This window comes from Eretmochelys imbricata, chromosome 2, assembly GCF_965152235.1.
Source record: "Eretmochelys imbricata isolate rEreImb1 chromosome 2, rEreImb1.hap1, whole genome shotgun sequence".
In the NCBI taxonomy this organism is placed as follows: Eukaryota; Metazoa; Chordata; order Testudines; family Cheloniidae; genus Eretmochelys; species Eretmochelys imbricata.
This window is the reverse complement of record NC_135573.1, coordinates 155,397,027-155,532,203: the sequence shown is the minus strand read 5'-3', so window position 1 is coordinate 155,532,203 and position 135,177 is coordinate 155,397,027. Positions and strand designations below refer to the sequence as shown.

Sequence of the window (135,177 nt, the reverse complement as noted above, 5' to 3'; positions counted from 1 at the left end):
TTGCTAAGAAAATTTTTTTGAATGTCAACCTGATGTCACTGTATCTTTTGTTAGCTTTAAACGTTCTAGCTTTTTGTCCTTTTTTAAACTATGCTGTTTATATGGAAATTAAATTATACTATCAAAGAGATGCCAAATGAATTGCCTAATTGCTGCAACAGATAACCCAGATATCAAGTCATTGTATTCTTTTCAAGTAGTCATCTGGTATTTTATCACTTATTATGTTTGGATGTGCTTTCATGAAAATTATTCTTATATCAAGATTTCTAGTAGTATCAATAGGAAAACAGACTTCTAATCATTATAGTCAAGATTTCCAGTTTACCTGAATATTTGGAAACGTTTTGCTTTTAGTATTGACTTGTAAGCTTATGTGCAAACATAATAGTATAATTAAATATCAGAGAAGCTAACATTTCTTGTAGGTTGGTGTCAGGTGCCTGATCTGCAAGACAAATGTATTTTGACCTGAATTTGAAATTTTGTGTATAATTTGTATATACAAACGTGCACACACACACTAGACATCCAAAAGTGTGTTTACTTCTGTCCCTTTGTATAAAACAAAAGGCCTAAACACCTCTGAGGAGCTGGGCCAAGGTCCCTTGAGAAATCATCTTTATTTCAGGACAAATCCTGAAAGCTGCTGAGCACCCTCAGTTCCATGCTGAGGGCTTTCAGTGCTTCATGGGACTGGTCCCTTGAAAAGTACTTTCACACAAATCAGCATAATTTTTCTTGGAACAAGATACGTTTATTAGGAAGCATGGTTTTGATGGTAGCAGGTCCAGGGCCCTGTGTTAGACTTCAAGTCGCCAATGTGCTTCAGTTTTCCATAGCCGTTCTTTACTGTGATACTCTCCAACATCATGTAATCTGTGGAATATCCTTCACATTTATTTAAATTCACCGAATGGATGTGTGCAGTATGATCTGTGACGGATCACGAGAGCAAAAGAAAGAATTAAAGAAGATTAGCCTGCTACTTTTATTCAAGTTCTCTCAGTGTGAACATGCCTTTTTGCAGGCTGAATTCAGGAATATATCAGCTGTTAAAGGAGAGTGCCTTGCTTTTATTTCAGACAACGGAGTATTTCAAAAGTTTCTCTGCTCTTCTAACAGCAGTGTGGGGTTTTTGGTTTTTTTGTTAAGCTGTGGGTTGAAAGAAATGCTCTTGTACATATACAATGTAAATTAAAAACAATTAAATTGAATAACATTTTTTCAGAGGCCCCCCCCCGGTGTGTTTAATAAATATGCTTAATTCTGATGTGAATTTTTTATCATTTGTAAAACCGCAAAAGTGTGTCTACTTGAGGCTTAAAAGTGGAAGCAAGCTTAAGAACACTGAAAATTGAATGGCTACACGTTGCATTAAAATATCTTAAAAAAAAAAACACCTTAAAGCAAAACGAGCCGGTATTGCCAACCCCAGATGTTCAAAAATCATGTGTCAGATGCACCAAAAATCATGAGATTGGCTTTAAAATCATTAGATTATGTAAAAATAATGGATTTCTATTTGCCTTCTGCTTTTTAAACCTTTAGGATGCACTGGGGTCATATTTCGAAGCTTCCTCCACAGAAATCATCACATCTCCACTTGACTCCAGGAGCTGGGACTTTAAGGACAACAACAATTACCATGAGACTCATGACAAAATCATGAGAGCTGGCATCACTGCGGGTTAGTTACAAAATCTTAGCTAGATTTTGAGGGCCAGATTACAGCTGTCTGTGAGAAAGCCCTAAAGGGGAGTCCCTCCCTTCCAATAACTCTCTTTCCCTCCCCCTCCACCCCCGCAAGCAGCTGTAATTTACCTGCAGGTGATGGAGTGTAGAGGGGCAGGGATGGAGGGGATGCCTACAGTTCTCACAGCACCAGAGGGGTGTGTCCGGATAAAAGGAAGGCAGGTCATGACCCCACCCTCCACCACAATGAATCTCAATATACTGGCAGGAGAATGCTCCAGGTGGTGCCAACAGCACTTTTTAAAGCCCTGGCAAGTCCCCCTCCTCAGTGTGATTCTCCTTTGTAGGAGGGGTCATGTAGCCCTTACTAAATAAGCCTGTGTAATTACCACTGCATTTTCTAAACGGTTGTAAGAAATGTCTGCCATTGTTTCAATATCTCCATAACTACAGATGGGCTCAGGGGAGAGCACTTGTTTTAGTGGAACTTCCCAGCAGGAGGCCAGGTCAGATGAGGTGCAGTAGGACATGGGGGCTGCAGCTCACGAGCTGAATGTGTGGCAAAGCCGGAGATTGTCAAAAGCGCTTCAAAAGGAGTCCTTTTTTTGACACTCATTCTTTTTAAATTAAACAACAACACTTCAAATTGTTAGTGAGAGAGACGCAGAGTAGCTTTCAGCTTTGAAGTCTCCTATTTGGTCAGACGCTGAAATAGTGGGTTACATTCCCTGGGTCTGATTTTCCCCCCTTCAAAATAAGAGTTACTCCCACTGATATCACATGTATTTAAACTCGCAGTTATGGCAACGGCAGTGAATTGTGACAGAGGTGGGAAAATAGAACCACGTCCTGGCCTAAACAATCAGGGGCTTGCCTCCTTCTCTGCCCCAAGCTCCCATTGAACTTAAAGTACTTTTGGGTGTGCAGAGAATGCAGAACTGGGCAACAGATTGTCAAGACTGCAACTTCCTATTTCCTTGTTAATTTAAATATATTAAATATTTAAGTGACTTAGTCCTTGGAATGAGAGGTGTGGTCTGACCACTCAGTTCTTCAGTGGGAGTTTGGCCTGTGTAAGGACTGCAAGGTCAGGTCCATATGGTAAGTCCATCCTGTGAAGGAGGTGTGAACAACAGCCTCAGTGACCCTTTGAGGGTGAACATATCTGGAGTTGCGGTAAATCTCTTTACTACTACAGAGCCATTTCCCTTTTAACATTCAAGTTCGTTCACAGAATTAAAATATTCTGTATAATCCATAACACAAGCCTAAAGCTTTGGTTATGTTTAACTCGAGGTAAAGAAGTTTTGTATAGCTTGGAGCATGTTTTTCACAAAAATGGCAATCCCCTTGGTGGAGGAAATTTGACATGTGTTATGATTGATTATGTCAGGTTTCAGAGTAGCAGCCGTGCTAGTCTGTATCCGCAAAAAGAAAAGGAGGACTTGTGGCACCTTAGAGACGAACAAATTTATTTGAGCATAAGTTTTCATGCATCCGATGAAGTGAGCTGTAGCTCACGAAAGCTTATGCTCAGATAAATTTGTTAGTCTCTGAGGTGCCACAAGTCCTCCTTTTCTGATTGATTATGTGTATTACAGCAGCATCTAGAGGCTGCAACAGAGATGTTAATCACTATGCCTAACACATGGGTAAGAGGCAGTCCCTCTACAGAATAGCTTACAGTCTAAATAGGCAAGACAGACAAAGGGTAGGAGAGGAAACAGTGTGTAAGTGACATGCCCAAGGACACACAGCAGTAGTAGATCAGGGAATAGCGCCCAGTTCTCCTAACTCCCAGTCCAGTACCCTACTCACTATACTACACAGCCTCTATGATAGACTTTTCTTTAAATGGACAATTGACATTCCCATGATACCAAATTTTAAACAAAATGACAAGAAAATAAACCAATAGATTCAAAACAACAAAAGTATGACACGCAACAGGCTAATTTTGCTTTCTCTGTTCATAAGAGGAGTGACACCGATGTCAATGGAGCTATTCAGGTGAGTAAGACAAACATGATTTGACCCAGCATTTGGAAGTCAGTTATGGTTGATTAACATACTAGATAGTGAGTATTTAGAAAGAAGAAATTCACCCTTGCTTTATTGACTTAATGAAGCTGACCCATAGGAATATTGCAAGATCTGGATTAAACAATAATTACTAAGGGATAAAAGGATTAACATTTTTATAAATGACAAGCTATTGATATAGTAATTGTATAACAAAGAGTCTGTTAGTCAAATACTTAACTGTTAATGTGATATTTGAGAACTGGACTCCTACTTTTATATGAAAACAATAATTGTGGTGATCTATTAAATTACAAGCAGGTGGTACACAATATATAAATAATTTTTGTGTTTTCTTTTTAACACTGGATATCTTGATTTTTACACTAATATTTGGGGGCTGATCTAGCAGTCCTTGTTTACAGAAGTAGCTCCATTAGCTTCTGTGGTTTTACTGCTGTGAATTCCATGCTGGATCAGGATGCTGAATTGACCCTACCAAAGCAATGGTATTTATTAACATTAAGGGTGAAGCGCCAGCTGGCACTGACATTATCATGACTACCGCAACATATTTGTTTGGAAACACTTTGTTTACAATGCAACTATTTTAATGTCAAATCCAAGAGGGAAGGGATGGGAAAGAGAAGAAGCATTGGGAACGCCATGGTTTCACTTATTTCTTTTTTTTAATTGTGCTTTTAAGTTTATGATAAGGGCACCCAGAGCTCTTGGATGGACATTCGTTGGTGTGGCATTTTAATCAATAAACAATCTAAATGACATACATGCAGTGAAGTATTTTTAAATACCTGAGATATGTGAAATACACCTGAGCCCCCTAAACTCTTAAGCAATTTGTTGAGCTTGGTTTAAAAAACAACCTCCCCCTCCCCCCACCCACTAAATTCCACTGTGGTCTGAGGCCCTTGTTCCCCATGAATAAGCACTGCTGTAGAGTCAAAAGTGAGTTCAAAAGAGACTTTCATATTAAAGAAACTTTCAAACATATTAGATATAAATCAAAAAGTCATTTACCTTTCTCGTGGTTTTCATCATTTATCTTGCTATGTTTCCTAATTAATTGAAGATATTTGAGTTTAAACAAGACTGTCTCTTCCCAACTCTTCCTACTTGATCCCTCAGAGAAGTCAGAATGCGGCATTTGTGGTATCATGTTACTTTCCATGGCAACAGTCAGTGATGTTACAAACTGGATTGTGACTAGGGGTGGGCAAACCCCAAAGGCTCAAAAGTTCAGTTCAGATACCTACCTGAACCTATGAACGTCCCCAGTCCAGGCCCACACAGCCTTTTCCCCCTTCACTTGTACTTTCCATCCCTCTTTTCTGATGACTGACTTCCAGACTCTCACTCCAGTTCTTTCCCAGTTACCTCTGCCCCGCAGTTAATACTGTAAACCCCTTTGGTCTCCAGCTCTCTCTTCCTCCCCCTCTACACGTACCCATATACCTATTAAAGAAGAATTACAGCTGTATTTGTGTTAGGTTCCAGTGCCTACACATTGAATTCTTGAAAGGAATTGACAGTTTCTATTGGTGGCACAGCCACTGAGATCTAGAGCAGAGTCTTAGGCGATTGTTGTTGTCTTGGGACAGAATTCTTCTATTTGCTTCAGTATGGAAAATTCTATGGCGTGAACAATATGACATGTTAAATAGAAAAAAATAAGGATTTAGATGCAAACTCAAGAATCAGTTTATCAACAAGGACGTTCAGAAAAGTAAAGAACTATAGGAAAGAACGACAATCTTTTAGATGCAAACTCAAGAATCAGTTTATCAACAAGGACGTTCAGAAAAGTAAAGAACTATAGGAAAGAACGACATAATCTTTTAGATGCAAACTCAAGAATCAGTTTATCAACAAGGACGTTCAGAAAAGTAAAGAACTATAGGAAAGAACGACATAATCTTTTGAGCAAACAGTTAGCTAAGTAGTATAGGTAAAACTAATACAAACATGGAAAGCAAACCTGTAGGTTTTTGCCATTTGAGTTAAGGTATCAGCAGATTGTTAGGAAAGTAACAAAAATTATAAAGCCACAAAATAACTATTTGACTCAGAAAGCAAAAGCGATAATAGATGTTTTTGGCCAATATTGCATAGCTCTGTGTAGCAAGCAAGAACCTCTGCAATAATATTACCAAATGCAATAACTCTTGGTGGTGGCCATGCTCACAAAGCTTATAAAATACTAATCAAAGGGCTTGGTCAGGTCCTTGGTAGTTAAGGGATTTGAGAGCTGTCAAGGTTCCTCCCCCACTCTGAACTCTAGGGTACAGATGTGGGGACCTGCATGAAAACCTCCTAAGCTTACTTTTACCAGCTTAGGTTAAAACTTCCCCAAGGTACAAATTAATTTTATCCTTTGTCCTTGGAATATCCACTGCCACCACCAAACTCTAACTGGGTTTACTGGGAAACATAGTTTGGACACGTCTTTCCCCCCAAAATCCTCCCAACCCTTGCACCCCACTTCCTGGGAAAGGTTTGGTAAAAATCCTCACCAATTTGCATAGGTGACCACAGACCCAAACCCTTGGATCTGAGAACAATGAAAAAGCATTCAGTTTTCTTACAAGAAGACTTTTAATAGAAATAGAAGTAAATAGAAATAAAGGAATCACCTCTGTAAAATCAGGATGGTAGCTACCTTACAGGGTAATTAGATTAAAAACATAGAGAATCCCTCTAGGCAAAACCTTAAGTTACAAAAAAGACACACAGACAGAAATAGTCATTCTATTCAGCACAATTCTTTTCTCAGCCATTTAAAGAAATCATAATCTAACACATACCTAGCTAGATTACTTACTAAAGTTCTAAGATTCCATTCCTGTTCTATCCCCGGCAAAAGCAGCATATAGACAGACACAGACCCTTTGTTTCTCTCCCTTCTCCCAGCTTTTGAAAGTATCTTGTCTCCTCATTGGTCATTTTGGTCAGGTGCCAGCGAGGTTACCTTTAGCTTCTTAACCCTTTACAGGTGAGAGGATTTTTCCTCCGGCCAGGAGGGATTTTAAAGGGGTTTACCCTTCCCTTTATATTTATGACAAGAGCAAAATCAAATAATTAAAATAAATGAAACTTCAATCCTGGAAGGCTATGAATTTAAATTTTAGAAAACTCGTTCTGCCGCAGATTGGTGCATTACAATTTAAACTGATCTCCCATAAACTGCGAAAGAAAGTACTTTGAGCAACTGGGGGGACACACTATTACAGTCCTTCCTAAAAAAGAACCAGAACTTGATCCATATGCCCCTACAGACCTACCTCCATTTTGGATATAGGCAATAGCTTTCTGACTAGGAGACTTTGAAAACAGACTTTCTGAAACAAGTTACCCAGGACACCTGGATCCAGCAAGCCCTGTAACAAAGTAGAGGGTTCCAAGTAAACGAAAATGAGGCCTTAATGTTGTCAGACAAATCTCAGACCTCAGTACAAAACTATTCTTCCTCTTGCTTGACCCCAAAAAAGCCTCTGACAAAGTGAAATGTAGTTTTTTTATTTTGGCAATACCCTGAAAAGATTCCAAAATCAGGCTCTGAGTTTATTTAAGAATGCAAGATGCATCCTATTCCATCTCTTCTTTTGTTTGATTTGGTTGTGTTTCATTTTCCTCTTCTTTGCGCTGGCCATTGAGCCTCTAGTAACAATGCTGTTATAGGATTTCAGGGAACTATAACAACTGGAATGGAAAATAATATGACTTAGCAATAGCATTTTACAGCTCCTGGATGTGGGCTGGTGACCTTACATAAGGTACAATAATGCCTGGGGCCCAATTCACTATTGCCTGGCAGTATATTATAAAAATAAGCTATATTGTATATAAATAAGTATATTGTAAAAATAATATCTAATACTACCGGTATGCACCTATGTACCAGCTTTGCTTTCAGAGCAATGCCTGATTTTCAGAGCTCATGAGCACCCGAAGCGCTAAATGAGTTAATGGGAGCAACAACTGCTCAGTTCTTCTGAAAATTATTGCAATTCACGATTAGCATTAGCATTAGAGTAGTTCCTAGAGATCCCAACTGCAATCAGAGTCCTATTATTCCAGACACAGTCAGGGCCAGTGCAAGGAAATTTTGTGCTCTAGGCGAAACTTCCACCTTGCGCCACCCCCTCCCCCACGGAGCATCGCTTATTATAAACTTTCAAAAATGAATACTTCATAATGTGGCGCTGTTCACTGGAATTAATACACATTCGGCTTGAAAATTTATTAATTTCATTATTTAGTCTACATATTTAATGAGAATAAATGAATAACCCGACAGTGTTGACATTGCCTCCGATGAAGTGAGCTGTAGCTCACGAAAGCTCATGCTCCAATAAATTGGTTAGTCTCTAAGGTGCCACAAGTCCTCCTTTTCTTTTTGCGAATACAGACTAACACGGCTGCTACTCTGAAAAGTGTTGACATTGTTATTGTTTTCACTTTGCACGACATACCATGGATCTTAAAATAAATCACATACATTATACACAATACACTGTCACGGAGTAACACGTTATAATTTAGAATTTATTTTTCCATGCTTTCAGTTTAGCAAATTTAGAAACAAGTTCCTCTAAGTCAATGCTGCAAGCAATGTCGTGTTCTGTTGACAAGGTAGATAGCCCAACAAGTCTTTGTTGCAACACTGATGTTCGCATGTATGTTTTTATCAACTTGAGCTTCGAGAAGCTTCGCTCACCACTGGCCACAGAAACTGGGAGAGTCAAGAGGATGCGAAGAGCAATAACTGTGTTGAGGACACTATTTGTCAGCTTATTTTTCCATATGAAGTTCAAACCATCTTGCGGTGATGCACTCTTTTGGACTCGTCTTGCAATAGCTTGCAATTCATTGCACAAGTCAAAGGCATCAATATCTTTGGATTCACCATGTTGCAAAGCTTGCTCCAGATTCAACAGTGTTCCATAATTTGCTTTGGTGTTGTATTTTGCAAACTGTAAACATCATATAGGAAGCCAAATACTGAACTAATTTGTTGCATCAATATGAATCTTTCTTCAACCGAATGTATTGCTGTGTTGATGACTGCAAAGTAAAAGTTCACTTTGAATTTTTCTTTTGGATTATAAACAGGCTCATCATCTGCTTCACATGTGAACTGCTTCCTCTTTTTTCTAATACGGATTGGATCTGGTTCAAAAAGTGATGGTACATCCAACTCCTCTGCAAGTTCACCTGCATCTACCAATGTTTGCTCAAAGTCTGCATCACTTCTGTGGCCCACAAGAAACTTCTTGGTTTCTCCAAGTTGATTAACGGCATCACGTACGTCAAATTCTTTCGCCTGAAGTTGTTTGCTAATCATGTTGATCTCAAACAATATGTCATATCACACAACAAGAGAAATAAGAAACTTGAAACTAGAAATGGCTTTTGCAAGATCCTTTGCATCAACTCGTGACGTACTGCCAGATGATCCTGTTAGAGTAGTATCATCATAGATCTCTATCAGAGCATCATAGATGTCACCAAGCTGACAGTGAAGAGGTTTCAAGGCATCAATTTGACTTTCCCATCTTGTTTCACTCAATGGTTTAACTGTGAGATTAAATATGTGGTGTGTTAGAACTTCCCAGCGACGTGTAGAAGCTGAGAAATACACATAAACACGTTGAACTAAATCAAAAAAGGCTGTTGCCTCCAAGAAACACTTTGCAGCATCATTAACAACCAAATTCAATGTGTCTGTATTCACACTGTCAGTCTTGGCAGGACCATCCTGAGGTGGATGGAGAGACTCAGCTGGGAAGTACTGCAGGTTCCTGCTTGCCCTACACTCCTATTCCTCTCCAATACTGCATAGTTGGAGCCAATCAATCGCTATTTGCATTTGAAGCCATTAGTGCAGCTCTACATTTCCCTTTAGCCCTGATCTCTCTTTGGGGCACAGTGTCTCTCTGGCTTTGTCCCTCTCTCCCTGCTTGGGTCCCGGTTTGCAGAAAGCTCCAGCCCAGGGCAGCTCCGACCGCTGACAGAGTTCCCCCACTGACAGAGGCTGGGGCCAGGGAGAGGGACACCAAGGCAGCTCAGCTCTGCAGGCTGCTGTCCTCTCCAGCAGCCCGCACACGAGGGGAGCACGGACCAGCAGGCGCCCGATCTGTGGGGAAGCGCTTACCTTGGCCAACACACCAGCATCCTCTTCCTCTGCTAGGCTGCCACGTGAGGCTCTTTTGTTCTCGGGGGGGGGGGGGTGAACACGCTCTCCGTGCCCCCCGCTGGGGCTGAGTGTGGAGGCTGAGCCGAGGCAGCCGCCCGTTTTCTCGCCAAGCCCCACTGCCTCCGGGCTCGCTTTTTGGCACCCCCAAATCTTGGCGCCAAGGTGGCCACCTAGTTCACCTAGTGGTTACACCGGCCCTGGGCACAGTACATACACACAGTTAGAAACAGCTCCTGCCCCAAAAGGCTTAAAATCAAAAGAAACAGGACAAAGAAAGGAAGTAGTACTATACCCCATTTTACAGACTGGGAATGAAGGCACAGAGAGACACCTTTCCTCTCCTATAACCTGACTCAGCATATCTTTCTGAAATGCTGTGTTCAGATTCACGAATATAAAATTATTTAGGGAGATCATTTTTGAGAGCTTAGAGTGAAACATCGAGGACACACTTCCCAGTCCTCACAGATGTATACATGTCAACTTTGATCAGACTCAAGTCAGAGTGTAAAACCCATCAGGTTCACAGCAGGTGTATACATGTTAGGAAGAATCAGAAAGTAAAGCCTCCAAAACCTATTGCTCGTTCTTCCCTAAAAGGATACAAATAAAGTCACAGAGGGCATCGTTTCTAGCATGATATCCTAAAATAATAATTTAAAACATATTACTAAAGTAACTTTGAAACTGTGTCATAGAAGTTATTAAATGAAAAGCAGCAGAACTATTCTGTAAAGTGACCTATCTAATCAGTCCAGACCCTAGTGTCTTCTGCTGTGAAAAAGAGCTCTTAGCTTAGTTCACTGAAAAAATTACCTGAGTCCAGGTCAGCCTCCATAGCCCAGAGGACACAATATTAGAAGCAAACTTACCAGCCTCCTTGGTCCTCATTAGACACAAATGATCTCTCTAAATAATCCCATTTCCATATTTCCCGATCTGGGCTAAGTCATGGAGAAAGATGCAGTGAACAAACTCCAACAACAACAGTTCCTTGACAACTTCTTGGACCCCATGCAATCACAAATCAGTCAGACTTGGGTATGGCACTGGATGCACTACTCAATGAACTCATGGCCCCAAAGAAGGGCTAAAATCTAGAACAGGTTAAATGTTGCAAAACCAGTGTTCATTAACATTTATTTGAATGCTAAATGGCTACTTACTTGGCCATGCCCCTTTAATTTGCATATTTGGGGGGAATGGTTGCTCTTCATATGAATACCTGTATTTAAATACAGAAAGATTATTCATGCATGAGCAAGATAATTTTCTCTTTGCTATTCATTATTTATTATTTTCCCAATTTCAGCCATTCAAAATTTCGGTAATCCAACCAGGGAGCAGAAAAATGTGATATAAAAGTGACCAATCCCACAACACAAATAGCAAATAGTCAAAGTGTATAGCTCAGGCAGTTAAATTACATATTCTTCACAGTGATAGTATTATGATATGATTATGACATAGTTATGATGTATCTTATGCAAGATAAGTCATGTGAGGTATCATTGGATAGGTTATGGTTTGCTGAATATGATCATCCTATTTGTAATCACATATCATTTTTGTATCCAAAGTTATGAATATTGACGATGTATCTGTATTTTAAAATGTAGTTACACCTGAGCAATGCCCACTAGGCAAAATGCTTTCAGTCTAGGTGGCTGGCTGGAAAGGGCCCATTCAGGTTAATGAGCCAGTAGGAAGAAACAACGAGCCTTAGGAGAAGCTTATCTCCTGCCTGGGGAGCGTTCCTGAGGATGCTATAGACAGCCTCTGAGTAATGGCTGCTGTGACACTACAGGGACAGGTCACCTGGTGCTGGACTCCATCTTGGGATATCTATTTTTCTGTTGACTTGCGTGGAAACCAAACTTTGAAACAAAGGGTTCCCGCCATATGCAAAAGCTATGTAAGGAAGGGGAGTGGCATCATCTTGGTTGTTCACTGCCTTCCCACCCAAGAGGACTCCTGGAAACACCTAAGGAACAAAGACTGAACTAGGGGAACTCCTGGAGCCAGGCTAAAGGGATTTTTAGCCTGTGAATGGAACACGTGGGGATTCCAAGGTGTAAACAAGAGCTGCTTTCCCCTTAAGAATCTGCAGCCTGCTTGTATCATCTCTTGGAACATAAGAACGGCCCTAGTGTGTCAGACCAAAGGTCCATCTAGCTCAGCATCCTGTCTTCCTACAGTGGCCAGTGCCAGGTGACCCAGAGGGAATGAACAGAACAGGTAATCAATAAGTGCTCCATCCCCTGTTGCCCATTTCCAGTTTCTGGCAAACAGAGGCTAGGGACACCATCCCTATCCATCCTGGGTAAAAGCCATCCTTCCTTCATGAACTTATCTAGTTCTTTTTGAACGCTATTATAGTCTTGGCCTTCACAACATCCTCTGGCAAGGAGTTCCAAAGGTTGACTGGGTGTTGTGTGAAAAAATACTTCCTTTTGTTTATTTTTAATGTGCTGCCTATTCATTTTATTTGGTGACCCCTAGTTTTAGTGTTTTGAGAAGGAGTAAATAACATTTTTTGACAAAGTTCCTCCTCTACCTTGATGGGTCTTGCGTTTATTGGCAGATTTGCTTGCCTTGGAGCTTCACAGCAGCCCTCAGCTTGGCTGTGTTTCTGAATGCACAGTCCAGGTCGACTCCTCCTGTGTCTGACCAGGAGTTGGGAGGATTTGGGGGGAACCTGGGCCTGCCCTCTACTCTGGGTTCCAGCCCAGGGCCCTGTAGAATACAACTGTCTAGAGTGCCTCCTGGAACAGCTGTGCGACAGCTACAACTCCCTGGGCTACTTCCCCAGGGCCTCCTCCCAACACCTTCTTTATCCTCACCATAGGACCTTCCTCCTGGTGTCTGATAATGCCTGTACACCTCAGCCCTCCAACAGTCCGCGTTCTCACTCTCAGCTCCTAGTGCCTCTTGCTCCCAGATCCTTACATGCACACCACAAACTGAAGTGAGGTGCCCTGATTAGCCTGCCTTAATTGATTCTAGCAGCCTCTTGATTGGCTGCAGATGTTCTAATCAGCCTGTCTTAATTCTCTCCAGAAGGTTCCTGATTGTTCTGGAACCTTCCCTGTTACCTTACCCAGGGAAAAGGGACCTACTTAGCCTGGGGCTAATATATCTGCCTTCTATTACTCTCCTATAGCCATCTGGCCCAACCCTGTCACAACTTCCTTATTTACTTTCTCCACACCAGTCATGATTTTATAGACCTCTACCATATCCCCCTTAGTCATCTCTTTTCCAAGCTGAAAAGTCCCAATCTTATTAATCTCTCTTCATATGGCAGCTGTTCCATACCCCTAATCATTTTTGTTGCCCATTTCTGAACCTTTTCCAATTCCAATATATATATTTTTGAGATGGAGCAACCACATCTGCACACAATATTCAAGATGAGGGCATACCATGGATTTATAGAGAGACAATATGATATTTTCTGACTAATTATCTATCCCTTTCTTAATGATTCCCAACATTCTGTTTGCTTTTTTGACTGCCGCTGCACATTGAGTGGATGTTTTCAGAGAACTATCGACAATGACTCCAAGATCTCTTTGTTGAGTGATAACAGCTAATTTAGACCCCATCATTTTATATGTATAGTTGGGATTATATTTTCCAATGTGCATTACTTTTCATTTATAAACATTGAATTTCATCTGCCATTTTGTTGTCCAGGCACCCAGATCCTTTTGTAGCTGTTCCCAATCTGCCTGGGACTTAACTATCTTTTTGTATCATCTGCAAATGTTGCCACCTCACTGTTTACCCCTTTTTCCAGATCATTTATGAATATGTTGAATAGGACTGGGCCCAGTACAGACCCTGGGGAACACCACTATTTACCTCGCTCCATTCTAAAAACTGACCATTTATTCCTACCCTTTGTTTCCTATCTTTTAACCAGTTACCAATCCATGAGAGGACCTTCCCTCTTATCCCATGACAGCTTACTTCGCTTAAGAGCCTTTCGTGAGGGACCTTGTTAAAGTCTTTTTGAAAATCTAAATACACTGTATCCACTGGATCCCCCTTGTGCACATGCTTGTTGACCCCCCTCAAAGAATTTTAGTAGATTAGTGAGGCATGATTTCCCTTTACAAAAAACATGTTGACTCTTCCCCAACAAATTATGTTCATCTATATGTCTGACAATTTTGTTCTTTACTATAGTTTCAACCAGTTTGCCTGGTACTGAAGTCAGTTTTGTAATAGTTTGGTTTGGATCACAGTTTTGTTTGGATCACTTCTGGAGCCCTTTTTAAAAATTGGTGTCACATTAGCTATCCTCCAGTCATTTGATACAGAAGCTGATTTAAATGATAGGTTACAAACTACAATCAGTAGTTCTGCAATTTCACATTTGAGTTGCTTCAGAACTCTTGGGTGAATACCATCTGGTCCTGGTGACTTATTACTGTTTAGTTTATCAATTTGTTCTAAAACCTCCTCTAATGACACCTCAGTCTGGGACAGTTCCTCAGATTTGTCACCTAAAAAGAATGGCTCCCTCACATCCTCATCCATGAAGACCGATGCAAAGAATTCATTTAGTTTCTCTGCAATGGCCTTATCATCTTTGAGTGCTCCTTTAGCATCTCGATCGTCTAGTGGCCCCACTCTCCTCTTGTAGGTTCCAGGACTAGCTTCTCCAAGAAGCAGTCATTTTAGGTGTCAAGATACTTTATCTCTGCATCCCATCCTGAAGTGACATGTATCCAGTCAATATGGGGATAGTTGAAATCCCCCATTATTGTTGAGTTTTTTTATTTCAATAGCCTCTCTAATCTCCCTCAGCATTTCAGTCACTATCACAATCCTGGTCAGGTGGTTGGTAATATATCCTTACTGCTATATTCTTATTAGTCAAACATGGAATTACTATCCATAGAGATTCTGTGGTATAGTTTGGTTCATTTAAGATTTTTTACTTCATTTGATTCTACGCTTTCTTTCACATATAGTGCCACTCCCCCACCAGCACGACCTGGTCTGTCCTTCCAATATATTTTTGACCACTGGTATTACTGTGTCCCATTGATTATCCTCATTCCACCAAGTTTCTGTGATGCCTATTATATCAATATCCTCATTTAATACGGGGCACTCTAGTTCACCCATCTTATTATTTAGACTTCTAGCATTGGTATATAAGCACTTTAAAAACTTGTCACTTAATAGCTGTCTGCCATTACATGATGTAATTGTATACATGATGTAATTGTGTACATCATGTATACAAATACAACAAATTGTTCCAGGGAATTTTTTATTTTGCAATGTAATGCTTCATTATGATATTAAGTACATGAAACATAGATCCTTGTGCATCTTAGATTTCTTTGTAATTGGTGCCAGACCAAGGTAAAAAAGCCATCTCATTTCAATTTGAATTTCCTTGCATTTTCCAGTCTGTACATGGACTTGCACCTTGAACTATGCAGTCAGTCCTGTGTGTGTCTGGAATAAATGATTCCTGGAAAAGGTGCAGGAGAAAGGAAAAATAGACCCAGTATTAGTTGGTCCTCAAACCCAAAATGTATCATGAACGGCCAAAGTAGAGCGCCAAAGATAAAGTTCAGGCTAGGCCTCTGGTATCTATGCATATTCCTGCACACCAAGAATAGACCTACCCCCAAACACATAGACATAAGCATTTAATAGTGGAAATGGAGCTAAATAGATATTTGATGGCTCAGGGGAAACGGTCATAGGACAGCAGAGCCTTTCTTCTTTAGGTTGCTAGTTTAAATTCAACTTGGTCAGCAGTGACTGTAGGCCTAATTCAAAAGCGATGTGAAAGAGGTTGATCCCAAATAGGTAATTGGATGTGAATCTAGAAGGGTACGTCTACACTGACCTGGGAGCAAGTCTCCCACACTGAGTAGACACACTTGTGCTGACAGGGCTTGAGCTAGCATGCTAAAAACAACAGGGCGGACGTTCCGGCTCAGGTTGGTGCTCAGGCTCTCAAGCCTTGCGAGTAGGGTGGACGTGACAGCCCAAGCTCCAGCCTGAGCTGGAATGTCCACATTGCTATTTTTAGTGCACTAGTGGGCGCCTCACGAGGGTGAGCGTATGAGGTTTGCTCTTAGCGGCAGTGTAGACATACCCAAAGAGTCTGAGCTGGCAGAATTCACTTGCTGAGGGGGCTGAAATAATGAATGTTACAGTCTGCCTGAGGCTGACATTTGAATTAGACCGTGAAAGTCATTAACTTCTTATAGCTGTTCAGTGTTTTATGGAAAATGAGTGTTTGCGATCTCAGTCCAGTGTCCCAGGGACTGATGTCTGTATTACAATAAAACGAAAACCAAAAAATACTCCCACCCCCCACCCCCCCAATAAATCTTACAATTGGCAGCAAAAAAGACAAGGAATGGTTATGGAGGCTGAACTGCCCTCTCTCCCTTTGATGTCTCAGGCCTAAGACACTGTGCTGGAGCAGTATGTGGAAGTTTGTAAAAACCTGAAACTCAGCTGACTGCACGAGGCTTTCTAGGGGGCTGCAAATCCTTGGAACAAAACCTTCTAGTTGAAGATTTTATAAGATGAGTGAATTGAAATCAGTGCACATCACCTTGCTCAGTTACACCTGAACTGGGGAGAGTGTCAGGAGATTCTGTCGCGAGGAATGAAACGATTTTTTCATGGTGCATGGCTGTCTGAATAGCTTTATTACTTATTAGAGCTGGTCAAAAAATGGAAATAAAACTAATGGTGAAACATTTTGAAATGTGGAGGTTGTTTCCATTTCACTGGGTATGCCTGTATGACAGTCATGAGGTGTGACTTCAGCTCACGCAGACACACCCAAATTAGCTTTAATCCAACTATTGCAGTGCATGTTTCAGCACAGGCTATACAAAACGACCAAGAATGCGGGGTAATTGTTTGCAAGACTAGTCTGGACTAAAGCGCATACTGCCATGGCGTCTCTGCTCCGGTCGCTGAGCTAGCAAGATTAAAGTTAGCTCAGGTATGTGTCTCTATGTGAGCTGTAATCACACCCCATGACTGTAGTACAGACATACCCACAGGTGGCAAAATTTGCAAAAATGTTACTCAACATTTTTACTAACTGATTGAATTTTCTTGTTTACTGAGAACCTGGGGAAAAAATTAGAACCATTTTGATGAAAATTGTGAAAAAATATTTTAAAAATAGTTTTTTAGGAATTTTTGAAGATAAGCCATTTTTTATTTCAACCAGTTCTAAAACTTACACTTCCTTGTCTTTTTTTTCTTGTAACATAAACGTGAAGTTTGTATTCTTCATCTAGTGTCTCAAAATCTCTTCAATGATAGATATAACCCGAGTAAATCTTGGAATTCCTTTATCTCCTTGGCTGACTCTGGAAAATCCTTAATAATTTTCTTTTGACAAAATAAAAGTATTTTGAACCACTTTGAGTGCAGTTTACAAAGCGTCCCCCAACACATTTGCAACTCACAAGTTCATGCACTAATGCTTAGACACTGAATTTTGCATGTCTCAGAACTTGGATTTTTTAATTAATGCAAAAGATGCACAAGGATTAAGGAATTAGCTGTGATGTGCTGCCACGATTTTCACAATTGGCTGTCTCAAAAAATTCTGCCTAAGTGATGCATGTGACATTCCCTATATAAAGTACTTTCACCTTTCAAAAAAAATTAATCAATTCCATACTCTTTTTCCACCCTTCCAAAAATATATAAATTCTTTACCCTTAGTTAAGTCATAATTCAGCTGTGCTATACTTTAAAAAAAATTAAGTCAGTTGTAAATAAACTGTACACTCAAAATCAAAATGTTACATATTTGTGACACATATTGACTATAAGTACATGCAATTCTGTTCGTCTCTTTTTCATGGAAATATAAGAATACAAAACTAGCTCAAATATATATCTTCAATACTAAAGAGAAGTTAATGCTTTTTTCTTTTTCTTTTTCAGTTATGTTTTTTAGGACCAAGATCCACTTACCTTCAAACTTTTCTTTGTCATCTAAAAAAAATTATATATATAAGAACTATCATTTTACTAAGTAGATTTCCATAGCACATATATATAATATATGGTTTGGGGCATCTAATTTAATATACATTTTTAGCAGTAACTGTAGGAAAGGTAAACATTTTTGTATTATTTCACTGATTTTTTTTAATCTAATTTCTTTCCTAATAGGCAACATTTTATATCCCAAGCAAAGGATAGCCAAGAGATAGCTCCCTTTGTGGCACACATTTGTCCAGTATAAGTGGATTGTGTGACACTCCCTCATGGAGTTTTTAAAGTCTGGTTTCTCTGTGTTATATTTCTTATATATGTTGGGCATAATTCAGTAATCAAATCATCTCTGAGGTTAATATGATCCATGATCTCTGAGGTTTCTATGATTCATGAATGCACTGACAGGCATTTTTATTTTTATTTTATTTAATTCTCTTTCTCCATCACTAAGCAAGGTTTGTGTTCCTGTTGTGAATCCATCTCATCCCTTCACTGTACAGAGAAGCTTGAGTGTATCTAAGCTGTCTTGAAATGGGCAGGTCTCCCCTAGATGGTGTTGGGGGTGCAGGTCTTCTATATGTGATGGTAAAAGTAGAAAGGGGAGCACAGGTCCAGGCTGGGACTGCGCTAGCAGACACCAGCAAAGAGAGAAGTGGGCTATAGCAGATACATAACTCCCACTCAGTAAAGAAGTAGTTTGGCCCTTTCCCCTTTTCGTGGGTTGATGGAGCAGTTGGCAGGTTGGGGTGTGCAGGGACTACAGGTGAACCCCCCATGCTCTCCTTTTGGGCAGGTGGGGGTTGCAGGAAAGTTGTTCTCTGTATAGCAGCTTCCTTGGTCACAGCAATAGTGGTTGCAGCCCGCAGCTCGACCTTTGTCTAAACTGTAAAGTGAAGGTGTGTTTGTAGCACTGGTAGGCATACCCATGTTAGCTTTAATCTAGCTAGCACAGGTAACAAAAGTAGTGAAGACACGGCGACACTGGCTTCAGCTTGGGCTAACAACCAGAATGTGCACCCAACGTCCCCAGGGGGCTTATACCCTGGTTGCTAGCTCAGGATTTTGGGGTGGGATGATGAGCTGATATTTGGAATAAACCTCACTTTAATTGATTCATTTTGAATAAAGATGTGTGTATGGGAGAGAGTGGGATCTTTAGATCATCCCAGCCTCCTGCTACAGAAGTCAAGGCCAGCTGCTTGTTCCTTTAATCCCTGATAATCAGTTTGCATTTGTTTGTTTTTCAAGGCTATCATTGTGAGGAAAGGCCAGAAACTCACTTTTCTAAAAATATGCCACCAACTGAAATTCATCCAATTTTGTGTGCGCAAACTTGAAGACAGCTTTTGAAATTTGGTCCCTGTATGCTGTAGAAAATTCACTACTCTAAATAGCGTACATATATCCAATATCAAGGTTAACCCACTCGGTCTCCCTGGGACTTCACTGACATCTTGCAAAAGTTTCTTGAAGCTGGATGAAGAGGAGGTTGCTTGGGGCCAAATTCAGGGATCTGTTAGCCATGTGTGGTCATAAGGTGATATGGGAATAAGTAATACGAAGGGTTGGAAAGAGCTGGAAAGATAATATGTAAAAAGCACCAAAAAATAAGTAACAGAAAATGATTTGCATGGACACTGCCTGACTGAGGGCCCAGATATTCAAAATAGGGTGTAGTTAGTGCAGTTTAGATGAAGTACATTGTAGTGGTGTGGAGGTCATCCCTCTCCCTCCGGATTGGAGGGAGGCACACCACCTTACTACGTTGTCCTCCAGACCTTCTCATCAGGCCCCTGCCCTGTGAGCCCCTCTCCAGCCCCCCTCCTTTCTGTAACCTGAGCCGGCTGCGCACCCTGCAGTCAGTTTGTTTCCAAACTGCACCTAGAGACCAACTCTACACGCTCGTGCTCCACACGTTTCACTTCCTCACCCTCGTGTCCCGCCACGATACCCAGTGGTGGAACCTTATATCACCTGCAGAGGGTGAGGAACCGCAGCGGGCCAGCCTGTACTCCACTCTGGTCCCATGGCCGGCCCGGGATATCAGTTCGCGGCTCCTTCAGGGAGCCGTGAGCACAGGTGTGTATCTGGTGCAGTTCACCCCCATCCCTGATGTCTGTCCCTCTTGTGGCATGAGGGAGACCCTGGTGCCCTGCTGCATGCCTATCTAGAATGAGCCAGATTGTAGCCCCTATTCAGGCTCCTCCAGAACCTCCTGTTGAGGTTCTGGCTGCACTTTTCCCCACACCTTTTCATATACGCACATCCTGTCCATGGCCCCAGGAAGTCACAAGACCTCCTCGTCAACTTCCTCCTGGCACTGGCCAAAGTAGCCATCTACACCACTAGGAGGAGGTTGCTGGACAAGGAGGAGCAGTGTACAATTGATATGCAAAATAGCAAATAGTCAAAGTGTATTTCAGTTGATTGTTTCTCACCAGATCCTACCTTTATTTTATCATCTTCCATCCTCTCCTCCTTACTAGGACATAGAGAATCTCCATGAATAGATCCTCCCTTAAGGAATGTCTCTGTCTGAACCACATGCTCCTCCACACCTGTCGGCTTTCCCCCAGCCCTTAGTTTAAAAACTGTTCTACGACCTTTTTAATTTTAAGTACCAGCCATCTGGTTCCATTTTGGTTTAGGTGGAGCTTATCCTTCCTGTATAGGCTCCCCCTTTTCCAAAAGTTTCCCCAATGCCTAATAAATCTAAAATCCTCTTCCCTACACCATCGTCTCATCCACACATTGAGACTCCGCAGTTCTGTTTGTCTAACTGGCCCTGCATGTGGAACTGGAAGCATTTCAGAGAATGCTACCATAGAGGTCCTGGACTTCAATCTCTTACCTAGCAGCTTAAATTTGGCCTCCACGACCTCTCTCCTATCCTTCCCTATGTCATTGGTACCTACATGTACCACGACCACTGACTCCTCCCCAGCATTATACATAAGTCTATCTAGATGTCTTGAGAGATCTGCAACCTTCACGCCAGGCAGGCAAGTGACCATGTGGTTCTCCCGGTCATCGCAAACTCAGCTATCTATGTTGCTAAAGATCGAATCCCCCATAACTATTACCTGTCTCTTCCTAATAACTGGAAATCCCTCCCCGGAGAGGTATCCTCAGTGTGAGAGGATACAACGACATCATCTGGAAGGAGGGTCCCAACTATGGGATCATTTTCCTCTACTCCAGTTGGATGTTCTCCTTCCTTGAGACTCTCATCCTCCTCAACAGCACAGAGGCTGTCAGACCAGGAGTGGGACCATTCTACTGTATCCCGGAAAGTCTCATCTATATACCTCTCTGTCTCCCTTAGCTCCTCCAGTTCAGCCACTCTGGTCTCGAAAGCCCATACACAGTCTCTGAGGGCCAGGAGCTCATTGCACCGAATGCACACATATGCCACCTTCCCATAGGGCAGGTAATCATATATGCGGCATTGGGTGCAATAAACTGGATAGCCCCCACTCTGTTGCTGGACTTCTATGGGCATTCTCTTTTTACTTCTGAAGCTTGTTCCTTTGTTTTTATCACAGGGTGTTTGGATTTCAGTTTAAAGAATGTTAAGTGTATCTAGCCCCCACCCCCCCCCAACTTACACTCCATCCTCTGAACTCCCCTGTTAGCCACTCCTGTTTGCTAGCTTATTGTGGGATCTGCTATTCATATCCAATCTATTTAGTATATTAAGCTTAGTTTGCGGTTTTTGTTTATTTGCTGGATAATCTGCTTTGATCTGTTTGCTATCCTTTATCATGGCTTAAAGTCTATCTTTTGTAGTTAATAAAGTTGATTTTAGATAAAGCAAAAACAATGTGTGGGAATCATAACTCAGGGGCAGAAGGCTGTTGCATATTCCTCTCCACATTGAGGGAGGGGGCAAATTTTATAAGCGTACACTGTATAGTTCCCTGTGCAGAGCAAAGACAATATAATTTTGGGTTTATACTCTAGAAGGAGTGTATGCCTTACGAACGGGGAGATGCTGTAGCTGAATACTTCCCATGCAGGGGCTCGTCAGAGAGCCTGCCTGCATGTACTGCAGCTGGGTATGTCCCTACCTGTACATATGCTGGTGAAAGTGTGAACTGAAGCCTGGAGGGCTTGGTAGCTTGTCGTAGCAGTACAATGTAGAAAGGAGCCCAGGCTGGTGGGTCAGGGGGGCTCAGTGGTACCCCAGTTCCAGGTGGCACCCCGGGGGGAACCCATCACAACATGTTTGCTCAGTACTGTTATTATCAGCCTTTTATTTCGCTCCATGGCTTCTAGCCATTGTTATGTTAAATAATTTTTAATAACTGCTGCAACTAGGGTTATCTGTTGGGTGTGACCATTGCTGCTGAAAACTGTCTTTGTAGCCTGCCTTGGGGATCCTTATTCTGCTGCCTGTCTGAGGTAGCTGCATCCCAAAGAGGGCAGGAGGAGTGGCCACGACCTCATTTCCTGTAGGGGGGATCATATTCTGCACCCTGTTAAAGTGTATAGCCAGAGCTACTACCCTGTGGTCCTGTTGGCCTTCAGAGGACTTGGCCTATTTCAGGAGCGTCCACTGGGGCTGTGCATCATCAAACTTCCCCTACCACAGGGACCGCAAAAGTAAGAGAAATGGGTCAGGAATTATCTGACATGTGATTTCACGTTATAAAACCCACTCATCTGGGTGTATTAAATGTAGGATTTTTTTAAAAATCTCAATTTTTAACAAACTTATTGTTCTCACATGCATCAAAATACTTTTAAAGAGTAACTTTCTATTCCAAATGTATTAGAATATTAGTAGGTGCACTGTGTGTGCAAATGTTAACACATTTTATCCATTTCCATCTAAACCTCTGTTTCCTATTTTCCATCCACCACTAAGGCACAGTGTTATTCAGTAGGCTACATAAATGAACTGCTCACCTTAAATGCACTTAGATTATTGTAAAACTACCTACACCATACCAGAGTTAGAGTTAATATATATGTAATATCAAAAATGTGAAGCGATCAAAAGTTTAGAGTTTACAGCATTAAGATTGGCTGTGCAAGCCCTGGTGTGTGAGCATTATGATAATCTTTAATTACATGGCCACATACGATTTTTCCCACCGGACTCCACCCCATTCAGTGCAAAGTGCACCTTCTCGGGCTTTAAATTCCTCTGCAGGATCCACCTCTGCCATGACACCTTTGTGAAGTGATCTAATTAATGTTGTCCTTGGATCTTTTGCACAGGTCCCTCCATTTTTTCTTAGGTTCTAGGCTGGGTTGCCACAGCTCCCAACTCTGTTCATCTTTTTCAGGATCTGCCTTTACAGCTTGTGCTTGTGGGCCATGGACATTCTTTGGGTCTTGGCACCTTTATAGCTCATCATGATGTGGAGTAAACACCTGGGTGATCACATCAATTTCTGCATCTTTAAAATTTGTTTTTTCTCTGTTGTGTCTGTCATTCTCAGCATCTGCTTTGGACCCTGCATCTTGCTCCACTTTCTGCCCCTGCCCTAGCTTCTGGTGCCATGCTGCCTTGCTCAATCTGAGAGACAAGGTGGGTGAGGTAATCTTTTATTGGACCCACTGCTTTGTGGGTGAAAAAGAGAAGCTTTCAAGCTGAAACAGAGCTTGTAAACTCTAAGGCTCGTCTCTCCGAGAGGAGTTGGTCTAATAAAAGATATTACCTCACCCATGCTGTCTCTCTAATATCCTGGGACTGACAGCTACAAGAACACTCAGTTTCTTGTTAAAAGTCCCCTTTTAAGTTGAGTGCTTGTGCATATGTTAATAATATTTACACACTAACGGCTTGAGGGTGGAGTCATATGCAGCTGGATAGAAGGACAATTTGAATATTAGGGGTTGAACAGATCCCTCCTTCTCTGCACACAGATCACCAATAAACCAATGTCTACAATCACTGTCAAGGCCAGTGTATCTGAAATGGGATTGGGCTGCAGATAGCCTATTAGCAGCCAAAGACAGTATAGCATGAATGAAAGAACAAAGACATCATCAGAGTACCAGAGGGTTCATTAACCCTCTTTGGCAGACAAGGGTTTTTGCCTGCATATTTTCACTCTATTGAATGTTGTCAGAACAGATGTTTGTAATTCAACAGGGAATGGATTGTCTCACTGTGCTCTTCATATCATACCACTGCTGTGTGCTAGTGGGGTTAGGGATGGGGTTGGGAGACTCCAGACTCGCTCATAAATGCAGTGCAACACACATGCTACACCAAAGAAGAGTGGTAATGGTCTTACATCCACTCTGCACAAGTGTAAATGACTATGCAAAGTGCAAGGTAGTAGAAAATCAGGCCCAATATATCCCAGTTACTGAATGGGTACGGACTCCAAAAATCCCTGAGCTTATGAAGTCTCCATTTTGGCTGATTTGCAAGTAGCTAATGTGGGAGACCGGTTGTTCCCCTGTCTTTGTCCATTGGTTGGCTATGCACTCTATTGCCCACCCTTGAGCAACATCCCCCGCCACTACAGACCCTCCCATAGAGTGACACCTAACTGATAAACTGACCACATTTTCTAAATGAAAGATGACTTTACTGACCATTTCTCTCCTTTGACTTTACTGAGTAAACAGTAGGATCTGGTTTGTATTATGGAACCCCTGCCTGGAGGCCATTTGCATGCAAGGGGCCATTTGCCTTGGGGGGTGTGGCCATAAGAAGTAAGGGAGAGCATAGCACATCACTGGTTAGTTTTTCAAAAAGCTATAGCTTTTCTATCTGATCTTAGCCATACAACCCAGTCCCAATCCTTGTACTATCACTAATAATAATTTTCACCACGACCTAGGGTGACCACATAGCAAATGTGAAAAATTGGTACTGAGGGTGGGAGATTATAGGCACCTACATAAGACAAAGCCCCGAATAGTGGGACTGTCCCTATAAATCGGGACATCTGGTCACCCTATCATGACCAGGCAAAGTACAACTCTAACCCCTCTAGGTCTCTTTGAGACTACTCTTCTTCAGGTTTCAGGCCTCAGGCTGGCTCAGGGTAGAATCCCACAATTCTCTCACACTCAGAGCAGGCCCTGGGGCGCAGACCCCTGGTACCAACTTTGATTACCTCAGCAGTTCAGTTCTGTTCCCTCCAAGGCAATGCCAGTGGTAATCGGTGACCGAACAGCCCCCTTAAACCAAAGTACTAACTATTAAGAACAAAAACACTGCAGAGAAAAGCAGATCTTAAAAACAGTAAAACAGACTCTCTCTGTGTGTGTGTATATATATATATATAACTTTTCCCCTAAGGTTACAGCTCTCTTGATCTGGGAAGGGCATTCTGCTTAGAGTGTCCCCCACCCCCGGTGCTCGCGCTCGCTCGCTCTCTGTCAGCAAGCCTGTCTTCCTAGACAGCTGCTGCTAAGTGGCACTCCACCTCTTCTCCCCCGACCCCCAAAGGCTTTTTAATCCATTAGTAGTTTTGGTTTTTTTACCTCTATCTTCCCAGCTTTGGCAAAATAAGGCTTGCAACCTATTAGAGACTGGAGACAGGATTCTTGAAGCCAACAGCTTGACCAAATGGCTTTCAGGTGTGTGCTAGGGTGTCCTTATCTAGATCTATTGTGTGGCTTTCCTGTTTGCTGGGTTCCACAGTCCCCTATTAGTTAGATCAATACATTCCTACAGAAAATTCTAATATCCCTCCACAGTTATAGTAGGAACTTTACCTTACTGACCAGGTCACTTTCAATATTCATACCATTGTTACATGTCATTATTCATAGATTAATGTGTAGCAACGCCATGACGACAACCACAACAATATACATTCATTATTATTATTATTACATTTATACTGTGGTAGCACATATAGGCCACAGCCAGATTGGTCCCCATTGTGCTAGGTGCTGTGCAAACAAAGTGACAGTCCCCACCTCAAGGAGTTTACAAACTAAAATAATCTAAAATTCTACATGTGGCTCTCTGTCTTGTGAATATGTTCAGCAATTCCTGGTTATCCTTTTTTAAATTTCTGTGTCACTGTCAGTGTCTCAGACACATAAATAGATAATATTTAACTTTTTAGAGGTGATATCCTGACCCCACTGAAGTTAGTGGCAAAACTCCCATTTACTTCCACGGAGTGAGGATTTCACCTGAGAAATCTAAACAAAGCAAAGTTATTGTAAAACCCATCTTGGACAATAGTTAAGTGTTCTTCATAGTTTGCCTATAGATTTAAACCACGTCTGTTTTCTTAATGTCTTTTCTTAATGGAATTGGGTGTAATTTAATGTTTTTTAAAATATTTTTTCTGAGAAAAGCACTTCTTGAGCTGGCTGAGTTACTTCAGATTATATCTTGTATTGTACTGAGAGGCTGGTGCTTCCAACTTTGCTTTTCAGATTCTAAAAATATGTAAGAATGAAAAGCTCAATATTAGAGAGCTAATGGGCAAATCCAGAGGGGAGTCTAAAGGAGTTTCATTAAGTCTGCATGTCAGAGAGTCTAATTTACACCACCTTGCTCATCATCTCTGAATTAATCCAAAGTTTCTTATTCTTAATGGTCCATATTTACCCTTGGAGTAACTCTGCTGACTTCAATAGAGCTATACCCAGGGTTAACTGCTCCAGTAAATTACATTAGATGCCAATTCAGAGAAACTGTCCCATGTAGCGTGTCACTTCTGAAGTCCAGGCATACTTTCAACTGACTCAGCTAGTTACTGAGAACCAGAGACAGTGTTGTCAACTCCAAAAGGTCAAAAGTCAGACCCCCCAAAATCATAGGATTTGGCCCCAAGTCATGATTAAAAAAAAAAAGAATATTACACATTTTGGTCTGTCCTGATATTTTAATCCCTGTGTGTGTGTGAGACAGTTCGTGTTGCCCACTCCTCCCAAATGTGCAGGGTCAGGTGATTCTGGCCCCCCTGTGTCTCTTGCTGCTGCCTGATGGCACAGCACTTCCAGCTGCTCCCCAAGCCCCGGCATTCTAATTCATTAATTCTGTGACCCCCATGGAGAGACTGAGGTAAACACCCAGGAACTGCTGCACTCCATCTTCCCTGTGTGGTGCAAGGCCTGCTCATGCAGGGCTGGGAGAGAAAGTCAAGGGGGGCAGGGACTTAGATCCTTCCGTCACTCAGCTGCGGTACTGTGTACGTAGAGAAATCCCCCTACTACAGTGGCACAAATCTCCCACTTACACCAGCAGTGGGTAAGGCAGCCAATCAGAGGGTTCCTCCCTCCCCACTCCCCCTGCAGGGCTGAAAATTCAGGAGAGGGTTGGAGCTTCTGGCCTCACCAGAGACTGGTTTCAGCCCCAACCAAAATGGGTACTCAGGATTTTGAGAGTTGGCAACATTGCGCAGTCTCCCAGGTGGGTTGCTCCTGAGTAGGGGCCTTGCAGAGTTTACCCTTTTCTGCTTTTTGGGGTCACCGTGTTAGCTCCCCAAAACTATACAGTCTCTGGAGACTTGGATTGTAGTGCCTCTTGCATGGAGGCCCAGGGCTTCTGAGTCCTTATGGCAGAATACCTCCAACATGACCAATCTTATCATAGTGTTTCCTCTCCTGTCAGTCTGTCTCTATCCATACGTTGTCTCTTGTCTTATACTTAGATTGTAAGCTACTTGGGGCAGGGACTGTCTATTTGTTCAGTGTGTGTACAGAACCTAGCACAATGGGGACCATGACTGGGATTGCTGGGCCCTATAACAATGGTGATGAGCTGTCTTGTCATGGTGTGTGATGGCTGCTACCTCCCACCATCTCCAATACAGACTGCAGTGGGGGAAATCATGTAGATTAATGCTGACCAAGGCCAGATGCAGGAGCAGGAAAGACAGCCAAGCAAGGCATGGGTTTAGTAGTGGGGCAAAAGGAGCAATGACAAGAGCCTAGTGATAGAACTGCATTAAGAATTACCCTCAGCAGAAACTCCTGGCAGAGGTAAAGAAGCATCTACTTGCAAAAGGGCAGGCACTATAAAAAGGGTTGGAGTACTGGGTCTTGCAGTCAGTTCCAGCGGAGAAATTACCCCAATTTCTGAGATGACAGATACCTGAAGAGGTTGCATTGCATTTATAAGCTCCATTGCTTTGAGTTAGAGAGAGAGCCTCTAGGACAGTGAAAGCAGGAAGCAGCCAGGGTGGCTGGAAATAGGGCCACAATCAGGTAGGCTTGAAGACATGTACAGTGTTGCCAGACAGTGATACGTTTAGAGTAGGGGCCTTTTACTTAACTATTTTCAATTCAGGAGAGGACTAGGCGCATAAGACTGAAGGATTACTGGTGTGGTTAGCTAGCAGGGAAACAAAGCAGAGTGTGCCACTCACTCGCAACACTAGTGCACAACCCCCCTGCCTTACCCATGCACAGAGCTAGAACATTCACTCACTCTCTGTGACAATGTCATGGGGGGGGGGGAGTTGTGTCCAAGGCTGGCAGTACTGCCTAGTGGCAATACTCCAGGCCTTGTCACCCAGGGGTAAGAGTCTGTGGCCACCTTGCTTAGCAGCTAAAGCCAGTGGCAAATTGGCCCCAGGGCACGAGTCTGTGGCTTCCTTAACTAGTATCTAGAATCGGCAGCAATGTCACCAAATGGCAAGGTGGCCACATCCCAGACTAACCTCTTAGCTACTGGACCACTCTTCCTCCTCTTGAGTGGTGAGTACCATCTTAACTATACAACCACCAAGCAGGAGAGAAACAGACAAGTCTGAAATATGAGCCTATGCCTCACTTAAAAGTGATGAGTATTTACTCGATGCCACTATCCCAGCTGAGAGTGTAGATGTATCCTACCACTTAAAAATAGATGGGGATATTAAAGGAGTTCATTGTTTGTGACCAGTTTTTCATTTTGTGCCATTTAGAGGTGGGCATCTGACTTACGCCAGCCGGTATTTGATCTGTTCAAGAAAAGTCCCAGTAGGTATTAATAAAAGGATCCAGGTCACAATAGTCTCCATGGATAAAAAAACTTGGAAGATTCAGAAAAATTTACAAGATAGAAATAATACTAATGACCATGACAGGACATATCTGTGAAACCAAGGATTATTTTGAGAAAGTGTATTTATAATGACTTTTTATTAAGGTTGTGTTTCAGTTACGCTTATTCACTTTATAAACAATCACTATACTTTGCGAGATATTTGAAACAAGGGGTGTTTGATTGCAATAGATGTTGAGCTGTGATTTAAAATAGGGCCTGCTTTATTCCAGTTTCACACTGATGTAACTCCATTGAAAACAGTGGAGTTACTGGCATGAAACTGGAGTAGTGCAATTGTAAGCCCCAAGCTAGAAGGCCTAAAGGGATGGAGCTCTCTGGAGCTGTCTGCTGGTGAGAAGCAGAAAAGGCAGCTCTGTCAATTTCACTTCCATAACTTACCCACAATTCCATCTAACAGGTTTGGTGGTTTTGGTTGATTTTGGTTCAGTATATGTACATAACAATTATCTCGACAGTACCCCAAAAATGGAAAAGAAATTGTCAATATGCCCTGAGTGAAGGGTCACCCTAACTCTACTAGATTTGGGTCTTGGTGGGGTAATGAAGCTTAGGCCCTGAAGAACAGGAGAAAAATAAGTCTGTCCTGCGTGAGGAGGCTGAATGTAAGAAGCATGGGTAGTGTGTCTACTTGGTTCTGTAACTGACTATCCTGCAGCCTGAGGAAGGAATTTGTGGACTCCAAACAGGTGGCAGTGGAATGGACCAGACTCAACTCCTTAACCAAACTGGTGGCATGGAAAATACTTCCTGGCTAGATCAGTGGAATGGACTCTGGAACAAACTCTTTGACGGGCAAGCTGCAGAGCTGAGTGGACTCAATTCCTTGAGTGGACTCCAGACTGGTGGTGGCAGAGCAGTCTCCTTGACTGGACTGGCAGAGAGTTGACCAGACTGCATGACCGGACAGCAGAGGTGAGTTTGACATACCAGGGTACAATCCAGACCAGTGGGTGATGTGTCAATCCTGCCCTGGAACCTTGCATGCCTTGCTGAAGTAGTTCCCACCTGGGCTGCTCACAAACAGCCTTCCAGCATGCAAGCCACACCCTGAATGTCTGTGTGTAACTGCAACCTGCCAGCCACACTCTGGCTGCTACTTGGATACTTCTGCATGGTGACCTCAACACACTCCCAGTCCTGGATTTTCCCCCAGAAATGTATGTCTTGTACTGCCCAGCCCTCTCCTGGATGGTCCAAATATATTAAGTCAGTTATTCCTTTAAAGGAATAGTATACACTAGCCTGTTACCCTAAATAGAGTTATCCAGATAATTTAACTTAAAGATACTGGATTAGATAAAACAATAAAATAAGTTTATTGACTACAAAGATTTTAACTGAGTACAAGCAATAAGGCATAAAAGTCAGAAATGGTTACAAGAAAATAAAAATAAAAACACTTTCTAGTGCCTAGCTTAATAAACTATATATTAGCTTCAAAGCAAAGTTTCTTACAACATGCTTCCAACAGCATTACTGACTAAACTTTCAGGACAGGACACCCCTTCCCCTCCCACCCCTCCCCCCCCAGCACCCCACACCCAGAGTCCAATGGCTGTTTCCTGTGTCTTCTCAGGTGTAAAGAATGAGATGGGCAAGGAGAAAGAGAAGTGTCTTAGGGTGTCTGTTCCTCCTTTTTCTAGTTTCAGTACCCTCTCTTGAAAAGCATTTCCAGCTGAGAATGAGGCTACAAAAAGTCTGTGTGGAAGGATGTTCCCTGCTGGGTTTTTTCACCTGTGTGAACTTCCTTTGTGTTTTCCCTTTCCGCTTGATAACTCTGTTTACTGCTTAAATGCAAAGGAAGACAAACATAAACTCCTTTGTTCAAGACAGGTCTGTTTGACCAGGTTGGTGCTGTGTGAATCTGAACATGTATTTTTAACATTATCACCTTGATCGATTGGTCCTTCAGCTCTTGTATAGATTGTGCTGATCACAACATGTCTTCCATTCTTCTCGTATCCTGGCCTGCCTTCTCCATGTGCGGCCATGTTTTTTCACGATAAGATCTTCCCATCTCTTTGGAGGTCGGCTGAGTGGTCGTTTCCATTCCTGTGGGTACCACTCGGTGACAGCTGCAGTCCATAGATTGTCAGTGAGCCTTGGTATATGCCCGGCCCATCGCATTTTACTATGCCTGCTCTCCACAACGATGTCCTGCACTCCACTCTGCTGTCTGATCACTTAATTGGGGACATTATACAGGGGAAATTTATAACTCTATGCACAAAGCTACTACACAGATTTCACCATGATACTGATCAGCAAGGTATGAGTTTTCAAATGATACCTCAAAAGGCATACCTCGTAAAAAGGTTTTTATAATAGAGCACATGGTGTGAACACGGGTGTGTTCTGTCACAGAGCTGAGCCAATTTCATGGGGTCCTGACCCACCCAGTGTTTGGGCATTCCCAGGTATCAGTGTAGGTCCTTTGTAGTTACCATGGCCATTCTTGCTCTTGAACTCCTGGCTTTGACCTTGGCTTGATGTGGACTTCATACTCTGAAACCCAACTTGGACCATGATCGTTGGCATTGATCCCCACCTGGAACTTGACTACAAACCCTTCTGCTACACTCAGCCTCAGGTTTGACCCTACTCTGACCCTTAGTACTGACTGCCCTTGTCAGAATCCTGACAATTTTCACTAAACTGTTCATTAAGATTATTCTTTACTCATGGTATTCTGATTAGTCACCTAACTCACATGGTGTTTCTACTCCGCAACTGAATAACTGAAACTTTTCAAATGGGTCAGACAAAAGGTCCATCCAGCCCAGTATCCTGTCTACTGACAGTGGCCAATGCCAGGTGCCCCAGAGGGAGAGAACCTAACAGGTAATGATCAAGTGATCTCTCTCCTGCCATCCATCTCCACCCTCTGACAAATAGAGGCTAGGGACACCATTCCTTACCCATCATGGCTAATAGCCATTAATGGACTTAACCTCCATGAATTTATCCAGTTCTCTTTTAAACCCTGTTATAGTCCTAGCCTTCACAACCTCCTCAGGCAGGAAGTTCCACAGGTTGACTGTTCGCGGAGTGAAGAAGAACTTCCTTTTATTTGTTTTAAACCTGCTGCCCATTAATTTCATTTGGTGGCCCCTCATTCTTATATTATGGGAACAAGTAAATAATTTTTCCTTATTCACTTTCTCCACACCACTCATGATTTTATATACCTCTAGCATATCCCCCCTTAGTCTCCTCTTTTCCAAGCTGAAAAGTCCTAGTCTCTTTAATCTCTCCTCATATGGGACCCGTTCCAAACCCCTAATCATTTTAGTTGCCCTTTTCTGAATCATTTCTAATGCCAGTATATCTTTTTTGAGATGAGGGGACCACATCTGTACGCAGTATTCAAGATGTGGGCGTACCATGGATTTATATAAAGGCAATAAGATATTCTCCGTCTCATTCTCTATCCCTTTTTTAATGATTCCTAACATCCCATTTCCTTTTTTGACTGCCGCTGCACACTGCGTGGACGTCTTCAGAGAACTATCCATGATGACTCCAAGATCTTTTTCCTGATTAGTTGTAGCTAAATTAGCCCCCATCATATTGTATGTATAATTGGGGTTATTTTTTCCAATGTGCATTACTTTACATATGTAACCCTTCTGCCCGTCAGAGTTGGCAGCAACAAGGGCCGGGTTCAATATCTAGGGGTTCCATTCCAATAACACAATGCAAACCGGCTCGAGCCCCCACCCAGTGACCTGGGACAAATATATACCACCCCCGCTGGGCGCCTCCAAGAGGCAATACTTCCCCTCTCGCAAGCACACAGTCTGAGTGTAGCAAAAGCCTTTTAATAACAGAGAGAAACAATGTGGCATTATGTTGGGGAAACACCACCAACAGGATTCATAACACAACCCATGAGCAAAAAAAAACCCACCCCAGGCAAATTGGGGCATGCCCTTTTCCCTTTGGTTCTTGAGTCCAGCAACCCCAAATCACCCAAAGTCCCAAAAGTCCAATGCCCCAAAAGTCTCTGTCCCTGGCCAGGGCAGCCCCAGAGTTCGAAAGTTTATCTGCGGAGCTTTACCTCCCAACCTGGGTAGAAATGGGACGGGGGTAAGAGGCACCTTACATGATCTGAAGCTGACCGCCCCATAGCTCCATAGCGGCGCTCCGCTCCGCCAGCCGCCCCACAAACTCCTTCGCTCCGCTGCGCTCCGCTCCGCCAGCCGCCCCACAAACTCCTTCGCTCAGCTGCGCTCCGCTCCGCCAGCCGCCCCACGAACTCCTTCGCTCAGCTGCGCTCCGCTCCGCCAGCCGCCCCACGAACTCCTTCGCTCAGCTGCGCTCCGCTCCGCCAGCTGCCCCACGAACTCCTTCGCTCAGCTCCACGACCCACAAGCAGCTCCTTCCATCCACACACTGCTCCGTGTCGAACTGCTCCACAATATATCTTCCGGCTCCCCCACTACTTAACACAACACTCAGTGATTTCAGCTCTTAGGTGAATTCAGCTTGTAGTAGGGGAGCCCCAGTGCTGGTGCACTGTCAGCCCAAAGTGAGCTCAGCAGCCTATAACTAGACTTCTAATGAAATCAAAATTAGCTCTGATATTCCACAGTGGAGAGAGGAGGAAGTGCAATTAGCATGTAAGGCCCTCACCAAGGGGCCCATACCACCAAGTATTAATACTTGTCCCCAGCCTCTCTCCATTCACACAGTTTTGGAACCCATGACCCTTGCCTAGCGAGTGCTACTTAGTTGATGGTGAATCCCTCCATCATAACAAAAGGCCACGTACAGTTCCAAGCACAGTTCCCATAATCAGGGTAATAACAATTTATTCTTCCTGCCCCAATAACAGAGACACTGGGGATCCCACAGCAGCCAAAGTGACCATTTGGGCAGCTATGGTCTCATTCTAGGCGGGGTGGGTGTGCCTATGCAAATGAGATCGGCCCCTGAAGTTCTTTTCCACAACTTGCCACACCTCACCACCAGATGTCAGGGTGGAGCTCATCCTGACTCTGCTTACACATATATCCACATTAAATTTCATTTGCCATTTTTTTTTGCCCAATCACTTAGTTTTGTGAGATCTTTTTGAAGTTCTTCACAGTCTGCTTTGGTCTTCACTATCTTGAGCAGTTTAGTATCGTCTGCAAAATTTGCCACCTCACTGTTTAGTCCTTACTCCAGATCATTTATGAATAAGTTGAATAGGATTGGTCCTAGGACTGACCCTTGGGGAACACCACTAGTTACCCCTCTCCATTCTGAAAATTTACCATTTATTCCTACCCTTTGTTCCCTGTCTTTTAACCACTTCTCAATCCATGAAAGGATCTTCCCTCTTATCCTATGACAACTTAATTTATGTAAGAGCCTTTGGTGAGGGACCTTGTCAAAGGCTTTCTGGAAATCTAAGTACACTATGCCCACTGGATCCCCCTTGTCCACATGTTTGTTTGACCCCCTCAAAGAACTCTAGTAAGACATGATCTCCCTTTACGGAAACCATGTTGACTTTTGCCCAACAATTTATGTTGCTCTATGTGTCTGACAATTTTATTCTTTACCATTGTTTCAACTAATTTGCCCGGTACTGACGTTAGACTTAACAGTCTGCAATTGCTGGGATCACCACCTAGAGACCTTTTTAAATATTGGCTTTACATTAGTTATCTTCCAATCATGGGGTACAGAAGCTGATTTAAAGGTCACGTCACAAACCATAGTTAATAGTTCCCGAGGAATCGCCCGAGAAGGACACACCAGAGCTGGACCCAGTATCACGGCTGCCCAGAGCTGCATGGGGCTCTGAGTACTGGGACTTGTGACTTTGCATTGGGAATAAGGAGGAGGCTGTTAGCTAGTTAAGTGAGGAGGTTGTCGCTCTCTGTGGGTTTGCAGAGAGCGGCAGAAGAGGGCACCAGAGGGATTTGCTGAGGAAACTTTACTGGTGCCAAAGACGACCAGGAGCACCCAGGACTCAGCACTGGACTGGAACTCTGCCCAGAACTCCTGAACTCTGTTTGCAGACACAGTGCTCGGTGTCTGCCCTTTCAGACTGGTACTACTGGGCCTGTGGGGCCTTGAGTTGAGTGCAACCCTGTTTTACCACACCCCCTATAATTCCCCCTATTGTTTTTCTCCTTTCAACCCTCTGTAAATAAATATTTCCCTTTCCTATATTCATTGTACTTTTCCGGGATGTGTGTGTGTTCATGCTGGGGGATTTGGAACAGGTGCCCCTGGGATGGAAGGGACTTTCCCTGCTGTGTTCCTGTGTGCACCTTCTCTTGGCCAGAGCTGACTCCATCTTGGCCACGAGGGCACTAAAGTGACATAAATATTAGAATAGTGACTCTTTCACCCATGAATTCTGTTGTTTGATAGGAATATTTGTGTAAAGAACAGCCAGGTCTCAAACATTTGCATGAACAAAAGGGTTAAGAAGCTAGGATAACCTTGCTGGCACCTGACCAAAATGACCAATGAGGAGACAAGATATTTTCAAAAGCTGGAGGGAGGGAAAAACAAAGGGTCTGTCTGTGTGATGCTTCTGCCGGGGACAGAACAGGAATGGAGTCTTAGAACTTAGTAAGTAATCTAGCTAGATATGCATTAGATTATGATTTCTTTAAATGGCTGAGAAATTAAGCTGTCCTGAATAGAATGGATATTCCTGTGTGTGTGTCTTTTTGTAACTTAAGGTTTTGCCTAGAGGGATTCTCTATGTTTTGAATCTAATTATCCTGTAAGGTATTTACCACCCTGATTTTACAGAGGTGATTCTTTTTATTGTTACTTCTTTTTTACTGTTACTTCCATTAAAATTCTTCTTTACAAGAACTGAATGCTTTTTTTCATGGTTCTTAAGATCCAAGGGTTTGGGTCCGTGGTCACCTATGAAAATTGGTGAGGATTTTTACCAAACCTTCCCCAGGAAGTGGGGTGCAAGGGTTGGGAGGATTTTTTGGGGAAAGACTTTTCCAAACAATGCTTTCCTAATAAAAATAAACCCAGATAAATGTTTGGTGGTGGCAGTGGAAGTCCAAGGGCAAAGGGTAAAATAGTTTGTACCTTGGGGAAGTTTTAACCTAAGCTGGTTAAAAGTAAGCTTAGGAGGTTTTCATGCAGGTCCCCACATCTGTACCCTAGAGTTCAGAGTGGGGAAGGAACCTTGACAAGGCAGGCAGTCTGCAAAATACTGTTAAAAATGTGGTTATGTTAGCCACTACCCCTCTTCATTTCTGACTCTTCATAGCAAGAAAAGAGCACACTAAGCACTTGTCTGCACTACACTGGCACATCTCTGGCACTGCACTTCTGTCACTGTACTGTAGACACTTGCTATAGTGATGGAAGGAGTTTTTCCATTGCTATAGTAAAACCACTTCTTTCTCTTCTGCTGCTACGACTTGTGGGAAGGCAGAGGGGGTCGCAGAGCCTCCTGGGTCCTGTCCCAATGACTTGTGATGCACTGCTTCGCATCCTAGCAATCCCTGTGCTTCTGTCTGTATTTGGCGCCATCTTTCAATGGTTTGTGTACTGCACGCCCTGTCTCTTTGGGCTGCAGGAATGGATCCCAAAGTGTTGACCAGTATGCTGCTTGCTCTGACCAACACATCACAAGTTGCAGTAGAGTTATTCCTTAAACTACAAAGTGAAAGGAGTGTGACATTGATCTCACCACGCGTAGTATCTACAACACGAAATTGCTTGTGGCATTCCCGGAGGTGCAGACTACAGTGGAATGCCACTTTGGGGGTTGGAAAACAAGCACTGAGTGGTGGGATCACATTGTGATGCATGTCTGGGATGATGATGCAGAACTTTCAGATCAGGAAAGCCACATTCATGGGACTCTGTGCTGAGCTCGCCCCAGCTGTGCGGCACAAGGACACGAGAATGAGAGCTACCCTGCAACTGGAGAAGCACGTGGCGATTGCACTGTGGAAGCTGGCTACTCCAGACTGCTACCGATCGGTTGCTAATCAGTTCGGAGTGGGAAAGTCTACTGGTGGACTTGTTTTGATGGAAGTGTGCAGGGCCATTAATCGCATCCTGCTCCGAAAGACACTGACTCTGGGCAACATGTGTGACATTGTGGATGGCATTGCACAAATGGACTTCCCTACCTGCAGAGGGGTAATGGATGGCACGGATATTCCAATTCTGGCACCAGACCACCTAGCCACCCAGTACATTAATCAGAAGGGGTATTTCTCAATGGTTCTCCAGGTGCTTGTGGATCACTGTGGGTGTTTCACAGACATTAACTCAGGCTGGTCCGGGAAGGTGCATGACGCATGCATCTTTCGGAACACTGGACCATTAAGGAAGCTGAAAGCAGGGACTTTCTTTCTAGACCAGAAGATCACCATAGGGGAAGTTAAAATGCCCATTGTGATCCTGGGAGATCCTTCCTACCCCTTAATGCCGTGGCTTATGAAGCCATACATGGGGCAACTTGATTGCAGCAAGGAGTGGTTCAACAACAGGTTGAGCAGGTGCAGAATGACTGTTGAGTGTGCTTTTGGCCGTTTAAAAGCCTGCTGGTGCTGCCTCTATGGGAAGCTGGACCAGGCTGATGAAAATATTCCTATGCTTATAGCTGCGTGCTGTACGGTCCATAATATTTGTGAAGATAAGGGTGAAAGCTTCACTCAGGGCTGGACTGCAGAGGCTCAGCACCTGGAGGCTGAGTTTGAACAGCAAGAGACCAAGGCTATTAGAGGAGCACAGCGTGGGGCCATAAGGATCAAGGATGCCTTGAGGCAGCAATCTGAAGATGAAAACCACTAATATTTGTTGCTATGCTCGGGATTGCAGTGTTTATAATGCTAGGAGGTGATAGGTGCACATGATGCAATAAGGGGGTTTAACATAATTGTATGTTGCTTTGCAGGGCTCTTTTTGCTTTCAATTAGGGGATGTGTAAATTTTGTTATGTGTGTATTACAGGTTAATTCAAAAAGGAGAAAAGGATGAAAATTCCCTGGCCCTGGATGGAACAATTACTAGTGCTAATCACAATTGTCACAGTTACAAATTCTATTCAGATCCCATGATGTGAAGTGTCAAAAGGAGGAAACACACGGACGGCTACACATGCAACCTGTGGTAATAAAGCTAATGAAGACTATGAGAATCTCCCCATAGAAAGATGTACCACTAATACTCCAACAGGAATTTGGCAGTGTTGGTATATGGTTTATGGATTAGATGGGGGACTCTCCACCTGGTTGGGATTATCAAATTTATCAGGTACTCCCTGGGTGCTGCCATGATTAACGATAGTGGAAAACACAGTTACCCAGCCATGTGGTTTGTTACAGAGGGTCCAAAGAATAAAACCCTCTGGTCTCCTGGAGCAAATGAACTCTCTTGGGAAAATAGGGCCCCACATTTAGGGTGTGATGTTACCATATGTAACCACAATGGTACTTCCATGGAAGATAATCCCTGAAGGTGTGATTGTTATGTACATATTACATTAGGCGTAAAATCCCCTTTGGGACGCTGGGTGTATGATGAGTTAACCATTTTACAGAATGTAACCCTACCGGTGATATGGATGCCAAGTTGGAAGAATCCAAATTTAAAGTGGCCAAAGCCTGGAGCCAAGAATATTCCCTGACGAGCAAATGTATGGGAGCCATTGTGGGAGCAGGAGCAGGTGCAGCCAGCACTTTTTAACGTGTTCTTTCACTCTATTATATGGGTGGTACGCCCCAAGGAATGGTGGGTGGACCAAATTCATCCTAATTGTAGTATGTACATAAAAGGATTGAAACAACAATTCAATGCGTGGGTGAGAGGACACACACCTGAAATCGTCGTTGGAAGAGGGGATTGTGGGCAGCGGGGAACACTATGCTGGGTACATGGAATCTGGGGGACGAGTGGGTAACCAAACAATTAGTAAGCCAAAATGTGAAATTTCAACAACAAATTAATGAATTAATGGCACAGCAACTATCGGCAGTTGCCACAGGGTGGAGGACAGCAGCAGAGGTAAACTAGCAGTTAACTCATTGGGCAGGGGACCTGGTGACATGGGTAGGGGATGGCTTCAGAAGACTAACATGGGAAGAAGGGTGTGTAGGTATTCAAAATGCTCAGTTAATAATGTTAATAGATATTATGAGAGATGCTTGGTCAGAACAATGGCCTTCAGTATTAAATCGGGAGGCTAGCCCATATTTATCCACAACTGCAAAAACATACCCATCTACCTGGAAAATAACATCCCCGACCTGTGGGGACAGTTCTTGTGTAATTGTTACTATGATACCATGGGAAGGAAATGCAAATAAGGTGGTTCCCTTGAACCCTATGGGAGTAACTAGGGAAGGGGGAGCGTGTTGGGAGCCACTAGGAAATAGGTGTGTGGGGGGGTGGAATGGGGGTAAATTGGACTGTCATCGCATTAAGCAGTTGTATATCCAGAGGAGGAATATGGATGTGCCCCTCTCCTATGACTATGGAGGAGCAGGATCAATGGCCTATTGCAAAGCGGGGGGCATTTAGGGGTAATGTATATGGGGTATGGTGTATTCTGTTGGGAATGTATGCAATCCTGCAATATAACACTAGGAGTCAAAATCCTTCCAGTGTATGACCAAATGATGAACTTCTATACGCTGCCACCTGGACTATGGTGCACCAATGGATCAGTGGACTTAATCGTTGTAAACAATCGAACCAGCACCTACTACCCCATACCGTACCAAGTAGTTGAATTGGTTTGGACAATACCAAATTTTACTGTGGATATTCAATGGACACACAATATGGACAAAAGTACACAAAGATTACAAGAGCAACTTGCTGCAAGTGCCAACAGTTGGACACACTTACAATACACGCTACAGGATGGCACTGACAAAATTTTAACCTTATCAAAGGAGGAGAAGCAGTGTTTTTGGTGGTGGCCAGGATGTTAGACCATACTGCAGTGGTCAGGACTCTCGGTGTTGCTGTGGATTATCATAGCAGCTGGTGTATTGTTAACTATATGTGTGTTACATTGCATATGGAAACGATCAAGGGGGGCACAATCCCCTAGAGAAGAGCCACTAATTATAACTTATAAGTAACGCCCCCCCCCCCCCAGTGTACTAGACAACCAGGACCCAACCTTCTTGGACCCACTATACTGGGAAGTCTGGAACACTAATTGGAATAGGTGTGGTATGCCCGTACGAGAGAAGGTGCAGGACATGGTACTACACAAGGGGCAGTGGGACAGATGGAGCATCGACACTTTCCACCGTGATGCCTGGCCCTATCAGGAAATGGGTCGCCATATGTCCTGTGCTTTTCCAGGGATACCGGGGCAGGAGGATCCAAAAAGAAAAAAAAGGGGTGGAGTGTTAGGATATAGATATTCAGGCCTGCCTGTAAAGGCCTATACTTTAAGAATGTAGGTATATGTTTATCATTTAGCTAGTAATAGAGGTATACAAGAAAGAATCTGTGTAAGGGCCTTCTCTCACTGTGACAGTCTGAGGCCCTGTTGTTAGGCCAATGCCTTTGGCTAAGCAGCAGAGGCAGCCATAAGCTGGGAAGCGACCGGTCACATCCTCACATTCCAAACTAGTCAATATGGGGCTGTTAGGAAGGTGATCCGATCTATCACCTCCAGAGAAAGGGAAGAGCCTAGAAGATGTAAAAGGAAATTTAGGTTGATAGTTTTCCGTCTGGTAAGAACTCACTTATCAATAGACACATCTGGGAAACCCTTATGTCTTTATAGATGTAGTTGAGAAATCCTCACTTCTGTATTGTTTTAGCATTACAGTTCCCACTTTGCTATTGTTTATTTGCATGGTCTCTCTCTGGTTCTGTGATTGTTTCTGTCTGCTGTATAATTAATTTTTCTGGGTGTAAACTAATTAAGGTGGTGGGATATAACTGGTTAGCTAATTATGTTACAATATGTTAGGATTGGTTAGGTAAATTTCAGTAGAATGATTGGTTAAGGTATAGCTAAGAATATTAATATATAAATTAGGGGCAAACAGGAAGTAAGTTGGGATTCGAAAATAAGGAAAAAGGAACTTAGATTTAAGCTTGCTGGAAGTTCACCCCAATAAACATTGAATTGTTTGCACCTTCAGACTACGGGTATTGTTGCTCTCTGTTCATGCGAGAAGGACCAGGGAAGTGGGAGAGTGAAGGAATAAGCTCTCTAACAACATAATTGTATGTTACTTTGCAGGGCTCTTTTTGCTTTCAATTAATAGAATAAAGATTGCTTTCAAACCAACACAATTCTTTTATTAAAAGACAACAACTGGAGGAGAGAGTCAAACAAAAAAACCAATCAGCAGTGAGAGGGATGGGGAAAGGGAAGGTCCCAGGAGGAGGAGGGGTCCCGGGATGGCTGAAGATTTGTGTATGTCCAGGGATCACATGCAACCTTCTCCTTTGGAGTACAATGCAGAGGGCACTGTACTTCAGCAGGGCCAAACTGCAGAGGGTGGGTGTTGTGTGCAGTGGGAGTCCACAGTGCTGGACTGAGAGGGGGGCGGAGTGGAATGCCACAGGTATAGACTGGAGCCAGGAGGTTGATAAAAGTGTGTTGGCAGTGCCTGGGAAAGAGTTTTGAGACAGCAGCTGCAGGGGAGGGCAGGTGCAGAGCTGCTCGGTTTGAAGAGCTAGTATCAGCTGGAGTGTGTCTGCTTGGCGTTCCATAACCTTTAAGGGCCACTCCGTGGCTTCATTCTGGCATGCCGTGTTCTCCTTTCGGTCCCTCTTCTCGCTGACCTGCCACTCCTTCAATTCCTGTTTCTTGGCGGCAGAGTGCATCATAACATCATGCAGAAAGTCCTCCTTAGTTCTTCTTGGCTGCTTTCTAGTTCTGCGCAGCTGTTCAGCTGCTGATAACGAAGAGGGAGGCCGGGCTCCCAAGGTCATCTCTTCCCAGACCCTGCTGTACACTAGGCACGTGGCTCTTGGGGAGAGACAGCACTGTAGTGGGGGGCTGATAATCATTCCTGTCCCCACACTTTCCACAGGATGTGATCATTATGGAAGATATCGCTGGTGAGGGTGAGCAGGGAATCAAGGTAGGTTCTTCTCCAAGCCTGTGGCTTCTGCCCTGGCCATTATGCAGCTCTCTTGTGTGGAGCAATGGTCCCCCCTCCCTGTGACGGCACAGTGGCACAGGAAAGTTACTGTTAATAGGGCAAGAAACAAAGCAGCTCTGCCAAAGAACCTGCAGCAGCGGATTGCCCAGTATCTCCACAAGAGTTTCCTGGAGATCTCTAAGGGAGATTCCCGTGAAGTGACGGAGTCTGTAGCAGTGCGTAGTCTCACCGGCGAGGCGCCTCCTGCTGGTCATCTGGGAATTAGCTCTTTCCAGCCTCGAGCGCTTCCTTCCGGCCAGTGTCTTGCCTGCCTCAGGCCCCATGTCCCTCCTGGATCCTGGTGCCCTTTTCCCTTGAGGTTCTGCCCACTTCAGTACCCCCACACTCTGGGTCTCCCCTCCCCCTATGCCCACCTTGCATCAGTGGCTACTGCCAGTCATCATCAAGCCCCCCCTCACCGGGGCAAACTGCAGTCTGTAATGGCCACACATCATCGGCAAGGGAGTTGGACCAGCTGCCTCTGCCTATCCCCGGGCTACACCTCCGCAGCCCCAGTACCTCTTCAGGCCTCGCACAAGGCCTCAGCCTGGGGAGTTGCCAGGATGGAGCTCCCCAGCTCCTCTTGCCTTTCCCCAGCCCTGCTCTACTTCAGGTACCATTTTCTCCCAGGCAGCTAGATCCTTCTTCCTCCAAGGCTGGAGAGAGACTGACTCAGCTCCTGGCTCACAGCCCTTTTATAGGGCCAGCTGTGGCCTGATTGTGCGTGGCCCCAGCTGTGGCTGCTTCTCTGATCAGCCTAGCCTTTTTCCACCGGAGCGAGGTAACTGATCCCCTACAGAATCAATCAACAGCCTGTTCTGCCACTCAGAGTAGGCATGTCGTCGGACACAAGTCTGCTTTCTGCAACCCTCCTGCCCCCAACAACTTGCTTCAGCAATTCCCCAAATCAGATCAACTTACCAGCGGCCTCCTCTCCTGTTTGTGCTTCGTCAAGATCCGACTGCTGTGACTGGCTGGCCTCCTCCGGTGAGGAAAAGAGCTCTTGGCTGCATGCATCTCTGACCTCCGTGTCATCCTCTGTCTCTGGGTCCCCCTCCTCCTCCTCATCCAAGATTTCCTCCTCCTGGCTTGGTCCACTCTTGACTGGCACGCAAGCCACCGAAGTATCCACAGTGGTCTTCACAGTGGAGGTGGGGTCACCACTAAGTATTGTGTCTAGCTTTTTGTAGAACTGGCAGCTCACGGGCGCAGCACCAGAACGGCGGTTTGCCTCCCCCGCCTTGTGGTAGGCATTCTGCAGCTCCTTCACGCTGACCCTGCACTGCAGTGTGTCCCGGTCATGGCCACTTTCTGTCCTGCATCGTGAAATCCATCCGTAGATATCATAATTCCTATGGCTGGAGCGCAGTCTGGGACTGGACAGCCTCTTGTCCCCAAATGTTGACGAGGTCCAGCAGCTCGGCATTGCTCCAAGCGGGGGATCACCTGGTGCATGAAGCGGGCCTGGCTCCCGGGAAAGATGCGCTGAGACCACTGCACGCATCACCGAGCAAACAGGAAGGGGACTTTCAAAATGCCAAAGGAATTTATGGGGTGAGTGGGGCGGACAGTCGGTCACCTGAAGACAGGGCAGTAGAGCTCAAACTGATGACCAGAGAGGTGAGACATCTCCCGGAGGCCAATCACGGTGCTGTAATTGACCACGGTGTCTACACTGGCACTGCAGCGCTGTAGCCCCGGCGCAAAAAGCTCTACGCCTCTTGTTGGGATGTTGGGTTTTTTTAAGTGCTACAACTGCACAGTTTCTGCACACTAAGTGTCTTCATAGTGTGTACACCTTGGGGGTTCCAGCGCAGAGAGTTGGTTTACTGCGCAGAAACTTGCCAGTGTAGACAGAGTCTAAGCTTTAGATCATGCCTAAGTCCGAGTGTGTACTGATGAACTAAACTCCATCTTTGAACTATGCCATAATTTCAGGAAATGGCTGTCAATCACCCTTTATGTAACCATATGGCTAGAAGGAACTGCTAAGCTGTCTAGACTTGTAAATTCAAGTTAAAAAAATGTTGCTTGCATTGGAGTGCGACAGGGACTTTGGCTGAGAGACTCTTCAAGAAGAAGTCATTTATAGTAAACCCAAAGGTATGTTCCATCATCCAAGCTAGTCAGCTAAAAGAGTTTCACTTCTATTCACCTCAACTGCATGGAGGAGGAACCTGTTACTGAGAGCTGAGGATTTTCCCAGTGTTCTGATTTTCCCAGAAGAGGAAGGAGGATGACAAAAGCAGACAGGCTGCAAGGGTCTATTACTAGGAGGGGTTCTAGCATCTAGTCAGTGAAAAAGCCTAAAAAAATTGATATAGGTTCTCTAGCTCTATGGTGTAAGAAGTTTCTTAATTTTAATAAGTTATTGAAGTTCAATGAGAATCTTGTATTGACTGGGCAGTTGCTTAAGATAATCCCTGTGGGTCAACTAAAAAGTAGCCTTAATTTTTCTTGGTTAGATAGAAAGATAATTCTAAGAGAACAGTTATGAAAGCATTCTTATATAATCCAATTACAAAGGGATGCTGTGATTTTTTACATGCCCTTATTCTGCTTGCTATTGAAAGGCATGCTGAAACTCTCTCTCAAGGCTGAATTGTCTTGCAGTATGAAAGCTTACAGAAAAAGAGTAATGAATGATTTGCATAAGTGAATGTTGTTTGTTCAATGGTGGTTGATTGCTACACCCTTTCCCTTTGCTACAGTTTTAGTTTTTTCAGTAACCCTACAGGTATAGACAGAAGGTGAAATCCTGGCCCCATTGTAGACTATGGAAATGTTGCCATTAACAATGGTGCTAGGATTTCACCCAGAATTTCTAAGGCCTTATCTAAACACAGAAGTTGTACCAATTTAGTTAAATTGATGCAATGGCACTTAATGGAATCTCTTAATCTCAGTTTAAGAGTGCCTTATGTTGATTTAGTTTAAGATGATACCAATTTAAACTAAATTGATATAATAATAAAACCTAAATAAGGCACTCAAACCAATCTAAGAGTGTCCTCACAAGAGGATCACACCAAAACCTAATTTAATCAATGAGTGCAAATTTTACGTGTAGTCACGCATATAAGTCTCTGTTACCTCACATCTGAAACCTAGCGTAGTGGATACTGGCTACTAACTCTGATCCATACAAAAATAAATCTAATATTATCCATAGACATTTGATCATTAGTTCACTGAATCCCATATGTCCCCTTCAGACCCTGTGGGGGTGAAAGGATGTTGGAGAAGACATGGGTGTTGATTAATTCCTGCTGATGTGGCGTATGCAATTGAAAGGACTGTTGTGTTTGAACAGACTTTGAAATGTTCTACATTTAAACAAGAGACAGAGTATCAGAAATTCCACCCTGCCCTGAAAATTTATAACATGAGTTGTATTGGTGGCATGTAAATCAATAAAGAAACCTTGCAACAAATATCTCACTCAGGTCAAGAAAGTAGCTACAGAAAGTGTTGCCCAATCCATCCACAAAACACACATCACTCACGAATTATTGAATGAAATTGATTTTTCAGGAATGTAAAATGAGATGACCATTGCAATTCATGCTGTATATCTGAAAGACTGGACGGAGCAATGGTCAATGTAACAGAGTAATATCTAAAAAACAACAATGAGGAGTACTTGTGGCACCTTAGAGACTAACAAATTTATTTGGGCATAAGCTTTCGCTAGCTAAAACACACTTTATCAGATGCATGGAGTGGAAAATACAGTGGGCAGATATCTATACACAGTACATGAAAAGATGGGAGTTGCCTTACCAAATGGGAGGGCAGTGCTAATGAGACAATAAAATTAAAGTGGAAGTGGGCTATTATCAACAGGAGGAAAGATCACTTTTGTAGTGGTAATGAGGCCAATGTAATCAGGGTGGCCCATTTCAAACAGATGACAAGAAGGTGTGAGTAACAGTAGGGGAAAATTAGTTTTTAGTTTTTGTAGTGACCCATCCACTCCAAGTCTTTATTCAGGCCTAATCTGATGGTGTCCAGTTTGCAAATTAATTCCAGTTCTGCAGTTTCTTGTTGGAGTCAGGTTTTTGAAGGTTTTTTGTTGAATTGCCACTTTTAAGTCTGTTATTGAGTGTCCAGGGAGATTGAAGTGTTCTCCGACTGGTTTTTGAATGTTATAATTCTTGTCGTCTGATTTGTGTCCATTTATTCTTTTGCGTAGAGACTGTCCGGTTTGGCCAATGTACATGGCAGAGGGGCATTGCTGGCACATGATGGCATATATCACATTGGTAGATGTACAGGTGATCAAGTTCCTGATGCTGTGGCTGATGTGGTTAGGTCCTATGCTGGTGTTCTTTGAACAGATATGTGGACAGAGTTGGTAATGGGGTTTGTTGAAGGGATAGGTTCCTGAGTTAGTGTTTTTGTTTTGTGGTGTATTGTTGCTGGTGAGTATTTGCTTCATGTTCGGAGGCTGTCTGTAAGTGAGGACTGGCCTATCTCCCAAGGTCTGTGAGAGTGAAGGATCGTCCTTCAGGATAGGTTGTAGATCCTTGATGATGTGCTGGAGAGGTTTTAGTTGGGGGCTGTAAGTGACGGCTAGTGGTGTTCTGTTACTTTCTTTGTTGGGCCTGTCTTGTAGTTGGTGACTTCTGGGTACCCTTCTGGCTCTGTCAATCTGTTTCTTCACTTCACCAGGTGGGTTTTGTAATTTTAAGAATGCTCGATGGAGATTCTGTAGGTGTTTGTCTCTGTCTGAGGGATTGGAGCAAATGTAGCTGTATCTTAGAGCTTGGCTGTAGACAATGGATTGTGTGATGTGGTCTGGATGAAAGCTGGAGTCATGTAGTTAAGTAAAACAGTCAGTAAGTTTCCGGTATAGGGTGGTGTTTATGTGACCATCACATATTTGCACTGTAGCGTCCAGGAAGTGGGTCTCTTGTGTGGACTGGTCCAGGCTGAGGTTGATGGTGGGGTGGAAATTGTTGAAATCCTGATGGAATTCCTTAAGAGCCTCTTTCCCATGAGTCCAGCTGATGAAGATGTCAACAATGTAGTACAAGTAGAGTAGGGGCGTTAGGGGATGAGAGCTGAGGAAGCATTGTTCTAAGTCAGCCATTAAAATGTTGGCATACTGTGGGGCCATGTGGGTACCCATAGCAATTCCACTGACTTGAACATATACATTGACCCCAAATCTAAAATAGTTGTGGGTGAGGACAAAGTAATATCTGTTCTTGATTATACAATGGAAACATTATCTGTTTTTGTCATATAGATTCTGCCAGCTATGAAATTAGTAAGACCAGTAACAATCCTGCAGTTAAATACTCAATAGAAACTTAAAATGTTCCACTGGAACAACTACAGTCAGAGTAGGAAGTTCTTTATCCTATAAGAAACAAACTTGCTGAAACATTGAACCCAAAATGAGTTATCTGACAGCCTGTATATCGAAGAATACTGAGAATAAGACTAAGCAATGACATGACAGATAACCAAATTTAATGAACTGGGCATCTGGACTGTGTATCAATACATCTGAAACTATGAATGCTTAGGGTATGCAAAAGTAAATTCTGATTCTCTTCCCCTTGTGGGCATATTAGAAATAGAACAGTTTTTATCATTTTACAGGAAGTTTGGGTGTTTTCCTATACAAGGTTCAGTGATGGATGAGACCCATTTCCTTGTAAATTTCATGACAACCCAAATATGTCGGATCGCTAAGACTATTCAAATAATGGTTATGAACATATATCACAAGTCTCGATCTGTCGGCAACAAGTAGGCTTTATTCAGCAAGTGCAACCCCATCTCCATCTTTAGAACTTGTCTGCTGTATCTTTGGCCATCAGTGATAGTTTCTGCCCAAACCTGAAGGTGGAACTCGTGTTCCTTACACGGCCTTACAATGAGTGACGGCACTTGGCATTGGATCCAGGAAAATTTTACCACCTGGAGGTAGGTGACAACATTTGGAGCACTCTTATTGTTTATATCATCTTCCTTACCAATGGTAGAAAAGTTGAATGTCAGGTATGAAATTTATGAGCTCGCTCTAAAATAGTTCAGGTGATCTTCAAATTTGCCTGGCAGCACTCACAAAACCCCTTTGTCTGTTGCAACTTTTCTATCATTGTTGGAAACTTTGGATCCCTCTCTCTCTTTTCCTGCTAGCTACCTAGCCTTCTGGGTCTTTTGCCTTATGCTAGATTCATAAATTTTAAGGCCAGAAGAGACCATTATGATAACCTAGTCTGACCTCCTGTGTAACATGGGCCACAGAAGCTTGCCCAGTCACCTCTACATCAGGCCCATAACTTCTATTTGAGCTATAGAATGTTCTTTTAGAAATGCTTCCAATCTTGATTTAAAGACTTCAAATGATGAAGAATCTTCCACATTCTCAGGAAAGTTATTTTCATGGTTAATTATCCTCACTGTTAAAAATTGTGCTTTATTTCTAGCCTGAATTTGTCTAGTTTCAGGTTCCAAACATTGGATCTTATTATGCCTTTTTCTGCGAGATTAAAGAGCCATCTATTATCAGAAATCTCATCCCCATGTAGGTAGGCATATACCATGAACAAGCCATCTCATAATCCTCTGTTGGATAAACTAAATAATTGCAATTTCTAAGCTTCTCACTATAAGGCATGATTTTTAGACTTTAAATCTTGCTTGTAGCTCTTTTCTGAACTCTTTCCAATTTATCAACATCATTTTGAAGTGTGGACAACAGAACAGCATACAGTATTCCAGTAACAGTCTCATTAATGCTGTATAGAGGTAATACCTCCTCTCCACTTGTACTTGATATTCCCCTGTTTATGCATGCAAGGAGCATGTTCACCTTGTCATCTACACAGCATGGCTATTGGAGCTCACATCCACTTGGTTATCTACAATTATAGTAATAGAATCCTAGAAATGTAGGGATGGAAGGGATCTCCAGAAGTCATCAAGTACAGCCCCCTGCACTGTGGCAGGACCAAGTAAACCTAGACTATCCATGACAGGTGTTTGTCCAACCTGTTCTTAAAAACCTCCAATGATGGGGATTCCACAACCTGCCTTGGAAGCCTATTCCAGAACTTAACTACCCTTAAAGTCAGAGAGTTTTTCCTAATATGTAACCTAAATCTTCCTTGCTGCAGATTAAGCCCATTACTACTTGTCCTACTTTCAGCAGACATGGAGAAGAACTGTTTACCAGCCCTTAGCATATTTGAAGACTGTTGACAGGTTCCCCCTCCGTCTTGTTGTTTCAAAACTAAACATGCCCAATCTTTTTAACCCTTCCTGATAGGTCAGGTTTTCTAAACCTTTTATCAGTTTTGTTGCTCTCCTTTGGACTCTCTCCAGTATTTCCACATCTTTCCTACTAAAGTGTGGCACCGAGAATTAGACACAGTACTCCATCTGAGGCCTCATCAGGGCCAAGCAGAGTAAGACCATTACTTCCTGTGTCTTAGTATATTATGTCAACCACATTTGTAATCTTATTTAAAAAAAACAACAACTATTTTCCAAAAAAACCCATGTTGATCTGGTATTATTATGCTACTATTCTGTGATGAGGTATACCAGGGCCTTTGAGGCCCCCTAGTGGACGCCTCATGGTTCTACTACCTCATACCCCAGGAGAGGAGCACTGAAGGTGGGTCCTCCAGACCTGCCTAGAAAGGCTGCAGGGAAGCAGCTAATCAGAGTGCAGCAGGCTCAGATAAAAGGAGCTGCAGGACCTGACTAGGTCAGTTGCTGGCTGGAACAGGAAATGTGAGGAAGGGCTAGAAGACTGAGAAACTCTCCAGGCAAGGAGGCCTGGGAAAGAGCCTGCTCAAGCAGGGGTAAGACAAAGAGAACCCAAGGTCTGTAACCCTAAGGTAACAGGCGAAGATTATAGGGGCATGAGAAAAAGCCCAGGGAAAACCATAGCAGCTAACTGATGTGGTTAAAGGGACCAGTGTGTGACTGCTGTTCATAGGATCCCTGGGTTGGGACCTGGAATAGTGGGTGGGGCTAGGTCCCTCCACAAGCCACTGGGGAAGCAACCTAAGCCCTGAGAAGGGGATAAGACTTGTTTAAAAGCCCAGGAAAGGGGCTGGAGTTTAAATAGGCTGAAGACCCTGAAAAGGCCAAACCATTTGTTGAACTTTGAACCCTGGAAGGGGTTCATTTCCCCCATTGTCGATGGTGTGACTTAGCTGGAGGGCTGAGCCACTGAAGACCCACCTGACAAGGTCAACACCATATAGGGGGTACCAGGAGGAAAAAAAATTGCAGCACTACACCCAGCGGACAGGAGGCACTTGAAAGTTGAGTGCACTCTATCACGTTTCCTTTAATTCTTTACTGATTGTAACCCATATTAATCTTACCATGATTTTGTTCAGGAATGATGTCAGGCTGACTGGCCTGTAGCTACCTGTGTCATCCTGATTACCCTTTTGAAATACTGGCACAAAATAAGCTTTACTTCAATCCTCTGGAACCTCCCCAGTGTTTCAAGAATTGTTAAACAATCAATATTAATAGTTCAGAGAACTACTTGGCCATTATTTAATCGTCTTTGGTGTTTGTTACCTGTCCCTACTAACTTAAATGTTTAACTCTAACAGTTTAACATCCTCCCAAGTTTCTGTTGAAATAGAAAATATTTCATTATCACTGTAAGATATGAACCTATCTTACTTCTTTCTAAATACAGAACAAATACTTATTGAATACTTCTGCCTTTTCAGCATCATGACTGACAACTCTACTCTGTATCTAGAAACAGACCTGTGCCATTACTCGGATTTAATTTTGTTCCTGATATATTTAAAGAATTTCTTCTTGGTCCTGAAACTTATTAGCCATAGACTTTTTTCATTTATACCTTTAGCTCCCCTTATCAATTGTCTGCATTTCCTAACTGCTCATTTGAACTCCTTGCTATCAACTTACCTATTTTTCCGTTTGTTGTATGTTATTTTAACTGCTATTTTCACTTCCCCTCTTAACCAGAGTAGTTTTTAAATCAAAGAAGCCTTCTTATGTGACTGAAATTGTAGGTTTTGGGGGGCATCTAATAAAGCATTCTTGAAAGGATGATGGGGTGCCCAGGATTTCCAGGTTTATGGATCTTGTGTAGTAGATAGAATATCCCAGGTCGTGGTTCCAGGGGTGTGTCTGTGTGGATTTGATCTTGTGCTTTTTCAGGGAGTTTCTTGAGCAAATGCTGTAGTTTCTTTTGGTAACTCTTAGTGGGATCAGAGGCTAAAGGCTTGTAGAAAGTGGTGTTGGAGAGCTGCCGAGCAGCCTCTTGTTCATATTCCGACCTATTCATGGGCGCCCCATCATCTCAGGCATTGGCACCCTGACAGCAGGACTGTCTGGCTATGTAGACTCCCTCCTCAGGCCCTACGCTACCAGCACTCCCAGCTACCTTCGAGACACCGCTGACTTCCTGAGGAAACTACAGTCCATCGGTGATCTTCCTGATAACGCCATCCTGGCCACTATGGATGTAGAAGCCCTCTACACCAACATTCCACACAAAGATGGACTACAAGCCGTCAAGAACACTATCCCCGATAATGTCATGGCTAACCTGGTGGCTGAACTTTGTGACTTTGTCCTTACCCATAACTATTTTACATTTGGGGACAATGTATACCTTCAAATCAGTGGCACTGCTATGGGTACCCGCATGGCCCCACAGTATGCCAACATTTTTATGGCTGACTTAGAACAACGCTTCCTCAGCTCTCGTCCCCTAATGCCCCTATTCTACTTGCGCTATATTGATGACATCTTCATCATCTGGACCCATGGAAAAGAAGCCCTTGAGGAATTCCACCATGATTTCAACAATTTCCATCCCACCATCAACCTCAGCCTGGTCCAGTCCACACAAGAGATCCACTTCCTGGACACTACAGTGCTAATAAACGATGGTCACATAAACACCACCCTATACCGGAAACCTACTGACCGCTATGCCTACCTACATACCTCCAGCTTTCACCCTGACCACACCACACGATCCATTGTCTACAGCCAAGCTCTGCGATACAACCGCATTTCCTCCAACCCCTCAGACAGAGACAAACACCTACAAGATCTCTATCAAGCATTCTTACAACTACAATATCCACCTGCAGAAGTGAAGAAACAGATTGATAGAGCCAGAAGAGTTCCCAGAAGTCACCTACTACAGGACAGGCCTAACAAAGAAAATAACAGAACGCCACTAGCCGTCACCTTCAGCCCCCAACTAAAACCCTTCCAACGCATTATCAAGGATCTACAACCTATCCTGAAGGATGACGCAACACTCTCACAAATCTTGGGAGACAGGCCAGTCCTTGCCTACAGACAGCCGCCCAACCTGAAGCGAATACTCACCAGCAACTACATACCACACAACAGAACCACTAACCCAGGAACCTATCCTTGCAACAAAGCCAGTTGCCAACTGTGCCCACATATCTATTCAGGGGACACCATCACAGGGCCTAATAACATCAGCCACACTATCAGAGGCTCGTTCACCTGCACATCTACCAATGTGATATATGCCATCATGTGCCAGCAATGCCCCTCTGCCATGTACATTGGTCAAACTGGACAGTCTCTACGCAAAAGAATAAATGGACACAAATCAGATGTCAAGAATTATAACATTCATAAACCAGTCGGAGAACGCTTCAATCTCTCTGGTCACGCGATTACAGACATGAAAGTTGCGATATTACAACAGAAAAACTTCAAATCCAGACTCCAGCGAGAGACTGCTGAATTGGAATTCATTTGCAAATTGGATACAATTAACTTAGGCTTGAATAGAGACTGGGAGTGGCTAAGTCATTATGCAAGGTAACCTATTTCCCCTTGTTTTTTCCTACCCCCCCTAAACCCCCACCAGACGTTCTTGTTAAACCCTGGATTTGTGCTGGAAATGGCCCACCTTGATTATCATACACATTGTAAGGAGAGTGATCACTTTACATAAGCTATTACCAGCAAGAGAGTGGGGTGGGGGAGAGAAAACCTTTTGTAGTGATAATCATCCATTTTTTCATGGTTTGTGTGTATAAAAACATCTTCTGTACTTTCCACAGTATGCATTCGATGAAGTGAGCTGTAGCTCACGAAAGCTTATGCTCAAATAAATTGGTTAGTCTCTAAGGTGCCACAAGTACTCCTTTTCTTTTTCCAGATTATAATGGCAATTTCCCTGATGGCTATTAAGGCAGATATGGGGTTCTTGATAGACCTCTGTGGAACATATGTATCCATGTTCCTCCTCCCAGACACATGCACTAGACTGACAGAGTGATATTCCTCTTGCTCTCTGAGTGCCCACTTAGGGATATCTATGGGTGTCATTATGGTATTATTAACTATTATTCCCAAGGGGATCAGGAGATATACCCAATTAGTGCTGGCATTAGCAATAGTTAAGACGTGAGCCGTGATTTCTCTTGAGTCTGGATTGTAAACAAAAACCAGATCCCACCACCACTGATGATGCTCCTTCTCGAAAGGTGTAACATCACCCATCCTCAGATTCTTAATTTCCACTGGGATGGTTCCTTGGTATCCAACCTTGAGGATGCGATGCCACAGTTTGCAGCCATGATTGTATTTTTATACAGGTAAGTGCCCATGATAGGTTGGTTTGTAGGACACCTATGGCTTGCACTATTCAGAATTGACTTCGTTTCTGTGCATATAGCCCTTTACGCACAGTGGATATTATGTTGCATGAGAAATCACTAATCTGATTTAAAGGAGTAGTCAAGGTTGTTCCAATGCTGCCATATCATGGCCTACATGCACTGGGCTAGGGTACCAGCTCTCATAGCATTGATTACGCCTAACCCTGCCCCGACTCCTTCCAAGACTTTTGCAGCGAAGTCTCTTCTCACTCAGGTATGTAGGCTCACTGCTAATTACCCATGCATCCCATCCCATGAGATATGGTTTCAGAAAGGGTGTACATTCAGGCTGAATATCTTGTGCGGAGAGCTGCATGTTAATAACAACCTTCTTTACGGTGTAACGGGGGTTGATAATAAGCAGACGCTTTAGGTCCTGTTGAATTACTACTGGGCCTAACTTACTGACATACGGTTTTGGGATCACAGTCACTTGTTGTCGAAGCTTAACCCCAAATACTCCTGAGACATACCACCTCTCAGAATCATTAAATGCAACAGATATGTTTGTACTACTGTAACAACTTGTCAAAAATATAACCTTGCCCAATGAGCAGAAATTACTTACATTCCCATAGGTGTCACACCGGTGTGCATGAGCACTAGTACAAGCAGACGGATGAACATGGTTCGGGTAGGAGTATGTATTCTTACCCTAGTGAAGGGTATGTTGATCTGAGCACTCAAAAAGATCTCTAACTGCAATGTCCCCTCCTGGATTTTAAATTTTAGACTGGTGGACATGCAGGGGCATCTAAGTAAACTCTTGGTGATAAGTCCACCTGAACAGTTTACACCTTATGATCTTGCAGGTCCCAAACACAGTTTTGTTTAAACTTCACTACTTTGCCCAAGGGTTCTGAATCTTTATTCAAAAGATTTATCTGGGCACTATACTGGGCTGTGGCCATATTGGATCTATCCCCCAGCTCTTCATTCCAAATCAAGGCACAATTTGAACCATTCTTGTATGCAAAGGTCATGATGGGCCCAAAATCCTCTTCAACTACTGGCCCGTGGTAAACACCCCATGCTTTAATAGGCTCTTTATGTGTTAACTCAGACCCTCTTATACCCTCCACTTTTCCGATACTGCAGAAATAGTGCTCTCCCTCCTCCACTGATAAGGTTCCTCCCATGGTTATAGTAATGGCCACCCACAAAAGACGATGGAGGAATCTTCGCTCCTATGGGATGAGCAACAAAAGGGTATAGTTATATGATGCAAAGACAATGCAGAGTTACCTCCCAGCATCCTTCCACGCTTTCAGCTGACTCGAGTGGAACCACTTGGACTTCTTTCCCTTGGGTCCCCTAAGCTCCACCTCGTACACAGTAGGACTGGCCTTATTAACAATATGTACGGGTCCAACCCATCTGACACTAAGGGTATGTCCTTATTCTGAGAAGTATCTATACAACACTCTGTCCCTGATATCCCATTCTATAGGTCTAAGGGAGCCCAATCTCTTGTCCATAGATTTAACATTGGACTTCATTTGGATGGCGACTTAGCGTTGTATGGAGCTAATATCCTGCAACACCCTCTGCATGAAACTATCCACCTTCAGCCTAGGCTGATACTCATCAGGTGGGGTCCCACCTACCCACAGTGCTCCGGGGTCTTCATAAGCCTACCTGTCATAACATCTTGGGGTGTGAACCCAGGAGATGCTACCGTAGATCTAAGTGCCATGAGTATTAGAGGCAATTTCAAATCCCAGTCCTTCCCCTGTAGGCTGACAAACTTTCTCAACGCTGTCTGCAAGGTACGATTTGTATGCTATACCAGGCCCGAGCTCTGGAGATGGCCAGCAGTGTGTAGCTTTTGCTGTATGCCTAAAGCTTCACACATTGCCCAAGCAACCTTTCCCACAAAATGGGGTTCCTGGTCAGTCGATACACTATGGCAGGCCAAATCTAGAGAAAGTCTGTTCTAGGAGCACTCTAGCAGTTGTTGTCACTGTGTTGTTCCTCGTGGGGTAGGCCTCCACCCACTTTGTAAAGGCATCAATTTCAACCTGACAGTACTTTTGGCCTCTACTGGTATTAGGTAAGGGACTGATGAAGTCCACCTGGAGGCGAGTCCAGGGTCCTCCAATAGGTTGGTGATGCATCGGACCTTTGGTGCCCTTAGCATCGGGGTTATTTTCCACACAGGCCAAACAACCATCGATGTACTTGGTAGTGTCTTGAACCACACTAGGCCACCATGCCACTTGTACTATTCACTGCACTGTCTTCTCTATGCTGAAATGGCCTTTCTGATGAGCCAAGCTGATCATTTCTTGATGTAGGCATGTTGGTAATATCAAGACAGGTGCCACATCTTGTATGTCCTTTTTCAGAGCCATAATCAGACCATGCTTGTCCTGGAAGATTTCATAGTTTCTGTGCTCCCCTTTCTCCAGCAGCTGGTGAATTTCTGGATCTTCTGCATCTCCTTCAGATCTGGTTGGTCGGTAAGATCCTCTGCTTTACTTCCCACTTTTGCCACCTTCCCTTCCAATTGGATCCAGAGTGTTTCCTCTCCCAATAAGGCTGCTTCTTTTGCCAGTTGGTCCACCTTATTATGGAGGTTGGAAATTTCCTTGATGTCTCTACGATGAGCCCTCACCTTTTAACAGGTATTTGCTGCCAATTCTTACAGTGACTAATTCCCATGCATGCAGCAAGTATCTTGAACATGCTATGGGTTGTTGAACATGCTATGGCTGGCTATCCGCAGATTTCATGTCTTGATGAATCCAGATTGGCATCCATTCTCTAAAGGCTTGGATCACCCAGCTGGAATCTGAACATATACAGATGTCAACTTCGGAATCTTCTCCATGCAGGACAGCCAACACTGCCACTGCCTCAGTGCCTGAGCTGAGAGCAGACGAACCATTCCCTGAAAGATACGTTGGGATTCAGGCTGCAATGCCGCATAACCAGCACAGGGACTTCTGTCTTTGTGGTAGCAGCTACCATCTACCACCCATATTTTGAGACCCTTGTCCTTCGCATCCTGGTAGTTCTTTAGCTTGAAAGGTGACTTGGGAAGATCACTCTCTTGCCTGGGAAGTGGATATTCATGATCTTGTCCTTCAGTAAGCGGTGCATAAGGGACGAAAGCTAATTGAGGAGTCTTCACTATCTCCAGGTTCTGTTGAGCAGGTTTAACGTCCAACTAGCCAGTCTGGGGCTGAAAACTAACCCATCATTGGTACGCCCTGATAGGATATACTCGAGTGGAGTGTGATTAGTTTTCAGGACTACTGGAGCCATACCTATAAGGTATTCCCAGTGTCCAACAGCCCAAACTAATGCTGGGACCTCCTTTTCGCAGCTGTTGAACCGCCTTTCAACTTCACTGTGTATCCTCAATCCGTAGGCCACAGGTCAAAAGCCATTTCCATGGTCCTGCATGAGGATAGCACTTATGCCCTTGTTGGACATTGCCAGCCTTAGATGGAATGGCTGCTCAGGCTTTGGGTAGGCTAACGCTGGTGCCTCGGTGAGTGCCTGTTTCAGGTCACAGGAAGCTTGTTGATGTTCCTCATTCCACTGCCACTCTTGTCTTTCTTCCACAGGGTGTATAATGGTCTGGCCATCTCAGTGTATCCTTCTATAAATTCCCTTGAGACCCTGGTAAGACCCAGAAAAGATCTTAGTTCTGATACGTCTTGGGGTACAGGTAACTTACAAATCAGGTTGACACACTGAGTGTCTGGTCGCTTGCCTTCCTCTCCGATGGTTATGCCGAGGTAGGTTACTTCTGAACACACAAGCTGAGCCTTAACAGGGTTTACCAAGAAGCTAGTCTTCTTGATCTGGTCGAGGACAGCATCCAACATCTCCAGATTTTCTTCTTTTGTACCAGTGACTATGAGAATGTCCATCTACATGAACCTTACCATCCTGTTTCCAGGTACTCTACATGTTGGAAACGTGACAGTGACAAATCGATGGTGCATTTTGTAGGCTCTGAGCGAGTTGGCTAAATGTATGCTGCCTCTCCCTATAAGTGAAAGCAAACTTGTGCCAGGTGGAGGGGTCCAGGGGAATGTAGAAGAATGCATTAGACAAGTCCAGTATGGAAAACCATTTAGCCCCTGATGCAACAGTAGCCATTACCTCATTGTATTTGGCAACTACAGGTGCCAAACGTGGAATTACCTTGTTCAGTTCTCTGTAGTCCACCATGAGATGCCAGGTCTCGCCGTCAGTTTTCATTACAGGGCAAATAAGTGAATTACAGGGACTCTCCGTTGGCAAAAGCACTCCCTGTTCAACTAATGCCTTGATGGTGCTCAGGATGCCTTCCTCTGTAGCAACAGGATACCAATATTGACTGTGTGGCTTCAGGTCAGGTCCATCGACTCTGACTTCCCCAGATGTCTTGCCACATTGCAGTTTTGTTTCTTGCAAACACCTCCTGATGCTTGAGAGCGATGTCAGCTACATCTTTTTCCCACTGTGGCAGTTTCAAGGTTTCAAGTGCTTTCACCGTGGCCATCCTGTGAGATGAAGGTATGATCTCATGACTTCTGTTGTTTTTGTCTTGAACCAATTGCCTGTTAGGCAGGTCCACAATAAGGCTCATACTAGAAATCAAGTCCATGCCCAAGATACCCTGGCCTCCTAGGTCCTGAAGACCAAAGGTAACTCTGGCTACAATAATGTGGATTTTGTAGATGACAGGCTGCGTAAGGGGACCACACACTCACTCCCATTGAAGCCTTCCAAAATTTTCGTCTCCTTGATGAGTATTTTTTTGGCTTTTGGCTCAGCACCATACACCAGATGGAAACCAAAGCACCCATATCAATCAGTATCTGCTGGCTGAATCTTCCAAATTCTCCCTCCAGGACGACGGATGTTGATGGCCTGCCCCATGGGTCGTTGGTATGGGTGCTGTTAATGGGGGCAGAGGGGAATCTCGGCCCCATCATAGTAGATCTGCTGACTCTTTTTGCTGCTGCTTCCTGCTCTTACGCCATGCCAATCTCAGTAGAAGCGCCTCAGTGGGCAGACCATCTATGTCTTCTCATGGCTCATGCTGAAGCAACTCCTTCCAAATGAGCGTCCTAAGTCCATCTGGCTGACTGTTCTTGCTCAGATATGCAGTAGACTTCCTGTTAGGTTGAGGTGACTTCAGGCTTCCCTTATTTAACTCTTCCTCGATGGCTCTTGGTGGTAACCACTGCTACCTTCCTTTTAGCTCTGGAGGCTGGAAAAGCTTCTCTTTGGATTTCATGTGCTTTTCGCAGCTTGTCCTCTAGCTCTCAAAGGGTCGTACTCGTGCAGTCCATTGGTCCTAAAACCATCTTCAGAACTGGGGACAGCCCTTGCAGGACAGACTCACGGAACTCTGGAACATCACAGGTGGTCGCCCCTGCTAACCAATACAGCAGCCTTTTATGCCTAAGATATTCTCTGGCCTCTCAGAAGGCTGTGGTCTCTTGGAGTAATATCTCCCGATAAAGTTCTGATGTGGGAAGTAAAATCTTAAAACACCTTCAAACAATTGACGATTGGTTTCCATGTCAGCTACCTGCAAATCAATTGGAAGGGTGCCAAATTCCTCTCCAGACATACACTCCCTGAAAAGAATGGCTAGGTCTTCTTTACTAATACCAGGTAGGGAATTTGCATTGGCCAGCCAATCCAGAGCATTCTCTGTGTTCAGTGGTCCAAGGGCCTTTCCCACCACACAAGCCTGTTCCGGGGAGTATGTCTTGAGTTCATGCTGCATCTCTAGTGGCTGAGATGAGTCAGGACTGTAACTAATTACAGTGGTGATGATCGGTGTCCTGGGTAGCTTACTCCCCTCCTGGACTCAGTTCAGGGGGAGCAAAAGGCTGCTTACTTCACATTACCTCCCTCGCCTCCAACTGCCTACGTGATCTGCAAGGCGCACTACATTCAGAATCATCTGAGCTGGAGCTGCTGGCCTTTTCTGAGCTCTTCCTCAAGGGAACCCTACTAACCACCCGTAGGAGACCCCGAGTCTGCTGCAACTTGTTACGCAGCTTTTGGAGCTCAGCCTGGCAGTTGGAGTGCTCTGCCTGCTGAGATTGGCTAGAGCAAAGCTTCTCCATCAGTTCCCTGATGGCTGTCTGGATTTCCTATTGCTTTACACCAGCAAGGTAAAGCTCCTTTCTTTCTTAGCAACCAGATCATTTAGGTCCCGGACTTGCCCATCCAGCCTGCTGATCTGGGCTATATAGCTGGCATTCTGTTCCTCAAGGCTCTCCATTTGTCTGCCAATTTCTCTACCTCTGATTCTCTAGTCTTTACCTGCTGCTCCAACTGAGCCACTTTAGCTTCCTGAGCTTTTCCAAACTCATGAAGCTGCCTACATGCTGCATAAAGACCATAGATCAGTGCCCGCTTCTGCTGTTTCTTATTGGGCTTAGGTTTCTCTTGGACGTACTTCTCCCAGATAGTAATCAGAGTGGAATAAGCCTCGCCTCCCTTGAGTAGCCTCCCTACACAAGGATCCTGCCCTTTCCCAAGAAATCCACACAAAAGACAAGTGAATTTTTATTATGCTCCAGAACCCAGCCGGATGCTCCGAAGGCCTGAGTACTCATCTCAAATGACATAGTCTCGAACAGATATGGGCTGAGACTCTCACAGTCCCCCTACCGCAACCTCACTTGGTTACGGCACCGTTGGCGCTCAGTGGTGGCTGAGTCTTGCTGACAGATAGCAGCATGGCTTCTGCACAGGCTACGGCTCTGCCTGCACTAGCTGAGAAAGGATCTCTCCTGCTATGATGTCCAGTTTGCAAATTAATTCCAATTCAGCAGTCTCTCATTGGAGTCTGTTTTTGAAGTTTTTTTGTTGAAGAATTGCGACTATTAGGTCTGTAATCGAGTGATCAGAGAGATTGAAGTGTTCTCCAACTGGTTTTTGAATGTTATAAGACTTGACGTCTGATTTGTGTCCATTTGTTCTTTTATGTAGAGACTGTCTGGTTTGGGTGGAACCAATGTGATACTGGAGATAGGAAGAAGCAGGAGCTGCAAGCCTTAGCAGGCAAAGACATAGAGGAAGAATTGGTCCTAGGACCAATCCTATTCAACATATTCATAAATGATCTGGAGAAAGGGGTAAACAGTGAGGTGGCAAAGTTTGCAGATGATACTAAACTGCTCAAGATAGTGAAGACCAAAGCAGACTGTGAAGAACTTCAAAAAGGTCTCACAAAACTAAGTGATTGGGCAAAAAAATGGCAAATGAAATTTGCATAAATGTAAAGTAATGCACATTGGAAAAAATAACCCCAATTATACATACAATATGATGGCAGTTAATTTAGCTACAACTAATCAGGAGAAAGATCTTGGAATTATCATGGATAGTTCTCCGAAGACGTCCATGCAGTATGCAGCAGCAGTCAAAAAAGCAAACAGGATGTTAGGAATCATTAAAATGGGATAGAGACTAAGGGGGAAAGCCCACTAGATATGTTCTGAAATCTACCTTTCTCCTATTCCACCATTGCAGATTTATTTAAAATGTAGTTTTACTCTCAAAATTATGTAAAAATAGCACCTTTTCACTTCACTGATTACTTCCCTGTGTGTGTGTTCAGAATTGTATTTGCTGAATTTTAACATGATTCACTTGTGCAAGCATTGCAGAGCCAACATGGGTAAGAGAATAGGGTGGACTACTTCCTGGTTTGTAGATTAATAATATTGTTAAGAACCAGTAGAAGGGCCATATTCTGCCCATACACCTATGTACCATCATTGACATCAGTAGGATTGTACAGGTGTAAACGAAGACAGAAATGACAGAAAAAATGAGTTTGATAGATGTATCTGAAAGCAGAACTTGAACCACAGAATCTTTATTATTGATGACGAGGCATGAGCCAGAACACACACAGCCTGGCTGTCTGTTTCCAGATGAGTTAAAGGGGCTGGTAATTTAAAAAAAAAAAAACAAAAAAACTTGGAGACTAGGCCAATATGATTTAGAAGTCACTGGAACACAAGAAATATGGAACCCCATAATGTCATTTTAACAGAGTAACTTTTCAGAGTAGAACTGCACTTAAAGACGAAGTGGAATTAAATACAACTGGAATATTTATTTAAAGGAATTTATTTTACTCTAACTGAAGTACAGATTTCTGTCCTTTTTTTCCATATTGAAATCCACTGTTTAATCATACTTGGCCCCCAATATTCTCTGAAGAACAGACATCAACAGGAGATATCGTCTAGATGGGGAACACTGGCCCATAGAGAACAGGGACATGAGGCGACTGAACTACAACTCCCAGGAGCAGCTGGATTGGCTGTTAGGCAAGGAAACGTCAACTGGGACTGGAGGAGCAAAATAGAATATGAACCCCCTTCTCCACTGGCTTATGGGCTGATCTAATGCTCACTGAGATGAGTGGGCATATCTCCACTGACATTAGTGGGCACTGAATCAGGCCATCAGAGAGTATCTGTGCACGTGGGTGTGAGTGAGTAGAGGCACCAGCTGAGTGGTGGAGAATTCTGTTTGTTAGAAGCGGGTGCAAATTTAATGAATTTATTTTGTGGGACAAGATTATGATACAGGAGAATTAATGGATACATTTTGGTTGGAGGGAGAGGAAATGTGTGATAAAGCAAAGTATAAATTTGTTTGTGGAACTCTAGGGGACCTATTTCAAATGTGATGGGGTGGCATATCCAAAAATAGTTATGCCACTATATGGAAATGTCAGCACCATTTTCCCTTTTACTGAAGCAACTCTTCCCACCCAAGATATGGATAAACATGTCAATTTTCCATATACTTTTAAAGAATATTAAGTGTAATATAAAGTCATACAAACTTTAAAGATATGGTGCTAACTTTACTCTCCAATGCCCAAACAATCTCTTAGCTAATTTAAATTGCTGTTGCAACACTGTCTTTTCATTGGGAAACACATCTATTCTCATATTTTACGATTATTTTCATAGTAATCCTTAATTATTTAAACTTCTTTGAAAATATTTGGGGTCAGAGTTGGGATTCTAACTACGAACAAAATATAATCTGCACCTGTGTGTTACCTCATATTCTACTAGAAAGCCCCTTTTTGTTCCATTAAATTTTAAAGAAAAAAATCAAAGCCCAATGTGCAAGTGGACCACAGGGTTGCCAGCTGTGGGGTACAAAAAAATGGGACCTGGGGGCAAGTAGCCTGGACTGGCAGGGGCAGGGCGTCTATTGATGCTTCCTGTATATCAGAACGTTTAAAGTGATGATGAGCTGAAGAGCATGGATTGGAGAGCACTGAGTCATTGAAGGGCCCTGCATACTTGGGTCTGGCTCCATTTTCTGCACCTCTGTCCCCCCAACCCAGGTTTGAGGAGAGCACCTGAGTCTCCTCATCTCTAGCCTTCCCTGTAGCCAGTACCCCCCACCCCACTGTGAAAGATGCTGTGCTCCCTCCCACCCCCAGGGAACACATTCATCAGGGGACCAAACCAAACCCTTTACATAGAGGAAACCCAGAGGGAAAGGCAGCCCCAGGGCTGGGGAACAGGAGGTGACAAAATGTTCCAGAATGATGTAGAGATTTCTCAGGACAACCCTGGGAAAACCTGGACAAGTGCCAATCCTAGGGGAGTTCCAGGCCCAGAAACAAACATGTGTTGCATGTAGGGTGACCAGATATCCCGATTTTATCGGGACAGTCCCGATATTTGGGGTTTTGTCTTACATAGGCCCCTATTACTCCCCACCCTCTTCCCGATTTTTCACTCTTGCTGTCTGGTCACCCTAGTTGCGTGTTTATTTCAACGAGGAGGCAGTCATCAAACACAAGTGTTTTATTCGACTGTCTTTTTTACATTTTATAACATGATCAAATAGAAGTCTTTTGTCTTGTTTTCCTTTCCCTCTATTAAAATCTTGCATCATGCATCAATTTATTTTTATGAATCATTATAGTCAAATGATTTGTAAAAATAAAGTGATATATGGTATGAGATTTTCTGACTATATACATTAATGAAATGTTATATCTGAGACTGCACAAAAATTAGGAAATTCATGCTATCATAAGAAAGGTAACTCTGTTAATGAGGACCCCCATCCTGTGATTGAATGTCTGGGAGTGAATTTTATTGGGACTTTCCACCCCGTAAAGTCAAGCACATGAATAAGGGGCACAGGCTTGGGCCCTAAAGTTGTTATGGTTTGTTTGTGGCCCCAGATATAGGCTTGGAAGTATTAGCTTTTTAATGGTAAATGTCAATTTTTCTGTACAAATATTTCCATTGATAACAGAAATATACACCTAGGCAAAGTAAGAAAAACGCTGTTTGGGAACTTTATAGAGCTTGTTTTAAAGATGATTACTGTGTATATTTTGACATATGCGGGGTTGACAATTTGCATTTTAAGGGGTATACAACTTTAACTTTTTGAATCTCAAATCTACTATCATTCAACAACCACTGTCTGATCCTTCCCCCCCTCCCATAGTTTCCCTGCAACTGTGAAAATGTAGATCAATAAAAAGTTTAGACCCCATAATCTTGCACAACTGTGCACATTTTAACTAGAAAAAACGCTGACCTGTAATCCACACTAGGAGAGAGCGAGATTGTAACAACTGAATTGGGCCCAGCCTCTCCCAAGCACAGGGCGCAGAGCGACGCCCAGCAGGGAGAATAGGGGCTGGGCTCTGCCGGGCCGGGGGCGGCAGCCTGGGCAGCGCCTCTCCGCGGGTGCGGCGCTGGGGCCCTCGGAGCCTGGCCGCGCTGCGGGAAGCAGGCCGGGCGCTCGCTGTCCGGCTGGGGGGTCTCCGTGCTGGGCGCGCCGGGGTGAGGAAACTCCCGGCACGTGGTGAGGCAGGGCCGGGCCGGGCGCCGGTCGCTGTCTCTGTCCCGCCGCCGCTTCGCCCCTGGCCGCAGCGCCCGCTCCGCCCCTCCCTGGGCCGCCCCCCGCGGTCGGGTCCCAGCGGCGCCGCCTCCTGCCTGGCTGTGAGGTGAGAGCGGCTGGTCGGTGTCTCCCCCCAACCCCCCGAAGGCCCCCTGTGGCGGCCCGGCCCCGGTTTCGGTTTCGTTTCTGCCCCGGCCGGCCCCATCCTGCGGGGCCTGCGGGCCCGGGCTGCGGACGCGCCTCCCCAGCGCCGGGGAGCGACCGACCCGGGGGGCGACGCGTGGTGGGGGCGGCAGGGGGGTGAGACGGGGGCGTGATGTGTTGTGGTGGGGACGCGCCTGGGGAGCTCGGTGGGGGCGCTGGCGGGGGGGAGACGAGACACGTTTCTCCGCCTCCCCTTCCTATTGCCAGAGCTGTGGGCGGCTCCCGCGGTACGTGTCTCCCCCAGGGGCTCCTGTGTAGCCGGGACTTAGGGGTGGAGGCGTTTGAAGTGGGGACTTATCCCGCTGTGGAGGTAGGGCACCTCCCCATCGGGGTCTCTGCGGCTTGTCCGTGCCACGGCAGTGATTTTTGTGAGGAGTTAGAGGTACAGTCGTCCGAGTTGGGTGCCAGTCCGACAGTTCAGTTCGTGTCTGCCCTGCAACGTTTCCAGCATCACAGCTGTGTCGGGATATCTGCCTCTAGCGTGCCACATACCCCAGTTTGTATCGCTGTAGTCTGGGAAAGTGCATGGCTCCTCAGCAGCGACTACTGCTTGGCGGACATGCAGCAGCAGCAGCAGCCAAGGAGCAATGCGGTCTGAGCTGCGCTGTCCCCCAGAGACCACCGAATGTACTTCCAGAGAAAGAGTTGGGAGTGCAGCCCAGTGCGATGAGTGGGTTACAGCAGTGCTTCCTCAATTCTAGAAGCTCAGCCTCACTTCAGGAAAATGAAACCAATTGTGTTCCTTCAGAGCCCTGGCATGTGGTGGTACAGGCCTTCACCTCTTCATTTATTAATTGCCTGTGCCCCTCAGGGTAGTACCTGGTGCCCCCATTTTGAAGTGCTGAGTTACAAGAAGATATCCCTCTGTAAGGGTTGAAACACTGTTAGCTGTCACATTTACTGTGTTTTAACCATGTGGTACGTGCACGCAATCCGTCAACTTCTTTGCTGGCATAGCTGAATGGAGTTACACCAGCAGAGAATATGATCCCATGTTTAGTACCCTTCATGCCACTAACTGGTTACAAGCTCAGCTTGAAGTTGTAATGTGAACACCTTGTGGTTAAAATTTTTGGACTTATACCTCTCTGAGGAAGATCCCTGTTGTGTGACATGGGTTGTATTGCTGTATAGCAACACTATTAGTAACATGTAAACAGTATTTTAATTTGATTGTTGCTGGAGAGATAGGACGGTTTGAGGCCACTTCAAAATATGGCCCTATAAAACTAAATAAAAATAGTAAGTACGTACATTTATACTTACTTACTTGGTGATGTAATACAGTTGATAAGATATATGTGTGAATGTAAAACATGAAAACAGCACTGTATACGCAACAGATGTTCAAGTTTATTACACATTGTAACTTCAGTATATGAGTGGAAAGGAGTCCTGATAGGCTTCAGCAGAAGTACATGAGTATGAAACTTTGCAGGTGCATATTAACAGCGATCACCAAAATGTACATTACAGATCAAACTGCCTCAATTTTCACAAAGTTTAGAATAGAATTAACAGGTACAAAAATTGGCAAAATTGGAGCCCAATCCTGTAAAATTCCTAGTGCCCTCAACTTCCACTGTGTCTCAATCAATCTGAGCTGAGAGAGTTCTCAGTGAAGAGACTGTAGCTTAGCGGAAGATGCACTTGATTTGAAAACATCTCTGTTTTACTTTCAGTAAGAACAATCACTTAAAATGACTTCTAAAAATGTTTTTAATCTGACAGTTTCAACCTTACAAATTTGTCACCTGTTCAATGTCTTATATAGTACTGCCTTAAATCTAATCACACAGTAAACTTCAATTGTCTGCTGAACAAACTTATTAATTAATAACATACTATGTTCTGTAATTCTTCATATGTGAAGTTTGAGAGCAATAACTTTACAGTAAAGGCAGTACTCATATGTGTGGGAAACATTGACAATCCACCTGTGGAGTGGAAGATGGACACAATACAGCTTGCATTTTTTCTAAAAGCTCTCAGATAATTGTTGCTTGATGCTAGTGATAAAATTTATGACAGTGACCACAGGAAGCAATGTATATTTATTTTAATGCAGATTAATTGGCTAATAATATTTCAGTCTTGTTTCAATTAATATTTTTCAATGAGCGAAAATGTGCAAATGAACTCTGTATGTCTAGTGTGTGTGTATATATATATATATATATACACACACACTAATCTAAATCATCGTTCATCTCCTGTTTCAAGGCCTGAAAAGAAACATGAGAAGAAAAAATAAGGGAAAAAAGAAAAATAAACTACTTATCTATTCATTGGTTGATCTTGAAAAGGGTTATGGCTCAGTGAGAGGTCCAGATGCAGCTGGTTGGGGCTTGGTGGGGTGGGGATCTGGGTGTGGGTGACTCGTCGGGGTGGTCCAGGTGCAGGGGGAATGGGACTTATCGGGGGCGGGGGAGGGGAGGCTCGCTGGGAGGGTCTGGGTACAAGGAGGTCTGGATGCACAGGTATTGGATGGATGGGGGATCCTTCCCCCTGCACCGGGATCCCTCCCCCTGCAGCTGAGGAGTGATGGGTGCAGTAAGAGTTGGGGAGGAGGAGAGGGGAAGTTTGCAAAGGGGACAAATCTGGGGGTGGCTCTGACCCGGCCCTGGATGCTGTGCAAGAGAAGAGGAAGTCCTGTCCTCCCCAGCCTAGCTGGTACTAGCAGCTGAGCCCGGTGCAGGGTAGGAGCCACCAGAAGGATCTTCCCTCCTCCTGCCCAACAGTGATTTACCTCTCTGCCAGCTGCCCGAAACATACTGCTGGGGAGGGATGCATGGCCACTTTTGTGGCTTCCCTTTGCTTCCCTGTCAGAAAGTCATTTTTCTGCGGGAAATCAATACATCTGCAGGGGACATAAATTCTGCACATGTGCAGTGGCGCAGAATTCCCCCAGGAGTAAATTCACATAAACTGGAGAGATAGGTTAGCTCTGCTTCACAGTGGCCCCACATAATTTACCTGAACTGTTGACCTGACTCTGAGTGTATCCTAAATAAAAATAACAATTAGACACAACAGTGTTGTTAGCTTAATTACAATCTAATTTATTCAAATACAGTCTATGCAGAAGATTTCAATTAATTTTTACTGTATGGTGAGTTTTAAGAGTCTGCTATTCTGTTATTAAGGTAATCCAGGACAAAGAAGAAACTGACACATGCTAAATTTCTTAAAGGAACCAGTTTGTAATTAATTTTAATTCAAACTCATTTGTGGATTTACTTGTAAACTGTCAGAAAATTCTGTACTTAAAGAATCAGTGCTGTAAATTTTGGGCATGATGCACTGTATTCTTTATTCATAACAAAAAAAAGTTGAATTCCTGCATTTAAATGCAAACTGGAACTCAGTCATAACTGGAGAGTTGACTGGTGTCTTTATAATAACTGTTAAATAAGGACTTTTCTAATGTGATGTAGTCCAGTAAAACCAGATAAAAGGACTGATGTACTTTTTTTAAACCACTTGACACTCTGAACATCAGTAATGGTAGAATTTTCTAGGGCTTTAAGGAATAGATATATTGAAATATTAAACTTCAAATTTTTCAAAATTTAAAATTAAAGGCGCTTGATGCATACTCATTTCAGGAATTGCATGTATAAGTGCAGAATTCGTTGGAATGGAAAAGGACATCTAAGAGATCACCTAGTCTATCCCTCTGCATTTTGGAGTAGAGTGATTCATAAACAATTGCAAAACTGAGTAACTAAAATGCCTTTCTTTGGAGGTTGTGAAACAGAAAAAGGTAAATCAGTGATACTGCTGAGTTTAAATATTTGAAGGGAAACCTCCAAAGCTGATGTGCTTGAAACTTGTTCTGCTGTTTTTTAAAATCTGCTTGTCCACGTGATTTTTTTGTTCAGGAAAAAATACATTCTTTGGTAGTATTTTCTTCATAAAAGAAAACGATTTGTAACTCAGCATTGATAAATCAGAGGGTGATGGTATTGAAATTTGATTCATCTTGAACTGTTTTCCTCTCTGGAAACTCCTATTTCCCCCCATCAGAAGTTGATCTTTCTCCTTTTCCACAGGCTTGGGCATGAAGTGCTAGGCCCGGCCGGCTTTTCTCTACTTGACAAGAAGTTTACAATTCTACGCCTGCTCTGTGCTAGGAGGGTTCTGCCAATTTAACTATACAAATATAGTTTAACTATACCTGCAAAACTCTCCTAGTGTAAAAGCGCTTTTACACTAATCTGTGTCAGCACTAGTCCTTTTACTGACATAGCTATGTTGGCAAAACTTTCTTGAATAGAGCTGCCCAAATTTGTATTTTTTTTTAAAGGAAAGTAAATCAAAGAAAATCATGTTTCAATAAATTGTATTAATACAGTGCTAATGCTGCATGAATAAAGGGACATTTTGATTTTCAAACTCTCACATGAAGTTTTTCTTGTTTCTTGTGCATACACAGTATGATGGAATTTTTTTCATTAGTCACATGATGTATGTGTTTGTGCACAAGTGTGCGTTTATATGCAGCAATATAAAATTCTACATATCTTCATCTTAGGGAAAAGAAAACCCCCCCAAAGTACAGTTTAAAGAAAGATGCAGAGTCAGGTTACTTAATCCCACATCCTGTAAAAATTTACACAATATGCTTAGTCTTTGTAGAATTGGGGCTTTAATCATTTTTGCAAGAAGGTAGAGTCCATTTGCTGTGGGAACCTTCACTCAGGATTTCCTGATTTGTGTGTGTGTGTGTGTGAACTTTCACCCTCAATTTTATATTGGTGTCTTTTCCAGAATATCTTTGATTTTACAAATATGTACAAAGCTTAGAGAATTTGAAATTGTAAAGTTTGCGTTCTGAGTCTGCAAAGCACCTAATCACTATTTTAACATTAGTATGTGCATAATAAGTCTGTCCCTATTCATCAAAGCACTTAAACATATTCCTTAATCATTTAGCTGTTTTGTCAGATTAAAAACATTGTCCACTGAAAATATTCCCCAAGAATAAAGTTCTTAATTTGTTTTGTGAGCACTGGCATTAATTTCAGCTAACGAATCATGCAGGCTTGAATGATTAATTCGTAACAATTACATTTTTTGTATGAGGGGCATTATGTGAAATATTGATACCTTTTTTGTTTTTAAAAGCTTAATATAGTTAAACTGTATCAGAGCAAGTAATATTAATAAATCTTGCTTAAGTCTAAATATCTTTTTCTTTTTAGGGGTTTCTAGATGAGTAAAGGCTTATTGGTCAAGTTCTGGCTTGATAGATATTTTTAGGATGTCCGAAGACGAAGAAAAAGTTCATATTCGTCGTCTTGAACCTGCCATCCAAAAATTCATTAAAGTGGCAATTCCAACGGATCTCGAAAGGTTGAGAAAGCACCAAATTAATATTATGAAGGTTAGTTTTTCCTCCTACTAATATAGTTTTTATTAATGTACAGAAGCAGTTACACTTAAAACATTTATACTAATTTCAGCCAAATGTAGACTATAAGATGAGATGCTTTGACAAAAAACGTGACTATTGTTTATTTGACAGTGTAGTTTAGCGGTTCTTTTATTCATCTACTCTGCAAACACATCAGTCATAGAAGGTTTACCTAGCAATGGATAAACCCACACATTCAGAAAAACCTCTGTTTTGTGTTAGTGTGTGTTTACCTGTTCTATCAGTAGTAGGAAAAATCCTGAGATTGTTTGTTTTACACAATTCTTATTTAGGCAAAACTCTTCTTTGCTTCAGTGGAAGATTTTTACAAGTAAAAACTATGTAAGGAACTCAGGATTTGTCCTAGTGTTAGGTTATTAGTAATTAAAATGAGGTGGGAGAAATAACTGTTATTTAGTGTTCCTTAAAGCAAAGAGAAAAATCGTTAATGATTGGTTATTGAAAATTGTATCTGAATCTTAATACCAGACGGTATGTTTTCGATTGACAATATGATTGTTGAACTGGAAAGCCACTTGAACAAACTTGAATATTTCTCTTTTAGAGCGTTGAGAAAAATAAACCGATAGTTTAAATACCAGAGTGTATTCTGGGAACTACCATAAGAGATGCTATGTTTTTAAAGTAATTCTGTAGGAGATTTACTTAAGTGATACAGTTAATACTGAAATGGGTGGAGAAAAACAGGCGGTGTATGAATTGTGAAGTAAGGAGCATAAGGAACATAATATTGATTATATTCATTCAGAAACAGTGAAAAGATTGAAAGAGGGTGTATTTAATGGAAGAAATTATATCTGACACCAGATCGCAAAGCAAGGCCCCCAATTTTACAAAGATTTATACACATGCTTAACTTTATGCATAATGAGTAGCCCTATTAACTTCACTGTAGCTGCTCTTGGTATATAATGTTAAATATGTGTTTCAGAGTAGCAGCCCCAACCTGAAGCAAATACTCACCAGCAACCACACACCGCACAACAGAACCACTAACTCAGGAATCTTTCCTTGCAACAAAGCCCGTTGCCAACTGTGTCCACATATCTATTCAGGGGACACCATCATAGGGCCTAATCACATCAGCCACGCTATCAGAGGCTCGTTCACCTGCACATCTACCAATGTGATATATGCCACCATGTGCCAGCAGTGCACCTCTGCCATGTACATTGGTCAAACTGGACAGTCTCTACGTAAAAGAATAAATGGACACAAATCAGATGTCAAGAATTATAACATTCAAAAACCAGTTGGAGAACACTTCAGTCTCTTTGGTCACTCGATTACAGACCTAAAAGTGGCAATTCTTCAACAAATAAACTTCAAAAACAGACTCCAAGGAGAGACTGCTGAATTGGAATTAATTTGCAAACTGGATACAATTAACTTAGGCTTGAATAAAGACTGGGCGTGGATGGGTCATTACACAAAGTAAAACTGTTTCCCCATGTTTATTCCCCCCCCCCCCCTTCCTCAGACGTTCTTGTCAACTGCTGGAAATGGCCCACCTTGATTATCACTACAAAAGGGTCTCTCCCCCCCCACACCCCCCCAATCTCCTGCTGGTAATAGCTCACCTTACCTGATCACTCTCCTTACAGTGTGTATGCTAACACCTATTGTTTCATGTTCTCTGTGTATATAAATCTCCACACTGTATTTTGCACTGAATGCATCCGATGAAGTGAGCTGTAGCTCACGAAAGCTCATGCTCAAATAAATTTGTTAGTGTCTAAGGTGCCACAAGTCCTCCTTTTCCTTTTTAAGTATGTGTGTTAACCTTTGTAGAATTGGGGCATAAATTTGTTTAATTAACTTGGGAAAGGATGAAGAGTTTGGAAGAAAATTTTATGGGCCTATGGAGCATTAACCAGCATGGCTCATTGAAAGACCTGGAAAATTTCAGTCTGAACAGTTAATCTGGCAAAGTTACACGGAATTGAAAATAGCGTCTTCTAATGGGAATTTTTGGGCAACCTTAACTTATGTGGTACTACCAGCTCCCTGTATAATAAATAAAATGGAGGAAAGGAGATGCCCTAAAAAAGGAATATCTGGTGTCCATTGTTAAATTTGGGGGTTACAGGAGGTGCTGTAACTCTTCTAAAGCTGTTGGTGAGCTTTCAGTGATGGCATAATGGATAGTGCAGAGTGTGTACGAATATTGACATAACTGTTTCCATTGGAAGGAAGCTTAGAATGGAATTTTTTTCAATAGATCAACCATCCAACACACATCAAAACAAACTAAAAAAGCATTCCCTCCCATTTGAAAGAAATACATATATATAAGAGACTATCTTGTAATAAAAACCAAGGGTGGACAGATCACCTATTGAATAGAGTAATGCAGAACTAAGGCTTAACTTTCACCATTCCCTTTCTCTTGCTAATAGATTTAAGCAGAATTAAATATTTGTGGCTTACATATTAGATCAGGGGTGGCAAACTTTTTGGCCTGAGGGCCACATGGGGGAATAGAAATTGTATGGCGGGCCATGAATGCTCACAAAATTGGGGTTGGGGTGTGAGAGGGGGTGAGGGCTCTGGTTGGGGGTGCAGGCTCTGGGGTGGGATTGGGGATGAGGAGTTTGGGGTGTAGGGGGGTGCTCTGGGCTGGAACCAAGGGGTATGGAGGGGGATCAGGGCTGGGGCAGGGGTATGGGAAGGGTGCAGTTTCTGGCTGGGGGTTCGGGCTCTGGGGTTGGGCTAGGGATGAGAGGTTTGGGATGAAGGAGGGTGCTCCATGCTGGGATCGAGCGGTTTGGAGAGTGGGAGAGGGATCAGGGCTGGGGCAGGGAGTTGGGGCATGGGGAAAAGCTCAGGGGTGCAGGCTCTGAGCAGCGTTTACCTCAAGCAACTCCCGGAAGCAGTGGCATGTCCCTTCTCTAGGTCCTAGGCGTGGAGAGGCCCCTGACCCTCAGAGCGGGGCCATGCCATGGCTTTCGGGAGCCGCGTGGTGTGGCCCCCGATCTGGAGCCCTGGCTGGAGCGCCTGAGCAGGGCTGAGCCAGGTGGAGCAGACCCGAACCAGCGCCCCGACCAGAGCGGGACTGAGTCGCGTGGTGCGGCCCCACCTGGCTCCCCACTGGGAGCTCGCGGACCAGCTTAAAATGGGTGGGGCCCACAGGCCATAGTTTGCCCATCCCTATATTAGGAATTAGTCTAAAGTTAAAATACAGCTAAAAAGTTTTAACTGGTATTTTATATGCTTTCTGTATTTTTTTTTCGATGCAATAAAAGTATTACTTCACAAAGCTATATAGAACAAAGTGTCAACCTATGGATATTGTCCATACCATGTCAGTGCTGGAAAAACCTCACTTATGGTTTATAAACATCTTTATAACAGGCTTCAAACAAATGGCCCAGCACTTAGCACAGAGCTTTATATTCCGGTTTAAGCAGTGCAAACTGATGAGAACCGGTATATTCACCCATGGAGTTTGCTTTCTTTACGGATAAGAGAAAATTATCCTTACTATTACATGCTATATGTTTCCTAGAACCTTGAAACGCACAATGTAAATTAAGAGCCATCCATTGTAGCATTATTAGGGAAGCCACTTGGACTTTCCACTATTTTTAGACTTAATAGCCAGAACTACACACTTTCTTCCAGTGTCTCCCTTTGTTAGTGACACCTCCAAAAAGTGTTTGTAAAGTTCCTGTAGGAATGAGGTAGTTTAATGTATTAATAGATTGCTTCACTACCTGGTTGATTGAGAATGACATTTCCCTGCCTGTAGATTGTTCAAAATATTGTGACCTTAGTATTTATGCCCATTGAGTGAAATTAGACACTGATGGGCTTTTACCAATTATTTTCAGTCTCTTTTGGTTTTTCCTACCTTCCTCTTTCTCCCCATCCTGATTCTTTCACACATGAATATTTTTAAAAGCTATTTTTCTGTGATTGGTGAAAACATGCATATAAAATATATTCTCTAAGATGAAATGAGTCTGTAGGTCAGTGCTGATTTAACTTTTACTGTGTACAAAAGCAGGCAGCTATGACCAGAATTCTGTCCAAGATCATTGTCAGGGAAACTCATGCTTAGCAACAGCTTAATTACAGACAGTACAACCGCACATTGTTTCTGGTGACCACATAGTAGAAACATTCTACTTTATCTATGGTTAGAGCTTAATTTAAGTTTTTAATTTCAAAATCTTATGCATTTTGAAAAAGTATCAGTGATGGATATCTTATTGCTTTTCAGGTAGAGAACAGTAGTGTGCAAACTATTAAATGATGCAATTAAGTGTGACTAGAGAAGAGAAAATTCTTTAAACCAGTTTTTAACACAAATCTTATTTTTCAGGTATTGGCTATACCTTTATTCCAGCTACATCACCTTAGTTTCTTATACTAAAAGCAAGAACTAGTAGCAATATTTAGAACAAGTTTGTCTTTCTGTTTTCAGAACAATGAGGAGAAAAACTCTGAAACCTGTTATCAGAACGTTATTGGTTGACCAGCTTCATGTACTGTACACAGCCCATAGCTGAAATTCGGGATTTTTGTTTTACTTAGGTCTGGTTAATTATCAGACCATAAAACGTAACAATCCTAGAAAGTGAACCTCCTGAAATGACTGAATTACACAAATTCTGCTTGATAGGTCGGAGACAAACTCCCCATCCCAAAGAAACTGTTAGAAAACACTCTTCCTACTTAACATAAACAAAACAAAGCAGAGTTGTAAACACTGACTAAAAATCCCTTCCCCTCTCAGTTGCTCAGCTTTCATTCTCTAGTTTTGAGATGTCATAATTTCACTAGTTCATCAGTCACCTAAAGCTGAGTCTACACTTGGGAAAAACAATGAGGCGTCCTTGTGGCACCTTAGAGATTAACAAATTTATTTGGGCATAAGCTTTCGTGGGCTAGAACCCACTTCATCAGATGCATGGAGTGGAAAATACAGGAGCAGGTATAAATACATGAAAAGATGTGAATTGCCTCATCAAGTGTGAGGTTAGTCTAATGAGACAATTCAATTGACAGCAGGATACCAAGGGAGGAAAAATAACTTTTGAAGTGGTAATGAGAATGGCCAATTTCAGACAGTTGACAAGAAGGTGTGAGTAACAGTAGGGGGAAATTAGTATTGGAGAAATTAGGTTTCCATTTTATAATGACCCAACCACTCCCAGTCTTTATTCAGGCCTAATCTGATGGTGTCCAGTTTGCAAATTAATTCCAGTTCTGAAGTTTCATGTTGGAGTCTGTTTTTGAAGGTTTTTTTGTTGAAGAATTGCCACTTTTAGGTCTGTTATTGAGTGATCAGGGAGATGGAAGTGTTCTCCTACTGGTTTTTGAATGTTATAATTCCTGACGTCAGATTTGTGTCCATTTAATCTTTTGCGTAGAGACTGTCCGGTTTGGCCAATGTACATGTCAGAGGGGCAATGCTGGCACATGATGGAATATATCACATTTGTAGATGTGCAGGTGAATGAACCTCTGATGGTGTGGCTGATGTGGTTAGGTCCTATGAGAGTGAGGGATCATCCTTCAGGATAGGTTGTAGATCCTTGATGATGTGCTGGAGAGGTTTTAGTTGGGGGCTGTAGGTGACGGCTAGTGGCGTTCTGTTACTTTCTTTTTTGGGCCTGTCTTGTAGTAGGTGACTTCTTGGTACCGTTCTGGCTCTGTCAATCTGTTTCTTCACTTCACCAGGTGGGTATTGTAGTTTTAAGAACACTTGATAGAGATCCTGTAAGTGTTTGTCTCTGTCTGAGGGATCGGAGCAAATGTGGTTGTATCTTAGATCTTGGCTGTAGACAATGGATCTAGTGATGTGATCTGGGTGAAAGCTGGAGGCATGTAGGTAAGAATAGCTGTCAATAGGTTTCCAGTATAGGTGGTGTTTATATGACCATCATTTATGTGCACTGTAGTGTCCAGGAAGTGGGTCTCTTGTGTGGACTGGTCCAGGCTGAGGTTGATGGTGGGGTGGAAATTGTTGAAATCCTGGTGGAATTCCTTAAGAGTCTCTTTCCCATGTGTCCAGCTGATGAAGATGTCATCAATGTAATACAAGTAGAGTAGGGGCGTTAGGGGATGAGAGCTGAGGAAGCGTTGTTCTAAGTCAGCCATTAAAATGTTGGCATACTGTGGGGCCATGTGGGTACCCATAGCAGTGCCACTGGCTTGAAGGTATACATTGTCTCCAAATCTAAAATAGTTGTGGGTGAGGACAAAGTCAGGATTATCTGGCTATGTAGACTCTCTCCTCAGGCCCTATGCTACCAGCACTCCCAGCTATCTTCGAGACACCACTAACTTCCTGAGGAAACTATAATCTTTTGGCGATCTTCCAGAAAACACCATCCTAGCCATTATGGATGTAGAAGCTCTCTACACGAACATTCCACACAAAGATGGACTACAAGCCATCAGGAATAGCATCCCTGATACCATCACGGCAAACCTGGTTGCTGAAGGTTGTGACTTTGTCCTCACCCACAACTATTTCAGATTTGGACACAATTTATACCTTCCAGTCAGCAGGACTGCTATGGATACCCGCATGGCACCACGTAGCCAGAAGGGTACCCAGAAGTCACCTACTGCAGGACAGGCCCAACAAAGGAAGTAACAGAACACCACTAGCCGTCACCTAGAGCCCCCAACTAAAACCTCTCCAGCGCATCATCAAGGATCTACAACCTATCCTGAAGGATGATCCCTCACTCTCTCAGACCTTGGGGGACAGGCCAGTCCTCGCTTACAGACAGCCCCCCCAACCTGAAGCAAATACTCACCAGCAACTACACACCGCACAACAAAAATACTAACCCAGGAACCAAACCCTGCAACAAACCCCATTGCCAACTCTGTCCACATATCTATTCAAAGGACACCATCATAGGACCTAACCACATCAGCTACACCATCAGAGGTTCATTCACCTGCACATGTACCAATGTGATATATGCCATCATGTGCCAGCAGTGCCCCTCTGCCATGTACATTGGCCAAACTGGAGAGAGTCTATGCAAAAGAATAAGTGGACACACATCTGACATCAGGAAGCATAACATTTAAAAACCAGTAGGAGAACACTTCAGTCTCCCTCGTCACTCAATAACAGACCTAAAAGTGGCAATTCTTCAATAAAAAACCTTCAAAAACAGACTCCAACATGAAACTGCAGAACTGGAATTAATTTGCAAACTGGACATCATTAGATTAGGCCTGAATAAAGCCTGGGAGGGGTGGGGTCATTATAAAACGTAAACCTAATTTCCCCAATACTAATTTCCCATTACTGGTACTCATGCCTTCTTGTCAACTGTCCGAAATGGGCTAGTCTCATTACCACTTCAGAAGTTATTTTTCCTCCCTTGGTATCCTGCTATCAATTGAATTGTCTCGTTAGACTAACCTCACACTTGATAAGGCAATTCACATCTTTTCATGTTTCAGACAAGCAGCCGTGTTAGTCTGTATCCGCAAAAAGAAAGAGTACTTGTGGCACCTTAGAGACTAACAAATTTATTTGAGCATAAGCTTTCGTAAGTTACAGTGAAGTGAGCTGTAGCTCATGAAAGTTTCATATCTTTTCATGTATTTACACCTGCTCCTGTATTTTCCACTCCATGTATCTGATGAAATAGGTTCTAGCCCACAAAAGCTTATGCCCAAATAAATTTGTTAGTCTCTAAGGTGCCACAAGGACTCCTCGTTGTTTTTGCTGATACAGACTAACATGGCTGCCACTCTGAAACCTGTACACTTGGGAAGTTTAGCAAAAAATCACCACAGGTATTAGCATCTGTTAAAGCTATCTAGACAAGCATATGGTGACTTTCCAGTGTCTTGACTGTTGAACTTGCTAAAATTCTGTAATGTAGACAAAGCCAAAAGTTTCTAACGTAAAAAACAAGGAGAAGGTTTTTACAGTACCTTTAATCATGACATTGGGTCATTCCCATTTACATAGATGCCAAGGACTGGCTGTCCTTAAGAGTGAGATTTACGGCCCCAAAGATTGAGACTTTCCATTTAGTGTGTTAGGTCATTGTTTAAGACAGGGACTCTCATCTCTGATCCTTGGCGACATCTGGTAGTCCAGGTTTTTAATCCAACCAACACTTAATGGTTTCTTTTAACATGTACAGTGCTTAATATTGCAGACGAAACACGTAAATGTCCTAATTCATACTTAAAGTCTAGGGCATGTGAGAATTGTATATTCTGTGCAAACCAGTGGATTTTAATAAAAACAATTATTTGCTTGTTGGAACAAAAACCTGGATGGTTGGAGATCCTCGAGGACATGAATTTGTCCGGTATGATTTACATTTTGAACTATATTTTGCAGAACCTGCAAACTTTCAGACAAGTCCTGCTTGTTTTTTGGGCAAACTTATTTTTTTTTGACCGCTAAGTACTGTCATGCACACAACCTCCCCCTCCCTCCAGCATAGCCTTCTCTCGTGTGCAATATAGAGTGCAATATAGAATGCGGGCCTGTAATCTCCGTGGTTAGCACAGTATACAAGTTTGGAAGCTCTAAGCCCCATGCTTGAGGCCCTGGATGTATTGTTGCCTTTTGTAGTGCCCGAGTAAAAATATATTTATTTACTCAATATGAGTGTGATAAGCTTAGGAATGTGTAAGAGTGTGAGATAGCATGCTGATGAGCGAGTGAGACTTGACATGTCTGCATTTACAGAGATCTGAATACAGCAACTTTAACTAACAGGATATAGTACTTTATGTCAAAAGTACTGGATATCACCAAATTTGTTACTCGTTATTTTAATGCAATTGCTGATGTGATGAATTTAACAAAAACTGTAAGTACAAAAATATGTGGAAAACATTTTGGGGACTCTGAATAACACTGGAAGAATGATTTCAGAGTGGTAGCTGTGTTTGTCTGTATCAGCAGAAAGAATGAGGAGTACTTGTGGTGCCACAAGTACTGGAAGAATAGAAAAACTCTTGGATGTTGACAGAAAAATATAGCAATATATACAAAATTGAGGCCAACATTTGGAGGAAAAATAAAAGTGTGTGTGTGCGCGCTGTGACAAAGTTCCTGCTCTACCTTGGTGGGTCTTGCGCTTATTGGTGGATTTGCTCGCCTTGGAGCTTCATGGCAGCCCTCAGCTTGTCCGTTTTTCTGAACCCACAGTCCAGGTCGACTCCTGTGTCTGACCAGGAGTTGGGAGGATTTGGGGGGAACCCAGACCTGCCCTCTACTCCGGGTTCCAGCCCAGGGCCCTGTGGAATGCAGCTGTCTAGAGTGCCTCCTGGAACAGCTGTGCGACAGCTACAACTCCCTGGGCTACTTCCCCATGGCCTCCTCCCAACACCTTCTTTATCCTCACCATAGGATCTTCCTCCTGGTGACTGATAATGCTTGTACACCTCAGCCCTCCAACAGTCCGCGTTCTCACTCTCAGCTCCTAGTGCCTCTTGCTCCCAGCTCCTCACGTGCACGCCACAAATTGAAGTGAGTTCCTTTTTAAAACCCAGGTGCCCTGTTTAGCCTGCCTTAGTTGTCTCCAGAAGGTTCCTGATTGTTCTGGAACCTTCCCTGTTACCTTACCCAGGGAAAAGGGATCTACTGAGCCTGTGGCTAATATATCTGCCTTCTATTACTCTCCTATAGCCATCTGGCCCGACCCTGTCACAGCGCCTAATGTTAGTCCCTAGTTGGGCACCTAAATAAGTTACCTAATTTTCAAAAGTTCTGCGTCATTTTTACAGTTTTGCTTTTCAGTGTACAGGCACACTTGAATATTCAACTTTGACCCTTCCATTTAAGAAACGATTTCTAAGGCTTTGAAGAATTATAAACTTTCAGAAGGTCTTACTGTAGATGGAAGTTTTATGAGTTAATAGGATTTCAAATATGGCCTTTCTGGATTTGTAATCTCATCCCATGTGTTCTAGGCCGGGGTGGACCATACACGGCCCACTAGAGCATTTCAGAAGTCCCGTGGCCTGCTTCAACACAATATACTAATGGCCGATTCATTAACATTTTGTCATGTTTACATCATTTTAGTTTTCACCATGTGTGTAAATAGATGATACTGTACATAGGTTGTTTCTATTGAAATTCATATGAAACAAGCTGAACTTAAAATGTAAATCAATACAGGTGACTTTAAATCTTATTAAAATGTGTAGAATCTGTTTCACAACGTTATGCTTAGGTTTATGTGGCCCTCCTGTTTAATAAGACTGGATACCACTGCATTCGACAATCAGAACAATAATGCATTAGCTGGAATGGCTTTTTAATCAAATTTTTATATATCTCTCTATAATTTTTGACTGAAATAAATGTTAGCGCCAGCAGTCTTGCAAGCTGTCAGTACCAACAACTAAACTGTTTCCTATAAAATATTTCTTGTTGAATTACATTTTAACCATATAAACCCATCACCCCTTGGGGTAAAAAGATAACTTTGTAGAATCTCGTCTTATTTATTTTGCAGGTTACTTTTAAGCAAAAATAATTAATTATGCCAAATTGCTTAAAGCAGCAACATTATTTACTTATGATGAAGGCAATGTCACTAACCTCATTTCATGAATATTGATTTAAACCTTAGGTTCCAGAGATAATCCAGACAATTAATCTACTAAATCACTTGTTTGAAGAAAATATAAAATCAATGAATAATGAAGTTTGACCTTGAGACCACCTGTTAGAATCTTACTTCTCAAAGATGATAAAAATAATGTTTTGAATTCTCCTTATAATGAGGCGTTCTGAGAATCTAAACCAATATATGAGTTTGAGAAGGCAGAAATTAGCGCTCGGTCTTTCTATTCCTTGTCAGGCTGTCGTGAAGGTCACATTGTTTTCTAAAACACACTGCTTGAATATGAAGCTCTCTTACCCCAAAACATATTGAATGTAATATTTAACATGAATATTTCACACAGAACCTTTCGGTATGAATATTTCATACAACACCCTTATAAATATCAAAATCTGTGATAGTCTCAGGTAGATCAGCTGTGAGAACACTAGGAGAGATTGAAGAGTATGATACACTGTGTGTACATATAGACTAGGGGTTCCCAAAGTTGGTTCGCGGCTTGTTCCGGGTAAGCCCCTGGCAGGCCGCAAGAAGCTTTGTTTACCGTAGACACTGGGAGCTGCGAGCAGCCGTACCTGTGGGTGCTCAGGTAAACAAAGCGTCTCGCGGTCTGTCAGGGGCTTACCCGGAACAAGAAGCGAGCCAAGTTTGGGAACCCCTTATAGAGAGGAAGTATGCTCTTGTGGTAAGGGCACAGGATAGGGAACTGGGAGATCTGGGTTCTCTTTCAACCATGGACTTCTGTTTGTGACCTAGATCAAGTAATTTATGGTAGAATTTTTTCAAAAGTTTTTGTGGGCACAAGTGACTTGGTGTGTGCTCCATTTGGGGCTCAGGGCATGTTTAAGGTTACAGGGGATTTTCAGAACAGAATTTGAGTTCTACCGAAGGTCACTGAGTGTTCTGGAGGGTTAGTATTCCCAGTGGTATTCAGTAATCACTCTGGGCCCAATGTGCTTGAAAAAGTTCCTCTTAAGGCAGTGACACAGTTCCAGCAGCCTCTGCATAATAGAATATGGTCTTTTGCAGTGCACCTCCCCCAGACTTCCTGACTGGAAGCTAAACAATGAGGTACTTTTGCCAGAACCACACTCTAGAGCAGGGGTGCTGGAACAATTTGTATAGTGGCGGTGCTGAGAGCCATTGAACCAAACTGTAAACCCTGCATATGATGGAAACCATTTCAAGGCAGGGGGTGCAGCAGCACCCTAGCACCTATGATCTGGAACATGGTTAAGTAGAATTTTCAAAAGTGCATGGGATAGGACAGGACAGAATGGAGACAGGAGACTCTTAGGTGTCATCATAGGTTGTATTTCTAGGTGGAGGCTGAACCAGTTGCTGGTTGCAGCCCAGAACCCATCTAATGTGCTACATGTCGAGATGTGAAGGAAAAAGACTAGTAGGGCTGTCAAGTGATTAAAAAGCTTAATCATGATTAATCATGCAATTAAAGAACAATAGAATACCATTTATTTAAATATTTTTGGATGTTTTCTACATTTTCAAATATATTGATTTCAATTATAACACAGAATACAAAGTGTACTGTGATCACTTTATATTTATTTTTGATTACAAATATTTGCACTATTTAAAACAAAAGAAATAATATTTTTCAATTCACCTAATACAAGTACTGTAATGCAATCTCTTTATCATCAAAGTTGAACATCAAAGTTGTAGAATTATGTACAAAAAAAATTGCATTCAAAAATAAAACAATGTAAAACTTTAGAGCCTACAAGGCCACTCAGTCCTATTTGTTGATCAGCCAATCGCTTAGACAAACAAGTTTGTTTACATTTGCAGGAGATAATGTTGCTTGTTTCTTGTTCACAGTGTCACCTGAAAGTGAGAACAGGTGTTTTCATAGCACTGTTGTAGCCGGTGTTGCAAGATATTTACATGCCAGATGTGCTAAAGATTCATATGTCCCTTCATGCTTCAACCACTATTCCAGGGGACATGCATCTATGCTGCTGGCTGGTTCTGCTTGATAACAATCCAAAGCAGTGCGGACTGATGCGTGTTCATTTTCATCATCTGACTCAGAAGCCACCAGCAGAAGGTTGATTTGCTTTTTTGGTGGTTTGGGTTGTGTAGTTTCCACATCAGAGTGTTGCTCTTTTATGACTTCTGAAAGCTTGCTCCATACTTCATCCCCCTCAGATTTTGGAAGGCACTTCAGATTCTTAAACCTTGGGTCAAGTGCTGTAGCTATCTTTAGAAATCTCACATTGGTACTTTCTTTGCATTTTGTCAAACCTGCAGTGAAAGTGTTCTTAAAATGAACATATGCTGAGTCATCATCCGAGACTACTATAACGTGAAATATATAGCAGAATGCAGGTAAAATAGAACCAGAGACATACAGTTCTCCCCCAAGGAGTTCAGTCATAAATTTAATTAACGCATTATTTTTTAAACGGGTGTCATCAGCATGGAAGAAGGTCCTCTGGAACGGTTGCCGAAGTACCAAGGGGCATAGGAATGTTTAGCATATCTGGCACGTAAATACCTTGCAATGCCGGCTACGTGACCTATGTGAACACCTGTTCTCACTTTCTGGTGACACTGTAAATAAGAAGTAGGCAGCATTATTACTGAGCTAATTCAGTTCAAACTGAATGGAAGGATAAACAAAAATAAATCTGCGACTAGGGTTTTTGATTTCAAAAGGGCTGACTTTCAAAAATTAAGGAAATTAGTTAGGAAAGTGAATTGGACTGAAGAATTTATGGATCTAAAGGCGGAGGAGGCCTGGGATTACTTCAAGTCAAAGCTGCAGAAGCTATCGGAATCCTGCATCCCAAGAAAGGGGAAAAAATTCATAGGCAGGAGTTGTAGATCAAGCTGGATGAGCAAGCATCTCAGAGAGGTGATTAAGAAAAAGCAGAAAGCATACAGGGAGTGGAAGATGGGAGGGATCAGCAAGGAAAGCTACCTTATTGAGGTCAGAACATGTAGGGATAAAGTGAGAAAGGCTAAAAGTCAAGTAGAGTTGGACCTTGCAAAGGGAATTAAAACCAATAGTGAAAGGTTCTATAGCCATATAAATAAGAAGAAAACAAAGAAAGAAGAAGTGGTTAAACACTGAGGATGGAGTGGAGGTTAAGAATAATCTAGGCATGGCCCAATATCTAAACAAATACTTTGCTTCAGTCTTTAATGAAGCTAATGAGGATCTTATGGATAATGGTAGCATGACAAATGGGAATGAGGATATGGAGGAAGATATTTCCATATCCGAGGTGGAAGCGAAATTCAAACATCTTAATGAGACTAAATCGTGGGGCCCAGATAATTTTCATCCAAGAATATTAAAGGAACTGGCACATGAAATTGCAAGCCCATTAGCAAGAATTTTGAATGAATCTGTAAACTCAGGGGTTGTACCATGTGACTGGAGAATTGCTAACATAGATTCTATTTTTAAGAAAGGAAAAAAAAAGTGATCCAGGTAACGACAGGCCTGTTAGTTTGACATCTGTAGTATGCAAGGTCTTGGAAAAAATTTTGAATGAGAAAGTGGTTAAGGACATTGAAGTCAATGGTAAATGTTACAAAATACAACATGATTTTACAAAAGGTAGATCGTGCCAAGCCAGCCTGATCTCCTTCTTTGAGAAAGTAACAGATTTTTTAGACAAAGGAAACTCAGTGGATCTAATTTAGACTAGATTTCAGTAAGGCGTTTGATACCGTGCCACATGGGGAATTATTAGTTAAATTGGAAAAGATGGGGATCAATATGAACATTGAAAGGTGGATAAGGAATTGGTTAAAGGGGAGACTGCAGCAGGTCATAGTGAAAGGTGAACTGTCAGGCTGGAAGGAGGTTACTAGTGGGGTTCCTTAGGGATCAGTTTTGGGAGCAGTCTTATTTAATCTTTTTATTACTGACCTTGGCACAAGAAGTGGGAGTGTACTAATAAAGTCTGTGGATGACCTGAAGCTGGGAGGTATTGCCAATTCAGAGAAGGACCGTGATATCATACAGGAAGATCTGTATGACCTTGTAAACTGGAGTAATAGTAATAGGATGAAATTTAATAGTGAGAAGTGTAAGGTCATACATTTAGGGATTAATAACAAGAATTTTAGTTATAAGCTGGGGATGCATCCATCGGAAGTAACGGAGGAGGAGAAGGACCTTGGAGTATTGGTTGACCACAGGATGACTATGAGCCACCAATGTGATGTGGCTGTGAAAAAAGCTAATGCGGTCTTGGGATGCATCAGGAGAGGTATTTTCAGTAGGGATAAAGAGGTGTTAGTACCATTATACAAGGCACTGGTGAGACCTCACCTGGAATACTGTGTGCAGTTCTGGACTCCCATGTTTAAGAAGGATGAATTCAAACTGGAACAGGTACAGAGAAGGGCTACTAGGATGATCCGAGGAATGGAAAATCTGTCTTATGAAAGACTCAAGGAGTTTGGCTTGTTTAGCCTAACCAAAAGAAGGCTGAGGGGAGATATGATTGCTCTCTATAAATATATGCGAGGGATAAATACCAGGAAGGGAGAGGAATTATTTAAGCTCAGTACCAATGTGGACACAAGAACAAATGGATATAAACTGGCCATCAGGAAGTTTAGACTTGAAATTAGATGAAGGTTTCTAACCACCAGAGGAGTTAAGTTCTGGAACAGCCTTCCAAGGGAAGCAGTGGGGGCAAAAGACCTATCTGGCTTCAAGATTAAGCTCGATACGTTTATGGAGGGGATGGTATGGGATAACATGATTTTGGCAATTAGTTGATAGGCCCAATGGCCTGTGATGGGATGTTAGATGGGATGGGATCTGAGTTACTACAGAGAATTCTTTCCTGGGTATCTGGCTGGTGAATCTTGCCCACATGCTCAGGGTTCAGCTGGTCACCATATTTGGGGTCAGGAAGGAATTTTCCTCCAGGGCAGATTGGCAGAGGCCCTGGGGGTTTTTCGCCTTCCTCTGCAGCATGAGGCAGGGGTCACTTGCTGGAGGATTCTCTGCACCTTGAAGTCTTTAAACCATGCTTTGAGGACTCAAACTAGCTCAGACATAGATGAGAGGTTTATTTCAGGAGTGGGTGGGTGAGATTCTGTGGCCTGCATTGTGCAGGAGGTGAGACTAGATGATCATAATGGTCCCTTCTGACCTTAATGTCTATTAGTCTATTATCTCCTCTAAATATAAACAAACTTGGGGTTTGGCTGAATGAGAAGTAGGACTGAGTGGACTTGTAGGCTCTAAAGCTATGTATTATTTTGTTTTTGAGTGCACTTACCAACATATTTAAGTTGCTCTTTCACGATAAAGAGATTGCACTACAGTACTTGTATGAAGTGACTTGAAAAATACTGTTCCTTTTGTTTATCATTTTTGCAGTGCAAATATTTGTAATAAAAAATAATATAAAGTGAGCAGTGTACACTTTGTAATCTGTGTTGTAATTGAAATCAATATATTTGAAAATGTAGAAAAACATCCAAAATATTTAATACATATCAATTGATATATATTGTTTAACAATACAATTAAAACTTCAATTAATCACGATTAATTTTTTTGAGTTATTCGTGTGAGTTAACTGAGATTAATCGACAGCCCTAAAGACTAGTCTTCCTTTCTTTCAGAGAAAGAGGTGGTGACAATATTCTCTATATAAGGTTTGTGATCCAACTTGACATTGACCTCATTGTGAATAGACTCGTCCTATGTGATGAGCAGATTGGTGACCTGGAGAGGGCAACATGCAGGGACCACATCCTTTCTCTCCCCATCAGGCTCACTACTCCAGTCATATTAGCCACCTGGGTTCTTTCAAAGTACCTTTTGAGACACCACTAGCATATTAGATATTATAATGTACAGTGTAATAGCACTCTTAATGTGTAAAGCAAAGCGTCTCCGCATTTCTTTTGGGAATTATAAGGAGCAGTAAATGCCTTTTGAAGAAATTCTGTGATCGTGTAAATTTGGAGAACAATTTTTTTCATGGTTTAAGGATATTGAATTGATGTGGCAAATTACATTGTTACAATCAGTTGAATAGTGTTTTGTTTTTTTTTTAAAGAAAATATAGTGTAGGTCAGCTTTGTCATTATTTAATAGATGGCATAAACTGCAAAATTTAGGGTGTTGGTTCAGTCCTTTCTCTAATTTTTGTTAAAGAACAATCACAATGATTTTATTGGCATAATGCGTTATGCAGGTGTTGCTTATACTCATTTTTTTTTAAATTGTCCTTCTGACTTAATTTAATTGACCTCAAACTATTATTTTTTTTTCTTAACACTATGCAAAATCTTAGTATGAAGGACCTTTTCTCTCTAACGTACTCTCTAAATTGAAAAGGAATTCCTGATTCCTTATATGATGGTTAGGAGACTCAGGACCTTGGAATATTTTAAGTTGATCTGGTCTCCACAATTAAAAATAACACAAATAAAAGAGGGTAGATAAAATATGCTATTGAGAGTATGATTTATGAAGAGATTGAAAGAATTAATGTTAAATAAAATGGCAACTCACTTTTTTTTATTAAAACCTATGCTGTCGTTTTGCTCTGTCATTTAAATGACTAAAAATGTTAATACATGATCCTGTATTTTCTTTTATTTCATTTAATACATTATTCAACGTTTTAATTGTATATACCAAGAATCTCAAACTGTATTGTTTGCTGATAAAATTCTTTTTTGTTTAGAGATTTGCTTTTGTGGTGTGAGTGTCTCTGTGGTACCTTTTTGTGAATTGGCAGTAGCAGGGATTGATTTATTTAACTGATGAAAATATGATGATTTTGATATCCGAGGTATTTATCATTTCAATAATTGCTGTGACCCCAGTCCTGTAAAGAATGCTGCATGGATGGCCCCTGCTGAAGTCAGTGGGGCTTCGTGCATGTGATTGTCTTTTCAGGATTGGGGCCCATGTTTGTAACTGTTTTAAAATATTAAAATTAAATAGCATGTACAGCCTCTTGAGAGGAACATAATTCTCTTTATAAAAATAACATCTGGTAGCTTGTTGTTTCATATCAGGCATGACTGGTATAGCTCTTCCCCCACAGTATGCATCCAATGAAGTACGCTGTAGCTGATGAAAGCTTATGCTCAAATAAATTGGTTAGTCTCTAAGGTGCCACAAGTACTCCTTTTCTTCTTCCCTCTATGTTCTTCACTAGTTGCTGTCATCTCTCTGCTGTCCATTAGTGGAAATATACTGTAACATTACCAGAACTCTATTAAGTCTATTTGTTGTTGAGAACTAATACAAGGTCTCTGGTTATGTTAGGATGAATGAAAATATAGTGAACCAAATTAGTCCCTCGTGAAGGTCCATTTACTTCCCTGGCTTTAAACCAGGAAGAGTTTGGCCCCTTTATTACTATAAACTACAGAAATTTAAAATAATTATTTTATTCTTTTCTAGCAATTATACAGAGTATTTTTTCTTTGTGTAGTATCAGAGATGCAGACTATGGGACAGATTACATGAAGAGCACATCAATGCAGGACGTACTGTTCAGGTAAGGATATTAAAGTGGCTATGTGAAATTAATGGGATTAAATGGCTTTTTATTTAGTGCTAGATGGGATAGGGAGGGATTTTGATAGGGATTAATATTTTATAGGCACCTGTTACTGCTTTACTTTAAAGTAGGTTTACCCAAAGTGTGGCCTGAGGGGCAAATGTAGCCATAGGCTTTCTCTCCTTGTAAGTGCAGAAAGAGAACAAAGATGATCATCGACAGTGTTTATTGCCAGCAAACTCAAACCACAGAATGTTTCTATTAATCTAACAAGATACAAATGCAAGTAAATTTTGTGGCTGTGTGCCCTTACTTTTGATTTTTTAAATACTGTGTGTATGCATGCAAATCTGCAGCTATGTGTGACTCTTAGCACCTGACAAATTATTAATGCAGTCTTGTGTACTGCAGAGTTTGAACATTGGGTTATCTTACGTTATAAATGTAATTAGAACATAGCAATTGTTATAATGGAACAGACATTGGCTCAGTTTTCCAACATAAATAGACCTAAATAGATTATCCATATTGGATGTTCAGATCTGCTCTTAGATGCATAAATACCCATTTTGCTTGCATAAGTGTCAAAGGATCATGCGGTGTGATTCACACCTGTGCCTATACGAAGGTCAATTAACTTCATGTCCAGTCAACCTTAACTCTTCCTTTTGTGGAATGTCATGAAAGTTTTAAAAAAAAAAAACCCACATCTCCTAGATACAAAACAATACAAAGTAATATACATGCCAGAGAGTAACATCCATCCAGCTAACAACCCATCATCCAAGGAGCCTCATTGATTGATATGTTCTTAGTAGTCATTTCTAAGTTCACATTTCTAATACTACAAACCTTACCTTAAAATGGGTTATGGTCCCTTATGAAAAATAAAAGGATATTAAAACCCACAGAAAGAAGTAAAAATTAATCACAAAGGAACAAATGGCCTTAAACAAAGGGCAGAGTTAAGGTTGTGTGGGTGTCATCTTGAGTCCATGGCTGAATGGGTATGGTTTGCAAGTGATGGAAGGTTTATCATTGTCTGTGGGCAGAGATGTGAGAGGTGATATATGTAGAAAAGTAGTTTTATTCTGTGTTTCCAGGTTTTGGGAGGTTTGAGTTTGGCATTATTATGTTTTATGTGATGTCTTTCTGATGTTTGAAGATGAAATAACAGCACTTGGTTCTTTGTATACTCCAAAGTTTCTTCTGGAGGTGGCTGCAGAATCAGACCCTTAGAACAATAATGGAAGCTAGGCTCCTGCCAAGTAGTCACCTATTTAGCCACAACTATGTTAAAATTGTGCTGCAGTATACTTTTTAGAGACAGTTGAACAGTCATGGTAGAAAGGGCTTTACGTGGAGTTCTAATTTTCTCGATATCACTCTGTTACAGTTTTATCAAGATGACATCTACCAGTTGTAGACTCAGAAATGCCACCTGTATTAATAAAATGTGAAAAATATTTACAGATAAAATCTGTAATACAAAGGAGTTTTTTCTACTGTATCTGTGACTAGGTAATATTGGGGTACCGTTTTCACTTACAGCTAACCCAGTGTCCTTACTTTTTTATTTAATTCTTTTATGCGTTCATGTTTTGATGCTGAAAGGATAAGCTATGCATTAAAGTGATATACAGTCTGATACTAACAGCCCAGAATAAGTATTGGGATCCATGCAAGCAAAGAATAGACTAGGACTTGTTTTAATTAAATAAGTAAGGAGTCTGGAGTACTTGATAATAAATTATATGACATGTAGAATGTGTTTGCTGTAAGCTGTTTAAATGTTTACCAACGGACTTGTGTTCTGTTTGTTTGCAAAGAAATCAGATTAATTATTGTGATACCAAATGTTCTCTGCAGCACACACTTTGCTCTCAGAATTAGATGTTGTAAAAATACATTAGGAATCCCTAAATCAATATTGACCCAAGGCATCCGCCCCAGGTTTTAGACAAATATATGCACAGCCACTCTACATTTAATCCATGTGCGCATAATTAGCCATTTTTCTGAATTTTCAGTTTACACAGAATAATTACTTTTATTGTACTTTAAAGCTGGACGAAAGTATAATAGACATATAGGTAAGTATAAATATGTACCTCTTACTCCTGGTAAACTGAATGAGATATTAAAAAAACAATTTTAAAAGAAAATTTTGCCAATGGGTGAAAGATTTGGGGAAATATTATTTTGCAGAAAATTATGCCATTCCTTTCAGAACATTAAGAAGGTAGCTCTTGCATACAGTGTCCTCCGTTTCTGAAATAGTTTTGCTAGATTTTTTTCCCCTTCTAATATACTGTTACAGGGCATGCCTGCCCTGTAGTGCCCCCTGTTGACTCAGTGTCATGCTGTGTGCCCTCCCTGTTATAGTTTTGCTTCATTTGAGGTGGGGCTCAGCCCCCTGGCTGAGTCATTTTGAGTTCAGTTCCCTTTCAGGATATCAAGTACAAACAAAAGACCCAGCCAATGCAAAGTACTCTCTCTCCACTTGGTCTCCTCTTGACCCACCCTAGACTCAGTTCCTTGTGTGTTCTGGGTTAACTGTCAGGCTCTCAGAGCCCTGACTCCCAGGCTCTTTCCCTGGAGTCCCCTCAGTCTCCTGAAGACTCTCATTCAGGGCCTTGCACAGGAGCCTACCAACTTTCTGTGTCTCCACACCCTTCATACTGAGTTCTCAGCCCTTTTAAAGAAATCACCCAGCTGATCAAGTCCCGTTTGGGGGGTGGGGATGGGTGGGAAGGAATAGTAGCCAATCTGGAGCAGATCTGACTGAGCCCAACTACACCTTAAGGGTCAACCAACCATGTGACGCATATCCTAGGCATTCTGTACAGCTACGGGGCAACACATAATAACTTGGTAAATTTTGCTGAGGAGCTTGCCACAGATGTGTTCAATGTAACAGATCATTAATAGTCTATCGTAAGTTTTAAGAGGACTCAAAAGGAACAGTACAACAGCCCAGTGAGGTGTTATTACAACAGATAAATGAATGCTCCCAGTTGGAGGTAAAACATTATATTATCACTATCGTAGCATATGTAAATTGTTGAATAAAAAGGAAAAAATGCCAAGGATGGCCTGTCTAGCTCCAGTCCATTTCCAACCTAGACTTGCACAATAGGTCAACAGGAAAGTCCTGCTTAGTGAACATGTGCAAAAGAGAGAGCCTATTTTGAACAATATACCAAATAGTTCTGAGATATGCTGTCTTTAAAATGCAATTCTACTCTGAAAACTAATTTGAAAATTTTTGCTTAATGCTTTTTCATTCATAAACTGAACACACCTGAAGTGAAAGAATTTTTTTCCCTAGCTGTCAGCCCTGTGAACTCAAACTGGGCTCTCTCTTTCTCATGTATCTTCAACCATAATAAAGATCCTATAGGACAAATTATGCCCTCTGTTACACCTCTGCAGTGCCTTTGTCTTCAAATGGAATTTACATTATTCTTCAGTTGGGTTATACAGGACAGGTACACCAGCAGGGCATGATTTAGCCTGCGGAAACTTTTATTTTGCAATATATATTGTACATTTTTTGCCTTTAACAGTTTAGATACAAGTGAGTAGCAACTGTGTATTTTTTTTTTTTTAATTCTTGTATGTTTAGAATTTGTTTAAAATTCTTGTATGTTTAGAGGTTGGGATTTTCAAAAGTACTCAATGTTGTTTTTAGTTTACTCCCATTGTTATGAATAATAAAACTCCCTTTGACATCAAAATCCCACTCATAATCTTTTCATTGTCTTAATGGTCTTCACTGATTTAAGACCAGTTTCAGAGGTTAGTGTCATCTGGTGTAACAGACATTTTCCCAACTTCTTTAACATGTAAGTTACATCAGCTTGAAGGCACTTAGCAGTCTTGCGAACTTCCATGATTTTATTGGGAGTCTGATAATATGTGGGGGTTTTCTTAAAGCACCAGTGCCTGGAGTCAAATGATTACATGATAATCTCAACTTTTATTTCAATAAAAGTAAGTTTCCAGTCCTCATGATTGCAGAGAAAAAAGCTTGAAAACATGAACCCTAAAGGCATAAAACCAGTAGTGAAATAAAAGGAACCTCAAATTTATTATTTTTTAAAAAAATCATGATTTTTTTCAGTCAGTCTCGAGACTTGTGGGAGGCCTGACTCTTGTTTTTTGAATGCTTGTAGTTAACAATACTGGGTTAGATTCAGACTTCCTTAGATTTGCATCCATTTATCAGCTTGTAACTTGTATCCCTTAACACATCAATTTTGAAATAGGCCTAGAAAGTGTAAGGAATACTTTGGACAAATTCCACAAACATTTAAAAAAAAAAAAGAAAAAAAAAAAGAAAAAGGAAGTGAGCATTGTGACAGGAAAAGCACCTAAAGGTGTAGGTTAAAATACACCCTTCTCCTCTGGCTCTTCAACAGGTAAATTCCACCAGGTTAGACTCCCTTAGACTCTGTGGGTCAAATTCCAAGGTGATATATAAGCAGGGTGGATTTAATTTAAATCGTGATTTAAATCACTAGTCAGGAAGACTCGATTTAAGCATGGTTTTCTACATAAAAGTGCATTCTTGTTGGTTGTTATAACCTTAATACATATTCTTCACAACTCAGAGATAGATGTAGGTTTCATTTTTAGAAGGTACACACTATACATTTTTAAATAGTGATTTATTTTGAAAACTTTTCGGATTAGTTTTACAGCTATATCAGAAAATGAATGAGTGTTTGGTTATTTTATTTACCAAAAGTAATTGAAGCAGATATTTATGAAGTCATTGGGAGGTGAACTATTTCCAATTCAAATAACAGGTTAATCATTAATATTTGAAGGATTTTCTTGCCATGCTGTATTAGGAGGAAAACATCACCAGACAGACATTTAAATTGTTTTATTTAACTAAAACAACAACGTTAAGTATTCTGGATATTTTTCTTCAGCAGCAAACATATAATATTTTAACAAAAGAAGCATATGTCCCTCGCTTCTCACATCTATTGCCAGTCTTCTTTTCCTTGTCCTATGTATTCTGCCCCCAACTATCTGCTATTCATTGAACTTTCTGAAACTTTGCACTTTTAGAGAGAGGTAAGGGATTGACTCTGTACACAAATTTGCGGAGGAACAATAGAGTTGAGGTCTTTTATTTCTCATCTTTATATATTACTTATTTATTTAAAAACATTTTTGCTGTTAACAAGCATGTTACCTCTGGAGAACAAATCCACAGTTTGAGAACTGCAAAACTAAGCATCTCTGATGGTATCATCTAGACTGAGCACTGAGTTCCGTTGGGTAAATGGAAAGATTAACCTAAATAATCTATACAGAAGACTCTGGAACCCCATAAGATTGGGTCCCTAATCCATGAACTATTGGAACTCATTTACAAAACTTTTGTTAAACATTACATGAATATATTGTCTCATACTATAGAATTAGAATTTATAAACCCTATTCCATGATAAGATAGCTTTGAGCTATAATGTATCTTAATTAAAACTATCTTTAGATAGATTTTTCCTCAAAAACCATTTTATCAAAAAAATCCAATTTTTAAATAAAAAAATCCAATTTTTTTAATTTTAAAAATCATTGATTTTGACCCACCCTGTATATAAGGGCATGTCTACACTTGCAAAGTTACAATGCCGGCAGTTACAGCACTGCTCAGAGAGTGCTGAAGGGAAACCGCTGTTGTGTGTTCCCATTCTCAGCTGCCTGCACAATAGCTTTTTCACACTTGTGGAACTTGCAGTGGTATTCGGAGTGGTGCAGTCTGTGCGGCTATCCCACAGAGGACCTCTTTCTCTTCCGCTGCTAAGACTTTGGGAAGGTGGAGGGGGTCGCGGGGCATCCTGGGTCCTGTCCTAGTGACCCATGATGCATTGCTTTGTATCCCAGAAATCCTTGTGCTTCCATCCGCATTTGGCGCCATCTTTCTGTGGTTTGTGTATTGCGTGCCCTACCTCTTCGGGCTGCAGGAATGGATCCCCAACTGCTGACTAGTATGCTGCTTGCTCTGACCAACATGTCACGAGAGGCAGTGGAGTTATTCCTTAAACTACAAAGGCAAGAGGAGTGCAACATTGATCTCGCCACGCGTAGTAGCTACGGCATGAGATTGCTTGTGGCATTCACAGAGGTGCTGTCCACAGTGGAACACCGCTTTTGGGCTCAGGAAACAAGCACTGAATGGTGGAATGACATTGCGGTGCATGTCTTGGATGAGGAGCAGTGGCTGCAGAACTTTCGGATGAGGAAAGCCACATTCATGGGACTTTGTGATGAGCTCACCCCAGACCTGTGGCGCAAGGACACGAGAATGAGAGCTGCCCTGTTGTTGGAGAAGCGTGTGGCGATTGCATTGTGGAAGCTGGCTACTCCAGACTGTACCGATCGGTCGCTAACCAGTTTGGAGTGGGAAAGTCGACCGCTGGAGTCATGTTGATGGGAGTGTGCAGGGCCATTAATCGCATCCTGCTCCAAAAGATCGTAACTCTGGGCAACGTGTGTGACACTGTGGATGGCTTTGCACAAATGGGCTTCCCTAACTGCAGAGAGGAAATAGATGGCACGCATATTCCAATTCTGGCACCAGACCACCTAGCCACCAAATACATTAATCAGAAGGGGTATTTCTCAATGGTTCTCCAGGTGCTTGTGGATCACCGTGGGTGTTTCATTGACATTCACTCAAGCTGGTCCAGAAAGGTGCATGACACATGCATCTTTCGGAACACTGGCCTGTTCAGGAAGCTGCAAGCAGGGACTTTCTTCCCAGACCAGAAGGTCACTGTAGGGGAAGCTGAAATGCCCATTGTGATCCTGGGAGATCCCGCCTACCCCTTAATGCTGTGGCTTATGAAGCCATACATGGGGCAACTTGATTGCAGCAAGGAGTGGTTCAACAACAGGTTGAGCAGGTGCAGAATGACTGAGTGTGCTTTTGGCCGTTTAAAAGCCCGCTGGTGCTGCCTCTATGGGAAGCTGAACCAGGCCGATTACCATATTCCTATGCTTATAGCTGCGTATTATACAGTCCATAATATTTGTGAAGGTAAGGGTGAAAGCTTCACTCAGGGCTGGACTGCAGAGGCTCAGCACCTGGAGGTTGAGTTTGAATAGCCAGAGACCAAGGCTATTAGAGGAGCATAGCGTGGGACCATAAGGATCAGGGATGCCTTGAGGTAGCAATCTGAAGCTGAAAGCCACTAATATTTGTTGCTATGCTTGGGATTGCAGTGCTTGTAATGCTAAGAGGTGATAGGTGCACATGATGCAATAAGGGGGTTTAACATAATTGTAAGTTGCTTTGCAATGCTCGTTTTGCTTTCAATTAATAGAATAAAGATTGCTTTCAAACCAACATAATTCTTTTATTAAAAGACAACAACTGGAGGGAAGAGTCAAATGAAAAAATACATCAGCAGGGAGGGGGATCAAGGAAGGGAAGGTCCCAGGAGGAGGAGGGCGTCCCAGGATGGCTAAAGATTTGTGTATGTCCGGGGATCACATCCAACCTTCTCCTTTGGAGTAAAATGCAGCAGGTACTGTACTTCAGCAGGGCCAAACTGCAGAGGGATGGGTGTTGAGTGCAGTGGGTAGTGGGAATCCACAATACTGGACTGTGAGGAGGGAGGAGTGGAATGCCATAGATAGAGACTGGAGCCAGGAAGTTGATAAGAGTTTGGTGGTGTTTGGGGGGAGAATGGGAAAGAGTTTTGCGACAGCAGCTGCAGGGGAGGGTGGGCGCTGAGTTGCTCGGTTTGAAGAGCTAGTATTGCGTGGAGCGTGTCCTCTTGGCGTTCCATAACATTAAAGAGCCGCTCCATTAGCTTCATTCTAGTGTGCCTTGTTCTCTTTTCGGTCCCTCTTCTCACTTTCCTGCCACTCCTTCAATTCCTGTTTCTTGGCGGTGGAGTGCATCATAACCTCATGCAGAAAGTCCTCCTTAATTCTTCTTGGCCGCTTTCTAATTCTGCGCAGTCGTTCCGCCACAGATAACAGAGGGAGGCTGGGCTCCCAAAGTCATCTCTGTGAAGCTTAAATGCAACATTTTACAGAAGCAGTATTGTTTGCAACACAGACGGCACTGATTCAGTGCTTTAAAACACCGCCAGTACTCTCACACCTGTCACTAACTGGCTGTCCCCAGGCAAGCACACATGAGCCACAAGACCCCCAAAATGGTGAGTAGCTGCAGGGGCAGGGTAAATCACTCCTCCCGGATCCTGCTGTACACTGGGCACATGGCTCTGGGGGAAAGCCAGCACTGTAGGGGGTGGGGGGCTGATAATCATTCCTGTCCCTCATTTTCCACAGGATGCGATCATTATGGAAGATATCTCGTTGGTGAGGGTGAGCAGCGAATCAAGGGAGGGTCTTCCCCAAGCCTGTGGCTTCTGCCCTGGCCCCTATGTGGCTTGTCTGTGTACAGCAATGGTCCTCCCGCACAGGACGGCAAAGTGGCACGGGAAAGTTAACATTAATGGGGCAAGAAACAAAGGAGCTCTGCTGAAGAACCTGCGGCAGTGGATGGCCCAGTATCTCCACGAGAGTTTCCTGTAAATCTCTGAGGGAGATTTCCATGAAGTGAGGGAGTCAATCAGCAGCTTGTTCCGGCACTCAGACTAGGCATGCGGTGGGAGACAAGCCTGCTTTCTGCAACCGTCCTGCCCTCCTGCGCCCAACAACTTGCTTCAGCGGCCTCCTCTCCTGTTTGCGCTTTGCCAATCTCTGACAGCTGTGACTGGCTAGGCTCCTCTGGGGTAGAAAAGAGCTCCTGGTTGTATGCATCTCTGACCTCTGAGTCATCCTCTGTCTCTGGGTCCCCGTCCACATCTTCATCCAAGATTTCCTCCTGCTGGCTCGATCCACTCTCAACTGGCACGCGAGCCAATGACGTATCCACAGGGGCCTTCGCAGTGGAGGTGGGGTCACCGCTAAGTATCACGTCCAGCTCTTTGTAGAACCGGCAGCTCGTGGGTTCAGCACCAGAGCAGCGGTTTGCCTCCCACGCCTTGTGGTAGGCATTCTGCAGCTCCTTCACTTTGACCCTACGTTGCAATGTGTCCTGGTCATGGCTCCTTTCTGTCATGCATCGTGAAATCGGTCTGTAAGTATCAGAATTCCTACAGCTGGAGCGCAGCTGGGAGTGGACAGCCTCCTCTCCCCAAATGCTGATGAGGTCCAGCAGCTCGGCATTGCTCCAAGTGGGGGATCGCCTGGTGCATGGAGCAGGCATGGCCACCTGCGAAGATGCGCTGAGACCACTGCACTGAGCAAACAGGAAGGGGACTTTCAAATTTCCAGAGGAATTTACGGGGTGGGGATGACGGTTGGTCACCTGAGGGTAGGGCAGTAGAGTTCAAACCGATGACCAGAGAGGCGAGAACAGGCATTGTGGGACACCTCCCGGAGGCCAGTCGCGGTGCTGTAATCGCCATGGTGTCTACACTGGCACCACAGCGCCGTAGCCCCAGTGCAGAAAGCTGTACACTTCTCATTGGGGTTGTTTTTTTTTAAAGTGCCACAACTGTGCTCTAAGTGGCTTGGCAGTATGTACACCTTGGGAGTTGCAGCCCAGAAAGCTGCTTTACTGTGCAGAAACTTGCCAGTGTAGACAAGGCATAAGTGGTAAATGGTAAATGGGCATGAGTTTAAGTTAATGCAACTTGACTATTGAGAGGGATAGAAGAAGGTGTAAATTACGCTGAGTCTCTTAATTACTCCTCTAAATTTAGTCCATGGATTCTTTTTTAATATGAGAAATTCTCTTCTCTCAAAGCTATGTATTGTAATATTTTTGCAGAAATCATCTATAATCCCTTTTTTCCAACCAGTTGCACAGGGTTCCTAGGTGCAAATCATTTAATGAGGCAATTAGCTTCATATTTAACCATAGTCGTGTTTCCACATGAATTTTGCACCTGTTTAGTTAAACTGATTTAGTTAAACCAGTGCAGCCCATTGTGTAAATTCTTATTTGGATTTAAGAGAGGCTTATTTTGTTTTAGCTTAAATCTGTTTGATTTAGCCAAACCACAGTAAGCCTGGCTTAAACCAAAATAAGAGAGTCCACTCAGCCTTTTGCATTGGTTTAACTAAAATCAATTTAAAAACAACACCTTTAGTTAAACCTGTGAACTCAGTGTGTAAGATAGCCCTTAGCTGCAAACCCAGGTGATCAAAATATGCCAATATTAACTCATTTTATTATTATTATTTACTGAATGCCCAAAAGTGTACTTGGTGTTACAGAGACAAAATAGACATTGCCACTGTCCCAAAGAGTTGAAAGTTTAGAACCCTGATCCTACAAAAAGCTTATGCATGTGCTTAACTTTACCCATGTGAGTGTTTCTGTTGACTTCAATGGGTTTGCTCAGGTACTTAAAGTTAAGCGTGTGTAAGTGTTTTGGAGGATAGGGACCCAAATAATGACATGACAAAATCAAGAGAAGGGTAAGCACAATGGCATAAATGTGACAAGTATAAGACAATGAGTTGGTTTAGAAGTACTGCATAAATCTTGATTTAAAACAAAACAAAATCATATAGATTGTGGAGGGCAGCAGCGAAGGTGATGGAGGGAAAAGGAGACAGGATAGGTGGGCAAGGGCGGGGAACATGACTGTGACCTCTGTGCTTCTGTAGTATGAATAAGTGATATATTTAAAATGTAACAATACTGGAAAATAGACTTTAAGGTCAGCAGGAACCATCATGATCATCTAGCCTGACCACCTGCACGTTGCAGGTCACAGAACCTTGCCCACTCACTCCTGTTATAAGCTCTGGCTGAATTACTGAAGTCCTCAAATCGTAATTGATGGACCTCAAGTTATGGAGAATCCACCATTTATACTAGTTTAAAGCTGTAAGTGACTCATGCCTCACACTGCAGGGGAAGGTGGAAAAATCCCAGGGTCTCTGTCAGTCTGGCCCGGGGGAAAATTCCTTCCCGACTCCAAATATAGTGGTCAGTTAGACCCTGAGCATTTCAGCAAGACCCAACAAGCAGACACCTGGGAAATAATTCTATGTAGTAACTCGGAGCCCTTCCCTATCTAGTGTCCCATCACTGCCCGTTGGACATGTTTGTTGCTAGCAGTTGCAGATCAACCACATGTCCCTATAGGAATTTTCATCAGACCATCCCCTCCATAAATGTATCAAGTTCAGTCTTGAAGCTGGTTAGGTTGTTTTTCCCCACTCCTCCCCTTAGAAGGCTGTTCCAGAACTTCACTCCTCTGATGGTTAGAAACCTTCATCTAATTTCAAACCTGAACTTGTTGATGGCCAGTTTATATCTTTTTGTTCTTGTGTCAACATTGTCCCTTAACTTAAATAACTCCTCTCCCTCTCTGGTATTTATTCCTCTGGTGTCTTTATAGAGAGCAGTCATATCTCTTCTCAGCCTTCATTTGATTAGGCTAAACAAGCCCAGCTCTTCGAGTCTTCTCTCATAAGATAGATTTTCTATTCCTCTGATCATCCTAGTAGCCCTTCTCTGCACCTGTTCCAGTTTGAGTTAATCTTTCTTAAACATGGGAGACCAGAGTTGCACATGATATTCAAGATGAGGTCTCAGCAGTGCCTTATGTAATGGTACTAACACTTCCCTATCTCTGCTAGAAATACCGAGCCTGATGCATCCTAGGGTGGCATTAGCCTTTTTCATGGCTGCATCACACTGGCGGCTCATAGTTGTCCTGTGATCAACCAGTACACCCAGTATGTTTGATATTATATTTGAAGTTAAAGAATATAATAAACTGGAGAGAAGAGGAAAAGGGGAAAGGCTATGGGGAGGATCAGTGACAATTACAGGGGGCATAATGAGGCAGGGGAAAGTAGTTGATGGCCTTAAGACTAGTGTAGACTATTGGCAGTAGAGTTGCTGGGTCTCCTGGGATATCTGATGCTGTAGTGAAGGCTGTGGTGCCAGACAGGCTAAGTATCCACAGGGTCTGGCAGCAGTGCTGGTACCTTCTGTCTCTGAAGGGCTTTGAGGGAGCTTTGGAACTCTACTTCTAGGATATCTGGAAGAAGCAGTTGGTGGGAGCTGTGTGTGGAAGCCCACACTAGAACCTGATGCCTCTGAATTGATTCCCTTGACTTTAGTGGGGGAAGATGAGTGTGAGAGCAGACCTCTGCTCCACCATTATGTCCTTCCCTTTGAGCAGTAACTAATGAATAGCTGAGCACAGGAACTGTGGATGTGACATGTTGCCAGGATGAATCCAGGGCTGTTAGCAGGTAAATGGTGTTGTGCAAAGTGATATTTATATATCTGTTAATGTCACTTTTCAGCGCCTCCTAGCTCTAAAGGCAGTGTTGCAGCCAGCAGCAGCGCAGAAGTAAGGGTGGCAGTGGAGCACTAGTAAGTCTGTTGTGAAAAGTGATATTAACATACAAATAGGGCTTTTCACAGCAGACTTAGTAGCACCCCATTGCCACCCTTACTTCTGCGCTGCTACTGGCAGCAGGTACTGCCTTCAGAGCTGGGTGGCTGGAGAGTGGCGGCTGCTGGCTGGGCACCCAGCTCTGAAGACACTGCTGCCACGAGCAGCAGCGCAGAACTGCAGAATTATGTGGCAATGCCATCTCGTGCCTCCCTTACTACTGTGTAATGTTTGACCTTTGTGCTGGGAGGGGTAGCTAAAGGGGGGTGACTAAGGCAAATTTTGGGGTTGCTATAGCCCTTGTAATCCCCCCTTAGCACTGCCCCTGCCTCTGTGTCTGACTGTTAAATTATAAATTATTTTTTTGCCAATCTCAGTGTTCTGATTGGTCTGCTGTTTAATGCAGCTCTTCAACAGCTGAACAATCAAGCCCTCTAATGTTGTCTCAGTCCTGCCTTTTTAGTCTCGAGACAACAAACCTGCACTCACGATACTACAATCTGCAGAGTCCAATTTCCTTAAAGTGGCGATGATACAATATATATTTTATTTAGGAATAATGATCGCTGCATTATATGTTTACAATACTTTTTGAACTAAACATACTACATTGTGACAAACGTGTGTGTGTGTGTAATTTTCTAAAATGCTAGATTTAAATTATATATTTTATAGCAGTTGCTCTCTGTTTCATGCATGTACTCGTGACCCCCACATAATAACCTCGTGCCCCCCTTAGGGTTGCGATCCCCCAGTTTGAGAATCCCTGTGCTAGACACCATAGGAAGTGCATAAGAGAGAGCCCCTCTCCTTAAACACTTAGAAGCTGTGGAGCTGGGAAGGTGCTTTGTGTTTGTAAAATTTTAATATTTTTCAATATTTAACCATAGTTATCTCTCTCTGGCTTGTTCATGAAGGGTCATATCCTGTGCCCATTGTCTGTCCTGAGTAATGGGGTCAGCTGTTGGTCATGTGTGAGAAGCCATTCTGTGGAGACTACTTCAGTAGCTACTTCAGTAGCTGTCCCGTGCCCCAGCCCCTCCTGTTTCTGTGTGCTTCCACATATGATACTTCACCCTTACCCACTTTCTGCATCCTCCTGCAATGGAACTGCATCCGTTGTGCTACAAAGAATCTGTTTGTGATCAAGGAGAAGTGGATTTGCCTCAGCTGAACAGTGAAGCCAGTGCTGACTTCATCATTAAAATTGGTGTCTGTTCCAGTGTTTACATTATCTTTTATCAACTCTAACAAGGTTAGTTCTTTGTTCTAAAACACTCAGGCAGGTCCTTTCCGTTCATTAATAACACACAGGAGTTTAGTAAATATGAGCCTGGCACTAATTGCAACCTTTGGTAGCCTTAGCAGAGAAAACAAGAATTGAATGCTCCTAGAGGCTGAACTATGTTTTTGGCCCAAGGGGAAAAAACTCTTTAGGCAGGAACTATCTTTAGTTCTGAAATTGTACCGTACCAAGCAAATTCTGTAGGTAACTAGAGGACTCAGTACTTAATTAAATCTTTCAATCCAAAACACATTTCATTAGCATTAAATACACTTTTTTTTTTTTCATGTGCTATTTATAAAACAACATTTTTAAATTTCTGGTCTGAAACCCATGACATCTTTTCTTTTTAGTACAAGATAGGGAATTATGAACAAAGGCAGGAAATTATTTTGTACTTTCAGTTTCATGATCAGCAACTTTTCTTTACTCAGGTGGCAAGCTTTTGTGTGTCTTCCTCTTGATTTGAACACAGGAATTTTGATAGTTCACAGCTGACACGTGTCATGTGATCCTCTAGGACTATACTTTTCCTGTTCATTCTTTGTCATGCAGACCTAAAATTCCACACAATCCTGGCTTCTCCCTGTTCATCTGTGTCTTCTCTGAAGACCTTCTCCCTACAAACAGAGTCTTTACACCCATAAGAAAACATAATACCACAGACAGTAAGGGCTACCTGTAAATAGTGTGAATAGAGTAAATAGTAACGTGACAGGAAAGGTAATTCACACATAGACCAAACAAGAAAAATACAAAAAATTATCAAGAGAAAAAGTTTTAAAATTGCGAATTTTAAAATTAAATGTGTAAGAGCAAGAAACAAGGAAATCATACAATCAGTAATATCCATATAACAATCTATACCAAATATTTACTTGTATTCTTGCCCATAATTGCTTTTCACAGAAAAAACCCCCAAATCTCACCACATATTCTGGTATTTTAATAGTCCTGGATCATCTAAAGTTTTTCATGGTTGTTGGTATGTCATATCTAGGTTGCAGTATGTTTCCCTACAATCCATATAGGATGTAAATATTTCTGAATTGGCATTTGCAGTCCTTAAATTCCTCATGAAGGGACATTCCAGAAATAAATAGCACAAGGTATGTGTGTCTTTGAATGAGGAACCAGACCCCAATTGTACAAATTCTTAAGCCTGTGAATAATCTCATTTCAGTCAATGGAACCACTCATGATTAAAATTTTGCAGGTGACAAGAGGTTTGCAGGATAGGGTTGCCAACTTTCTAATCGCACAAAACTGAACACCCTAGCCCTGCCCATTCCCCGAGGCACTGCACTCCTGCTCACTACATTCCCCCTCCCTCCGGTTGAGGCAGGAGGTTGGGGTGTGGGAAGGGGTACAGGCTCTGGGCTGGGGGTGTGCCTGGGGACAACGGGTTTGGGGTACAGGAGGGGGCTCCAGGCTGGGAGGTGAGGCCAAGGGATTCAGAGTGTGGGAGGGGGCTGCAGGTTGAGGCAGGGGGTTGGAGTGTGAGAGGGGGTGAGGGCTCTAGGCTGGAGGTGCTGGCTCTGGGATGGAGCCGGGGATGAGGGCTACAGGAGGGGGCTCCAGGCGGGGGGGTGGGGCCAAGGGATTTGGAGTGCGGGACGGGGCTGTGGGTTGAGGCAGGGGGTTGGGGTGCAGGAGGTGGGGTGAGAGCTCTGGGGTGGGGCAGGGGATGAGGGGTTCAGGGTGTGGGAGTGGGGCTCTGGGCTGTGGCAGGGAACCCGGCCAATGGGAGTGCGGAGCTGGTGCTCAGGGTGGAGGCAGCATGCAGAGCCCCATGGCCCCCCACCTAGGAGCTGGACCTGCTGGCTGCTTCTGGGGCGTGGTGCCAGGTAGGGACTAGCCTTCCTTAGCACTGCTGACCGGACTTTTAATGGCCCGGTCGGCAGTGCTGACCGGAGCCGCCAGGGGACCTTTTTGACCTGGGCAGTAAACAAAAATTCATGGCCCGTGACCTGTCCATGACTTGTACTATATACCCCCGACTAAATTAGGTGGAATGGGGGCAGCCTGGGGATACCGCGGGTGCTCGGGGGGGGGGGGGTGGCCTGGCACTAACGCTGGTACTGGAGGAGGCAGGCGGCGGTGCGTGGCCTGGGACCCCTGCTTGTGTTGGGGATGGGGGTTGGCGGGACTGGCAGGCTCCCTACCTGGCTTCTCATGACTCCCTGGAAGCAGCAACATGTCCCCCCCTCAGCTTCTAGCTCCATGCGCTGCCCCTGCCCCTGCTCCAGCCCCAAGTGCCAGCTCTGCAGCTCCCATTGGCCGGGAACTGTGGGTGGAGGCAGCGCACGGAGCTAGGAACTGAGAGGGAGGGACTGTCAACACTTCCGGGAAGCCCCACCAAGGTAATCGCCGCCCAGAGCCCTCCAGCGCCCCAGCCCTGAGTCCCCTCCCATATGCACTGAAACAGCCGCTGCAGAAGTCATGGAGGTCCCGGAGGTCATGGAATCTGTGACTTCTGTGACCTCCATGACAAACTCTCATCCTTAATAATGAGAAGAGTGACTAAAAGTTTGTTTCAGAGTAGCAGCCGTGTTAGTCTGTATTCACAAAAAGGAAAGGAGTACTTGTGGCACCTTATAGACTAACCAATTTATTTGAGCATAAGCTTTCGTGAGCTACAGCTCACTTCATCGGATGCATGTTTGTGCCACCTTACTGATAGTTATCAAGCATAGCTCCTGAGGGGAGGGTTATATCTCTTCTGGTCACACCGCTTTTATTTCTTTTTGCAGTAATGTTTCCTATGGCAGGATTAGGTAGCATAACTATGATAGCAGGTTGACCCTTTTGGATATTTCCCTGAGCTCTGTTCTGGATCTCATATTTCTTGATTTGAGTATGTTTCCTTAAGGTGGTATTTTCAATTAGTATGGCCAGCCATATCACTGTTACACATGTGATACTTCGATCTACTTCCCTTTCTCTGATAATACACCACTGCATACAGAGAACATGATTCTGCCTATTGACAATGAATTTGTGTCTATCTAAGAAGTAAAAAAATTAAATACTAATAAAATTGAAATTCTTCTCCTCAGGCCACAGTTAAGCACTGTGTCTTCTGTTTACCTCAGTGGAGGTAATATTAGAATTCGTAGAATCTGGTAATGTTTCTTCAGCCCTAGACTTCAAGATGGTTTTATGCTGGATCGTGTTACAAGAGTGTTTCTAAATTTTTCCTTTTACCTTGTCAGAATGGTGTCAGTGTGCACCCTTTGCTATCAAAATAAAAGGAGGTTCTGACTCACATTGTAAGAACATCTAGACTTGAGTATTGTAACTCCTTACTCGCCGAATTCTTGCTAAATCAGCCTGTGAATTAGTTTCATCAGGTTATATTTCCTTCTCATCAAGGTCAGGTCGGTATATTAACCTAATTTAAAGTTACTATATTGTCTCTGATATGTTTGGCTTTTGTGGAAAAGTCTAAATTTTATATTCTCAGCGTTTTTGCAGTTCAAGATAAAATGAATTATGCTAGCTCTAGGATGGCATCTGTTCCATTGAAAGTTGACAATTTCTATCTCTGGGAGAATCCTGGATAGATTTTAAGATTTCTATTACACTTTGTAAGGTCTCCATGAGTCTTTTATGTATCTTAGCTTTGCTAAAACTATATTCTGTGTCATGCCCTTGATAATGATCAAGAAAATTATTGCTTTTTGCATCGTTTCAGTTGAAGCCTTTTTGTTTTTGTGCATACTGTATACTACTTGATTGAAATATTAGTTTTACAGTGTCTAAGAACAAACTAGAAGACTAAGGTTTTCTCTCTGCTCTTTGTTTTTATGATTGTTTTCCTTTTGATAAGGTAATAGTAAATCCATTGTGTTAAGATTTTTTTGTGAATAGTGCTATGCTTTAGAGTGGATTTAGATGCTGGAACTTGAATGTTAAAAACTATTTCAAAAGAATATAGGTTCTGATAGGGCATACTTTAAATAGTATGGAGAGTAGGGAGTAGGGAGAGTGGTCACTTTTGATAAGCTATTACCAGCAGGAGAGTGAGTTTGTGTGTGTGGTTTTTGGAGGGGGGTGAGGGAGTGAGAGAACCTGGATTTGTGCTGGAAATGACCCACCTTGATTATCATACACATTGTGAAGAGAGCGGTCACTTTGGATGGGCTATTACCAGCAGGAGAGTGAGTTTGGGGGGGGGGGGGGGGGCGGGGCGGAGGGTGAGAAAACCTGGATTTGTGCTGGAAATGGCCCAACTTGATGATCACTTTAGATAAGCTATTACCAGCAGGACAGTGGGGTGGGAGGGGGTATTGTTTCATGGTCTCTGTGTGTATATAATGTCTACTGCAGTTTCCACGGTATGCATCCGATGAAGTGACCTGTAGCTCACGAGAGCTCATGCTCAAATAAATTGGTTAATCTCTAAGGTGCCACAAGTACTCCTTTTCTTTTTGCAAAGACGGACTAACACGGCTGTTACTCTGAAACCTGTCACTTTAAATAGTATGTCCTGAAATTTAATTACTTTGTATAGATGTTTTCCCATTCCACTGTTGATGTTTTTAAGGATATTTTTAGCAGGTGGCAGGAGAAACAATGAAACTAACTATACACAAAGTACTGTAAAATGCATAACTGAAAAAAAATAGAGCAATTTATACAGTATTTTGCAAATTCCTTTTAGTTTTAGTAATCCTAGGTATTGCTTGTTAGCACAACATTTTAAGAGAAAAATGTGGCATTTTTCCAAATTACATGTTAACCGAATTTAAAATGTTTGGTACTCTGTAAAACAACAGGGAAATTCACAGACAAAAACTTTGTTAAAAGAGAGTTAAGGCTGAAAGTGTTTTTCACTGGAATTCAGCTAATGCCCCAAAACAGTATCACACTTTCTATACAGGAAACACACACCTGCAAACCACTCCCTCACCCTAAATGTTAGACAGTCTGGAAATGAACAGTGAAAGGATCCCGCCATTTCCTTTTTGACACACAACCTCTCATCATTCACTGTCATCACATCCAGTTTATGCCCCTTCACAATTTTAACTTTGCTGTCTATGATGTAAAAATATTGTTTATTAAATGTGTTGTAAAGATTTGGAAAGGGAGATAGTCCCAGTATACATTGTTACATTTAGAGTTCTTTCCAATTTCCTTATTGTGAAGTGTTGGTGGAGTCAGTAGGAATTGCTGGTGGTCAATACCTATGAAAATGAGGCCTTTGATGTTTTAACTTTGGCACCCAAAATTTGTGGATACTTCTGAGAATTTAGGCTCAAACTCTGTGCCTCAGTTTCTGTATCTTTACAATGGGAATAATGCATGTTGTTCACCCTGGTAAAGTACTTGGAGATCTAGGGATGGAAGCTCTATATAAGAGCTAAGTAATATTGCTGTTTTATTATATAGCAAGATATACAAGCACTTGAAACAAAGATTGGCTCTCATTCATTTCAGTAGTCAAATTCGTTGGGAAAACTGGCAGATCAAGATTCCAGATACTATAAAGAGACATTCCAGGTCTTACAAACTAAAGCTTCACAACTTCAAAATACTTAAGGTGCTTGGATAAAGGAAACCATGCTTCCATAGCACTTGAGATAGGTTGCTTAAAAAAAACAGATTTGTGAGGGGAAGGGTAAAACAGTGGTACAGTTTCATTGTCTACCCACAAACTAAGCTCCGCTCATTTAACACCACCATAATGGCCACTTACAACAGATTTTGCAGATATTCAGAATACAGTCATGCATGCTGTGCTGCATTTTGGTGGGCTCTTCAGGCTTGGCTTCCCTCATTGAAGTTCAGGTGCCTCGCCTTGGCAGCTTGGGTGTGGCTACTTGATTGGAGGGGAAGAAATCATGGGACTAGGATGAAATATCATTGATGGTAGATTGTGCAGATCTTCATGTGATCTTCCATCGCCTTGTTTAAAACAGCAATAAAATAGTGACATTTTGACTTTATCTCTTGGAAACGGTGGTTTGTTTCTTTTGGAGTTGTTGCTTTAGACTGTCTGCAAACTCAGGCAGATGTCACTCTGTTGCTTATATTCAGGCCTTATCTGCACTGTGAATTTGCTCCAGTTACAGCTGTCGGTGACTAGCCATCAATGTAGTTGTAATGGTACAGACTCCTTGCATAGTGGTACATTTTACTCCTGTTTCAAGCAGGGTAAGATGCACCAGTGCGAATTATGGCTTACAGTAGCTTTGTCCAACTGCACTGCTACAGCTATACCGGTGGCTGGCCACCAATGCCTAAAATCCCTCCAGGTAGACAAGGCCTTGGTTCTTGTTTTGAATGTTTTTTTCACAGCAGGGAGAGCTGAAGATTTTTTTAAAACAAGAGTTTAGATCAGTGGTTCTCAACTGATTTACCATTGTGGGCCGCATATACAGCTCTCTCTCTATGTTATGTGGCTGGCATCCACACAATATATATACTACCTGTATGAGACTGTCACATGGACCACAATTGTGTACTGATTGGGCCATGGGTTGAGAACCACTGGTTTAGATTTTGGAAGGCAAGTCTGGGGAAGGTAGGTGTATGCTGCGTCCTGTGTATACTCTAATACAAGCCCTGAGCAAAAGTTACCTAATTTGTCAAGGGTCTGAGGGGACTTTCTATTCAGGAGGTTTACTAGCAGTTCAGAAATTTTTTGGAAAAAATATTAGCCACTCCCAACATCGTTTACACATTGTGTGTGTGTTTTTTGTTCCTTCTAGAACAAAACTACAAAGGAGGTTTCTGTTTGGATTATGGTTTTCTGTCTCATTTGAGAATGAAGACAGAATAACTGTCTTTGTTCTGGAAACAAAGCGGTATGATAGAATTTATCCATGTAAATTTCACACTCATTTCTGTTCATACTGTTCTTTAGATAGACTGATGTATGCTCAGAAGAAGTAATTAGAGTTCTGTGCCTAGATATTTCCATTTTGTTTTTTGCCAAATTCCAAAGGTCTTCTAAAAAAGAGAAGTTTGTTTTCTGGATTGTGATTATGATCACTTTTTGGCTGCTTAAAACACAAATTAAGGTGAAATACTAGGAAGAACTGTCTAACTTGTTCGATTTAAATGAAGAATTTATGGGAAATATTATATCAGACTTCTATTTCAACTCAGTATCTTATAACACCATACTTTGTGTCTTCCATATTTCCTTTATTGGTAATCAATGTTTATACGTGGGATTAATTTTAAATATTGCAGCCTAAGATTGTCTGGTAATACTATTAATTTAAACATACAGTATGGTATAGTCTTGATTAATTTGACAATTGATTTTTACGAATCAATAGTTCTCCGCTCTCTTTGATTGCTTAATACGTCTTTTACCACGACCTTCCCCTCAGTGTGTAGAGTGTTTATGGAGGTTGGATTCATTTCCTTTATATGTAGTTACATTTCTGTCGGCGGGGGAAGGGTTTCTTCACTTATTTAAAAAAAACCATTTAATTATATCCAGGACGTGTAATTAAAATAAACAACCTCTACACCCTACTTTTTCCAGGCAAGCAATGTTGCCTCTTCTAACTCCCTTGCATTAATGAAGAAAACTCTCACCTTAAAAACACCCCTCCCAAACTATTTGTTCCCTCATTCCACTCTAAGAATAATGTTCAAAACAATGGTAAACAGTTCAATGAAGAATGATTTATTATGCATGCTTAGAATGTCATACGATTCTTATTTTTATATTGCAACATTCATTTTTTATGCTTGCATGAAAAGTCTATCCCAAATCAACAAGTAGTATAATTTGTACTATACATTTCTTATGTTAGTTTTTAGTAAAAATCAGTCATGTGTTCTTAGTTTTTAAAAGTCTAGGTGATGTTTTGTGCTAAAACCCCCAAACCAAAATGTTTGAAGCTGTTCCATTGTACATAGATAGTGAAAGAGTGTTTGGAGCAGGAGGCTGGACCCAGAGTCTCCCACCTCTCAGGGGGGTGCCCTAAACACTACACAGTCATTCTGTCTTGCGTGCCCAATGACTATTTAAGTATCTATCCACAGTGGAACAATCATTGGGTGGAGTGGGGGCGGGAGAGAGAGAGAGAGAGAATTAGAATGAATGAATATGAATGACTCACTCTGTAGGTCAGTGATTCTGTAGGTAAGCAGCAGGATACGGACCCTGGACTTCAGGAAAGCAGACTTCGACTCCCTCAGGGAACGGATGGCCAGGATCCCCTGAGGGACTAACTTGAAGGGGAAAGGAGTCCAGGAGAGCTGGCTGTATTTCAAGGAATCCCTGTTGAGGTTACAGGGACAAACCATCCCGATGAGTCGAAAGAATAGTAAATATGGCAGGCGACCGGCTTGGCTTAACGGTGAAATCCTAGCGGATCTTAAACATAAAAAGGAAGCTTACAAGAAGTGGAAGGTTGGACATATGACCAGGGAAGAGTATAAAAATATTGCTCGGGCATGTAGGAATGAAATCAGGAGGGCCAAATCGCACCTGGAGCTGCAGCTAGCGAGAGATGTCAAGAGTAACAAGAAGGGTTTCTTCAGGTATGTTGGCAACAAGAAGAAAGCCAAGGAAAGTGTGGGACCCTTACTGAATGAGGGAGGCAACCTAGTGACAGAGGATGTGGAAAAAGCTAATGTACTCAATGCTTTTTTTGCCTCTGTTTTCACTAACAAGGTCAGCTCCCAGACTGCTACGCTGGGCATCACAAAATGGGGAAGAGATGGCCAGCCCTCTGTGGAGATAGAGGTGGTTAGGGACTATTTAGAAAAGCTGGACGTGCACAAGTCCATGGGGCCGGACGAGTTGCATCCGAGAGTGCTGAAGGAATTGGCGGCTGTGATTGCAGAGCCATTGGCCATTATCTTTGAAAACTCGTGGCGAACCGGGGAAGTCCCGGATGACTGGAAAAAGGCTAATGTAGTGCCAATCTTTAAAAAAGGGAAGAAGGAGGATCCTGGGAACTACAGGCCAGTCAGCCTCACCTCAGTCCCTGGAAAAATCATGGAGCAGGTCCTCAAAGAATCAATCTTGAAGTACTTGCATGAGAGGAAAGTGATCAGGAACAGCCAGCATGGATTCACCAAGGGAAGGTCATGCCTGACTAATCTAATCGCCTTTTATCATGAGATTACTGGTTCTGTGGATGAAGGGAAAGCAGTGGATGTATTGTTTCTTGACTTTAGCAAAGCTTTTGACACGGTCTCCCACAGTATTCTTGTCAGCAAGTTAAGGAAGTATGGGCTGGATGAATGCACTATAGGGTGGGTAGAAAGCTGGCTAGATTGTCGGGCTCAACGGGTAGTGATCAATGGCTCCATGTCTAGTTGGCAGCCGGTGTCAAGTGGAGTGCCCCAGGGGTCGGTCCTGGGGCCGGTTTTGTTCAATATCTTCATAAATGATCTGGAGGATGGTGTGGATTGCACTCTCAGCAAATTTGCGGACGATACTAAACTGGGAGGAGTGGTAGATACGCTGGAGGGGAGGGATAGGATACAGAAGGACCTAGACAAATTGGAGGATTGGGCCAAAAGAAATCTGATGAGGTTCAATAAGGATAAGTGCAGGGTCCTGCACTTAGGACGGAAGAATCCAATGCACCGCTACAGACTAGGGACCGTATGGCTAGGCAGCAGTTCTGCGGAAAAGGACCTAGGGGTGACAGTGGACGAGAAGCTGGATATGAGTCAGCAGTGTGCCCTTGTTGCCAAGAAGGCCAATGGCATTTTGGGATGTATAAGTAGGGGCATTGCCAGCAGATCGAGGGACGTGATCGTCCCCCTCTATTCGACATTGGTGAGGCCTCATCTGGAGTACTGTGTCCAGTTTTGGGCCCCACACTACAAGAAGGATGTGGATAAATTGGAGAGAGTCCAGCGAAGGGCAACAAAAATGATTAGGGGTCTAGAACACATGACTTATGAGGAGAGGCTGAGGGAGCTGGGATTGTTTAGCCTGCAGAAGAGAAGAATGAGGGGGGATTTGATAGCTGCTTTCAACTACCTGAAAGGGGGTTCCAAAGAGGATGGCTCTAGACTGTTCTCAATGGTAGCAGATGACAGAACGAGGAGTAATGGCCTCAAGTTGCAGTGGGGGAGGTTTAGATTGGATATTAGGAAAAACTTTTTCACTAAGAGGGTGGTGAAACACTGGAATGCGTTGCCTAGGGAGGTGGTGGAATCTCCTTCCTTGGAAGTTTTTAAGGTCAGGCTTGACAAAGCCCTGGCTGGGATGATTTAACTGGGAATTGGTCCTGCTTCGAGCAGGGGGTTGGACTAGATGACCTTCAGGGGTCCCTTCCAACCCTGATATTCTATGATTCTATGATTCTATGATTAGGGCACCAACCTGGGAGGTGGGAGACCCTGTGGCCGGTCCCCCTTCTCCAATCATTTCTTCATTATTTAAACACAGTGGAACAGCTTTAACAGTAGAGACTGAAGGAGCCCAGTATCAGAATATGCCATATCTCAGTGTTTAGAGCAGTGGCTCTTAACTTGGGGTGCATGCACCCCCTGGGGGTGCGAGACATGCCAGATTTTTTTAGAAGGTAAATCACTGAAAACACAAATTAAGCACAGGCACGAAAGTACAACTACTTTGTTTCATCGAACCTATGTTTATATGTATATAATTCTATCTCTTTCATTCTACAGTTATGATATATCTAGGTTTAAAGAACTGACCTACTTCAACGATGTTTGATAAGGGGTGCAAAAACATATTTTGAGAACCAAAGCGGTGCAGGCTGCAGTAAAGGTTAAGAACCACTGGTTTAGAGCATTCTCTTGAGCGGTAGGATTTCAACAGGGATCTCCCGTCTCCTTCTCGGGTGCGTGGGTGGGTGGGGAATTTAACCTGGACTTTCCACATCCCAGGTGAATACTCTAAACACTGAGCTAAAAGTTACAAGGCAGGCGGCACCACCTCCACCTTCTCCAGCTCCTTCTCCTCTGGTGGCCAGATTTTGAATGGGACTCACTCTGGTAGACTGCTCTGAGCACACCTACTGGATTGGACACTGCGATTTAGGTGGACGAACACCTGTGTTCCCCCAGTTTGTGAATTGCTCTGCGGTTTAAGTGGGAGGTAGGCCTCCAGATGCCTAGAAGGAGGCAGTGATGTGCATGCTCAAAGGTGGGAACTTTTATCCTGAAAACTTAGGCACCGAGTGAATTTAGGTACCTACAGAGTTTGGTGGGAATTTGTGAATTGCAGTGGAGCCTAAAACTGGACGTAGTTGCCCAAGTCTGGGGTTTTGGCACCTGATTATCTTTGTGGATCTGAGCCTGATGGGTGGCATCCCCACTGCTTCATTTAAATGAGTAATTCTGAAACCGTTTGTTTGGTTAAAGGAGATATACAAACAGGTAATCCTGTTTCGAGGCCCTTTGCTGCATTATTCCTTTGCCTCAGCCTGAACCCTCAAGGAACCCAGGTGCAGCAGAGCTTTCCTTAACCCTGCTGTAATGTTAGGGAAAACCTTTCCATGAGCAGGCACCAGGTTCTCCTTGCACACTTAAAAATACATATAGCTTTCCAGGTGGAATACACTGTAAATTACCACTATTTCCATGAGGTGCAACATGAACAGTGCATACGTACAGACAATATTTCGTGACTTCCACATCTCCTAAAATGGGTTCAATTATAGCTCTTACGAGTGTGAGCTGCACTGGGGAGAAGAGGTAGGTAGGTATTCACTCAAACAGTAGTGAGTAGTTGGTAGTAGTATTCTGCCTTTGTAAGGCCTAGTACGTCTGGAGGTGTATGGAAAATGATGTCCCTTGTTATATCTGCCCAACAGGTGTAGCCTGCACTCTTCCTAGCAAAGCCATCCCCTCACCAGGCCACTTGTTCTGTGCCAATGCTAGCTTCCCTCCTCCTTTTCTGTCCTCTCTTTCCTCCCTACATTGTGCTTTTCTGATGCACCCCCACATGCAGTGGCATAATTTAGCCGTAATTGTCTCTGTTCCACCACCAACGAAGTTTTTGATTCTTGTGATCAAAAATGTTTGTAGGACATGAGTGCTGATGCTAGCTGATTCAGATGTTTCCCAGAAATAGCAATGCAGCTGCAATTAGGGATGTAGAGTCATTTAGCAATTAGACCAGGATGCCTGATATTTTATTCCTAATCTGCCAATGACTCGTCATATGACTATGGGCAAGGCATTTAACCTATTGGTACCTGTTTCCCAATCAGTAAAATGGATATAGCTCCTCTTCACACTTGGAGTTCTTTGAATGAAAATATTCTGTATAAATGCAAAGCATTATTATCTTGGATACACCATTTCGTCTGACAGCGCTCAATTCACTCTTAACCAACTGAAATAAATTGAAAAAACAAAAACAAAACAAACCTACGCTTCCAGCCCCCTTTCACACATCAGTCTGAATATTTTGTCTGAAAGAAAGTGAGGGCGGGTAGTACTCACAACAGAAGAAAGCTTGCACAAAGAAAGCAAGATGGCACAGTACAACATCTTAGAATTCAAATATGCTTTGATGAACAGCCTCCCTTCTCCTTCCACTCCCAAGGGAATGTGAAGCAGTGGTCCGTGATGCTCTAAGGGCAAAATCAGTGAAATCATAGGTTCTGTGATCCTGTGGTAAACCCGCAACCTTTAATTATAATACATTAATGTCCTTAACAATAAATAACTGTGCACAGTCATCTGGTTATTCAGATCTCGTCGAGTTCAAGTAAGTCTTTAACCCGTTAGACCCATATCAGGCTCTGATCCATAGTGTTCTAGAACTCTTGAAATTCTAAACAGTCTGACACACACACTCACGGATTTGTACCCTCTACAGACACTGACACCTATGCCAAGTGTGTGTAAAATGCTAACCAGCAGTATCTGGTACAACAGTGAGATGATTCTTTCTTTGTCCAAATCTTGTGCAGGGTAGAGACGTGCTGGTTTGGAAAGCAGAGCTGGGTCTAAGCTGCAGTGGGGTCATGAAAAGGTTGTAATTATGTAAATATTATACTACAGTGATTTTTGGCCCTTATATCTGTGTAGAATCGTCATAATGAGTCGATATAAACTAAAGCAGCTCTCCACTACCTCTGAGTTCCTGTGTAAATGTAGAGTACAGTGACTGCTTTGCAAAATGTGCTAAATATATCAGGTGTCATAGCAGTCCCGTGTGTTACATCCACTAGGTTTGGGTTCTGAAACATATTCATAGTGTTGACCACATCTTCATGGAGAGTTTTTCTTGTGGACAGCTCCTCTTGTGATGAGAGAGGTGGTTTAGCTGTGGTTGAACAGAAGTTTGTTCTTGCACGTCTGGTTAGCTTTTGTGACGTTTAGATCAGTCTGGTTGATGAACATGGGAAACTTTGAGATCATTTTTGCCTTTGGTAATCAGTACATTTCTCTGCTATTACTGATACGGCAGCAAGAACTGGAACACTGCAGCCCATGTAGGCACAATGGGACAGGAGATTAAATATACAGAGGAGGATCCAGTTTCAAGGAATGGTAAGAGCAACTGGTGCAAATAACTGCTCTGCCTGTCTGTGTTAAGGGTTACATTTGTGCAGCAGCTATATGGATAGCTGTAATTGGGGCACATTCATAGTGAAGACAAGGCCTTAGATATGACATCTGTAATCAGGGCTATAGGTGGCTACTTAGGTACCAAATGTCAGTGGCTACTCCCATGTGTACAGCCAGTTTATTAGAATGGGTGAGAGGGTACAGAATTAGCAACTGCACTGAGCTGCTGGGTATCTGGTGGATTGTGTGGGTCGTACTGGTTCCAGGGAAAGAACTTATAAGTACCAGTTGTCACAGATATAGGAAGTGAAGTACTGTGGGAATAGACCTGTGCACAGATAAAACAGGAAAGAACAAAACATTGGGGAAAGAACATTTTTCTTACTGTAGGTGAATTCTTACTACTTGTGCAAAATATGCCCATTATCTCCTTGGTGCAACAGATTTTTGTTTAGAATATTTTCATTTTAACTAGAATAAAATTAAAGCATTTGGTTGCTTGAGAAGATGACCTTTTTGGAATTTTTATTTTTCTCAATTTATACAAAATATTGAAATGTAATTTTTTTTGGATTATTTAAAAATTAAAATAACTGTAGTTAATTCACATCACCCCCTTGAAAGAGGTGTGTAGGAGTAGCAGTATGCCATAAAGTTACAAATAACCTTTTAAAACTATTGCAGCAACTGCGAGCCAATATCCGAGAGATGGAGAAACTGTGTTTGCGGGTCCGACTGGAAGATAAACAAATTTTCCAAAGAATGATAAATCCAGTTAAAGAGGAAGCTTCATTTTCCATAAAAGAATTTCTACAACTCCATTCAGAATCTGCAGAAGAACTTAAAAGACAGTTTAATGAACAGGAGGACACCTCTTTAAAGTCTTCTCTAATAAGATCTGCGACGGTAGGAGGAGGTAGTAGAATTCATTTTTCTATGTACTGTATTGTGGTATTTTTATATTTGTTTTATGATAGTATATTTCCAGGGTTTTCTGACCAGATATTGTGGAAATAAATACTTCAGTTTAGTAAAACTTCATACTTATATGACAAGAGGTGAATTTTAATACAACTTTCAAATACCACAGTTTTGTCACCATATGTAGAATACAGATTATTTTACTGCACAGTTTATGTAGTTAATACATGCTTTAATCAGCTATCCAAGGAAGAGGAAAATATTGGTAGCCTAATAGGCGTAGTTACGTAACAAGAGCACTAAATTGTGAGGTACAAGCAATCTTGGGGTTATTGTAGTTACGTTTTCTTTTTCCATTGCTTAGTTATGGTAATCACTTAGTACATTTTTACTTACTTCGTTATCTATGAAATGGTGAAAACAATTCGTATATCATCACCGAAAGCCTCAATCAGGAGGAGCAGGTTGAGTATGAAGTGTCCGTTTACACAGAAATATATCTTCGTAATTGGCAGGAAAGCAGTAAAAGTACAAGACCATTATATGAGGTTTAGAAACACATTATACTGCCTTATAGATCATCCAAGGATGGGCCTGGATGCTACTGCTCTTTTCTGATCCCTCTACTTTCATGAAAACTGTATCTTTCACTTTCTTTCTTCCCTCATTCTTTCTTCCTTCCTTCCTTCTTTCCCCCATGAGCACCTTCTTGTCTCTTTTCACCCTCATTCTGTCCCACCTGCCCTTACACTTGAAGCCAAATCTGGAGTTAGCTGCTGCTAACATCTGAAACGCTGTTTACAAGGATTGACCATTAGAGTTAAACCAACACATCCTCATACAGAAAAGTTTGAAGCTTAATATTGGTTAAAATACTTCACAAGTCTCACATTTTTCAATTTAAAAAACATATTTTCAGTTAGTGGCCTCACAGAAAATCTTTCCTATCAGGAAATTCTGTATAATCTGGCTGTTGTATTTATAACGTGCTAATCTTCATAGTATCTAGTTCTGTCTTCTTGTTGTCATAGAAGTTTGTTCTGTAGAGAACTGCATTGTGTGCAATGTCATTAGTAAGAGGGAAAGTCTTTTCACGACTAAGAAAAGAAGACAAAAATATATGCTAAACTGTAAAATGTCTCTTCTTTAAAAAAACAGGATTAGTATTTCTAGCTGAATGACTTTCATGTTTTTTTTAAAAAACGGGTCATTGGTGAAAAACCAAGAAACCGATTAGAAATTTTGGGATGGCAGGCATAGCCATAGGAAAATATTATGGGAATGACATACACTCACAAAAAGAAAAGGAGTACTTGTGGCACCTTAGAGACTAACCAATTTATTTGAGCATGAGCTTTCGTGAGCTACAGCTCACTTCATCAGATGCATACCGTGGAAACTGCAGCAGACTTTATATATACACAGAGAATATGAAACAATACCTCCTCCCACCCCACTGTCCTGCTGGACAGTGGGGTGGGAGGAGGTATTGTTTCATATTCTCTGTGTATATATAAAGTCTGCTGGAGTTTCCACGGTATGCATCTGATGAAGTGAGCTGTAGCTCACGAAAGCTCATGCTCAAATAAATTGGTTAGTCTCTAAGGTGCCACAAGTACTCCTTTTCTTTTTGCGAATACAGACTAACACGGCTGTTACTCTGATACACTCACAAGTCAGCTCAGGAATGGAGATGTAGTTCACCTCACGTAAAGTGAAACATACAGGCACACAGACAACTGAGTATAATTATATAGGATTTTTTAAAAAGTTTGCATTAATATGAAAGCAGCTTTTTGCATTCGTGGGACAGCTGTAATATCACATTGCCTGTTCTTTTGTGCTTCAAGGCTGCAGATCTGAAAGCAGATCTTAGCTGCTGATCTTACTCAGTCAAAGAAACTTCCTTATACCCTACTTCTTTTTCGCATGTTGCTTCCAATCTGGCAGAGAAATGAAGAGTTTACAAATTCAAATAGCCCATTTAGGAGGCATGTCAAAGAAATGATACAGCCCTTTCCCTTTCCACCATCCCCCATCTCAAGTCCAATAGGAGTTGAATTTAATTCCATTTTAAGCAAATGTTAACAAAAGGCGAGACTCCACTTTTAAAATTACTAAAATTCTTTTTAACCAGCATATTGAATTTCCCAGAGAACTAGATCTTTATCTTGAATGTAATGAAGTGTGAAGGTACTTTGTAAAGTATGCAGAGGTGTGTTTGTTTTTTTTTACTGCTGTTCTGAGGAGAAGTTGTAGTTGATGTTGAGGAAGCACTTCCATTCTAAGTCCTTTCACATTTGGGTTAGAATTTCCTAAAATACGAACTTTTGAATGTAAATTTCTCATTCATACTTCCAGCCCACAGGTGTTTCATCCTCCTCCACTCCCTTTTTTTCTTTTGTTTTTGAAGTGGGAAGGGAAATACTAGGGTTACTCTTCTTGGGGGTGGGGTGGTTCTGTATTTCTATCAGTGTACTGCTTGTGTCACTTGTGTTCTTATACCGAGCTCTACTTCTCCCTACTGCAAGTTCCCTTCCAATGGTGCTGCCCTGCAGGACGTTAGGTTCCCCAGGGCTGGGTTCTTCCAGCCCCGGAAGCAGATGAACACACACACACAGTCAGAGCGCGTCTGAGTAGACCGGGTTAATCAGCGCTCCCAAGCTGACCCCTGATATGTCCCTGGACTCAGCAGGCTGCCATAGGCCACGTGCACCGCACCAGAATAGAGCACGCCTGAACAGGCTGGGTCGAGCAGCACTTCCAAGCTGCCACCCTCGTATGTCCCAGGTTCAGCACGTCTCTCTCCCCACTTTCACGTTACATTTGTTCTGGTAGTAACCCACTTGATGATCAACCCCCATAGGATTTTTTGGCGCTGCAGGGATCTTTTAGCTTAGGAATGAGGAGTGTTGCTGCAGAGTGAATGAGGAAACCAAAAAACACCCATGGGGAGGCTGGGGGGAGGAGAGGGGGGAGACAGAGAGAAAGAAGCAACCAGCTTAATCACGAAAGTTATTTATTGCCAGCTTATAACCATAGGGGAGCCAAACAAACAAAACAGTTACAATATTAAATCTAACTTAAACTTGATTATAAAAGTCAGGTTTAGAAAACAACTCATCACACAAGTCAGGGTCAGAAGGCTATACCGAGAGAGAGAGAGCTGGGTTCTCACCACTCCATGACGTTTGAATTGATCGGGGATTCCAGGTGGTGGTGGTAGCTGAGGGTCTGGAGTGCTGGAGTGAAGCAGAGCCTCCATCACGATCAGTCAGGAGAAGATGAAGTCTCAATGGAACTGATGCAGATTTTGGATCCAGGCATCAGAACACTTACTTGAGCATGGATAGGGGTTTTTGTCGAGAAGCAACAATGGTTCAAGGGAGAACACTAGATTTATGTGTAAGCAAGGGAGAATACCAAAGTTGTTTTGTTCAGGCTAGACGTGGCAGCTGATCATTCCTGGCTTTGGGCAGTGTTCCTTGGAGAGAGCTCACAATGCAATTAGGGAACTTCACTATTTTGGATAACAATAAAGGATTTATTACTAGAGTTGGTCTGATAACTACTGAGCTGGGTGTGTGCAGGCGTGGGTTCATTAACATCTGGAGCAGAGATCCTCCATCATGCAGTGCTTCCCTGCTTTTCTGGTCCCAGAGTTCCATGCGGTTCTTACCTTGGAATCTCTGTTCTCCATGCTGTATGCTACTGGAGATGCCTCCTTGTCCCATCTTCTATGCAAATGGGGTTAGGGGAGTTTCCTTAATTATGTCATCTTTATCCCAAGGGTTTAGGTGCGTCTCCCACTGCCTTTTCATTGCTTTTTGTAAATCTTTCTTCTGATGCAGATTTGGTTCAAGCAAAGACTTGAGGGAAGAGAGGGGAAGGTCTTTTGTGAGTCAAACAGGCTGGATACTGTGCCCTGGTTCCCCAAGAAGATAGAGCTGCTAGGTAACAACAGAGCCTTCTTATGAGGTGTGAAATATTCTTTAATATGGAGAAGTCATTAAAGGCTCTTTATGTCACTAAAACTCAGTGGTGGGACATCCTAATCTGGTGCAGAATAGGGTCAGCATGGAGGAGGCAATTGGGGGCAAGCTATTTTACAGGCCATCTTACTTAAGAGGCTTTTCCTCTGTCCACAGTTCTGCTTAGGAAGCTTCTTTATTCTTGAATAACTGATAAACGGTTTTATTTGACAAGTGTAAAATATGTAATGCTGGCTAAGGCCATGTATAGACTACAAACTTTGGTCGACACAAGTTATGTCAGTGTAAAGCTGCTGCGGTTAGTATATCACACGTGTGTGCATACTTAGCTGCTTGCATTGATGCTAAGTGCAGTGCACCAGGGGTACGTATCCCAGTGTGCCACATTCCAGTGCAATGCCTTTTGGGGAATATTCACAATGTGTTGTGGGGCGCACACGATTCCCGTTGCGGGGCTGGGAGCACAAGGTGAAGTTCCTATCATGCAACTTTCACTATCTCATAATACCATGAGGTGGTTATTGACTAACCCATAATTTTTTTGCCTTTTTAAAATCCCACACACCCACAAAGCACTTGTCGCTATCCGAGATCTCAGTCAGAAGAGTGGAGCCCACACAGCTCTGCACTGTTGTCATTGATGCTGCAAATGCAGGACAAACAATCCTCTGGCACTTGCAGAACTGCAAGAAGTACCACAACAAAAGGGCACATGATAATTTCTTTGAGGACAGATTGGTAAGGGACATAATGAAAAACAATTCAAGGTTGATGGCATTTACAGATCAGCTACAGGACTGCTTCTGGGCCTAAAAAATAAGCAACTGACTGGTGGGATTGCATTATGATGGAGGTTTGGGATGATAAGTGGCTGCAGTACTTGCAGGTGCAAAAGGCCGCGTTCCTGGATCTGTATGCCACATTTGAGCATGGACAACAGAATGAAAGCTGCATTGACAACTGAGAAGCAAGTGGTGATCGCACCGTGGAAGCTTGCAAAGCTGGATTGCTATCAGTCAGTGGAAAATCATTTTAGAGGTGGAAAATCCATAGTGGGGGCTGTTGTCATGCAAGCGTATGTGGGGCATTAATTGTAACCCGTTATGCAGGGCTCTCACTCCAGGTAATGTGCAGGATGTTGTAGATTGGTTTGTCTCCCTTGACCTATAGGAAACTTATGTTCGTATTGTCATACACCCCTCACATGGATGTTTTCAAATTTTGTGATTGGGCAGAGACCACTATCAGTATTGCATCCTTACCCTTTGGCCCCTCTGCCACCTCAAAGGTCTTTACCAAAGTCCTCTTGACCCCCTGCCTTCACCCTTAGAGCATAAAGTGCGGAATGGCCGCAACCGTCCTTTGGTTCCCTCTTACCATCAGTTGGAAAGCAGAGTTCGCCCTCTACTCCTTAGTGGAATTTTCTTCTTGTGACTTCTTCTAGTCAGTTAGCTTGGGTTAATTCCCAATAAATTCTTCCCCCCACCCTCCTTTTTATTAATTTGTTGCAAAGAAAATTTTTTTTAAATGTACTTTCTCCTCAGCGCTTTGTACCCCACCTTAATCTAAAATGGTGCATTCAGTACCCTCAGGCTTCAAACCCAGATCATCCTATGACAGACTCATCCCACTTATAGATGGTCATAGCTGCTGCCTTTTTTGTCTTAGTGATAGCCATGTACCAGCCTGCTGCTCAGTATGCTGTTCCTTTTTGACCCTGATAGTTGAAGTTGTACCTTCTTGAGAAATCAGTGAGGGGAGCATTAGACCCGGGGTGCGCAAACTTTTTGGCTTGAGGGCCACATTGGGGTTCCGAAACTGTATGGAGGGCTGGGTAGGGAAGGCTGTGCCTCCCCAAACAGCCTGGCCCTGTGCCCTATCCACCCCCTCCCACTTCCTGCCTCCTGACTGCCCCCCTCAGAATCCTCAACCCATCCAACCCCCCCTGCTCCTTGTCCCTTGACCGCCCCCTCCCAGGACCCCCCGCCCCTAACTGCCCCCCCGGGACTCCACCCCCATCCAACCCTTCCTGTCCCCTGCTCCCTGTCTCCTGACTGTCCTGCACTTCCCCAAACCTCTGCCCCATTCAACCGCCCCGTTCCCTGACTGCCCCCTGCGACCCCCTGCCCCTTATTGAACTCCCCGCACGCTTACCATGCTGCTCAGAGCACCAGGACTGGCAGTCGCACCACCCGGCTGGAGCCAGCCATAGCGCTGCGCAGTCTAGAGCACCGGGGCAGGCTGGTGGCTCTCGCAGCTGCGCTGCCTGGCAGGAGCTCGCAGTCCCACCACCCAGAGCACTGGTGGCATGGCAAGCTGAGGCTGTGGGGGAAGGGCCGGGGGCAGGATGGTCCCGCGGGCCAGATGAGGCCCCTGGGGAGTAGTTTGCCCACCTCTGCATTAGACCCTGAAGCATGGGCACCCACTTCAAGTCCCAGACACCCAGTGTTCCTGTTAGCTGGTGCAAAACAGCTAAGGTCGGTACTAGCAAAAAAACGCTGGTGGCTGACGTGAATCAGTGGTGTATGCTGTTGTAGATCTCAATCAGTATTTCCATGGCAGAAAGCAGACAACATTGGTCTGTTGCACCAATGTGAACTAAGTGAGAGATGCTTGGGCAGTTTTATTTTTTTTATTTTTGTGTATTGCTGAGGCATTAATGTGTTATGTGCTTTTATTTAAGGCTGAGGTACTTTCTTCATTTCCCCAAAATAGATATTTAATATTGCTGTTCCTTAAAAGGAATCTTTTTTTACCAAATGTGTTTGTATGTACATGTAGTACATCTGACACTCTGCATGGGGTGGTGATTATTGGAAGAATTAGGGGTTTTTTGGGAAATACTGGTAAGCGTCAATTTCATCGTACATTCAAACTGATGGAAAAAATATTTCCCATGGATAATCAGAATTTACAGATATGTAAAGTAAGAAAAATGCTGTTTGAGAAATAGTTTAAGGATATTTACATTGTATATTTTAATGTGATGTTGACAATCTGTGTTTTAACAGAGACGACTAAGGGGGTATATGATAGAGGTCTATAAAATCTCAAGTGATGTGGAGAAAGTGAATACGGAAGTGTTATTTACTCCTTCTCATAACACAAGAATTAGGGGTCACTCAATGCAATTAATAGGCAGCAGATTTAAAACAAACAAAAGGAAGTATTTCTTCACACAATGCACAGTCAACCTGTGAAGCCTTTGCCAGAGGATGTTGTGAAGGCTAGGGACACCACTCCTTACCCATCCTGGCTAATAGCCATTAATGGACTTAACCTCCATGAATTTATCCAGTTCTCTTTTAAACCCTGTTATAGTCCTAGCCTTTAGATCTACAACAGCATACACCATTGATTCACGTCAGCCACCAGCGTCAGGCATACTCCAACAACAAAAATTCAAATGACCAAATTCATCCCTGATGTAGCTCTCTTTGGAATTTCACCAGAAATTAATTTAGCCCTATAAAAGACTGATCTTTTGCTAATCTGTTTACCATGTTCAATGTTACAGGCTAATCTCCCGGGTTTCATGTCACTGAAACAAAGCTGCTGGTTAGGTATGAAGTGTTGTATTTTTGTTTCATGCCAAAGTTGTTTTGTAAAAAAGACTGTTCTTTTTAGCTAAGAGAACAAATATATTATTGGGTTTTTTTTTCCCATCCTTCCCTTTCTCTTCTCTTTCAATTCTCTTACTAGTACGCTGTAAGTGTCTTTTCTGCTTAGCAGTAGCATTTCTTATAGCCTTATAGACTATAACAGGGTTCAAAAAAGAACTAGATAAATTCATGGAGATAAATTCAATGGCTATTAGCCAAGATGGGCAGGGATGGTGTCCCTAGCCTCTGTTTGCCAGAAGCTGGGAATGGGTGATAGGGGATGGATTACATGATGATTACCTGTTCTGTTCATTCCCTCTGGGGCACCTGGCATTGGCCACTGTCAGAAGACAGGATACTGGGCTGGATGGACCGTTGGTGTGACCCAGTATGGCCGTTCTTATGTAACAGCTTTATAAAGCTTTAACTTTTTGAATCTCAACAACTACTGTTATTAAATAATTGTCTGTCCCCAGCCCCCATTATTTCCTGTAACTGTGAAAATTTAGATTGATTAAAAATAGAAAGGAAGGCCTAACAATAACCATTAATATTATCTGTTGAAATTATTTGTAAAAAAATTGAATTCTGCCAGGTCTGGACGTATGACAGAGATAAGGTGGGTGAGGTAATATCTCTTATGGCACCAACTTCTGTTGATGGAAGAAATAAGTTTTTGAGCTTCACAGAACTTTGCTGGAGATCAAGCCTAATATAAGCAATCAAGGTACATTTAAATAACATTAAAGTCTGAATCACAGGGAATATAACCTTAACTGCATTGTTTTCTACTAAGCAAACGTTTAAACTGTCAAGGTTGTTAGGCCCAAGATTTGCACTGTTTTGAACCATCTTTTCCCCCAAATACCATATATATGATGGGATACGTATATTTGTGCAGTTCTTAAAAACTATTTGTGAAAGACTCTTATTTCAGTGATGGTTGCCTGCAGGATGGATTAATTTAAATCACCAAGCAGCAAACTTTAATTTAAATAATTGATTGTTTTGAATTTGTAAGTTTTAGTTATTTTCCTAATGGAGGGTTTATTCTCATTGGTTGGTAACCATTTAAACATTCTGATTTGCACCCAAATATAGCCTTTACACAAAATTTGGTAATTTTTTGCATACCAGCAGGACACACCATATCTGCACACATTTAAGCAATTATATAGTTTGCCATACATCTATTCAGATTCTTAATTTTGACATTTTTTAATGTCAAAAATGTCAGAAAATGTTGAGAGACATGTTTCTTATATACCGGGTAATTAATAAATTTTATTTGGGATTCACGTCAAGCTGCATTTGGATGGAAATTGGAATTAAATTAAAATATACATTTTAAAATTGTTTATGAGTTAAATAAAACCACCTTAAAAGTGTTGGCTACATAAGAAAAAAAGTAAGTTTTTATTAAAACATGTTTTGCATTTAAAACTATCTGATTTATCAAAAGAAGTTTGAACTGTAGTTGGTGAATTGACAGATTGTTTCTGGTCACCATAGGCCAGATTTTCAAATGTATTCGGGTGTCTAAAGAACAAATAGGTACCTAATCTATTCACACACTTTCAAAAATCCCCTTAGGCCCCTAACGAAATCAGTGGGCCTTGAAAACAATGGGAATCAGGAGCCTAACCTGCTTAGTGGTTTTTGAAAATCTGACTAGACCTAGCTGTATCTTTTTGTACCTAAATACCTTTGAAAATCTGGCCCCATGTCCTTCATCTCCCATCTGTTTTTTATTCAGAGACTGGAAAAGGAAAACAAGCCTTCCTGCTCTTTCAGCTCCCTTTTTGTTTCTCAGTTTTGAATGAACTAGTCCAAAGGAAGATAATTTTCTTTGTGCACTTGCTACCTAAATTGAAACCAAAAGTGACTGAGGCAAAAGCTTTTCTGTACAACAGAAACTGAAAGTACTTAAACATTTGGAAAAAAGTAAATAACGTGCTCCATTGTAAAGAGTGAAAATAATATAGATTTTTAATGCAGCATATACCCTTACGACATATTTATAAACCTTGAGTTGACCTCAAACATTAGATTGGTTTCCCCCTGATTCTGTAGATAATTAAAAAAGCAACACCCTTTACCTCATTAAAATCTGAGGAAGGCTCATTGATACAACATACTTATTTTTAATTTAAATTATTCTAATGGATTATAGTACATGTAGTTTATCATAAATTAAAATTAAATTTCAAATATGTAAATAAAAGACAATCAACAAAAATCTAATTGAAATAAAAGATCCTATTTCTAATTTTTTATACCCCCCCCCCCCCCCCCCGTTTTTATCCACCCTTGTGTGGCTTTATATTATTATTTAAGACTTATATTATTGTAGTACCTAGTGGTCTCAGCCAAGTCCGAACTTCATTGTACTAGGTGCTCTGCAAAATATAGTAAATGGCAGACCAGGCCCAAGGAGCTTACATTCTAAATGGGAAAGGCATGTAATCAATAAGGCTGCTGTATCTAACTGTTCTTTAACATGTGGAAAGAAGAGAGAGTGTGGTGTTAAGGCTTCCAGAGCAATATGTGTGTTAATCAGAATGTAAATAAACTGCCTCCAACTTCATTTAATAACTGATATTGCTCTTTAAACCTTCAAAAGCAAGAAAACGTAGGGTTTAAAATTGACACTTCACCCCTTCCAACATGTCTTTATACTATTGCAGAGGTGTCTGAAGCAGATAATACGGTTGAGCTAGTCATCTTACAGATCTTGGTAGCCTGTATCTATTGTTTGACTTGTATTTGTTGGGAGCTTTTTATTACACCGCAGAAATTCTTTTGCTGTACAGTGCGCTACTTCAGACGTGCCACACAAGTTGTACGATTAGTAGTAATATCCTCTTTTACAGATAGGGAAACTGAGACCAAAAGGTTAAATGGCTTGATTTTTTTCAGAAGAGCTGGTCACTCACAACTCCAGTTAAAGCCAATGAGAACTTAGTGAGCAGCATCTCTGAAAAATTGGGCCCTAAGCGACTTTCCCATGGTCACAAAGGTATCCAGTGTTGGATTGCAGCCTGCTTCCTAGCTCCCTGCCTTGTGCTCAGATCACTAGGCCATGCCTCCTTCAAAACTAAGTATTAATTTAGTTTTATTTCCACAGTGATGTTATATAAAAGACTTAATATAGAATTATTGAGAGAAGGGAAAAACCTTAAAACTAGGGGAATAAAAGAACTAGAGTTCACTATTCTCGTTGCTTTGACCAAACCTGAATTTGTTATGAAGGTTTTGGAAGCGTATCTTGTTCAGTCTCCATTGTATCACGTACCAGGTACAGTTGATGTAAGAGAGATGCACAAGGTTCTGGTTGATTACTTTACTTTATAAAGTGACCTTTCTAGCTGTTCCTTGCAAAATAGCATCCCCTGTCTCCCCCCGCCCCACATCTGTGTTCCTTTGTGTGTGTATATGGAGAGGAGAAGGGGGAGGGCATTCTCGTCACGTATTTGACATCCCTCTTCCATACTTTCAGCCTCTTAAAAGCCCATTGTTGTAATCAAGGTGCTGTTATCTAACTGGTCTTAGGGTTTAGAATTGAGCAACACTCTACTACTCTTTTATTAGCGTTAGCAGGGTTTCATTGTTCTTCTTCTTTAGCGGGTCGTCCTTTCCTAGTTCCTGCTGGCTCAGAGTGGGAAAGATGGACTAGAAATCAAATCGATGGTGCACTTAACCATAACTATGTGAACCATCGCTCTGATTTCATGAATTATTTGTTTATATCTATCCTATATGAATAAAAAGTGCTTAGCCCAGGCTTTAGATTCTTTTGCTAAATTTTAAAATACATAATACATACAAAATGAATTAAACCCGAATTAAGTAGCATAGTTTGATAATTGTTTTCAGAGCAAACCTGGGGAGTGTGTCTGTTCTAAGAAATTTAATATTTTTGGGGGGAAGCACAATTTTTTAAATAAGATTTGTGGTGTTCAGAATAGAACTTTGCTCGTATAAACTTTTTAGGGCTATTATCTGGCTTGAATTGGGTCAATTGTCATGTTATTCTCAAATGATATTAAGATATGGGAAGACAAAGAATTTTTTGCAACCTGTTTTCTAATAGAATACATGCATTTATAAATATCATGTTTTCACTCAGAGCCTTTGTATAACACTGGAGCTGTGGACACTTCTCAGAATTTTATTCAGGTGTACTCCCCACTCCCTGAAATTCCTCAGGATGAAAATGCTGCTGAATCATGGGAAACTTTAGAAGAGGTACGTTGGAGCTCCCTTATATTCCCATTTAAGTTCCTTTTCTTTAAGCAAATATATAAGAAATCATTTTTTATTTGTAGGACTTGATTCAACTCAGCCAGTTGGTGACTGACTTCTCTTTACTAGTCAATGTAAGTATTAATCTAAAACTCTAGATAAAGAATTGATAAAGACAAAGCCTGGAGGACTGAGTGGCTCAAATAATTGGTAAAGAGATAGTGGAGACTTTTGTCGCTGATCTGAAGTCAGACTAAGTTGCTACTATCCAATGGCTTTTCAGCAGCCTAATATGAAATTGTCTCAGCCCACTTATTAGGGCACAGAAGTCCTGTCACATTTTGCCCTTGTTAGTAGCTTCAGGAAAATGACAGTGACTGAATGGAGTCATAGAATGGTCCTTCCTAATCAGGATTTCAAGGCTGCGAGGGAAGTTTGCACTCTGGATGTCTGTGCTGTATTTTATCTATGGATAAATACTGTAGAGAACTCATGTTTCCAAGTCTGTCAATCTGGCACTTTCTTAAATAGTATGTATACATACGTGCACACATCCTTATGCATTTCAATAAAATATAGGCGTTTGGGGGAGATAACAGTACAAAAGCTAGACCCAAACTCTTGGGCTTGGTTCTGCATTCCTTTTACATGTAAACTCCCACTAAAGGCAGATTCTCCCTTTTTGGAAAATCTAGATTCTTTGACGAAGAAAAAAAATCAGTAGTGTGAGGATCAGGCCCCTGAGGTCAATAGATAAAACTTCCATTTTGTTAAGTGAGGAACAGGAGCATGTGCTAGTTCATTGGAGCTAAATGACCTTTGATCATCTAAACTATTAATAACTGGGGTAAGGAATTTGCCTCATTATCCACTGTCTATCTTGACAGTGTCCATTTAAGAATGTTGTCATGTTACACTGCAGTACTGTATTGAAAGCCCTCATGAGGTTTTCAGGATAAAGATTTACATTACATTCTCAAGGAGTGAGTTTTAAGGTAGGTCCCCTCTTCACCCTTGGTTTTCACGCACCATGTTGCAGCAATTAGGAGCATTCAGTAGCACTGTCTTAACATGCTTAATTGCCTCACCATGAGGAGGTCTGTGAAGCTTGCTGGGGAATAACAGACACTAATGCTATTCTCTCTGTGTATCAACAGCTTCCATGCTGCATGCCTCTTGACCACTGAGCCCTTTTTGATTCTGATCCTGTCTTGGCAATTTTTCTTTGTATCTTGATTCCTTACTTTAAAGAAACTACTGTTAGCTGCTCCATAGTCTTTAATTTTTGCCGACAAAGAAGCTGCTGATGGAGATAGTTTTCAATCCAAATTCCTTTGTCAGGTTCCCTTTGCATCATACTAACCACTGGAGAGTGTGAACATTAGAACAGTTTTCCTACTGGTTTCCACACATTCTCAGCATTTCTGGTTGTGGTGAGAAGTCCAAGAGAGACTCCACTGAACACGATTTGTGTTTTTGCTTACTTAGTCAGGACTTCAGGGAAGGATCTGAAGTTTCACCCACATTCTTCTCTCCTACGAGATGTTGTGGTGGAAAGAAACTCTGTATGCGCACACATGAGCCATCTATTCTATCTCTCATCTGCCTCGTGATAGATTGTGTACACACAGAAATTGCAGTGATTTAATTTACATGGGTTTAGAAACTGTTCGGTTAAATTGGTTCACCTTCCTTATGAGGATGCATAAATTGGTTTGAGTGCCTAAAAACAATTTAGGTTAAGTATAGGTTAAGTCAGTAATGCATCGTTAATGGTCAGTATCTCTTTCCATCTGGCTGTATGTGTAAAAACACGTGGGTGGAAACACTGTTTGGGTGCCCTCCAAACACGGCACCCTAGTTAGTTATCAGTGGTTAAAACTATCGTTATTGGGTGCACATCTCAATAGGCTGTTTTGGGTTTTTTTAAGTGGAAAATTATGCACTGCTCATGCACAATATGGGCCTGACCTACAGTGACTTCAGTGGAGGTTAGTGGGCTCATCACCTTTGGAAGATTGATACCTATAGGATTTTCAGACACTTTGACTGCTTCCCCAGAAAATATCACAGCATCACAATATGGCCCAAGTCCTGGTTTAGAAATAATGAAGTTACAGTCTAAGTAAGAGAAACAAGGTGGGAGATGAAGAGAGAGCAGGAAGAAGTGGAGACAGAACACCATCTTCTCAGGGCTGCTGTTGCTCTTCTGTTAAAATTGGCAGAGAAATATGAACCCTGAGTTTGTGTGGCTGAGATACTGCTGTAGAATGCAATACATATTGACAATACCTTGCTGTTCTATTGTGTGTTCCATCTGAGGATCTCAAAGCACTTTATGATGACTGAAGACTCGCTATACCCTTGAGAGCCGAGAGAGTATTCTCTCTATTCCTTTAAAAAGGGAAACTGAATTACAGAAGTTTCCCAGGGTCTCGAGGACTGTGGCAGAGCTTGGACTATAAACTCGGCGCCTGATTCCCACTTCTTAATCACAAGATCATCAGTTCCCATTATACACATGGCTTATTACATGTCTGCCACAGACATTCATTACACCACTTCTGACAGAACTGGGCTCAGCCATTGCACTAGAAAGATTAAAACAAAGCTTGTTCTGAACAGAGATCTTAAATTCAGAACATTTTAAACTGCATGCTGGTCAGCCTATTGTGCTTTGTGACGGAATGAGACTGGGGTCCTGCTGTGGTTTACAAAAGATGGGAAGAAGTATCTCATTTCCAACTAGCAGCTGAGGGAGGCTGCTCACCGAAAGCTCAAGGGGGCTCGCAGTAAGTGTGTGACTGACTGGGGAAAGTGGAGCATTTTTGCATAAATTAAACAAACATAAAGCAGAGGATGGATGTGCAATTTCGGTGTATTTTCAGCATAGTTGGGAGATTAGATCGGTAGGGTTACGTTAACGTAATATAGTTTCATAGGTAAATCATGGCTTTTGGGATTTCTTTAATCAATCAAGGAAATGTTGTGTGTAATACAATGTGTGCCTGCCTTGTACCCACTCTTATTAGAAAAGGAATTGTTTTGAGTATGAAACTCAGCATGAAGCATAAATGCTTGTTTGGATTTATTGGATTTTTCCCTGAGATGCAAATTCATCCATTCATATAACAGTAGATTAAATAAGAATACATTTTAGTCTGCTCTTTCTTTAACCGTATCAATACTCTGTATAATAACACTCCATTTTATTACCTCATAGTTACATTCTTTTTTGGAAGTGGTTTTGTACTTACAGCTTGGTTTATCAGATGCTATTAATGAACTACCATTAAGGCTGCATGGCTAGAGTGTGTAGCAGATGAAAGCTGCTGTGGGGCCCTGATTACAGGCATTAAAATAGTGTGTATTGGCTTACTGCTGCTTCCCAGCAGGTAACCTCACTCCTCATTCCTTTGCATCTAGTCTCAGCAGGAGAAGATTGACAGGATTGAAGACCATGTCAGCAGTGCTACTGTGAATGTTGAAGAGGGAACCAAAAACTTGGGGAAGGTAGGGATCTATTCCCGCTGGTGAATCAATGGTACTCTGCCTCCCAGCAATCTTCTGTATTAACCCAATTGATCTGCCGTCTTTAATGCTGAGGGAACCAGCAATTAAGGAAATAAGGAAGAAATGACACATAGGTCGTGAAAAAAAAAATCAATCTCTTGTAATGTTCTATTACATGCAGTCTGCCAGAACAAAATTTCTCTGGCCTAAAGCCTCATTAGACCGCTGTTCTGCTGCTGCTTTCAGTGGAATACCTACAAAACCAGGCAGCAGAGTGTTCACTGGTTGGCTCAGAAGAGTCAAATGAGCGTGACATGAAAGGATACCTGGGACACATGCTGCTGTGATACTAAACCACATTTATATCACTAATAGTTTTTAACAACCCGCAAATAGAGCTTCGGCATGTTAGTGGAAAGTTTCTGGGCAGATTACAATTCTTACATTTGTTTGAATTATGTAGGCCAGACAGTGGATTTTATATTGCAAATAAAATCAACCAATAGCAATTAAAATGATCTGTTTTCCTACTGCATATATGGGATAGCTCAAGTTTGAAGCAGTTGGGCACATTCTCTCTTACTGTGGAATAGTGTATTTTAAAAAAACTGTAATTTGTAAGGTTTATTTATGCACCAAGAATTCGAGGTGTATTGCCAAGAGTAATGAGGGGGAAATGCACATCACCACAGGTGTGTGTTCTAAACAGATTTTTTTTCTTTTACAGGCTGCAAAATATAAGCTGGCAGCTTTGCCTGTGGCAGGTGCACTCATTGGTGGAGTGGTGGGGGGTCCTATTGGTCTCCTCGCAGGCTTCAAAGTGGCAGGAATTGCAGCTGCACTTGGTGGTGGGGTATTGGGCTTCACAGGTGGAAAATTGATACAGAGAAGAAAACAGAAAATGATTGAGGAGCTCTCTTCCAGCTGTCCAGACCTCCCTAGCCAAAGTGACAAAAAATCCAGCTGAAGTAAGATTTCAGTGTGACTAGGACTGGAAGTAATAGTCCCAGTGATGACGACAGACATGCAGTCTTCACTTTGAACATAAGTCTGTTGTGAGTTTTGACAACTGTGTTGCTGTTTGGGAGGGGTGAAGTGGGCGGTGAGATACGTACTGTCAGTCCTGTAATTTTGAAAGCTGTAAGGAATACATTTTCATCATAAAGAAATCTGCAGCCCTAAGGAATCATGGGTTGTGTGCCAAATTCACCCCTTATTTTGTAGGATGCTACTGGAGTGGGTTTAGTTGAGAATCGAGAACACATTATGAAAGGCTTTGGAGCATTCTTACCAAAAAACCTGAGGGGCCTAAGGTTTGGAGCACTTTTATTAAGTGATTTCAAAGATCAGTACACTATTAGTACTCCCCTCTGTCTTTTAAACTTCACAGTTTGGTTCTGATCAAATGTTAAAAATGAGCTGGTTTTACTCTTCATTTGTTTGTCTGCCCAAGCCCCCATACAGTCTGGTGTGACTGTCTTTGCTCTCCTCAACAGATGCACAGACTGGCAATGGGGCCTGAGGGTTAAGGTTAAATCACATTGTTTCAGCTGTGGCGAAAGCGTAACTAAACCCAGCACCTGCTTGCATTATCAAACTCTACCAAAGTCGTGGTGCTGCTCCCCTCCCTTTCTAGAGCACTAAATTCACTCTGCTCTTTTTAAAGAAATGTCATGTTTTCTATCTTTCTTTTGTATCCATGTCTTCAAAATCCAGCTGGTTTTCTTTTTCAAATCCAGGCCCTTCTCTCCCTCTTCAAACAGCCCTCCCTCCCCCCACCAAAATCCCAGGGGATTGCTTGTGCTAGGAGAGGTAGCATTCCTTGGTTGTTCTCCTCCCAGCCTGTATTTGAAAGCTGCTTTGTGGGGTTAAACACCCCCCCCATCTGTTTAAGAAGCACTTGCTCAGATGCTCTTCCCCTTTTTCCTGCATGTCTTGTTCACAGCCTGCCTCCATCAAAACAGTGGTGGGACAGGACAGAAGATCATTCAATAAAGACATTGGCTGCTGTTTATAGCAATGTCAACTCCTCAGTCCTTTATTCCCATTCCACCTATTCAAGGATGTAGTGGAGATTTAGTGTCACTTTGTGACCTACAACCGTCACATCTGGAAGACAAAGGACTGTGAAGCTGACAATCCTGGTGAACTCACCAGTAACTTGTCAGGTGGTGCCACCAGTAGGTGATCTGATCACAGTTTCAGTAATGTTGATGTAGTCAGATGTGGTGGGTTCACCTAGTGCTTATGTATGGGCTGGTCAAGTATGCTTCTTGCTCTCTCCTGCCACACAACTGTTTAGTTCTTTCCTCAGTTTCCACTGGATCACTTCTACTAGGTTGTATTCTTTATTCTTAGTAGACTTTTAGCTCAGCATAGCATTTCTCCAGGACTCAAGGTTTGCTGGTGTTCTCTGTAGTATTCTTGCTCACAGCTGCCAGCATGCATAGTTAGCTAGTCTTCCTCTGGAGATCTGCTGTTCATTTATCCTGTTTGCTTGATTTTCACTTGGAGCACTATTCCCTCTCTGCACCTCCCATCTTTAAATATGGCTTTTAACAAGTTTTAAATTTCACCCAACCCTGGATAGTCTATCGTGGCAAGCCATGTCTGCCATCCCCATTCCAGCACTGCTGTTAGTGCCTTGAGGGAGAACACAGGCTATGCCATTGCTTCTTTAAGATCTCAAGTGGTCTCATCTTCCCTGAGACCTGCTTGACTGTACAAAATAAATCTCTAAAAAAAAAAAAAAAAGGTTGCTTAAGTGGAGCTTCATTACACAATGTTGTTGGGTGCTCCATAGCCCAGCAGGGAATTGCCACTGCATCACGTTTAACAACAACAAAAATGGAGCACCACTGCAACCAAGGATTTGGCACAGTCTGTGGACGTAATTGTCTTCTAATGGTGGGATTATGGGTTTTGGTGCCTAAATATTGTAAGCGACTGTTCGTCTGAGCACAAGTTTCCTGTATAGGGTCTTTCTTTCTTAATTACATAATTTATTAATTACCTGTAAAATAAAAATGTGAACCCAAATGTGCAGCTGTTCAGATGTCTCTGTTAAGCAAGACTGAGCTTCCCTGAGCCTGTGTACACAAGAATGGTTTTCACAAGTAATCACTAACATATAAATTGACAAAACTGCACAGTAGAAGCTAAAGTGCCGACGTCTATAGAACCAGATGGAGTGGAAAGGACCTCCTGTGTCATCTAGCTCATTTGCTCATGACGCCGAAGAAAAACTTCCTTTAAATGCATGAACTGTGACTGTAAGCTCTGCTGATGGACTTGTAATAATTGTTACACTAGGCTGTTTCCTTCCTTAGCTGATAGTCTTTAACTTTAAACTTC

The 135,177-nt window shown here is 42.5% G+C and overlaps 1 protein-coding gene across 5 annotated transcripts; it reads left to right on the top strand.

Annotated features, from left to right (window-relative positions):
• Window positions 1–41,867: 41,867 nt before the first annotated feature.
• On the top strand, window positions 41,868–134,862 carry STX17 (syntaxin 17). 5 transcript variants are annotated; one of them, XM_077810870.1, is made up of 8 exons: window positions 41,868–41,992; window positions 70,026–70,207; window positions 88,299–88,364; window positions 116,235–116,466; window positions 128,195–128,313; window positions 128,394–128,444; window positions 131,737–131,823; window positions 132,551–134,862. In XM_077810870.1, the coding sequence occupies exons 2-8, from the start codon at window positions 70,085–70,087 to the stop codon at window positions 132,788–132,790; spliced, it is 918 nt and encodes a 305-aa protein (XP_077666996.1). In that variant the 5' UTR covers window positions 41,868–41,992; window positions 70,026–70,084; the 3' UTR covers window positions 132,791–134,862. The 5 variants fall into 5 exon arrangements, with proteins under 5 accessions (XP_077666996.1, XP_077666998.1, XP_077666995.1 ...); XM_077810872.1 differs by lacking the exon at window positions 41,868–41,992 and adding an exon at window positions 49,861–49,881; XM_077810869.1 differs by lacking the exon at window positions 41,868–41,992 and adding an exon at window positions 64,256–64,720.
• Window positions 134,863–135,177: the final 315 nt, after the last annotated feature.

Coding starts and splice junctions, on each gene's coding strand:
- STX17 (XM_077810870.1), top strand. CDS start 70,085: ATGTCCGAAGACGAAGAAAAAGTTCATATTCGTCGTCTTGAACCTGCC. Junction 128,314..128,393: donor CATGGGAAACTTTAGAAGAG/GTACGTTGGAGC, acceptor TTTTATTTGTAG/GACTTGATTCAACTCAGCCA. Junction 128,445..131,736: donor ACTTCTCTTTACTAGTCAAT/GTAAGTATTAAT, acceptor CTTTGCATCTAG/TCTCAGCAGGAGAAGATTGA.